The 143,737-nt window shown below is 46.2% G+C and overlaps 2 protein-coding genes across 7 annotated transcripts in view; both read left to right on the forward strand.

Annotated features, from left to right (window-relative positions):
* Positions 1 to 13,027: 13,027 nt before the first annotated feature.
* Positions 13,028 to 83,036, forward strand: ANKS6 (ankyrin repeat and sterile alpha motif domain containing 6). Of its 6 annotated transcripts, none has more exons than XM_064379602.1 (15): positions 13,028 to 13,386; positions 22,996 to 23,498; positions 28,667 to 28,711; positions 29,414 to 29,618; positions 30,951 to 31,057; positions 33,189 to 33,337; positions 34,814 to 35,012; positions 35,783 to 35,832; positions 39,430 to 39,633; positions 42,538 to 42,691; positions 45,671 to 45,840; positions 57,847 to 58,030; positions 62,991 to 63,058; positions 68,413 to 68,529; positions 77,467 to 83,036. In XM_064379602.1, exons 1-15 carry the CDS (start codon positions 13,028 to 13,030, stop codon positions 77,569 to 77,571), a joined length of 2,619 nt encoding a protein of 872 aa, XP_064235672.1. In that variant the 3' UTR covers positions 77,572 to 83,036. The 6 variants fall into 6 exon arrangements, with proteins under 6 accessions (XP_064235672.1, XP_012331178.1, XP_012331180.1 ...); XM_012475755.2 differs by lacking the exon at positions 13,028 to 13,386 and having other exon boundaries at positions 22,372 to 23,498; positions 57,844 to 58,030; positions 77,467 to 77,563; positions 81,498 to 83,036; XM_012475757.2 differs by lacking the exon at positions 13,028 to 13,386 and having other exon boundaries at positions 22,372 to 23,498; positions 57,844 to 58,030; positions 77,467 to 77,563; positions 81,759 to 83,036.
* Positions 83,037 to 105,158: 22,122 nt separating this feature from the next.
* The window catches only part of GABBR2 (gamma-aminobutyric acid type B receptor subunit 2), a 425,235-nt gene continuing 386,656 nt past the window's right edge, over positions 105,159 to 143,737 (forward strand). Inside the window, exon 1 of the mRNA XM_012475766.3 lies at positions 105,159 to 105,674. Coding sequence (XP_012331189.2) covers positions 105,354 to 105,674 — 321 coding nt within the window. The 5' untranslated portion in view covers positions 105,159 to 105,353. The remainder of the gene's footprint in view (positions 105,675 to 143,737) is intronic.

The following is a 143,737-nucleotide window of genomic DNA, read 5'->3' on the forward strand; positions in this document are numbered from 1 at the left end:
GGCCCACCCTCTGCTATACTCTTTGGAGTCCTTGAATAGCAAACTCTCACCTGGCTCACCTTGTGATGTCTCTGTGACCTCTAAGGCTAGGGACAAAAGGCCATGAAGGCTATACATGATAGTTCCCACCTGTAATCCCAGGAGGATCACTTGAAACTAGACTGGTCGACATAGCAGGACCCCCATCTCTACAGAAAAATTTCAAAATTAGCCAGGCATGGTGGCATATGCCTATAGTGCCAGGTACTCAGGAGGCTGAAGCAGGAGGATTGTGTGAGCCCAGGAATTCAAGGTTACACTGAACTATGATTGCATCACTTTGCTGCAGGCTGGATGACAGAGCAAGATCCTGTTTCTATTAAACAACAACCAAAAAAGGCCACGAAGCTGCCACTTTGTTCTTGAGATCATGCTGTGGGAGCTTTGAGCTGCCAGTGACGAAGTAAGTCTAATGGAGTAGACAAATATTGAAAAGATAATCAGAATCGTATAAAGCATTTTGAAGAAGAATTACAGGGCGCTAAAAGGGCTAAGAATAGTAGAACTTGACCTTGTTTAGGGGTTTTGGAAAGCTTCTCTGATGAAGTAATGCTTACACAGCTATCTGAATGCAAAAGTGATAGCAGAGATTTCAAATCATATCTTAAATTAATCCAGAACTCCCTCTGCTGGTGTCTAGCTCAAGAAAAACAATCGTTCTTTACCCCCTATAGAAGGACAGCGTGGCTGGGCATGGCGACTCATGCTGGTAGTCCCAGTATTTTGGGAGGCGGAAGTGGGTGGATCACAAGGTTGGGAGTTCAAAACCAGCCTGCCCAAGATGGTGAAACTCCGTCTCTACTAAAAATATAAAAACTAGCTGGGCATGTTGGCGGGCGCCTATAATCCCAGCTACTCGGGAGGCTGAGGCAGAGAATTGCTTGAACCCGGGAGACGGAAGGTTGCAGTAAGCCAAGATCATGCCACTGCACTCCAGCCTGGTGACAGAGCAAGACTCTGTCTCAAAAAAAAAAAAAAGGATAGAGTGTAAGCTATATTTTTGTTGTTGTTTTACCATGGGAAGTTGGTCCAAAGCTTTTTTATCAAATATTCTCAAGGAGACAAGAAATCCAGAAAGTTTAAAAAGCACAAATTTGGTCCAATTCTCTCATTTGACAAATGCAGAGTCTGAGATACACTGAGGGGAGAGGACCTTGAACTTAGCGGCTCAGGGAGAGGTAGAATCTAACTTGCTGTTGTCTTTTATCACACAGACTCCGGCTACTGGTATCCCCAGAGGAAATCTCCCCCAGGTTCCAGGAGGGGAGGGGTTTTGGGATGAACCATGCAGCAGTTCCCACTCAGTACAACCTGCTGCTAATATTAGGCTCGAGGGAAGTAGCTCCACCCACAGTGCTCAGGGCACCTCCTTCTTCCCACACAGAATAAAGTCTACTGGATGGTGCCAGAAGGTGGGTGTGATAGGTAGGCCTGGACCTGAGCCCTTTGGCCTCTGTTCAGACACCCAACACATGTAAGATCTACGGTCAGATTAGAAAATAGACAAGGATTACAATTCATAATGTCTTGGATCAGCTTGCCAAATTGGAACGCTTCTCAATAGAGGTTCAGATGCAGAGAAAAGAGCAATAGAATTAGGCCTTACCAGACACGGGCTCAAGCCCCAGGTAATAGAAAAAAGCTGTTGTTTACTGAGCACTGTGTGCTGTAAACTGCTGGACTTTGTCGTGTAGTTTCTCATTTCACCCCGTTATAAGTAAAAATATCAGTGCTGCAAAACAAATAGCACTCGAATACAAATTTCCTCAGCAAGGCAATTCACTTCTTTTTTTTTTATTTGCAAAATACTGACTTTTATTTTGGATCTGACTATTTTTGAGGAAAATAAAAGACCATGAGTATTGATAAATAATGCTTTTGTGTTCATTTTTAAGCAATGTGTACTTGAGAGCCAGAATAGTGATGCATTTAAAACATTAGGTTCTTTGATAAAATGATGCAGGTTTTAATTTATTTCTTCTAAATACTGTTTTCTCTAAGTCTCAATTTTCTCCTCTTTCTATTGTGGATAAAAACAGTACCAATCTCATAATTATGTTGTATAAATAAAATCAGATACTGTTTATAATACACTTAGCATAGTGTTCACCCTATATGTAAAAGATGCTCAAAAAATGGTAGTCATTATTATTACCTCATTGCAAAGTCGTAAGGATTAAATAAGATGATGCATTAAATTGCTTGACATATTTCTAGGGAGATGGAAAGTGGTTAATAAAGATTACCTCCATTATGGCTACCACAGATCTGTCATCCTGTAACTGTTCCATAGTTGGTGACTATACTGCCATCCCCTAAAGTTCCCTCTTTTCCCTCCTCCCTTTGCTTACTTCAGTGCCAGTCAAATAACAGGGTTCCATAGATGTTTAATCAGCTCCCCGTTTCCCTTTTGCTCTGTTTCCAATCATGTCTCACAAGTTAAGACATTCCTTTTTCCCACATTGATACAAATTCATGCATCACCATGGACTAGCTTTGAGTTGTAGCGCCACTCTTGTTAGCTGGGCAACCTCGTGCAAATTACTTCCATTTCTGGTTTTCAGATGTTTTTCATGTAAACCACATAGATAGAAAAAGGTAAACTCCGGGTTCCTGTCCGAGACCCACTGACTCTCACGCTTGTTTTTGTCATGGTCTTAGGGATGCTACATAGTACAGAAGGCCAGGTCTTAGAGACCTAGTATTTACAGTAAATATAAACACTGGACATGAGAAGGGGACATTCTTAACAGTGGCATTTCAATATTTTTACCCAGTGTTATATTTGAGGAGTGTTGAGACCCTGGGGTTACACTGTCAAAATTTGGTGTTATGAAAATAATTCTCAGCTTTCCAAAAGGACAAGCATGTAAATCTAAGTACCAAGTATTTAAAGCCTGACCACATGTCATACAGAGTGATATCCAACCTGTGTCTGTGTGGCCATCTTTGGCCCCAAAAGGCTAATTCTATTTTATATGAGACGTAATTCTGAAGGCAATTTACTGCTATAGAAGGGTGTGGCTCACAGATGGAACAATGGCAAGCACACACCTGGACAAGGGAGTGAAAGGGGTACTTATTCCTGATGGAGGTTGCCCCTACTTCTGTGTTGCTCCTCTATTGGCTAGGATTAGCCTGCATGCTCTAGACTAATACTGATTGGCTATTTTAAAGAGAGCAGAGGTATGAGCCAGAGTGTCGGGGTGGGTAGTTTGGTGAGGTGGGTAGTTTGGCAGGGTGGGTAATTTGGCAGAAGGGATGGTTACAGGCAGGTCAGAGCAGACAGCCAGGGATGACTAGGTCAGAGCAGGTGACTGGAGCAGGTGACCAGGATGAGTTAGAACAAAGCAGGGAACCAGGAAAACAGATGTGAACTACTGAATAGAACTGGTGGAAAAGGTTGTTTACTGAAACTACAAGGAAATTAAACTTTAAAATGGAGGACAAAGAACTGAGCATATTGACATACTGATTCTTTGAAGAGAAACTTGGAGTTCACTATGTCTCACAACCCTATGACAACCTTGCAATTGACAGATGAGAAAATGTAGGCTCAAGAGAAGTGAAGCAACTTACCTGAGGTTACACACATGCAAGTGGCAGAGCAAGGATTTGTATCTGGGTCTCCTGACTCCCAGTCCAGGATTTCCCACACTATTTGCTGTTGGGCAGGATGCAATCAGATCCAAAGGCAGCTTAGCTTAGGGGGTAACACAACCTTGGAGCCCACTGGCCTGAGCTCAACCCAGCACCATCACGGATTGAAGTGTGACAAGTTACCTTTACTTCTCTGGGCTCAATTTGCTCATCTATTGAATGGTGATAGAATGACAGCACCACCTGAGTAGGGTTGTTGGGAGGATGAAGTGATACAGTCTACACAGTCACCCTCCCGGGGCACAAAACAGAGTGAAGAGAGTATCAGCGAGGCAAATGGAAGATGTCCAGCACCTTGCTGCGTGAAGTGTGGTATTTAGACCAGAAGCATTGGTTCCACCTGGGAGCTTGTTGGAACTACAGCACCTTTTCAACAGAGGTAAAGCCCTTGGGTTTGTTGCTATGTTTAGGGGGCTTATCGGTTCACTAACCGTACCACGTTATGTCATCGGCTGCTCACCAGCAAGTCGATTTCTCTAGAAGGAGCTTTGAATTTGTCATATTAGTTCTCTTCATAGGGGTTATTACATTCCTTTTAGAGTTTAATATGATCTATGGTAGATGTGGTATTTCAAATATTAGTGGGGAACATGTGGCTAATTCAAGCAATAACTGGGACAACTTGATAATCATTTGGAAAAAAATCAAATCAAGTACCAACATCACACTTTACATTAAAATGAATTCCAAATGATCTAAAGATGCCACAGCAAATAAGAGAAAAAGGAAGGGAGGGGAGGGGAGGGGAGGGGAGAGGAGGGAAGGGAAGGGAAAGGAAGGGAAGGGAAGGGAATGGAAGGGAAGGGAAGGGAAGGGGAAGCAAGGAAGCAAGAAAGGAAGGAAGGAGAAGGAAGGGGAAGGAAGGAAGGAATTTAATAATAAAAGTATTGAATGAGAAAAGCCTGAAACCATATGGAAAATATTTCTAAATGTGACTATATAAAAATTTTTGAATTCTGTAAAGCTTCCAAAATAATACAAAGTTCAGAAACAAAAGGTAAGTCAGAAAGAGATATTTGCAGATGACATTTACCCAGTATGTGAATCAGTAGGAAAATAAAGAGAACAAACAGAAATAAAAATGGTCAAAGGATTTGAATAGACAGTTCCACCCAAAAGGATATAAATGGGTTATAAGTGTATGAAAATATGCTCACTCTCTAAAATATATGCAAAATAAACCTACCCTGAAATAATTTTTCACCTATCAGACTGGCAAAAATGAAAAAGGTTAATTCCAGTGTTGGCAAGGATGTGAAAAAACACATTCTCATCCACTGTTGGCAGGAACGCAAACTAGTATAACCTTTTGGAAATCAATTAGGCAACGTTTATTAGAAATGTTAATATTAACATCTTTTTGATTTTACAGTTCCACATCTAAGAATCGATCCAACAAAAATAGACTTTTAAGTGCTCAAAAGATATGCATACAAGGAAGCTATGACAGTATTGTATATGAAAGCAAAAAGTTGCAAACAACCCAAATTTCCATCAACAGATTATAAAATTCTGCACATCCCTACAATACCATAATATAACACAGTGCTATTTACAAGCATGAGTTAATTGTAGGCATTTAACATACACATGTGTTCAAGATGCACTGTAAAGAGAAGAGCAAGTCGTGGAGTTATATGAATAGTATGATCCTATTTTTCTAAAAGAATATACGTTAACATATGAAAGGGGAAAAAATCTAAAGGAATAGTTACCAAACCACTAACTATATTCTATTTAATTCTGATGGGTGAGATTCTGTGGTCCTTTCACTTCCGTTCCATTTATTCATTTTTTTTTCAACAAATATTTATTGATCACGTATCATCTGGGAGCCAGTGTGCTAGATTCTGGGGATTTGAGGTAAGTAATGTCCAAAGCCATTGATCTCAAGGAGTTTGCATTCTATATTTCTACAACATCGAAATTCTTAAAAACAATAATTACCATGTTAGCGAAAAAAAAGTTAGACATTTAAAGTAAATATTGTACTCTTCACAGATTATTTTACTTCTAAGCCTTCCTTACCTCCTGCCTAATCCACTGCATCAGCCTCTAGTCTTTCTGTCCCCCTGCTCTCTCCTTCCCACGTTTCCTTCTTTTTACTACACCTACCTAGACCCCACCCATTATTTCTGCCCAACTTATAGCCAAGCTCTCCCATGAAGCTGTCAGCAGCATCCTCCAAACTGTGATATCTTCCTTTGAATTGATGATGAAAACTCATAGACACCCCATTCTGCAATCATGTGGGATTCCCTGGGAGCCATGAGGCCATGTTCCTATCATTCAACACACATAATGCCTAGCACACAGAAGGTACTTAGTAAATGCCAGCTGAGGCTGGTACAGTGGCACACACCTATAGTCCCAGCTACTCAGGAGGCTGAGGCAGAAAGATCACTGGAGCCCAGGAGTTGGAAGCTGCAGTGCATTATGACCATGTCTGTGAACAGCCTCTACACTCCAGCCTGGGCGATAAAGCAAGACACTGTGTCTAAAAAATTCAAAAGCAAGCAGAAATTTTAATTTAAAAAAGTTGGTTGAATAGAACTGTGTTGGCAATGAGGTGCATTGCCCAGATCACCCTTCAGGACCTTTTAGGGGAAACTATTGACTGCAAGCTCCCAGTGGCTATGCTGTTGGATCCTTTGTGGTATCCTCTGGCTACTCCCAGTCCGTGACCAAGCATGGTGTGGTACCAGAACCTGGCCACATCTGCATGATGTAGGACTCAACCTGTGCTTGGAAATCCCCCATCTGCCTGGCTGAGACTTCCCAGAACTACACTGCAGTCTGAAGCTCTTACCCAAGCCTCCTCACTTCCCACTCTCCTTTCTCAGGTGTCAGAGAAAGGAGACCATGTTGCATCATGGTCTGAGGGCACTTTCCCCTTTCCCTTTTTTTTTTTTCTTGAGACAGAATCTCACTTTGTCACCCAGGCTGGAGTGCAGTGGTGTGATCTCTGTGCTCACTGCAACCTCTGCCTCCCAGGTTCCAGCGATTCTAATACCTCTGCTTACTGAGTAGCTGGGATTTCAGGCACATGGCACCACGTCTGGCTAATTTTTTTTTTTTTTTTTTTTTTTTTTGTATTTTTAGTGAGACGGGGTTTCACCATGTTGGCCAGGCTGGTCTCGAACTCCTGACCTCAAGTGATCCACCCACCTCGGCCTCCCAAAATGCTGGGATTATACTCTTTATCAATAACTTTGTTGGTATTTTTCCCAGAAAAATAAAAATCTAGCCATCTGATTCTTAGATGATCCAAACCAACATAGGGATCAATGGGGAAAAAAAGGCTGGAAGAGAATTCATAAATAATAAGGCTATAGCTATACTTGCCTAGAAAGATGTGCTGGATCTGTGCTTCACAAACTTCAATGTATGGTGAGTCACCTGGAGATCCTGTTGAAATGCCAGTTTCAACAGGATTAACTTAACCTTAACAGGTTAAGTAGGTCTGGGTGGGCCCAAGATGCCACATTTCTAACAAGCTCCCTGGTGATGCCAATGCTGCTGGTCCAAGAACCACAGGTGTAGCAGCAAGGTGCTAGACATCGTCCATTTGCCCCTGCTGTTTCTCTTCACCCTGTTCTGTGCCCTAGGAGACTGACTGCATGAACTATATCAGCAGGCTCCAAGCCTCTAGCTTCCAGTAGGGTTTACTAATGCAGAGCACTGGCAAGATATCAGAGGGTAGGAGGAGAGTGAGGTCACAGGTTTAGATTCCTCTGAGAAGAGTTCCCTACTGAGTTGCTGTGGGTTGGCTCTGTCCCTTTACCAAAGGCTGTAGTTCTTATCAGGTAGGTCTCTGCAGTTTTCTCTCTTGCAGAATTCCAGTATCTGCTCTCCCCTTTTCCCCTTCTGGCCTGGGGTGGTAACAGCTCTCTACTATTATGCCCTGGAGTACTGCACCATCCCTTGTGGCTCTTAGTAAATCCTGCCTATGCTTCTGTAAATGGTCCTTTAGTAAGCATTTCCCAGCTCCTCAGCCAAGTGTGCCATCTGTTTCTTGGTGGGACCCCGGCTGCTTCAAGTGCTGTCCAATACAGTATTTTTATAAGAGCAGAAAACTGGAAGCAAGCTAACTGTGCCTTGTTTCTGTTTGTTTGTTTGAGAGTCTTGCTCTGTCACCCAGGCTGGAGTGCAATGTGATCTTGGCTCACCGTAACCTCTGCCTCTCAGGTTCAAGCCATTCTCGTGCCTCAGCTGCCTAGGTAGCTGGGATTACAGGCATATGCCACCACACTCAGGTCTTTTTTGTTTGTTTTTTGTTTTTATATTAGAGATGGGATTTCACCATGTTGGCCAGGCTGGTCTCAAATTCCTGGCCTCAAGCAATCCATCCGGGTCGACCTCCCAAAGTGCTGGGATTACAGGAATGAACCACGGCACCCGGCCTCAACTGTGCCTTATTCTAAAATGATTAAATGGGCTGGGTGCAGTGGTTCATGCCTGTAATCCCAGCACTCTGGGAGGCCAAAGCAGGTGCATCACTTGAGGTCAAGAATTTGAGACCAGCCTGGCCAACATGGCGAAACCCCGTCTCTTTTTTTCTTTTCTTTTCTTTTTTTTTTCAGCACATACCACTACTGCTTCAGCAGCGAAACCCCGTCTCTACTAAAAATACAAAAATTAGCTGGGTGTGGTGGCGGGTCCCTGTGATCTCAGCTACGCAGGAGACCGAGGCAGGAGAATCACTTGAACTCAGGAGGCAGAAGTTGCAGTGAGCCAAGATTGCGCCACTACACTCCAGCCTGGATGACAGAGTGAGATTCCATTTCAAAAAATAAAAATAAAATAAAATAAATAAATAAGTAAAATGATTAAATAAATTATGGTACATCTGCTGAACGGTATTTCACGCAATCATTTTTTAAAAATACAGCAGTCTGTATTCATCTACATGGAAAGGTGCCCATTCGTTAGTGGAAAAAGAAAAAAGAAAAAAAAAGGAAGATTCAGAATAGCATGCATATAGCATGAACCCATTCATTTACAAAAAATGTAAATCATACATTTGTTAAGGCTTGGAATGCAAGTGACAACAATGTTGCTCAAAATAAACCTCACCAAAAACAATGTGGGGAGTGATTTTCTAACTTAATCTCTCTCTATCACTTGGTTCTGCTGCTTTTGAGGTGATTTCACTCTTAGGCAGGCTATCTTCAAGTGGTGGCAGAGTGCACACCAGTTTGGCTTACAACATCCTGACATCCTGATAGCTGGCAACCTCAGTGGAGAGGGCCTCATTCTCAAGAAAAATCCTGGGCTGAGCCGGGCACAGTGGCTCATGCCTGTAATCTCAGCACTTTGGGAGGCTGAGGCAGGAGGATCACTTGAGGTCAGGAGTTCAAAGCCAGCCTGGGCAACATGGTGAAACCCTGTCTCTACTAAAAATACGAAAATTACCCGAGCGTAGTGTTGGGTGCCTGTAATCCCAGCTACTCAGGAGGATAAGGCAGAGAATCACTTGAACCCAGGAGGCAGAGGTTGCAGGGAGCCAAAATGGCACCACTGAACTCCAGCCTGGGGGACAGAGTGAGACTCCATTTCAAAAAAACAAAAAAAAAAGTCGGGCCGGGCGCGGTGGCTCACGCCTGTAATCCCAGCACTTTGGGAGGCCGAGGCGGGCGGATCACGAGGTCAAGAGATCGATACCATCCTGGTCAACATGGTGAAACCCTGTCTCTATTAAAAATACAAAAAATTAGCTGGGCACGGTGGCACGTGCCTGTAATCCCAGCTACTCAGGAGGCTGAGGCAAGAGAATTGCCTGAACCCAGGAGGTGGAGGTTGCAGTGAGCTGAGATCGCGCCATTGCACTCCAGCCTGGGTAACAAGAGCGAAACTCCGTCTCAAAAAAAAAAAAAAATTGTCCTGAGCTGAGGTCAATCAGGATATGTGCTAACCACTGATGTTCAGGGACTGTGAGTAGGGGAGAAAGGCTCCCCAAAAGAAAAAGGGTGTCCAGAGGGGATATTTCATAACAGACATTTGTTATCCTTTTTGACTGCCCAGCATCTGAACCCCCTTCCTACATTTGGGAGTCCCCTACCTTCTGGGACAGAAACTACCTCCCACTATTATAGATGCCAAAAATGCCAGAGACTCACTTTCCCAACCTCCCTTATTGTCAGGCAGCACACATGACCCAAGTTGGGCCAATCAGGCATTCCTACCTCAGCCTCTGAATCTGAAGCCAGTAATACCAAAAAGGGCCGGAACCAATCCCATCTTGCTACAGGGTGCAGCTACGGCATGATATTTGGGTCAGTGTTCCTGGCTGTGGGGCCTCCAGAACTGGTTCTCAGGCTCTCATGACATCTGTGAGCTACAGAAGAACTTTGTACTAAATCCTGCAGCTTTTCCAGCACCTAGAACACTGTCTGGACATAGCAGGCACTCAATACATATTCGTTGAGAATGGAAAGACAGTTGGACTCGATGTCAGAAGACCTGAGTGGTACTCACAGCTCTCCTGCAGAATAGTTGTGGAGACTTTGGCAAGACACAACCTCTTTGTGCCTCAGTTGCCTTCTCTGTAACCTGGGGATGATCATCCGGGCCATCCCCTCTGGCTGGCAGGCCTGCCATGAAGATCAGACAGTGGGTCTCCAACTTAAGCATGCATCAGAATCACCCAGAGGGCTTGTTAAAATACAGGTGGCTGAAACCACACCCAGAATTTCTGATTAAGTAGATCTGGGGTAGGGCCAGAAAAAATCTGCATTTGTAACAGAGTCACAGCTGGTGCTGGTGCTGCTACAGTGTGGGACACACTTCAAGGACCGCTGATAAAGAGAGAAAAGGCATTTCATTTTCTTTTGGGCATTGTAAATGAGATTGTGTTCTTAATTTCGTTCTTAGCTAGAGTGTTACTGGCGTATCAAAATGCTACTGCTTTTTATACATTGATTGCTGTCCTGAAACATTACTGAATTTGTTTATCATTTCCAGGAGCCTGTTGGCAAAGGCTTTAGGGTTTTCTATGTATACATTCATACTATCGGCGAAGAGAGAAAGAGTTTGACTTTTTCTTTTCCTATTTGAATGCCTTTTATTTCTTTCTCCTACCTGGTTGTCTGGCTAGGACTTCCAATACTATGTTGAATAGGAGTGCTGAGAATCTTCGTCCAGTTCTCAAGGGGAATGGTTCCAGCTTTTGCCTGTTTAATGTGATGCTGGCTGTGTCATAGATGGCTGCTATTATTTTGAGGTACGTTCCTTCAATGCCTAATCTGTTTTGAGGGTTTTCATTATAAAGGAATGCTGGATTTTATTGAAGGCCTTTTCTGAGTTTATTCAAATGATTATATGGTTTTTATTTTTGATTTTGTTCATATGGTGAATCACATTTATTGACTTGCATATGTTGAGCCAACCTTGCATACCAGAAATAAAGCCTACTAGATCATGGTGAATTAACTTTTTGATGTGCTGCTGGATTCTGTTTTGTAATATTTCATTGAAGATTTTTGCAGCTATGCTTATTAGTAATATTGGCCTGAAGTTTTCTTTGTTCATTGTGTCTCTGCAAAGGACATGAACACACACTTCTCAAAAGAAGACATACAGGCAGCCAACAAACATATGAAAAAATGCTCAACATCATTAATCATCAGAGAAACGCAAATCAAAACCACAGTGAGATATCATCTACACTGGTCAGAATGTCAATTATTAAAAAGTCAAAAAACAATAGATGCTGGTAAGGCTGCGGAGAAAAGGGAATACTCATACACTGCTGGTGGGAATGCAAACTAGTTCAGCCACTGTGGAAAGCAGTTTGGAGATTGCTCAAAGAACTTAAAATATAACTACTATTTGACCCAGCAATCCTACTACCAGGTATATACCTAAAGGAAAATAATTCATTCTATCAAAAAGACACCTGTATGTTCATTGCAGTGCTGTTTACAATAGCAAGGATATGGACTCAACCTAAGTGCCCATCAACAGTAGACTAAACAAAGAAAATGTGGTACAGAGCCAGACATGATGGCTCACACCTGTAAGCCCAGCACTTTGGGAGGCTGCAGTGGGCAGATAACTTGAGCTCAGGAGTTCAAGACCAGCTGGGCAACATGGTGAAACTGTCTCTCAACTAAAAATACAAAAAAATTAGCCGGGTATGGTGGCAAGCGCCTATAGTCCCAGCTACTCAGGAGGCTGTGGTGGGAGGATTGCTTGAGCCTGGGAGGCAGAGGCTGCAGTGAGCAGAGATTGCACCATTGTACTCCAGCTTGGGTGACAGAGCAAGACCCTATCAAAAAAAAGAAGGAAAGAAGGAAGGGAGGGAGGGAGGGAGGGAAAGAGAGAGGGGTGGGAGGGAAGGGAAGGAAGGAGAGAATTGTGGTGCATATATACGATGGGAAACTATGGTATACTATGCAGCCATGAGAAAGAATGAAATCATGTCCTTTGCAGCAGCATGGATGCAGCTGGAGGTCATTATCCTAAGCGACTTAACAAGAACAGAAAACCAAATACTGCATGTTCTCACTTATAAGTGGGAGCTAAACATTTAGTACACATGGACACAAAGATGGGAACAATAAACGCTGGGGATCACTAGACGAGGGAGGGATGGAGGGGACTGCGGGCTGAAAAATCCCTTGGGGAGTATTATGCTCACTGCCTGGAAGACGGGATCGCTGAGACCCCAAGCCTCAGCGTCACGCAATTTACCCGTGTAACAAACCTGCACGTGTACCCTTTAATTTTTATAATAAAAGTTGAAATAAAAGAGAGAAAGAGAAGGGACAGGAGGCGCTAATAGCCCCAGCGGCCCGGCCCAGATGAAGGAGCGGCATTAAGGGCACCGCAGGACACTGTGAGGAAACAATAAACCCGTTCGTTCCTTAATTCAGCCGCTTCCTTGCTCAAGAAGCTGAGGTTCAGTGCCACGGGCTGCGGAGGAGTCAGCCGAGTCCGCTGTTCAAGTCAAGGCCCATACAGCTGCGGACTCAGACCCGGGCCCATGGCCCTGGCCGCAGCGTGCGGAGGGGCTGGGGCCGCCGCTCCTACCTTTGCCCTGGCAGGAAGTCTCTGGAGCCCCGGGACAGGGAGGCGAGCGGACGCCGAAGAAGCAGAAGGGGACACGCGGGCCTGGGGCGGGCGCTCCTCTGAGCTTCCCTAAGCTTCCCTGGACCCCCGAACGCGGGCGCAGGAGGCGCGCGGCCCCGACTCCGGCGCGCGCCCGGCACACAGTAGACGCGCGGCGCGGGGGGTGGCCGGAAGGGGGCGCCGGCGGGCGGTATCCGGGGGCGGAGCCGGCGCGGCGGGCAGGGCGGACGGGCGCGGGCCGCGCGTGGCGGCGGCGATGGGCGAAGGCGGGCTGCCCCCGGCTTTTCAGCTGCTGCTGCGCGCGTGTGACCAGGGCGACACGGAGACCGCGCGGCGGCTGCTGGAACCGGGGGCGGCGGAGCCAGCCGAGCGCGGCGCGGAGCCGGAGGCGGGGGCGGAGCCGGCGGGGGCCGAGGCGGCCGGGTCCGGGGCCTCAACGGCGGTTACGGTCGGCGCTCCGGTGCCTGTGGACTGCTCGGACGAGGCGGGCAACACCGCGCTGCAGTTCGCGGCGGCCGGGGGCCACGAACCGCTGGTGCGCTTCCTGCTGCGCCGCGGCGCCTCGGTCAACAGCCGTAACCACTACGGCTGGAGCGCTCTCATGCAGGCGGCCAGGTGAGGCGGCGGGGCCCGGGGGACCGGGACCAGAGTGGTGCTAGGCGCTGGCCCAGGACGCGGTCCCCGACGGTCGGATCTCCCCGGCGGCCAGATGCCCCGGGAGGTAAAGAGTTAAGGACTCCTTAGAATTGGAATGGTAAACTTTTGAGTAGTTTTGGTAAACTTTGAGCGCAGACGTGGAAATACTTTTGAATTAACATAAAATCAGTTTCTTAGAAACTGTGGCCTTTCAGAATACAATCTGGAGACTGCGAATGGAATCGTAAGGACTCTGAACCTTAGAGATTTAATTTATTTCTTACTGCAGTAGGGGTTTCCTTACAACCTGCCTTCCTTCCCTGGCTTGGCGTTGAGGCTTCTTCTGCGAGACCCCGGCAGAGTCCCCACCCAGGGCAGTGGTGGGCAGGCCAGGCAAAGGAACGGCAAGCCCGGAAAGGTTTGAGGAGCTCTGGAGCCATGGGGGAAGGTATCTGGGAGAAATGATGTTGATATCCACGTGGAGACTTGCGGATGCCTAAGAATTAGCCAGGACAGAACAAGTGGGATGTGGGAAGGGCATGAGGGGAGGCCCATGCAAAGGCTTGGGTGCACGAGCTGGTAAGACTGGTAAAATGATATATGAGTAGAATGATGTACTAGTTCTCCCTGGAGAGAAGGCACATGCCAGGTGGTGGTGGGGGGGTTGGGGGGTGGCGGTGGGGGTGGGGCTGAGAAACACTAGCTGTCCTAGGGTAATAGGGAGCCATGGAAAGTTCTAGGCAGAATGCGTGACGATCAAATTTATGTTTTGGAAAAATTACTTTCTTTGAAGTGTGAGAATAGATAGTTAAGCTAGAATCAAAAAGGCTGGTTAGGTGGAATTTGCTGCAGTCTGAGTGACAGGTGATGGTGGCATAGACCAGAATGGAGACAGTGTCAGGAGGGCACCCAGATGAGTTTGATATATTCAGGGAATAAATCAGGGAGTGATCTTTGTGATATATTCAGGAAGTATATTCAGGGAGTTGATGACTGGCCCTTGGGGAGGGGTTAAGGGAGACAGCAAGGATCTGGCTTGGATGACTGGGCATGATGGCAGTGAATGCCCTGCGCTAGAGCACACAGAAAGCCCAGGTTTGGGAATGAGCCCGACCTTCAAGCACACATCAAGTGAGAGTCTGTGTACCCCTCTCCACCCTGACGAAGAGCTTTCCAGCGGGGAACTGGAGATGAGAGTCTGGAGGGTAAAGGAGAGTCTGGGCCTAAGGATTCAGGCAGTTACTGGCATACTGATGACAACTGGAACTTTGGGGTAGAAGGTATTAGCCAAAGTGAATGTGCAATGTAAGAATGATACTAGTCATGGTAGATGACTGTCAAGCACCCATTGCCACAAGACAACCACGAGAAACCCGGTGACTTTCTTAAAGCAACAGCTGTTTCTTTTGCACAGTTTTGCCACTCTCTTCTCATCTGGCTTCTTCGTACGTCTCGTCAGCACCATGCTCACGTCTATGTAAGGGACCTAGGTTACTCTGTTGCTGAGGGCTGGCTTGATGTCTGCTGTGGCCATGGAGGTACCCGGACTGCTTCTCTTTACTCTTCCAGAAGGCTAGCCCAGGCTTGTTCATGGGTCAGCAGCAGGGTCCTTAGGATTGGAAGCATAGTGATCTCTTCTTTTGTTTTCTCTTGGCCAAAGCAAGTCGCAAGTCCAGCCCAGACTGAGAGAATAGATAGGCTTTACTGCTTGATGGGGAGGAGTTGCAAAATCACATTCCAAAGAGCCTGGATACAGGGAGGGGAATAACCGCTATAATTTTTGCAACTTCTGTGTTAATATTTATTGAACACCTATATGCAACTCCTGTTCCAGGAGCATTACACATGTTAACCCATTTTACCTTTACAACAGCTCTATGTGGTAGACACTGTTACTACCAAGACACAGAGGTCAAGTAGCTTGCCCAAAACCACACAGCTATCAAGTAGAAAAGCCAGGTTTTGAACCTGTGCAATCTAACTCCAGAGCTGCCTGTTCCTGACCATTTCACCAGGGCAGAACCCAGAGAAACATAGGCACTTAAAGATTGGACAGTAAAAGGAGTAGTCAGGAATTAAGGAAGGATTTCAAGTACTGGCAACAGCGTCACTGCAGAGAGGGAGAGGAAAGAGAGGACTGATTGAACACAGGAGGTTAACACATCAGGGGCTTGGGCGGGAGAGTTCTCTGGAGGGTAGGGGTCCAGGTGGGATTGCAGTGGTAGAAGAGTGAATAGTTTGAATACACAGGAAGTGCACATGGCCCTTTTACTGGGCTTGGGTTTGTGGGAAGCAGGATACTTGCTTAGGGTCTAAAGAGGGTTTTTAGGATGGGAGATATTTGAGTGGTCTTATTGCCAATGGGGTCAGTCATGAAGGAGTAAGCAGCAGGCTTCAGGTAGGAAGGGGAGGAGAGTTCTCTAAGCTGAGTAAACATTGTTTTTCATAGAAAAATGGTTCTGACTTCCAGCCCTTTTTTTTTTTTTAAGAGGTTTATAATTAAAGCAATGTTATAATAAACTTTAAGGGCATTTTACATTTAATTTTTGAATAATATATTCATAAGGTTTAAACATAAGACTACACACAGGTACATATAGTGGTATAGAATGAAGTCCGTCACCCCATCCACCATGTACTCGGCCCCACCCATCACTCAGTTTCTTGCATATTTGGACAGGATCATTCTTTTTTGTAGGATGTTTAGTAGCATCCTTGGTCTTTCCTCATTAGGTGCCAGTAACCCGCCCTGCAACCAAGTTGTGATAATCTTAGTGTTTCCAGACATTGCCACATGTCCCTCTGGGGGGTGTGATAGCCCCCAGTTGAGAGCCATTGCTTTATACGTATGAGCAAATAAGGTTGTTGGTTTTCTCTTCAGCCCCATTCTTATACGCTACACACTTTCTGTAGCTAGCTTTTTTTCATTTAATGTACTTTGGCAGTCTTTCCATATTCTGTAAAAACCTTCCTCATTTTTGGATAGCCTCACAGTGTTTCATTGTATAATTTGTTTAACCAATTCCTTATTGATGGTCATTTAGGTGGTTTCTAGTCACTTGCTGTTACATTCATGCTGCAATGCATAATCTGATACATAGTTCACACATGAGGAAGTGGATCTGCAAGAAATTCTGGAAGTGGGGAATATAGGCTTTTGTAATCTTGATGCGTACTGCCTAATTGCTATCCACATAGGTGTATTAGTTTTCTATGGTTGTTGTAAGAAATTGCCACTCCCTTGGTTTAAAACAACACAGATGTGCTATCTTACAGTTCTAGAGGCCACAAGTACCAAATGGGCCTCATTTGGCTGAAATAAAGGTACTGGCAAGGCTGCATTTCTTCTAGATACTCTAGAAGAGAAGTTTCTTGCTTTTCCAGCTTCTAGAGGCTGCTCACATTCCTTGGCTCTTGGTCACCTTCCAGCTTCAAAGCCAGCAGCAATCACATCACTTCCACTTCTGCTTCCATCCTTACATCTCCTCTTACTCTGAGTCTTCTGCTTTCCTCTTCCACATACAAAGGACCCTGTGATTACTTTAGGCTCACCTGGATAATTTAGGCTGCTCTGCTCAATGCCAGCCAGCTGATTAGCAACTTTCATTGTATCTGCAACCTCAGTTTCCCCTTTGCCATGTAACATATATTTATAGCTTCTGGGATCAGTCTGGGGACATCACTGGGAGCCCATTATTCTGCTTACTACCAGCAATGCATGTGAGCACCTGTTTTTCTATAACATGTTTCGCCAACAGTATGTTGTCAGCCCTGGATTTTTACCCATCTCATGGGTGAAAAATCATTTCTCAACCTGGCTGTGATTTGCATTTTTAAGTGGTAAGTGAAAGGAAGCATCTTTCCATATATATGAGCCCTTTGTTTCTCTAAAAGGCATTGAAAACCCAAAATTCTTATCCATAATTTTCTCTTGTTCTTTTCCTTTTTTTTTCTTTTCTCTTTTTTCGAGACAGAAGCTTGCTCTGTCACCCAGTCTGGAGTGCAGTGGTGCAGTCTCGGCTCACTGCAACCTCTGCCTCCTGGGTTCAAGTGATTCTCCTGCTTCAGCCCCCAGTGTAGCTGGGACTACAGATGTGCACCACCACGCCTGGCTAATTTTTTTTGTATTTTCAGTAGAGACAGGGTTTCACCATGTTTGGCCAAGCTGGTCTCGAACTCCTGACCTCAAGTGATCCACCCACCTCAGCATCCCAAAGTGTGGCAATTACAAAGTGCCTGGCCTTACCCATAATTTTCTCGTTGTGACCCAATAATATTTTATATCACTGAGATCTTTTCCAAATGTTACACAGTTCTAATCTAATTCAGTTTGTATCACCAGCTAAATTCTGTCCTGCATTATTTTCAACTATATTATTTTCCACTGCTGTGAGATAGTCCATCCATGGGACAGTACTGTGTTTTGCTTAACCATTTCCCAGCCTTTGGATGTCTATGTGAATCTACAAATGTACTTTGGAAATGCAACCCATTTATAATGTGTGGGCTGCCTGTTTGCACGGGTGTACTAAGTCCAGTGTTTTCTGCACCTGTGAGTGTGTTGGGGTCCTTTGTCTTAAGACACCTGATTTCTTGCTTAGAGCAACCTGGGGTGATCAAAAAGCCTTTCAGGCTATCAGCCTTTCTTCCCTCTTAGTCTCATTACCTACTCTCTTAAGCTTTAAAACTCCAGGTACATCCTCCACCTGCTACCCATCTGCCCTGATGTCCAAATCTGCCCATTCTGCACCTGTGGTAGCCTGTAAACCCACATCCTTCCCTCCATCCCCTTTGCCTCAGCTCAGGCCAGACCTTTGCAGTGGTCTCCACTGCTCTCCTTTTCTCCCAGCGTACACACATACGTATAGTGGTATAGAGTGAAGTCTGTCACCCTGTCCACCATCTACTCGGCCCCACCCATCCTCAGTTTCTTGCATAACCTTCCAGAGTTTGTTAATACCAGGGTTTCCTCTACCTTGGTACTATTGATGTTTGGACAGGATCATTCTTTTTTTCTCTGATCTCTCCTCTACAGAGCTTCCAGATCTTTCTGGAATGAATGGTCATGTCCCCCCATGCAGGCTCCTCTTGCCAGAGCACTTAGCATGGCATTGAAGGCTCTCATGTTCAGACCCCTCCTGCATCCTCTCTTCTGCTTTTTTCTCGGCTTCCTAAACTCTGGCCAAGATAGTTTCATCCAGGCCTTTTCTATATATCTAAATCTATATCTATATCTATATATTTTTCTGACATTTATCGAGCATCTACTGTGTGCCAAGAATACTGTCTCTGCTTTACGGATGAGGATCTGAGATTGAGATTACAAAATTTTCTCACGAGCTTGCAGCTTGTTAGAGTAGACTTGGAGAGTCTGATTTCAGACTGCTCATCATAACATACAGGGAAGCCCCTTTTGCCTTTCATGAAACCACCTCTTCCTCTCAGCTTAGCTGCTTCTGTGAAGCATGTCGTGATATCTCCCTATTCTCTGGTTCCTCTTCCTCAGAAAGGCCTCTGTGGTAGCATCCACCACACGTGTTAATGCTGATTGGCTTCCTCAGTACCCAAACTTGGCCACGCATCAGAATCACCAGGATGCTTGTCTAAGTGCAGATTCTTGAGTTCCTTTTCTGGAGATTATGATTCAGAAGGCCTGGGGCGGTGAGGGGAGTAACGGACAGGGACTCTGTGAGAATAGGCTCCCAGTGATTCTCTTGTATGGTAGGTTTGGGAGCCACTGATGTGTGTCTCATCTCTGTAGTCCACCGAGTGCATGCAGAGAGGCCCTAGTGAATCCCCTGAGGAACTTACTGAGTGAGGTTTGTGACTGGCAGCACTGACATGCCTTGGAGTATCTCAGAGACGAGTTTAACAAGTTCTGCAGGATTGTCTGAGCCTGGGTACTTTAAAATGTGCTGTTTCTCAGTTGATGTGACACTGACTCTATATTCAGGTAGCACCTCTGCCTGTGTTGAGTTGTGCTCCAGCTTTCTGCTGCATAATTCATACTAAAAGGTCAAGTTGAGGAGTAGTGTGTCTAGTATGGAAGACTTTCGGAAGGATATACAGTGTGTCTGTCGTTCAGATCGGGGTAGGCAAATGCATGGCCTGTATGCTAACACCTTCCAGCCTTGTGCTCTTCTTCCTTAGATCTGGATATGCCCCAGAATCCTGCTCAAAACCACACCCCTGGCAGCCACCACACTGGGTCTAAGTAAGCATCTATTTATCATCCCGGCTGTCTGTGTGGATCAGGCCAGACTGTCAGACACCCTGTGCTTTGGTCTCTTGTGGGTGTTTTAGCATTAGAAGTGGTTATGTTAGTGTTTTTTCCTGTTCTTAAAATAACACGTAACCTTTGGCTGGGCACTGTGGCTTATGCCTGTAATCCCAGCACTTTGGGAGGCCCAGGTGGGTGGATCACAAAGTCAAGAGATTGAGACCATTCTGACCAACATGGTGAAACCCCATCTCTACTAAAAATACAAAAATTAGCTAGGCATGGTGGCACGTGCCTATAGTCCCAGCTACTTGGGAGGCTGAGGCAGGAGAATTGCTTGAACCCAGGAGGCAGAGGTTGCAGTGAGCTGAGATCGCGCCACTGCACTCCAGCCTGGTGACAGAGCAAGACTCCGTCTCAAACAAAAAGGTAACCTTTATTGAGCGCCCACTTTGTATCAAGCACTGTGTTAAATGCTTTAAATGAATTAACTCTTTCAATCTATATAAAACCTTAGGAAGGAGGTACTATTGTCACCCTTATTTCATAGATGAGAAATTGAGGCACAGAGAAGTTAAATAACTTGCCCAAGACACATAGCTACCAAGTGGCTAGTCAGATTCACACCTAGGGAGGTGGCTCCAGAACCTGTGTTCCCAGCCATGAATTCTGTAACTGATAGTTTCCCTCTTGGTGTTGGTGGCGAGGAAGCAGCTTGCTAAATTTGCCAGAGACTTCGGTCCAAGCGATAGGACTGCATAGTATTTATCTTCCTTCCCTACCCTTCATTTCCTGCCTGCCAGTGGGGCAGAGCTAGACTCTCAGCCCGGTGATTTGGGAGGGGAAGATGTGTGCCAGCTCTTTAAGCACAGGTGTTAATTGTTGAAATTCATCAGTAATCGTAGCACCTGTTCAGAAAGCCCCTAGCAAGCCCACCTCTGGTAATTACCTATTAGAAACTTAGCATCCACAATATTATCTCAGCCTTGCTTGAATCCTTTTATATTTTCAGCATAGTTGAATGCTCTCTTTGGCTACTCACACATTCAGAAAACATTCCAAATTTCACTGTTTCTGCTCTAATTCAGCCCTTTTGTTCCTCCTGAAAAATTGGTTCTACTGGAGCTGCAATTTTGAGTCCAGGTTCAACTTTTGACTCTCTCATGTTCAAATTGAGAGGCTTTAGATTAATTGCTTTCCACCATAATCTTCAGTTTCCTAATCTGTGAGTTTATCTCAGGGTTTATTAAGATCAAATGAGATAAAAATGTGACAGCACCTCATAATCTGCTGATAGGGATTATGCTAGATTTTATCTCCTGCTTGGTAACTAAACAGTGTAATTTTTTAGAAATCTCTACTCCAGTGGAGGATATACCAGTTCTTCAGTGATTTCCACTGCTCACCTCAGGACCTTCCCCTACTTGGTTATGCAATTTATGCACTCATTTACTCAACTCATTTATTTGACAAAATTTACTGAGCTCCAATGTGGATCAGCTACTATGGTAGGGGCTGGGGAAGCAACATGCAAGGAACCCTGCCCTGTCCTTGGAGAGTCTGCCATTAAGTAGGAGAGACAGAGAAAGAGGGCTCAAGTGCAGCCGGAGGCGACCTTCTTAATACATACTAAAAGGTCAAGGTGCTCAGGTGAGGGCCACTGACCTAGCCTGGTAAGGGATGGTCTGGAAGCTGCACGGAGCAGGTGAGACCTGAGCTGACTCCTTCAGCAGGGCCAGGGTGTGCTGAGTAATGAGGACAGGAGAATCCTGTGGTGGGGTCAGGATGGTGAAGGTGGTGTTGGGGAGGGAGGATAGTAACTGGTGAGTATGACTGGAAGGTGTGATGTGGGAGCGGGAGGAAGTGAGGTTGGCAAAGCAGGCAGGTCTCTGGCAATCAGAAGCTGGGGAGTGACAGATTTGGGTTCAGAGAATATCATTTGGGGTCACATGGAGGATGGGCAGGAGGGAACCAGACTGCAGGCAGGGAGACACTGGGGTGGAGCTTTCTGCATTTGAGTTGGTTTCAGTTTGTCCCTTTCTGCTCTGGGAGTGGCGGCCAAGAGGCCCAGCCCCCTGCTGCTGATGGAGCTGGGTCACTAGGCTTTCACTCCGTGGCTGAGGAGCCCCATACAGTTCAGGTTCATGTCCCAGGAGGTATTCAGCCCGAGCCTTGGACAGAGTTCAGCTCTGGCTGCCAGCTGCCAGCTGCCAGGAGGAGGGAGGTCCTGTGTTTAGATAAGGTGCAAAACCGGCTCCTGGAAAGGAAGGCTGAGCATCGAGAAGCCCAGAAAGCTGCCTCACAGATGCAGACATGACAGTGGCTTTGCGGTCTGGGAAACGTGGCATAGACAGCCCCTCTCTTGTCATTGTTTCCTTGTTAGTCCAGGGCTGCTTCCAGCTCAGAGACACACAGCTCCGAGCCCACCAGAAACACCACAGAACAAAACTTTTCTGCCCTCTGGTGTTAAATAAGGAAGAGATTTTGCTGGGAAGAGGCACCTGTTTTCCTTCTCCTGGTATTAGGAAGTTGGTGGGTGCAGATCTCTCTCTCCAGGGGCCCAGCAGCGACTTCATTGAGAAAAGTCTGGCCCAGGCTGGCTCCTCAGCCACCTGCAGTAAACATTCCTGCCAGCAGGTGGCAGCAGGCCTCCAGACCATGGTACCCAGCCCATCTGCTGACCACAGCCTTGTCACACCTCTTGGCATGGATGTGTGTGTTCGGGGATGGGGAGGGTAGAAATGAATCAGACATAGGCCCTGCCTGTGGGGAAGTTAGAGCACAGACAGAGAGAAAGATTCCAGGCTATAAAGCATAATAAAATGATCTGTCTGAAATGTAGGAGGCAGCGTGGTGTAGGGGAAAAAGCAAGGGCAGCGGGATTCACACAGACCTGTTCTGGCCCCGATGCCACACCTTACCAGCCAGGTAACCTTTGGCACATTGAGTAATGTAACATGAACAATTATAATAGCTAACAATGACTGACACTGATGTGATGCTTCCTGTGACCAGGCACAGAGCCAGGTGCTTTACATATAACTCATTTAATCCCCAGCAACCCTTGAAGTAGGTACAGTTATAGCCCCATTTTACAGATCAGGAAAGGAAGGCACAAAGAAACTAAAGTTCTTCCTGAAGGTCATACAGCCAGTGATGGGGAGAGCTGGATTTGAACCCAGGCAGGGCAGCTGCTCACCTTAATGATGGCACATCTGCATCTGTGGGGCTGGCACAGTGCCTGGCACAAGAATAAGACCTCTTATGAGCAGCTGTCAGGACTAATAATTCATGACAAATAGGGACTACATAAGCTGTCTCCTGATTGCTCTGCATTTAGTGTCACTCATTCTCCATCTTCCTGGCAGATTTGGGCATGTGAGTGTGGCACACCTCCTGTTGGATCACGGGGCTGATGTCAATGCCCAGAACCGGCTGGGGGCCAGTGTGCTCACTGTAGCCTCTCGGGGTGGCCACCTGGGTGTGGTGAAGCTGCTCCTGGAAGCCGGTGCCTTTGTGGACCATCACCACCCCTCGGGCGAGCAGCCGGGGTTGGGCAGCAGCAGGGATGAGCCCCTGGACATCACAGCCCTGATGGCCGCCATCCAGCATGGGCACGAGGCCGTGGTGCGTCTACTGATGGAGTGGGGCGCGGACCCCAACCGCGCAGCCCGGACCGTGAGCTGGAGCCCACTGATGCTGGCTGCACTCACTGGGCGACTTGGAGTGGCCCAGCAGCTGGTGGAGAAGGGCGCCAACCCCGACCACCTCAGTGTGCTGGAGAAGACCGCCTTCGAGGTTGCGCTGGACTGCAAGCACAGGGACCTTGTAGACTACCTGGACCCGCTGACCACCGTCAGGCCCAAAACAGGTCAGGCTGCATGCCCCCTGGGACTTTACAGAGGACCCTAGATTGTGTTTATGTGGCTTAAGCTGAGGATTGCTTTACTGGAAGTACACACAGAAATCAGAGTCCAGCCCTGCAGACTAGTGAGACTGAGGAAGTGATGTGCTTAAGTATGGAGGAGATTGCCTGTGACATGCAGGTTGCAGCCCAGTCTCTGGAGAGTCTCATTTAGTAACCTTGAGGAAGAGCCTGGAAGCTTCCATAGCAAGGCCATTCTCCCCAACCACATCATTCTGATGCAGGTGGTTCTGGGGTCCTTCTAGAACAAGGTTTGGCAAACTTTTTCTGTAAAAGGCCAAATAGGCTATATGGGCCATACAGTCTCTGTTAAAACTACAGTGGTCAATTCTGCTAGAGTGAAAGCAGCCTTCCTTAAGTAATGAGTAAATGAGTGGGTGTGGCTATACCGGCAATATGTAAATGAGTTGGGTGTGGCTAGGTTCCAATAAATTATAATTACAAAAACAGGCAGTGGGGCATATTTGAACCATGGGCTATAGTTTGCCAGCCCTTGCTCTACAATAGTGTGCCTGACCTCCTCTGCCCTGATCATTCCCCAAACACTAATTCATGTAAAATTGGTGAAAATTAGTTTTTTTAAAAAGATCTAGCAGTGCATCCTTTTTTTTTCCCTTCTTGCCATCTCCCTGGCATGTAAAGAGTTGTCTGAACAATCCTTAGCAAATCTGCCACATGACATACCGCGTTTCAAAACCTCTAATGCACCGTTTGCAATAAGATCTTGATGCACAGCCTTGGTACCCTCTGTATATGTAAAAGGCCTGCTTTTGATGACAGGACTGACAGCCCAGGGCATAACAGCAGGTGGGCTGCAGTGTATATAAGCATCTAGCAACGAGAGGTAAAGAACTGAAGAACGTTATCTTCAGGCACATTGGCTAAAAAGACTTGAAAGTGTTAAGTTTATTACCATTGAAAGAATATACAATAGCCCCATCAATCAAGAGATGCTGAAAATTTGGTTAAGTGCTTATTAGAAATACACCATCCAAAAAATAAAAAATAAATGAATATACCATTCAATCAGAACAAGTCTGAAATAAATATATTTTTAAAGCCTGTAATAACAGAGAGGTGGCAATAATGAAGAGGACACTCAAATGAAAAGCAAAATGTAGTGAAGTTTAGGAAGACCTTTCTGAAGCCGAGAGACCTCTTACTTTGTCCAGGTGGGAAACTGAGGCCCAGAGAGGGAAGAAAGCTAGTCAAAAGTCACACACCCATTGAAAGCTAAGTGAGTGACTCTCAGAAGGCGAGGATTCCGTGGGAAGAGCACCTTGAGGTGACTTTGCCCACCTGCAGCTCCTGCAGGGGCTCTAGAAGCTGGTTTTTCACATGCCTCTCCTGAGCTTTTGCTTCATCTGTGAAACAGACACAATGACAACAACTGCTACGGGTGGTGGTGAGCAGAAGGCTGGTTATCCGGTTATCCTTTGACATGTGAGACACTCAGCCCGGTAGTGTTAGGACCTCATAAAGGCTTGCAATTAGAAATTAGGGCCCCAGTCTCCCAGGACAGGGTTTTTGTTTTGTTTTGGTTTTTTTCTGACATAAGGCCATTGCTCTCCTTTAAAGGTTTGGGTTGTTTGTGGCGGGGGTGGGGAAGGGGTCTGCCCTTCCCAGGCCCTGCCGTGCCCAGCACACCTGCCGTGCTGAATCTCCCCTCACCCTCACAGGGACCCTCTCAGGAGGGTGTTCTCCCATTTTGCAGTGGAGGGAACTCAGGCTTGGAAGTGCACTCCTTAACTTGTACCCGCCTGTGCCTGCCGAGCTGTGCGTCGTCTGCTGTGTGTGTGTTCTCCTTCCCAGATTTTCTCAGCTTCTGCATCTTGAATCTTCATGGAGTGCCCTCGGGCTGCTTCTGACAGGCTTCATTTTAGGATTGTCCTGGCATTGTGGGATGATGATGCCCTCATTTCCCCAAGATGCAAAGTCTCAGACTCATTGGTGGATGTGGCCAAGGTCACCATCTACTTGGTTCAATCCTGGCTATGCCCCTGCTGGCCAAGGGACCTTGAACTGGTTGCCTGAGTTCACCAAGTTCCCATTTGCTTTTCCACAAATGGGTGGTAAGACTGACACCACCTCAGGACTGCTGTGGGGCGTCACGTGAGATACTTCCTGGCCCTGAGGGAGCACGTGAGAAATGGCATTACTTCATACTGTTGTTGGCATATTTGATGGGAGCAAACCTTGGGTCTTCCAGCAGGATTGGGTCATGTTCCCGTCAAGCAGACCCAGTCTGAGGCTCAGTTCTCCCTCTCTGTACCAAGGTGGTCTTGGTCATGTATAATTGGCCCTGCAGGACTTCAGTGCCTTTTTTTGTAAAATAATCATAATAAAGCCACTTTTCTTGGGAGGTTTTTGTGAAGTATAGTATGATCATGCCTATAAAATTTTTATCGCAGTGCCCTAGCACATAGACAACATCCAGTAAATGGAAGCTGCTGTGTTTGGATTCAAAAGTACCTTTCTAGGCACTTTGGATATATCAGCAAACAAATGAGACTCAAATCCCTGCCACTGAGTACTGTGGCCTCCATAAGGGGAGACAGGCAGTAAAGAGGAAATAAACATATTAAATATATAGTAGGATAGGTGGTAAGTGCCATGGGCTTAAAAAAAACAATAACGAGGGCAATGTAAAGAGGTTGACTGTGGCAGAGCTGAGACAATGCAGGCTGCTGTGTGAAATGGAGTGGTTGGGCAACCTTGAGAAGGCGAGACTGCAGCAGACATGCAGAAGCTGAGGGAGTGCATTGGCCCTGGGGGATCCCTGGGAAGAGCCCCAGGTAGGGTGCAGACTGTGCTATTGATAATGACAGATGATAAAATAATAGGAGCCCCAGCTCTTACTGTGCAGTGCCCATAAATCCAGCCCTCACCAGGGCCTTGGAGGTCCCCAGGTCTCTCCTTTGTGTTAGCAGCGGGACAGAGTACCCTAGATGCTGTAACTGTCATTGTGATACCCCTGACTCCCCACTGAAGTTGTGGTGTGGAGGTTGGAGCAGATTTATTTTCCTTGGGATGTGGCAGGGTCCCTGGGGCTGCTTAGATATAGATGATAAAACTGATGCCCAAAGCGAGGAAGAGACTAGCCCAAAGTCACTGGGTGTCAGGATACAGCTGCCCCTGCCTCCTGGGGTCAGGCTCGGCTGTCAGTGATTAACTTGTGTCAGATGGTTCCTTAGCAGCCAACACTATGACCAGGTCTAACACTCTTTTCTTTGAAAAGATCTTAGCGGCCGGGCGCGGTGGCTCAAGCCTGTAATCCCAGCACTTTGGGAGGCCGAGGCGGGTGGATCACGAGGTCAAGAGATCGAGACCATCCTGGTCAACATGGTGAAACCCCGTCTCTACTAAAAATACAAAAAATTAGCTGGGCATGGTGGCGCGTGCCTGTAATCCCAGCTACTCAGGAGGCTGAGGCAGGAGAATTGCCTGAACCTAGGAGGCGGAGGTTGTGGTGAGCCGAGATCGCACCATTGCACTCCAGCCTGGGTAACAAGAGCGAAACTCCGTCTCAAAAAAAAAAAAAAGAAAAGATCTTAGCATGAGAAGACCCCAGCCCATAGCAAAGTTGTTTCTTGAATACTTGAAGGAACATGACATATTTTTTAAAAATCAGGTACAGAATTGTTTCTTGATAGTATTTCACAGGCAGAATTAGATACTGTGTTCCATGGTAGTGTCTTTGCTTCCCATTAAGAATTCTGGATTTCTGGCTGGTGACTCATACCTTCAATCCCAGCAGTTTGGGAGGCCAAGGCAGGCAGATCACTTGAGGTCAGGAGTTCCAGACCAGACTAGCCAACAGGGCAAAACCCTGTTTCTACTAAAAATACAAAAATTAGCCAGGTTTAGTGGCATGCGCCTATAATCCCAGCTACTTGGGAGGCTGAGGCACGAGAATCACATGAATCCAGGAATTAGAGGTTGCAATGAGCTGAGATTGCACCACTGCACTTTAGCCTGGTTGACAGAGCAAGACTCCATCTCAGAAAAACAATTCTGGGGTTCACCTTTTTGGTTGCTAGTAAAAAAAATGATTGCTCTTTGGATGGGGCCTTAACATTATCATTTGATCCCTGCAACAGCCAGGTGAGAGGGCTGTTATCCCCACATTCGTGATGAAGAGGCAGCTTACTCTAAAAATGTACGCTGAAATTCACATGCACTGACTCCACACTCAGTACTCCTTGCCCCAGGCTGCAGCTTTCTCCCAGCTGCTCAAGTCCAGGTCAGCCCAGAGTCACAGGTGGCTTCTGGCAGCTGCTCCATCCCCCAGGATCAGTTAAAGGCTGCAGAAGGCCTGCGTTCAGCCACCCAGCAAGTGGACTGGCCACGAGGATGTCTGCTCTGACAGGAGCAGGGTACTCCCTGGCCCAAGCATGGAGGAAGGTTTGGGATGAGTATGTGAGGGAGGGGCTAGCATCTGACGGCTGCAGCAAGGCTCAGCTGTGCGGGTAGATGTGGGGTGTGGTCCCAGCCTAGTAGCTGGTCTTCAGGGGACAGCATGAAGACACCCAGTTGAGCAGTGGCCTTTGGACAGCTGAGTATGCAGGTTTGGGGCAGGGAGCATGTTCTGATTGCTTCTTACGTGGGAGGGAAAGAAAACTGAACATTGGCTCTTTTGTTGACTGTGACTGTGAACTTCCTTAGAGCTCAGCTGTTCAGTATCTCAGGGGTCCTCTGCTTTGGAATTGTGATTGTACATTTAGTTTTTAGAAGAAAAAAATGTTTTTTTTTGAAACAATGTCTATAGGAATCCAGGATTTTCCAAGACTCTAAGACTTTTCAGTATATCTAAGAAAGGATATGTCAGTGTTTGTTTTGCCTAAAAATGATTGCTTTATTTGCATGAGATCAGGCCGTGATCTGCTGCTCATTCGTGTTTGTTGGCAAGATCTGTCTCTGAAGTGTTTTCAGATATTCTTTGGTAATAAACCTTCCAGAAGAGCTGATGGATTTGTCCATTACACAGGTCTGCAATTAGATTGCTTTCGAGAATTAGATGCTTTTTAAAGCCAGGCTGTGTTGTTACACCCTTGTGACTTTTCTGTTTTATTAAACCTTTCTGTGGTTAACTTTAAAAATCTTTGTTTACCCAGATGAGGAGAAAAGGCGACCTGATATTTTCCATGCATTGAAAATGGGTAAGCGCTTTAGAAAATCTTTTTGAATATTTAAGAATACAGGGCTACGTTCTCCCAACCTAATATTTGTAGTCCTTTTCAAGGCCACCCAGGGTATTTGAGAGAGAAACAGGCATTCTGGTGTTTGGTGTTTGGAAGTTCATATCCTGGAGGCCAGTATTTATTATGGAGCTCTACACATAGACTCTAGACGGCCTTCAGCCCTACTCCAGCCAAACGCTGGCTATGCCCCAGTTCTTCCTGACTCTGAAATGCCTCTCTGCACACCCACTCCAATCTCTTTGTGTTGAAGAGGCATTTAGCCTAAAATTTTCTCTTAAATATCCTAAAATATCCTCATCCTTAAATATCCTAAAATTTTCTCTCTTGTTATAGCCCCTGCCTCCAGGAAGCCCTTCCTGATCCTCATCCTGCAGCGAGACCTGAGCTCTTCTTCTGTCTCCTTCATTTGTTCTCTGAAGACACTAACAACACTTCTGTCTTTTAGTAACACTTCTACCCATTCGTGTGCTTGCCTCCATCCCACGTAGACTGAGGCATTCAAGAGTCAGGGCTATCTCCAGGCCCTCTTAGTATCCCCTATGATGCCCAGCAGCCCACTGCAGAGGCAGGGCCAGCAAGTGTTTGTTACATGAACCATGGGATAAATCAGCCTGTGGTGCCAGGCCCACAGATCACCCGGACTCCTGCTTGTGTTTGCAGGAAACTTCCAGCTGGTCAAAGAGATTGCCGATGAAGACCCCAGCCACGTGAACTTGGTCAATGGGGACGGGGCGACCCCACTGATGCTAGCGGCTGTTACGGGGCAGCTGGCGCTGGTGCAGCTACTGGTGGAGAGGCATGCGGATGTTGATAAGCAGGACAGCGTGCATGGCTGGACGGCCCTCATGCAGGCCACCTACCATGGGTCAGTGCCAGCTTCACACCCTCAGCGACAAGGCCAGACAGATGCTCTGGCCTGAGATGGGGATTCCTGGTGGCTCTTCTGTCCTGAGATGCTGCATACAAACCCTAGGACTGTGACGACATTGAGGCATGCAAAAAAAATGAAAGTGGCACAGGCCCCTTTAATTCCCACACTTCTGTGTCCAGATTTCCTGTTACACCATCAGAGAATTTCACCAGTGGCCATGAAAAACCATGCAGCAGGAACATTTTATTCAGAGAGATAAGGTTCTGTAGGTTGGTTTCGGTTGAACACAGTGACTAGTTCATTGGAGTTTTCACATTGAGATATAGAGACCTCCTTAAGTAGCCCCTGTATGAAGTAAACATTGGTTATTCATACCATTGTCATCTTATGATGGTTGGTGGTGAGACATGTCCTACCTTTCTCCTTTTGAATAGGCTTCAGTGTTTACTGGGTGCTTATGAACCCCTTCTTATGTGCTCATCCCAGCAGGGTGGGCTGTCTCCTCTGAGAGGCCTCCTTTTTGGGGTGGGCATCTTGAGGCTGCTAAGTGGTCTGACTCCCAATTAGAGGTTCTTTTGTTGCCCTCTTTTAGGTGATCAGATCACTTTCCTGTGTCATCTGAAACCAGTTTGTTTTCCTATTCAATTAGTGTTGAATTTCAAGACAAATTTTATTTCAGACACCTTGGTCTGTAGGAGACTTTCCCAATGGAGATGCCCTTATTTAGGGTGGAAGTAGTGGGGTCTCCCATGGGGTCAGTGTTTGGGGGGAAGAGCTGTTAGTTTTCTTCTTCTTCTTTTTGGAAAGACAGTGTCTCACTTTGTTGCCAGGCTGGAGTGTAGTGATGTGATCGTGGCTCACTGCAGCCTTGACCTCCCAGACTCAAGCAATCCTCCCATCTTTGTTTCTTAGTCTCTTAAGTAGCTGGGACTACAGGCTTGCACCACCACACCCAGCTAATTTTTAAGCAAAATTTTTTATAGCGACAGGGCCCCCCCATGTTTCCCAGGCTGTTCTCAAACTCCTGGACTCAAGCGATCCTCCCGCCTCAGCTTCCCAAAGTGTTGGGATTACAGGCATGAGCCACTGCATCCAGCCTTGGTTTTCATTTTGTTCCTGAAAAGAACACTTAGGACTTTGATTTAAATCATGTTCCCACTTGACCTACCCATATGCTAGAGAATGAGGGAGTGTGAGACTGCCCTTCCATGCCCTTCTTAGATGCTCGGAGACTGAGCTTTGTAGTTAATGTTGTCGGTTCTGTTGCCCAGGAGCAAAGCCATGCTTTTGCTTTCATTGAATGTAACTCTAGCATTTTCTTCCCAGGAATAAGGAAATTGTCAAATATCTGCTAAACCAGGGGGCTGATGTCACTCTTCGTGCGAAAAATGGATACACGGCCTTTGACCTGGTGATGCTGCTGAATGATCCTGGTGGGTAATTTCAAGAAAAGGGTTGTAAATCTACCCAGCCTTTCTCAGGCTGGGAGTCAAGACAGCCACCTCCTCTGTGACCTGTGTTTTAAGCACTTGCTTTGACTTTGGGAGAAAGTCATTCTCAAGTGTCAGGAGCTTACTGCATGATCCTAGGCAAGTCCCTTCCCTCCCCACTGAAGCACTGGACTTGGACCAGGTGATCCTGGAGGCTTCTTCCAGCACCAACCTTCTAGGAGTCTCCAGAGAGGGAAGGAAAGAGAGGGAAGGAAAACAAGACGTGTCTGACTTTGCAGTCCACACAGACCCCAGAATGGCATCTGTGCTTCACAGCGAGAAACCCTGAGTCACTCAGGTAGAAACATAAAGATCCCTTTGACAAGCAGAATGGGAGATGGAACGTTGACCCCACCTCAGCTTAATTGTGTAGGTAGAGGCTGCAGGGTCAAGGCTCCTATCACCATTAGTTCCACCCCTCTTGGTCCTTGCCTGCTACCTGCTACTCCCCTTTGACCCTCCCCTGCTGTGACAGGCCCTCTTTTGGGACCTGGGCTTCCAGTTAGCCAGCTCAAGGGAGAGAGTCTCTGATCTATCATCTTTCTTATTACCCTAGAGTTTCAACCCAGAGACAGAGAAGCCCCGAGGTCCTTCTGAACCACTAGGCTTGAACCCTGTGCTGGGATCCTAGCTGCTGACTGTGAAGAGAGAAGACTTTTATCTCTGCAGTCACAAGTCACCTGCTGCCACTCTTGGCTAGAAGGGTAGCCAGCAGTCTTGCCCTTCCTTATCACAGCACTGCCACCTTTGCCACCCCTTCCCTGCTGCAGTCCCCTGCACTTCACAGATGCGCACTTGGTTCTATTTGACCCTTGAAGAGTTCTGAGAGGGGAAGCAGAGGCTCACATACTCTTGAAGAGATATGGCCACCAAGACTAGGGAAGTGATCTGTCCCAGCCAGAGAGTTGGGGTCCTCTGCCCTAAGTCCAGTGATCCCACTCCACCTAATTGGAGACCTGCTTCAGGTGCCAAGAGTTTATTATTCGGAATCAGTCCCCAGCCACTCTCGCTGGATCTCACATGCTTTTTCTGACAAACTCGTCTCTTTCAGTATTCCTTTTCTCCCTAGCTCCACTTCCGTTTATTCCCTTTCCTAATAAAACAGTCTGTTCCTAGGAATTTTTTTCCTAGTGGGTTTTTAAATGAAGTTTTTACATAAAACTTTTGAAGAAACCCATCCCTATTATTGGATACTTGGAGAGAAAAAAGGGAAATAGTCAGCTGGGCGTGGATGGCTCACACCTGTAATCCCACCACTTTGGGAGGCTGAGGTGGGTGGATCACTTGAGGCCAGGAGTTCTAGACCAACCTGGCCAACGTGGCGAAACCCCATCTCTACTAAAAATACAAAAATTAGCCAGGAGTGGTGGCAGGTGCTGTAGCCCCAGCTACACAGCAGGCTGAGGCAAAGAATCGCTTGATCCCAAGAGGCGGAGGTTTCAGTGAGCCAAGATCACGCCACTGTACTTCAGCCTGGGCAACAAAGCAAGACTCTGTCTCAAAAAAAAAAAAAAACAGAAAAGAAAAAGTCATCAAGAGAAAGCATTGTTAATAGTTTGGAGTATTCTCAATATTGTTTGCAATGCTTTTTTTTGTAACTTAGTTGAGGTAATAGTAATTTTGTAATAATATATTTAAAGCACTTTTATTGCACTAAAGGAATTCCCTTGAATCATCAAGATACCTTTCTGAGGTAGGTACTAATGTCACTGACTTCTATAGAGGCACAGAGAGGCTTTGTAATTTACCTGCAGTTATACAGCCAAGGAGGGACAGAGGCAGAATCCGAACCTCTGCACTCTGGCCGTGAAGCCTGCACTTTTAAACACACTCTCCCCCTGCCTTCCTCATGAAGAGGGCTTCCAATTTTTCTTTCTGGTTAAGTGGGTTAAGCCCTGCTGGCTTGGTTTGCCACCTTTTGAAGATCAGACGGAGAGGCAGGTGCCTTGATTCTGGAATTACACAGACCCTGAAGCTGCAGGGCTGAATTCTAAGTCTGACAGGGGTCATCTTGAGTCTTCTCATGGCCCAACAGACATATTTGCAGGTAAAATGCTGCCTTTTGTGTCCATAGACACGGAACTTGTTCGACTGCTGGCATCTGTCTGCATGCAGGTGAATAAAGACAAAGGCCGGCCGAGCCACCAGCCACCCCTACCCCACTCGAAGGTCCGACAGCCCTGGAGCATCCCAGTGCTGCCCGATGACAAGGGTGGGCTGAAGGTTTGCCTTTTCCTGTCTTAAAGGGGCTTAGGGGGCCAGGGAGATGGGGGCTGGTGGGGAGCCTGCTGCCTCCTCTTCACCAGGCTGGTTTATGCTGGGGAGTCCCAGCAGGGGTGGCAGGTGAGCTGACGGTGAGCAGTAGGAAATGAGGGGGACCAGGACAGTGGCTGCTTTGTAAGAATGTGGGTCCACACCTGTAATCACAGCTACTCCAGAGGCTGAGACAGGAGAATTGCTTGAGCCTGGGAGGCAGTAGTTGCAGTGACCGATTGAGCCACTATACTCCAGCCTGGGTGACAAGCAGGACCTTGTCTCAAAAAAGAATGTGGGTCCATATTGCTAGATCTCTCTCTCTCTCTTTTTTTTTTTTTTTTAGAAAAAATAGAAATCCAGATTTTGATATGGAATCTTAATTTATAAGTACAGGGAATTTTTTAAATTCTGCATGATGTAGTACTAAGCTGGCCAAAGCAAATGCTTCTCTTCCCAGGGAATCCGTTTGCAGCCTCTGTTTTACTGTGCAGGACATTTGCTGATGATGCCATTTTGGGGTCTCCCTGCAGTCCACAGGCCCTGCCAGCTTCCTGGAAACACCAGAAACAAGCTCTGGTGACTGATTGTAACTGCAGGCTGAGACTTTCTCTTTGGATTGCTCATCTTCCACGCCCTACTTTGTTTGAGATCAAACTCACTTTATGCTTGAGAAAACAAAACAACACCCTGGCCTTGCCTGCCAACCTCTCTGCTCTGCATGGGGTGGCAGCGCCTTCTGAAGGCTGCAGACTCGGCGCTGCTTTCGTGTCCATTGCTGGCTTAAGCTCTGCATCCTTCCTCACTGTGGTGTTCTCATAGCTCCCTTCATTCCTGCTCTCAACTGCCATTTCCATAGGCCAGGCCCTCACAGACGCCCTTTGTGGCTGTTCATTAACTTCTGAGTGGCCATGGGTTATAAGCGTCCCTGGGAGCTAGTGCCTGTCCTCTCTAGGTGGGGATCAGCTATAGGAGCAGCTGGCCCAGGCCCTGGTGTAGAGATCCTGAAGCCTCTCATGTTATTGCTGGAGTAGGAGGAGAGAGGTTATGCAATGATAGATGCCTAGGGATCTGGAGCTGCCTCTGTTTCCATCTGTCCCTGTCTGACTGTAAGACCTCAAGCAAGTCAGTACTGCTGTCTGGGTCTCCATTTCTCAATCTGTGCAATGAGGAGATTGATTAGGTGAGGGATGGCAAATAGGGTTCACTGCCACCTCCAGGCTATTGGAAATGACTGTCTAAGGGCTGGCTCAGGAGAGATTTAGTGAGCAACCATGGCTTATTGGGAATGGGTGCTGTGGTTGATCAGGAATGTCTGTCCAGACCCCAGGAGACAGGAGGGCAGGCGCATGTGAATGTAGTCACTGTCCCTGGGCTGGGTGGGTCCTGGACCTGCCTTCCTTGCCCTTCTTGGAGCATGACTTCTGCTCTGTGTTCCTTTGGCAGTCCTGGTGGAACCGAATGTCCAATCGGTTCCGAAAGCTCAAACTGATGCAGACGCTTCCCCGTGGGCTATCCAGCAACCAGCCTTTGCCTTTCTCTGATGAGTCTGAGCCAGCTCTGGACTCCACAATGAGGGCCGCCCCCCAGGACAAGATAAGCCACTCTGCACTCCCTGATGCATCTCCTGTGACCAAAGACAATGGTGAGAAAAGTCTGCATGTGCAGCAGAATTTTCGGAATGGTCTGAGCCTGCACCCTCTGCCCTTTGTCCTACCTCCTGGGCTGCCGTCAGGGGTGAGATGATGTTGGAATGTGACACTGGAGCAGAGGCTGGTCTGGTAGAAAAGAGACTTAGGCAGGGATACAACCATCAGGAGTGTGATAGTAATGAGAAGGTGCTGGCCAGGGGCAAAAGGCTCAGGTTCCTGTCCCACATTCCCTGCTGAGGGACGACAGGCCGCTCAGTGCCTGTCTCTTGCCTTTGATAGATGGTTTCCCCACCTATGAAATATGATTGGTCTATGACACTGAAAGCATCTTGAAATCAAATGAGTTACTGGGAGGGTGTGAGTAGTGAGCTCCCCATCACTCGAGGTCTTCAACAGCTTGTATAACTTTGTCAGTTTGCTGAAGGAGCTTCCCATACTGACTGGAACATAGATAAAATCCCTTCTAACAGTCAGATTCCCCATAACTGGATTAGCTCCTCTGGTACCACTGTCCGAGACAGACTATTGAGCTGAGGGCACCACTGTCTGACCCAGCACAAGAATGGTTTATGGAAAAGCTGAAAACATGCTCCAATATACCTTTTAAGTGCCTTCCTTCTATTAAAATATTGAATACCAATTATTATTAAATATTTAAGCACCCAGGAGAGTTGGTTTTCCAGGATGAAGCTTGCCCCACTCACTCATCCTTATGCTGTGGACACGTGGAGGGGTCATTTCAGGAAATTTCCATTTGTCTCAGGTCCTGGGAGCACAAGAGGAGAAAAGGAAGACGCATTATTGACAATCATGGTGAGCATGGGGCCTTTCTAAAAGCATTTTAGGTCTCCACCAATCATTAGTTGATTGATTTGCAAAGAGGGATGTGGGCGTTTGTCTTTGTGGTGGTCACAGATGGGGTTGCTGATCAGAATGTTTAACAGTGGGCTCAGCTCTGGCACTGAGGAGTCAGAACAGATGCCAGCCCTAAACTGTGGAGGGCTGTGCTGGTGCTCAGCTGATGGGTGTCAGCCCTGGCCCTGTTCTCAGGGAGGCAGGGAATTGAGAGAATTGATCAGGAAGGAGGGAATTGATGGGCAGCATGAGACATGGAGACTCACCATTTGGGCTGTGGAGAACCAGGGAGAGAGGAGTCCAAGAGAAGAGTATATTTTCAGCTGGGGAGGCCTCAGTTTCCTCATCTATGAACTAGAGATGTATTAGGATTAGGATCAACTGTGAGTAACAGAAAGTCCCCAAATAACAATGGTGTAAATAAGTTAGCAGCCTATTTCATTCAGGTAAATAAAGTTCAGAACTAGTATATGGCTCCTTGGAGCTAGGGACTTTCTGTCTGTTGGTCCCTCATGTGTAATTTCTATTTCCAAGGTCACCTCTTGGTTCAAGGTGGCTGCTGGAGCTCTGGCCATCATGGCCTTATTCCAGCTAGCAGGAGAGAAGAGGGGAGAAAAGGTAGCCATGGGCACATGCCAGTGGTCTTTAAAGAAGCTTCTTGGGCCGGGTGTGGTGCCTCACACATGTAATCCCAGCACTTTGGGAGGCCGAGGTGGGTGGGTCACCTGAGGTCAAGAGTTCGAGACCAGCCTGGCCAACATGGTGAAACCCTGTCTCTACTAAAAATGCAAAAATCAGCCAGGCATGGTGGCAGGCACCTGTAATCCCAGCTACTCGGGAGGTTGAGGCAGGAGAACCACTCGAACCTGGGAGGCGGAGGTTGCAGTGAGCCAAGATTGCGCCATTGCACTCCAGCCTATGCAACAGAGCAAGACTCTGTCTCAAAAAAAAAGAAAGTTTCTTGGAAATTACTCTGCTTGTATCACAGTGGGGAAGCTTGGAAATGATGTCTTTGTTTCAAGTGGTCCTTTGCCCATCTAAATAATCATCAGGAGTGTCATTTCTGAGATGTGAGAAGTAGGTACTGGCAGCGGTTTGCAGTGGGGATGGTTATGGTTTTTAAACAAGATCACTTCCAAGACGTTCTTAGCATAGTGCCTGGCCCAGAATAAGCTCCATGGTGTGACCTTGGATGTGTTACCTCCCCTCTCTGGGCTTTACATTCCTTTCTTCTGACATGAGAGCCTAATGGTTAAAGTTGGACTTGAGTCCCTTTAGCTCTAAGACCCTAATACTAACCAGCAGAGGGCAGTATTGCAGAGGACCAGGGAGCAGAGGGCTCCCAGGAAAGACACCAGTAGCATCCATCAGGAACTGCAGAGCCCAGCGAGGGCTCCTGACCTGATCTACCCGTGGCTCCCTGCCACCCCAGCAGGTGTAAATTGATGGCTCTAACACTGACTGTGGGGCTTGTGCTGCCTGACATTTGATTGTGTTATTAAATAGCAATAATTACTTTTGGTGTGAAGACAGAAATGCTATTTTAGAAATTTTGGAAGAAGCAGTAAAACATAAGGAAAATAAATTCACCCTTGATCACACACCCAGCTATAACCCTGGTTAGCATTTTATGGTATATGTCTTTTGAGTATTTTTTGTAAGCAGTTTTTAGCATGTATAAATGTGATATCATGTCATATATAATAATAGCAAATACTATCGCTCTTACTAAGTACCAGCTACTATTCACAGCACTTTGCACGTATTAGCTCATTTAATATTCCTGAGGTTGGCCCTGTTAGTATCTTTCCCATAATGTGTTGAATCCAATTTATTTGCAGTTTATATGTTGTGACCATCTTTTCTGTGTTGCCAGACACCATGTAGCCACATCATATTTAATGGCTACATTAGAAATTCCAGTGTAAGAACGTGTCTCTTTATCCAAGGCTGAACTGTCAGACTCTGGGATTTCTGGCTTTTTGTTATTTTAACAGCGCATATGAATGTCCCTATACCTTCATTTCCCCCACTTGCCTGTTTATTTGCTCAGGATGAACATCTGGAAATTGAATTCCTGGGTCAAAGGTGGTGAATGTCATTGGCTTCCAGAAAGGTAGCAACAATTCAGACTCTTACCCCAGGGAGGGAAAAGGCCCGTTTGTGGTGGTGGGTTTGCTGCTGTGAGTGTGCAGCCCAATCCCGTTTGCTGGATGGGCTTGTTGTGGTCTAGAGGGAAAGAGGGGACAGCATTTGTTTCCAGACTTTCAGAAAAGCAGGACAGAGCCAGCCTAGGAACCTGGGAGGTGTACTCCTTCCCCGACTGCTCTTGCCCTGTAGAGAGCACCAGTGTGCCTGCCCGCCCATAGTAGGTAGGGGTGGCCCGGCTGCCCCGCTGATGGGCACGTGCAGCCGTCAGTGTGGAGATGCCCGCCTGCTCGGCTCCCGAGGCGGGTTTAGCTGTGGGGTGCCCGTTGCTGCAAAGCACCATCTGGCACAAAGTTCACTTTCTTTTCTTAATTAAGGTGAGCATGGTCTGTAAACACTTTCCTTGATGATCCAACAATCATTACTGTGTGGAGTTTATACTGACCCCCAAATCACATTTTCAAAATTTAAAATTAAATTACAATTAAATGTCAGCAGCAGGAGGCATGACTGGAGCAAGCTGAGATGTGGGGGGCTGGGGAAGAGAATGGTGCTAGTCCCCAGGCCTTTCCCCTCCCCCTTCCTCCACCAGCCCCCAGGGCTGCTCCTGCTGGCCTCCTGGTCCCCTGTTCCTTCCTCCTCCAGCCCACAGGGCTGCTCCTGCTGGCCTCCTGGTCCCCTGTTCCTTCCTCCTCCAGCCCACAGGGCTGTTCCTGCTGGCCTCCTGGTCCCCTGTTCCTTCCTCCTCCAGCCCCCAGGGCTGCTCCTGCTGGCCTCCTGGTCCCCTGTTCCTTCCTCCTCCAGCCCCCAGGGCTGCTCCTGCTGGCCTCCTGGTCCCCTGTTCCTTCCTCCTCCAGCCCACAGGACTGCTCACGCTGGTCTCCTCTCCCCTGCCCTTTCCTCCTCTGGCCCCCAGGACTGCTCATGCTGGTCTCCTTGCAGCTCTGCACCTGTGTCCTGCTCCTTTAGGCTCCAGGCCTTTCCGTATTCTGGCCCCTCACACCGTCTGGAATGCCTCTCCTGGTCCTCAGTGAGCCAGCTTGCACTGTTGTTCAGTCCCCACAAAGGTGCCCTCTCACTGCAGCAGGGGTGCCCCTCCTCTGTGCTCCCCAGTTCCCCTGCCTCCCTCACAGCATACCAGCATCACCTGCTTCTCCCTGGCACTCTGTTCCCTCTGCCCCGTTCTGATCTTGCTGCTGTGAGGACAGATCCAGGAGAAGCCTGGAGTTGGTACAGAGCAGACATGGATGTTGCATGGAGGAGAGCTTCAGATGCCACTTAGTTCCCGGCTGGGGTGGAGGGGCGGATGGTGGTGCCATTCCCTGAGAAGCAGGAAAAACCTGGAGTCTTTCCCACAGAGTTGGGAGCCCACCTGGGCTAGTCTAACCCTCAGCCTGTCTTTTTCAGCTTCGAAATGGAGCTCCCCTCACCAGACTCCCGAGTGACAAGCTGAAAGCTGTCATCCCGCCGTTCCTACCCCCTTCCAGTTTTGAGCTGTGGAGCTCTGATCGGTCCCGGATGCGTCACAATGGGAAGGCAGACCCCATGAAGTCTGTGCTGCCCCAGAGAGCCAGCAGGGGCCACCCCATGGGCAGTGTGAGCACAGATACCGTGAGTTGTCTTCTGACACACTTTTACACGTCACTCACTGTTCCCTGATATCATGGTGTGCACCAGGCTGAGGGACCTCAAACTGATGAATCCAGAGGGGTTGCAGCTTCTTTTTCTTTTCAATGGATGATATCCTTTTGTCTAATGAAGCCCTAGAGAGCAACTCAATATGGAAAACAGGTTAAAATATTGAGGTAGTGGGGAACATCTGTCCCCTCACTAGAATCCTAGAGCTCCGAGGAGCACAGTTTGAAGACCTGATCTATCTAATTCAGACTTCCTTTTAGTAGATGAGGAAACTGGGACCCAGAGAATGGGAGTAATAGCTGAAGATCACCAGCCAAGTGATTTCTGGGCAGAAATCAGATCCTTGACTGATAATCAAGTCCCATGCTACATTACTGCTCATGTCCATGATCAGGATCAAACACTCAGAGGCCACTGTGTGTGCTACTGGTGTTTTCTTGTGCCCAAGAATGTGACTTCTGTCCTTTTGCCTGTAGTGATGTTTAACTTGGTTGCTCGTGGTCTGTTTCTGAAATTGACAGCGCCGTCATTGTGGGAGGTATCTCTGTGTAGCCTATACCTAGACGGTAGATGCAGCAAATGGGCAAGATGGAGGGATTCAGGACTGACCCTGTTGCTGTGTGCTGGGTGATTGGAGAAACTTGTGCCCTCCATCTCTATAAGATGGGGCTGACCCTAGCACTCACTGCTGCTTCCTCGGGCTATGGTAGTTATCAGATCACCAGCAGGAGACCAAGTGCCTGGCGCCTGGAGATGCTCTCAAAACAGGCAGGACAGGTTTGCATTTAGTCCACTATTCTTGGTCAGGTAGGAACATGAGGGAGTTGTAGAACCCATCGCTGAGACTTCTATGGCTGTGTTTCCTTGTTAACCCTAGAGGGACAGAACATCAACCTGACCTGCTTCACTCGCTCAGTGGACATTCACTGAATCCCACTGCCATGTAGCCTGGTCAGCCCCATTCTGCCCTAGAAGAGGTGGTGGTCTGAGTGGCAAAGACACAGGCACAGCACACGAGGCAGGGAGTGGTGTTAGGGGTGTGAGAGCACCAGAGAGGTGACTGTGTGTGGTAGGGCACTCGGGAGGCCTCCAGGAAGAGGAGACAGCTGAGCTGGAATCTGCAGGCTGTGGAAGAGTTTTCTCCCCAGTAGAGTGCAGGCAGCAGCATCCCAGGTAGAGGGAGAGAGAACATGAGCTATGGCCTTTGCAAGTGTGTTCTGTTTCACTTACTCAGCAGATGGGTCTCATTCTGGGCCCTGGGGATCTGTCACTGACCCTCTCTTAGGAGTGCCCACAGTGGGGGACCAAAAAGAGGATCTTCGTTTTGGTGTCCTATGGCTGCTGTAACAAAGTCACCACAAACTGTGTAGCTTAAAACAACAGAAATGTATTCTCTCAGAGTCCTGGGGCAGAAAGCCTGAAATCAAGGTGTCAGTGGGGCCCCACTCCCTCCAGAGTCTCCAGGGGGATCCGTTCTTTCCTCTGACAGCTTCTCTTGGCTCTCGGCTTCGCTTGGCTTGTGGCTGTGTCACTCCAGCCTCCATGGTCACATTGCTTCCTCGTTTGTCAAAATTCTTTCTGCCTTCTGTCTTATGAAGATACATGTGATTGCATTTAGGGCCCACCTGGATAATCCAGGATAAGCTCCTCCTCTCAAAATCCTTGACTTGAGCACATCTTAAGCAAGCACACATAAGCTTATCTTCACTCATACCTCATAAGGTAATAGTCAAAGATTCTGGGAATTAGGACGCTGTGTATCTTTTTGGGGGCCACAGTTCAGCCCACTCCAACCTTTTGTCATGTTTACTGAGTACCTTCTTTGTGCCGAGGCCAGAGCTGGGTGCCAGGCATACAGCAGAGAACCAAGTCCCCATGAAGCAGACAGTCCACTGGGGCATCAGACACACAAGGTGACTGCAGTAAACATACACTCACAAGCCGTGGTAAGAGTTGTGGTGTAAGCAAAGAGGGTGCTGGAAGGAAGCACAGATGTATGTTGGGGAGCCCGCCCTACACGGGAGCCCACCCTAGACCAGAGCCCACATGACACCGCATAGGCAGCGAAGGCCTCCAAGACCTGAGACCCAAGGACAAGGAGGAGCCGCTGTGGGAGGAGTGGGGTGAGGATGGGGAGGAGCTGCTGGGTCCATGTAGAACAGGCTGTGTGGGCAAAGGGCCTGAGGCACAAAATGGATTAATATTTTCAGGAAACCCAAAGGAGTTTGGTGTGCCTGGAGCAGACCAAGTAAAGTAGAAGGTGGAGTGAGGTCAGGGTGGAGAAGACGTGACCAAGGGCACTGGCACCAGGGACAGTGGGGCCAGGAAAGGTGCCATGAAGGATGTAGGGAGGAGAAGACCCATTTCAGGCTGAGGGACCAGCAGAGACAGCATCACAGAATCAGGCTTGGAGTCGGGGAGCTGGTCACTGTGCCAGGCTGTGCTGAAGGGCTGGATTTTGTCCTGGATATGCTGAGGCCTCCATGGGTTGTCAGTGAATGACATGGCAGGTTTTTTCCTGGAAGGCCTTGGAGTTGAATGAAACTAAAAGCAAAATGGCCCATGGGAAATGATGTGACATGGGCTTATTGAACTGATGGGCAGGTTGTCAGCACATAGAAGCAAGCTCCATCCCTCAGGGACTCCCCAGCTGGGTCCCAGCAGTGCTATGCTAGGCACAGCAAGCTTTGGTGGGGTGTACACCAGCTGAGTGCAAGAACCCCCTCACCGTGGTCCCGCAGGGCTGGAGGGAGGTACACAGCAAGCTTTGGTGGGGCGTGTGTGTACCAGCTGAGCGCCGGAACCCCCACACTGTGGTCCTCCACGGCTGGAGGAAGGAGCAGCCTCCCTAAGTGCTGTGCCGCCTTATTCTTGCAGACACCCGTCAGGCCTGTTAAATTTCCAAGCCTCTCCAGAAGCCCAGCCTCTCCCACCAATTCTGGAAACTTCAACCACTCGCCTCATTCATCTGGTGGCTCCAGTGCAGTAGGAGGTGTGAGCCGACATGCTGGGGAGCTGCTTAACCGCTCCGGTGAGTAGCTGGGCAGGGCCATTCAGGGAGGTGGGATGATCCCTTGGGACTGAGGGTGTGAGCTATCTGGATATTCAGGCTGCAGAAAGTCCCAGAAATGACTGCACAAGAGGGACTTTCTCCTTGATGTGGCTAAGAGATTTTTCATTGAATTCACGATTCAGAGCTCTATACATTTTCTTGGGGATGTGGGTGAGCGGAGATGGAGGGAAATAAAGTCCAGAATGCTTTTTTTTCTTGTAAAATTTTGCAAGAAATTAAGAGAAATGCATGGTGTTTTCATGGTATTTAAAAATCCATGATGGTTAGACCTTGGAGAGCTTCTCATTCTGCCCTTTCATTGAACAGATGAGGAAACTGAAGCTCACAGTGGGCAAGAGATTTACTTAGGGTCACACAGCAAGTTGGTGGCAATTATGTCTCAAAGCAGAATGCCCCGTAGTTCTTACAGGCTTGTGGCATACTTTCTAGTCCTCCCTAAGGTCATCCAGGATTAACCAAAACCAGCTTTGCAGGAAGTCCACTGTATTAGTCTGTCCTCATGCTGCTAATAAAGACATACCCGAGACTGGATAATTTATAAAGAAAAAGAGGCTTAATGGACTCACAGTTCCATATGGCTGGGGAGACCTCACAATCATGGCAGAAGCTGAAAAGCACTTCTTACATGGCAGCAGGCAAGAGAGAGCAGAGCTTGTTCAGGGAAACTCCCCATTATAAAACCGTCAGATCTCATGAGACTTACTCACCGTCAAGGGAACAGCATAGGAGAGATACACCCCTATGATTCAATTACCTCCAGCCAGTCCCTCTCATGACATGTGGGAATTGTGGGAGATTCAATTCAATAAGAGATTTGGGTGGGGACACAGCCAAACCATATCAGCCACTCTGCTTCTAGTGGAAAAAGCTTTAAGACCAGATGAGCCAAGAAATAAAACAAGGTATAATCTCACCCACTACAGATCATCAGCGTTTCGGTGTATATGTATATATATACCAAAGATGTATACATATCTTTGCAAAGTGTTTTCATATAGATTATGAATATTTATAAAAAGACACAGTACAGCCAGGCGTGGTGGCTCATGCCTGTAATCCCAGCACTTTGGGAGGCCAAGTCAGGCAGATCATTTGAGGTCAGGTGTTCAAGATCAGCCTGACCAACATGGTGAAACCCTGTCTCTACTAAAAAATACAAAAAAAAAAAAAAGCTGGGTATGGTGGTGCATGCCTGTAATCTCAGCTACTCGGGAGGCTGAGGCAGGAGAATTGCTGGAACCCAGGAGGCGGGGGTTGTAGTGAGCTGAGATTGTGCCACTACACTCCAGGTTGGGTGACAAAATGAGACAATATCTCAAAAAAAAATTTTATGGAGCACTTAATATATGTCAAGTAGCATGCCAAGCCCTTTAAATGAATTTTCTCCTTCAGTCCCCTAGCAGCCAGTGAAGTTACCACCTCCCTTTTAAAGATGAAGGACCGGGGCTAAGGACAGTTAGATAACTTGCCTGGGTCACAAAGCTATTAGTTGGCAGAGCCAGGATCCAAACCCAGCAGTCCGACTTCAGAGCATGTTCTTGGAACCACGTGCCTTACTAAACTATAAACTGCTCTGTAACTTGCTTTTTTCCTTTTCCTCACATTGCTAGATTGTGAGCACCTTTTTATGTTGGTACACATATGTCTACAGCTTGTTTAATAAATCTTGTTTAATCAAACAGTGTTCCATTCGTATGAGGCATCAAGTGCATTTAAGCAATTTCCTGTATTAAACACTGAGGCTGATCTAGGTTTTTGCTTTTGTAGGTAATACCTCCCTATGTAATACCTTCGTGCCTCCGTATTTGCCTACATGTTCAGTGATTTCTGTAGTTTAAATTTGCTGGAATCAGGGTGGCCGAGTTCATGAGTAGGCTTGTTTTTGAGGCTTTTGGTATGTTTTGCCCTCCAGAATGGCTCTGTTTAAACATGTGAAATATTTATAGCAGTGCCTGGCACATAGTAAATCCTTTATAAATATTAGTCATTAGTGTCCTCCCTTGAGCACCCCCAGCCCTGAGTATTATCACTTTCTTCCTTCCTTCCTTTTTTTTTTTTCTTTTGAGACAGAGTCTAGCTCTGTTGCCAGGCTGGAGTGCAGTGGCGCAATCTCGGCTCACTGCAAGCTCCACCGCCCTGGTTCAAGCGATTCTCCTGCCTCAGCCTCCCGAGTAGCTGAGCTTACAGGTGCCCGCCACCACTCCCAGCTAATTTTTTGTATTTTTAGTAAAGATGGGATTTTACCATGTTGCCCAGGCTGGTCTCGATCTCTTGACCTCGTGATCCGCCCGCCTCAGCCTCCCAAAGTGCTGGGATTACAGGTGTGAGCCACCATGCCCAGCCCTTTTCTTTTATAATAGTTCAAGGTTGCCAGTAGATTTGGGGTAGCAGGGTGAGGGAGAATGGCAGTCAGGGTTCAGTCAGAAAGCAGACCACTCTGAGCATTATGGAGTTTGGAATTTTTTGACTCAGTCGTAGGAGTAGGCAGGCACATAAAGGGAGTCACAGGGCAAGGGACAAGTCACTCTCCAGCCCTCCTGAAGCCCTGATGTGGCTGGACAAGATGGCCTGTGCAGCTGCTGGCTGGCACGGCTGAGGGGCTGTTGAGGGCATCTGGTGCATGGTGTTGCATCTGTGCCTGGTTGGGGCTGGCACGAGCTGGCCGTGGCACAGAGAAAGCGAGGATGGACTGGGTCTTGCCCACACTGTTGCTTCCCACCTCTTACCATCGCACCTTCGCAGCACAGGGCCTGCTGCCTAAACGTCCACCTCCCGGTTCTCAGGCAGAGTTCTCCTGTGGTCAGCCCTGTCCTGGAGCCACATGGAGAAGGAAGTGTGGGAGACTGGCTCCAACCCAGTCATCACACAACAGTCCACGACCCTTGTGTTGGAATAAGCCCTGTGTGCCTGTATTCACTCCTTTTTGTGTTTCCTCAGGTGGCAGTATAGACAATGTCTTGTCCCAGATTGCTGCCCAGAGGAAGAAAGCAGCTGGATTATCGGAGCAGAAACCCAGCCGTCAGTCAACCCCTGTGGGGCCAGCACTGGGGTCCAGCCCGTCTGAGCTTCCAGCCTCCCCTGCAGGTGGCAGCATTCCCGTTGGCAAGGTGCTTGTTCTGCGCGGCCTCCTCCTGTTAACTCAGATTCTGTCCTAGCATGGCTCACTTGCCAGGGACCATGGGCAGTGCCTTAGTCATGGGACAGATCATGGTCCCTTCCAGCCAGCCAGCCACTCCTGGGCTTTATGAGAAAGGCTGAATTGGTCCCCTGCACCAGGCGTTTACCTCCCTTCACATCTCCAGGTTTGTGGGGCACTGGGCTGCTGTGCAGAGGCAAGGTACACACCCATTTCCTACAGCCCCACAGGTCACCCAGCCTCACGCTGCACACGTTTGTTCACTGATGACAATGAATGATTTAAGAACATGTATTCAGGAGCAACCTTCCTGGGTTCAGCTCTCAGCCCCATACCTCAGCATTTAGAATGGGGCCAGGCACAGGGTAAGCCCGTGTCTGTGCTGATTGTTCCTGTTGACAGCGTTCTTAGTGGCCTTTGTTGTCCTTCAACCTTATTCATCCACTATGTACATCCTGGGAGCATCAGTTCTGCCTGGCACAGCTAACAGTGAGGATCCAACTGTGAACCGGGAAATTTGGCAACCACTCTAAGGACACAGGCAGTCACAGCTTAGTGTGATAGGGGTTGTTGTGGAGCAGGAAAGATGCTGTGAGGGCACAGGTGGGGGGCCCTACCCAGGTTTGAGGGCATCAGGGCCATCTGGATGGAGATCTGAAGGATGAGGATGGAGCCAGATGAAAGGGATATGGATGGGCCAGGGGTGTTGGTGTGACTGTTGTGGGGTGAAGGGACAACTTGTGTAGTACTCCAGAAGTGACAGCATGGCCGAAGGAAGGAGCTGAAGGAAGGACATGAGCAGGACAGAGCCGGGACCTTGCCTCCCTGCTTCTGGGCACCGTGCTTCCATTAATGCAACCAGAGAACAGTTACCACATTGCTAGAGTCCACAGAGTATGCAGTGGATGAGAAACCTAGATGCCTTCCTGGAGCAAGAAGGTTTTTAGTGTCTTCTGACTCTGCCTCTGCCTCCTGAACCTCTTTGCCTTGGTTGATTTCTGGAGTCAGCCCCCAGAGTGTGGGTTCCTGGTTGTGAGTGTGAACTGGCTCCTCCACCAAGTGCTCCCCAGTAGTGCAGCATAGCCCTTTCCTCTTCTGAGGGGACACTATGTCTGGGCACAACCCCCTCTTCATAGATGTCTTAAGCTTCCTTCCTGAGAAACTCTGAACACGGAAAGCCTCATCCATGGACCTTTACACACCGAAAAAGCACCTCCGGAAATTTATGCTCCCAGGATGTACATGTACTGTATGAGAAATAGTCATTTTCTGCCCAACCATTTGGTTACACAACTCTTTTTGTTATTCAAGATCCTTTATGCAATAGGACCTACATAATTATTCTCTTTACAGTATAGCTTCAAAAAGTTTCTTTCTCTCTGCACATCAGCTTATTTTCCATTTTTTATCTTCAAAATAATTTGTGTAATAGGTCCTATATAATTAACTTCCTTTTATAATTCAGCTGCGGGAGAAAAAAGTCTCTACTGATACTTTGATATATTTTATCAGATAGTAAGAATTTTTATAACTATTGTATTTCTCTTTTTGCCTTTGCTACTAGGAAACTCGACTACTCATGAGGTCTAGTGTTTTGAGGCTTTGATACAGTTTTTCTTTGTTATCTAAACTATTCTGATGGTCTTATTGGATGTGTTAGATGCTAGCTTCCTTTAATTATTGTTGGAAATAAGCAAGCATTTCCAAGTTATAAATTATATTACTACTCCCTATTATATTAACTATTACTTTAGTGTATTGGTCATATATAATCTATATATAACTATATTTTGATGAAAGGAGATTTTATCAAAAGATGCATTCAGAAAGCAGTAAACTGGGGAAACCATCCATTTCAACCATCACCTGACATTTGTAACATAATAATAGTGTGCTGTGATCTTGGGGAGCTGTCCAAAAATTCAGGTTTCTGGGCTCCACCTCAGCATACCTGAATGAGACTCTCAAGGGAGGGTCTGGAGAATGTTTTTCCTGCAGAGAGTCTGTTGCAGCCATCCTAGTCCAGGGCTCATAGAAACCATAGCCTTAAATCAAAGGATACAGGAGTGGGCTTTCTATCCCAGCAGCAAAATAGAGACATAAAATGCTTCTTCAAAGACTCCCTTAGTAAAAATTAGAAATTAGTATTCAAAATATGAGCCTCCTGAATCTGGTTTTTGTACTTTGCTTAAAACAACTCACTGTAATGGTGGAATATCCACAAAGCATGGCATCTACCAGGGCCATGAATCAGTGTGATATGAGCTCCAGGAGACACAACATAGGTGGTGTTAGAGTGTGCACCAGTACTTCCCAGATCTCTGGAGGCCAAAAGGCCTGCTAGATATATCAGCTTTCTATTCCTACCCTAAAACTCAGTCATTTCAAACAAAAACTTTTACTTAGCTGCTTGTGTGTCTGTGGGTCAGCAGTTTAGTCTGGACTTAGCTAGGCAGTTCTCTGGTCTGCAGGGATCATTCACCTCTCTGGCTGGTGGCTGAGATGGCCAGGACAACTGAGTCACATGTGTCTACAGTGAACTTGGACATGTTCTCATGGGACTGGCTGAAGGCATGGGCTAAAAACCAATCAGGTTGTTTAAGCAAGTCGGTATGCCGGGCACGGCAGGAGAGCACACAGAACTACATGCAGAGGGAGGGGTAGAGATGATGGCCATTAACACAATCAGCCTACCACTCAAGGGATATCGAGAACAATTCATATATTTTGCAGAATCCCAAATAATCTTATATTTACCCACCTCTTCCCCAGTATGCTGCCCATATGGTCCAGAGTATCATGTTTCTTTACTTTTGGCTGGGATAGATCTACGGGGGATATACTAATTATCTCCTGCTTAATCAGAAATTCTGTTTCAGATTGTCTGTCTTCATGGAAAGAGCAGAGGAAAGAGAGAGGAATTTATTAGTAGTATAGCCAGCTTTTTGGCAAAATCTTTCAAAACCTATGGGAGGGTCTTCTTTTTCTACTCAGGGTTATAATCAGCTAGAAGGAGCATTAAAGCCTTAGTAGGAAGAAAGATATATCCATTTATGCTTAGAAATCTTAGTCTCTACTATACTATATAAGATATCCAATTTTTAGCAAAATTTACAAAACACAAAAAGACAAGAAAAACCACACTCCCTATAAATGAAGCAATCATGATAATCAGGTCTGACAAAGGTGTGAGAATATTTGACGGAATTTTAAATAGCTATGATTAATATGTTAAAGGTACAAATAGAAAGTATAAACAACACGCAAGATCATATGGGTAACTATTTTAGTAGAGAGATGAAAACTATAAGAAAGGATCTAATGTAAATGCTAGCAATAAAAAACATAGTTACGGAGTTGAGAAATACCTTTGGCAGGCACCTCAGTAGATTTGATGCAGCCAAGAAAAGAATCAGTGAACTTGAAGTTAGGTCAGTAGAATTTACCCCAACTGAAACACAAAAGAACAAAGAAGAAACAAATACAAAACAAACAGTGCTCAGAAGTCATGGCATGATATCAAATGCCATAGCATACAGATGATTGGAATCCCTAGAGGAAGAGAGAGAGGTGGGGCAGAAGGAACAGGTAAAGAAATGATGGCTAAAAAATGAAAAGAAATAATGATTGAGAATTTCCTCAAATTGATGACAGATGCCAAACCACAGATCCAGGAACTTCACAGAACACACTAAACAGGATAAATACCAAAAAGGATATACCTATCCATATTATGTTTAAACTACTGAGAACAAGCCAAAGAGAAAATCTTGAAGGCAGGCTTTTCTTGAAGGAAATTACATAGAGAAACAAAAATTAGAATTACAGCAAACTTCTAGTCAGAAACCATGCAAATCAAAGACAGTGTTGTGACATCTTTAAAGTACTGAAAGAAAAAACTAGAGTCATGTTGGCTCATAAAATGAGTTGGGAAGTATTATCTCCCCTTCTAGCTTTCTGGAAAATACTGTGTGGAATTCTTGTTACCTTTTCCTTAGACGTTTGATAAAATTTGCCAAGGAAACCATCTGGGCCTGCCGTTTTCTCTTTTGGAAGGTTTTAACTTATAGAATGAATTTCATTGAGAGATATAGGACTATTCAGGTGTTCTGTTTCTACTTGAGTGAGTTTTTATACTTTGTATTTTTCAAGGAATTTTTCCCTTTCATCTAAGTTGTTGAATTTATGGATATAGAGTTTGTAATAGTATATATCTGTTACCATTTGATTACATAGGATCAGTAGGAATGTCTCCTTTTTCATTCCTGATATTGGCAATTTGTGACTTTTCTCTTTTTTTCTTGACAGTTTGGCTAGAAGTTTATCAGTTTTGTTGGTGTTTTTCAAAGAACCAACTTTGGTTTTAGTGATTTACTCTATTGTTTTTCTGTTTTCAATTTCATTGATTTCCGCTTTTAATTTCTTTCCCTTTACTTGCTTTCAGTTTTATCTTCTTTCTCTAGTTTTTTATGGTGGAAGCTTAGATTACTGCTTAAAGATCTTTCTTTTTTTCTAATACAAATATTTAATGCTATAAATTTACTTCTGTGTGATGCTTTTTCTACATCCCACAAATTTTGATATATTTTAATTTTAATTCAGTTTAAAATATTTTCCCCTTTTCTTGAGATTTCCTCTTTGGCCCATGGATTACTTAGAAACGTATTGTTTATTTTTCAAGTATTTGTTAGTTTTCCAGAAATATTTCTGTTTTTGGGGATTTCAGTTTAATTTAATTATAGTTATGTTTCTAGTTCTATCCCTTTAAATGTTTTGAGGTGAATTTTGTACCCTAGAATGTGATCTATTTTGGTGAATCTCTCATAAGCGATTGGAAAGAACATGCATTCTGTTGTTATAGTTGGGGGAGAGGAGTTCTACAAATGTCCATAAATGTCTAAGTAAATCTACTTGGTTGATAGTGTTCATGTCTTACATATTCTTACTGATTTTCTATCTACTTGTTATATGAATTACTGAGAGTGGAGTTTTAAAGTATCCAACTGTAACTGTAGTTTGGTCTATTTCTGCTTTCAGTTCTGCTAGTTTTTGCCTCACATACTTTGAAGCTCTGTACACATTTAGGATTGCATGTCTTGGATAATTAACCCCTGTATTATTATAGAACATCCGTAAGATTTTCTTTTCTTCTAAGATTGGGAACAAGGATGCATTTTCATGACTAACATGAAAAAAAATGACAAATAGCCCTCATGAATATAAATACAAAAATCCTTCACAAAATATGAGCAAATCTAATCCTGTGATTAAATAAAAAGGATAATACCTTCTGACCAAGTTGGGTTCCTCCCAGGAAGGCAAATCTGGTTCACCATTATAAAATCAATCACTAGACTTCACCATATGAACAGACTAAAGAAGAATATGCAGAAAAAGCACTTAACAAAATTTAATATCCATTCATCATTAAAACTCTCTACCAACTAGGAATTGAGGAAACTTCCTGAATCTGACATAAAACACATATAGCCAGGATCATACTTGATGGTAAAGATTGTTTTCCCCCTAAGACTGAGAACAAGGATGTTACCTCCAACTGTCAACTTCGTACCAGAAACTATGGCTAGTATAATAAAGCAAGAAAAATAAAAGGCATACAGATGTGAAAGGAAGAAACAAAACTGTCTTTATTCTTAGATGACATGACTGTCCACATAGAAAACTCCAAAGAATCTATACAAAAGCTCTTAGGATGAATAAGTGAGTCCAGCAAGGTCTCAGGATGTGATACAGGTCAATATCCAGAAGTCAGCTGTATTTCTGTACAATTTCTATAGTAATGAACATTTAGCATTAGGACAATTAGAACTTTTTAATTTGAAATGTAAAAAATAACATTTATAAGACATTTTACATGTATGAAATTGAAGTTATGTGAAAATGAAATATTTAATAATACTGAGGGATAAATCTAATAAAATATGTGTAGAATCGATAGGTCAAAAACTACAAAACACTGATAAATCAAAGAGGCTTAAATAAATGAAGAGATGGAAGGCTTGCGATTGTGAAGATACCAGTTCTCTGCAATTTGATCTACAGATTAAGTGTAATCCCAATAAAAATCCAAGCAAGCTCATTTTGTAGAGATCTGGAAACTAATTATAAATTTTATATTGAGGTACAAAAAGTTATAATAGTCATGAAAAAGAATAAAGTTGGCAGGCTCACACTACCTAATTTCAAGACTTGCTATAAAGCTCCAATGTGGTGTTAGTGAAAGGACAGGCACACAGATCAGTGGAACAGAAGAGAGAGCCCAAAAATAGACACACACAAGACAAGCCAACTAAATTCTTTTTTCAAAGATACAAAGGCAATTCAGTGCAGAAAGGGTAGTCTTTTTAACGAAGAGTGCTGGAACAATTGAATGTTCATATTGCAAGAAAATGAACCTCCACATATTTCTCACAGTGCCAAAGGTATGATACATAAAAGAAAAAATTGGCAAATTTGGACTTAACCAGAACTCAAATCTTTTGCCTTGCTAAAGATACCATTAAGAAAATGAAAAGTCACGCCACAGACTAGGAGAGAATATTTTCAAATCATAAATCTGGTAAAAGTTTTTTATCCAGGAACCAGGTGCGGTGGCTCATGCCTGTGGTCCCAGCTACTCAGGAGGCTGAGGTGGGAATATTGTTTAAGCCCAAGGGTTCAAAGCTGCAGTGAGCTATGATGGTGCCACTGCACTCTGGCCTAGGCTACAGAATGAGACCCTATCTGTATAAAAAAGAAAACACAAATCTTTTATCCAGACTAAATAGGCCTCAATTCAAGAATAAAACATAAATTTAAAAATGGGCAAAATATTTGAACAGATACTTCGTCAAAGGAAATACAACAATGGCAAATAAGCATATGAAAAGCTGGCTGGGCACAGTGGCTCAAGCCTGTAATCCCAGCACTTTAGGAGGCCGAGGCAGGCCGATCACAAGGTCCGGAGATTGAGACTGTCCTGGCCAACATGCTGAAACCTGTCTCTACTAAAATTACAAAAAATGAGCTGGGCATGGCGGCACACAACTGTAGTCCTAGCTACTCGGGAGGCTGAGGCAGAGAATCACTTCAGCTCGAGAGATGGAGGTTGCAGTGAGCCAAGATTGCCCCATTGCACTCCAGCCTGAACAACAGAGCGAGACTCCATCTCAAAAAAAAAAAAAAAAAAGCATATGAAAAGATGTTTAACCATCATTAGTTACTAGGAAAATGCAAATTAAAACCATCATTAAAATAGAACTATATACCTATTAAACTGGCCAAGATTTAAAAAGGTACAGTTGCTGGTGACAAATGTGAAGCTACTGGAACTCCCATTCATTGCTAGTAGGAATGCAAAATGGTACACCTACCTTGAAAAAGATAGGCAGTTTCTTATAAAACTAAACATTCACTTATGATATGACCCAGCTACCTGGCTACCAGGTATTTACCCAAGTGGATTTTAAAAAAATTTCTCGGCTGGATGTGGCGACCAAGCACTTTGGGAGGCCGAGGTAGGTGGATCACAAGGTCAAGAGTTTGAGACCAGCCTGGCCAACATGGTGAAATCTCATCTCTACTAAAAAAAACAAAAATTAGCTGGGCGCCATGGCGGGTGCCTATAATCCCAGCTGCTCAGCAGGCTGAGGCAGGAGAATAGCTTGAACCCGGGAGGCAGAGGTTGCAGTGAGCCAAGATTGCACCACTGCACACCAGCCTGGATGACAGAGCAAAACTCCTTCTGAAAAAAAGAAAAACATTTCCTTCATGTAAAAATCTGAATATTTATATTATTTTAAAAATAATCACCCCAAACTGGAAGTATCCCAAATGTTCTTCGACGGGTGAATGGATTAATTATAGTACATTGATGCAATAGAATACAACACAGCATCAAAAAGGGACAGCTATTGATACATGCGATTGCTTGAATGAATCCTAAAGGCATTATGCTGAGTGAAAGAAGACAGACCCAAAAGTCTACATATTGTGTGATTCCATTTATATGACATTCTGGAAACAGCAACACTGTAGGGGTATGTGATGCTGTGAAATGTTTATTTGTTCTTCATCCAGTTTCCTGTAATATGATTCCTAAATCCTTAGAATCTCCAAAGTGATGTCATTTTGTGTGCTAATGAATTGACTCATGGCTGGCAGCCCCTAAGTAGCTTCAGGATGGGAGCAGTCATAGGAAAGACCAGGGCAGGATTAGAGGGTTGAGCCTTTCGCTCTACCCGACAATGTCTGGGAAGAGGGAGAGGGTTTGAAGGTTTAGTTGATAATCAGTGGCCAATGATTTAATCAGTCGTGCCTCCATAATGAGGCTTTCATGAAAACCTGAAAAGGACTTGGTTCAGAAAACTAAACAACTGAACACCTGGAGACTCCTGGAGGGTAGTATGCCCAGGAAGAGCATGGGAGCTCCTTGCCCCTTCCTCCATGCCTTGCCATATGCATTTATTTACCATATCCTGGTAATATCTTCAGATTTTTTTTTTACTTTTTTCATTGATACATAATAATTGTACATATCTAATTGTACATAGTGATGTTTAGATATATATATATAATGTATATTGATCAGATCTGGGTAATTATATATCCATCATCTCAAACATTTATTATTTCTTTGTGTCAGGAACATTCAATATCCTTCTAGTTATTTGAAATTATATATTATTGTTAACTGTAGTCATCCTACAGTGGTATAGAGCACTAGAACTTGTTCTTCCTGTCTAGCTATAATTTTGTACCCTTTAACAAATCCTCTGTTCTACTTTTTACTTCCACTGATCATCTTTTTAAGCTTCCACATATGAGTTAGAGTATGCGGTGTTTCACTTTCCATTCTTGGCTTATTTCACTTAACATAATTTCCTCCAGTTCCATCCATGTTGCTTTGAATGACAGGATTTCATCCTTTCTATGACTGAATAATATTCCATATAAGCAGTAAATGTAAGTAAGTGTTTCCCTGAGTTCTGTGAGCCACTAGCAAATTAATCAAACCCAAGGAGGGAGTTGTGGGAACCCTAATTTGTAGCCCGTCAGCCAGAAGCATAGGTAAAATAATCTGGGGCTTGCAGTTGCCATCTGCAATGGGGGCAGTCTTCTGGGACTGAGCCCTCAACCTGTGGGATTTGATGCTGTGTGTTCAGATAGATCGTGTCAGACTTGAATTGGAGGATACTCAGCTGGTGTCCACTGCAGAACTGATTGCTTGCTTGGTGTGTAGGGGAAGAAAGCGCCACACGTTTGGTCACAGACACATTCTGTGTTGATTGTTGTGGGGTAAGAACAGAGGAAAAATATTTTTCCTTCTCTAGTCACAGGATGGAACATAGAGCAGTTGTTTTTTTTGGCTTGGGATTAGGAGGGGGATTAACTAGAAAAGGACTGCTTAAGGACATTCAGAGGATGATGAACTCTTCTGTATGGTACTCTGTTGGTGGAGTATAACACCAATAGAGTATGGGATATACTCAACAGAGTATAACACTATGTGTTTGTCAGATCCCATAAAATTGTATAGTGTGATACTCAACAGAGTATAACACTTAATGTGTTTGTCAGATCCCATAAAATTGTATACAGCAGAGCTGTTTTTTACTGTATGCAAATTAAAAAAATCAAGCAGGAACCTAAGATAGAATGCAAACTGTGACAAAAGATCTAACTATATTACAAATGAGTGACCCACCCACACTGTAGGAGGTGGAGGAGAAAATCATATGTTGAGTGGATATTAAGCTGAAGATAAAAAGTACTGTATACAAGCACTGTACTCTAGTTGATAATTTTTTTTCTTACCAGTATATGGGCCAACAATTCTGAAACCTCTTTACATATGTATAAAATGTTTTGGCATACATGTACACCTAACATATATACCAGGATTGAATAAATAAGTAGCAAAGTTTTACTGTCAGAGACAGAATCACAGGAGGAATGCTAGAATAAACCCTGTGGATGTTGGATTGAAGTCAGAAGTATCAGTATGAACGCATGCTTTTAAATGCACACACAATGAGTTACACACACACACAGTAGATACAAAAGTAGATATGACTATGTTTATATACATGGGTTAGTGTGTGTTTATGTATTTCTTTGCTCTGTCCACTTTGAGCAGTGACAGCCCAGTACCAGTGAGCAACCTGGTGCCCAGATTTTGGTTTCTAAATACCATTCTCTAATAAAAGGGACCTTGGAAAGCCTTGGAAAAGTAGTTTATTCTAGTACCAGGTCAGTGGAAATACAAGATGAGCTTAAGGTATTTTGTGGTGTCAGAAAGTAGGGAAATATTTTTAAAAGGAAAGAAAGATGGTGCATGTCAAAAGGATACGGGAGCCAACCCGAAAGATCTCCCAATGGTCAACACTGTAATCATGAGCTACAAAATAACAATAGTATTGGATTATGGCCCAGAAAATAAAAAATACCCATGAGGGTGGGGCGCAGTGGCTCATGCTTGTAATCCCAGCACTTTTGGAAGCCAAGGTGGGTGGATCACAAAGTCAGGAGTTCAAGACAAGCCTGGCCAACACAGTGAAACCCTGTCTCTACAAAAAATACAAATATTAGATGGGCGTGGTGGCGGGCACCTGTAATCCCAGCTACTTGGGAGACTGAGGCAGGAGATCGCTTGAACTCAGGAGGTGGAGTGTGCAGTGAGCCAAGATGGCATACTCCCAGCCTTAAAAAAAAAAAAAAACCATGAGTCCATACTGCTATGAATAAATGATTGAATAGATAAATGGGAGAGAAAGAACAACTCTTCCTTATAGAATTATTACAGATAATAAATGTGGATGGAATGAGGGCAATAGAAAATCACCATGTGAACACCACTGTAACATTTGCTTCAGTGAGACTCAGCAATGAATGCAAAATAAATAAATGAATAAATATTTACCTAAAAAATCCTCTCCCCCAAATAATACTAAAAAGAAAAATGGTGACTTTATGATGGAGAAACCTGGCAGACATGCCCTCATGTAAGTGATGAAGGTTACCATCACTAGTAATCAGATACTGTGTCTTCCCTGCATATGCTGTGCTGAAATGAGCATATCACCTCTGTGGTCATTGCCCTCCACATCCACAAGCACATCTAATTATGGGAAAACATAAGACAATCCCAAAATGATGCACATTATTCAGAACACCTGACCAAGACTTCAAAAGTGTCAGGGTCATGAAAGACAAGGAAAGACAGTGCTGTCACAGGTCAAAGGAGCCTAAGGAGAGACAGCACAGCTCTGTCCAGCATGGGGTCCTGGATCAGATCCCAGACCAGTGTAAGGAAATGAGCGGAACAGCCAGTGAAACAGAAGTCTGTAGTTCAGTTAATAGTGTTGTGCTAATGTCAGATGCTTGGTGTTGATCATTATACTGTGATGATGTGGATGTGAATATTGGGAAGCTGTGTGAGGGGTATTTAGGAACTCTTGTTTTATATGTGCAGCTCTTCTATACGTCTAGAATTATTTTAATATAAAAAACCTTTGTTTTAAAGCTAACCAGTGAAGAAAAGGGGAAAATACATGTTCTTTGGTGAAAAGGTTGGAAGTGACTGGTGTAGAGGAAGGAACATCAAGAGCAGAAAGGGACTTTGTGCCTCCGTAAGGCACACTTTCATTTTAGGGCAGGTTATCTGAGGCTCAGAGAGCTTGGGGGTCTTGGCCAAGGACACAGTGCAAGTAGCTGGAGGACAGGACTGGGACTAGGTTTCCTGACTCAATGTGCCGCTATTTGATCTCACCCTTTCTTTGCTCCAGAGTTGGATTATCCTGTAATTGTTCTGATAATGCTGTTTCTGCTTTGCATATTTTTAAAAGTAGATTTCATAGCCCTGGTTAAACATCATGTTGAGTCAAATACCACCCATGTTCCCTGTTGTAGGTGTCTGTTTTCATCATTTCTACCCTCTAGGTGATGGCTTATGTATTTGCATTACTCTGTTCAGCAGAAATTGGAGACCAGCAAAAGGCCTCCGTCTGGAACTTCCACTACCTCCAAGAGCACCTCCCCAACCCTCACGCCCTCCCCTTCACCCAAAGGGCACACTGCAGAGTCCTCAGTGTCTTCCTCCTCGTCCCATCGGCAGTCCAGGAGCAGTGGGGGCTCCAGCAGTGGCACCATCACAGACGAGGGTGAGTCCCCTGAGAGCCTGAAACACCCCACCTATTCCTCTCACCACGATGACCTGGCAGCAAGGAACTGCAAGGTGACCTTAATTGCTATAACCATCCTAGGTCAGGTTTTAAGAAAATTTACAACAAACATATCCCTCCTCTTCTCTGATTCTACCTTTTATTTTTGTCTTCACTGTGCGAAAGGTATGGTAACCTCCCTCAAAGAGTTTTTGAGTATAGGTGAGTCTTGAGTATAGGTGAGTATAGGAGAAGCATACACCCTTGAAAATGCTTCTCCAACACTAACTTATTTACTTTCCCTGGACCCTGTACCAGTCAAGATTCTTTCAGTTGCAAGTGAGAGAAACTCCACTCACACTGGTTCAAGGAAAAAAAAGGAACCTAACAATTCAATGGCTCATATAATGTGAGTGTCTAGGGTGTGCTTCAGCCATGTCTGAATCCAGGTGCTTTGGGAGGGTTTCTCTCCAGGTCTCAGGCAGGCTCTTTCCAAGTGGTGGCAAGCAGCTTCAGGCATACTTTTGTCTTCCTGCTAATTTTTCCACCCCAGCAGAAAGAGTGCTACTTTCTCAGTAGATCCAGCAAAATCCCAAGTGTAAAGGCCATTGGCTTGACTGTATTTAGAATGTGTTGATTGGCCATGCCCCCTGGTCAGTTGTCTGCTTTGGAGCTTGAGTTGGGGTCCAACCCGCTGACATTTGTGTATTAGAAGTGGTAGAGAAATAGTTTCTTAAAGCAAAATTTGGAAACACTGTTTCCAGGAGGAGGGGGATGGATGAGGGCAAGCCAAAGTAACTGATGTCCGCTGAAGCCAGGAGAGCCTTGGAACCTGCCTTGTGAATTCCAGGCTCCACAAACCCCATGCGGGGATGAAGTGGGTGGCAGGGCAGGAGCAGAGGGTTTGCAGTCAGGCCCCAGGAAAGATAAAGGAAGATGAAGAAAGGAATCCCATCCTTTTAAACTGCCCTCTGGTGGCCCCCAGGAGCTGAGAGTGGGGAAGGAGAGAAGGAGGGAGCTTTGGTGAGACCTGGCGCCCAGGCAGGTGCAAATGGAGGAGTATAGATCAGCAGAGAGGAAAATCTGACTGTGTATGTGGCTCTCACAAACGCATTTGCGGGCAGCTCGTTGCTGCTACAGCTGCTGAGGAGGAGGGTGCTGAGCAGGTTCTGCTGAGCAAGATAAGTTGGAGTCACCTGCACAGGCTCTAGTCTGTACCAAGTTGATAAATGCATGCTGCCATTGGTATCGTCCTTATTTGGGGGCTGCTTTTATTGTTTTGTGATATCCAGTGTGATCATTTATCAAGGCTTCAGAGATTCACCAGCAAACTCATTCCTCTCCAACCGTATTTTCTATATGGAGTCTTTTGAGTTTCACATTCATGAATTCTCCCACGCCTGAGGCTTTTAGGAATTGAAGCCCCTGGAGATTTAGTTAGGTATTTGTGCCCCATCGTTTTCCAAAAAAGAGTCTAGACAGTGGATGTCCATATGGACTGCCTGTACCCAGTCTCTTTCCCTCTTGTTTATTGTAAAAAATGGTTTGCAACACCCTAATTGGGATGAAAAAGGAAGAGGGCCAATAGCACCTTCTTTTTAGAATAATTTCTCTGGTTTAGAAAGCTGAGTTTTCCCTTTGAGAGTTTCTGGGTCCTGAGGCAGTGAGCCCTTTGTGCTGTGGGTGTAAGATTGTTACAGGCCAGGGGCTGCAATCCATCCCAAACAGTTATTTTTATGATATTCTTCTGGAAAATGTATGGTCCCAGTCGAGGACACATGTGAGCTCTGCCCTGCCCCATCTCTCCATCTGCATTCTTCCTCTCTGGACTCCACCTGTTAGAAGCAGCAAGGTTTATGACATCACCTTTTCAGCCTCACATTTGTTCCAGGTTTTCTTGGGCAGTCCCTGGGTGCTGTAACGTGTGCACCCAGGAGAACTCACAGGGAGACAGACACATCCAACATAATGACATTGGAGTGTAACACAAGGTGAGGTCAAACCTGTTATCAGCAAAGCACCATGTGCCGTGGAAGACTCCTCTGGCGAGCGGGCACTCCCACTGGACCATGACGCTAGGAAGAGATGGGCAGTGTGGTCCCAGAGCCGACTGTTTAATTTGTAGGACATAACCCAAGCCAGTTGTTAAACACATCCATTATTTACAAATTGCATGAACTTAGAATTAACTAAATTATATAAATATAAAGGTATATTATACTTAAAATGTATCTTTTACTCATTTTTGTATATTTTATCTGTGTTCTTGAGGTTGTGAATATTTCCTATCTGTGCAATGTGAATACCCCGTAATGATGTGTTCCTACTGTGCATCTCTGCTCAACTTCACTTTCAGAGACATTAGATTGGTAGGTTGAAATGGGCTATGATGGGGATATTTACACCATGGAAATTGGCAAATGCTGTCCATCAGGGCTTGTTTTTTTTTTTTTAAGACAGGGTCTTAGTCTATCACCCAGGCTGGAGTACAGTAGCACAATCACAGTTCACTGCAGCCTCAGTCTCCCTGGTCTCAAGCAATCCGGGGCTTGATTTGCTGTCAATATCACCCATGAGAGATACTGTCTAGATGTCATCTAGTCAGTGATGGGAAAATGTTAACAATGAGGATTAAACTTAGAAGTGTGTTACGTCTGTAACCGTTATTTTGTGAATAGCACAAAAAGTAGAGAAAATATTCTTCCAGTATTTGAAAACCATTATTTGATGCAGTCAGGTTGCTCACATGAAGTTCCAACATAAGTCTTTGTTGTTTCTTTTTATCTTTCTCATTTATGTAAATAAAACTCTTAGCCAACATTCATGTTAGAACCATACTCCTTGGCTGTGGGTACAAGAGTAGGGCAAAAACAAATGAAAGCATTTGATGAGAATCAGTTGGCTCTATGGAATTTATAAGAAAGAGTATTGTATTCTTTATTATTGTAAATTGTGTGCTGTACATCCCTTATATTAGTAAAATCTGCAGTAGACTTATATGCCTATATACATGCATACATTTTCCCCCCAAGAGCTGTTGTTAAACATTTACCAGCACACCACTGTGGACCAAGGCTGCATGTGTAGGGAACGGCAGGAGCAAAGGTTTGGTGTTATGAAATACAACAGATTATGTGTGGATTGATATTTGATTTGTCTCATACATTATCGCTCAGTAGCCTCTTTCTGTGAAGCTCCCTAGTCCCTTGGGCTGGGTCAGCTGTCCTCTCTGTCCCCATATACCCCTGTTCTTGCCCTTCACCATAGCACACATCACCCATGAGAAAAGTGGAGAGTGGGCACCTAGCACAGGCCTGGTGGCTACACCACTGGGCTTGAGTCCCAGCTCTGCCATGGACTAGTAGGAGGACCTCACACAAGATGTGGTATCAAGCCTTTCTGTGCCTCAGCTCCTCATCTGTAAATGGGGACAGTAATAGGATCTACCTCATTGGTGGTGTAAAGAGCAAGTGGGTCATCCAAGTACAGGGTGGCTGATAGTGAACACTGTGCATTAGCTTTCATCCTCATCATTTGTCCTCCCAGCCACACTGAGTTCCTTCATGATGGGGACCTCTCCATCCTTGCTACCCAGTGTCCATGGGGCACAGTGGTAGTCACTGCTGGAAGGATGGATGGATAGATGGATGACTGAATGAGCGAGGGAGTGAATAAAAGGAGGAACCCAAGCCTCCTAATCACTTTAAGCTGCCTCCACTGCCTCAGGACCTTTTTTGCACCTGCTCTTCCCTGTCTTGATGCTACCTAAAGCTCTTCCTCCAATTTCTGCATAGCTCACTCCTTCATTTACTGCTCATAGGTCACCTCATAAGAGTCTTTCCGTCACCATCCTCTGTAAAACAGCATTTGTAAAACTGAAAACGCTGTCATCTACCTTGATGCTGCTCTCTTCTTCCTTGCTGTCTTGCCTATCAGCCTTTTTTTTTTCTTTTTTTGAGACAGAGTCTTGCTTTGTAGCCCAGGCTGGAGTGCAGTGGCATAATGGCGTGATTAAAACTCACTGCAGCCTCATACTCCTGGGCACAAGTGATCCTTCTGCTTCAGCCTCCTGAGTCACTGGGACTACAAGCACACACATCACAACACCCAGCTAATTACTTTCAAATTTTTTCTAGGGATGAAATCTCATTAGTGCCAGGCCTGGTCTTGAACTTTTGGGCTCAAGTGACCTGCCATCCTTGGCCTCCCAAAGCCCTGGGATTACAGACGTGCACCACCTGCCCAGCCCCTGTCAGCCTTCCTATTGTCTGTTTTGGTATCTGTTGAGTCCCCCAGTGCCTAGTCTGTCAAATCTCAATTGAATATGTGAGTGAATATTTCTCCAAGCCCCTCAGGTGCTGGTCTTGTCTCCTTTTCTTTATCCTCCCTGTTCTGACACCCCAGATCTTCCCCTTGTGCCCTTCTGGCTCTGCTGTTCCACATAGATGCCTTTTTCTTTCAGGAAGGCCACAGCCTCTGCACACTTGAGCCAAACCCTGGCTCTGGTCTGAAGCCCACCACATTCTTTCTTAAGTTCTTCCTCAGACTAGCTGAGGACTCATTGGCATTGGCATTTACTGCAGGTGTTGGCATTTACGATGCCTTCTTGCATAGAAGAAGGCAGAGTTTTAGTTCTGGCAGCTGGAACTCCCAGAACTTGAGGTTCACAGTCTGGAGGGAATTAGTCAGTCCTGGCCCAGACTCTCCGTGTTTTTGCAGCCTGATGTGGAGTTTTGGCGATTGCTGAGGGCCTGCTTTGAAGGGAAGAGGGTGCAGGTAGCTCAGGACCCACCTCCAGCCTCATCTGCAGGCTGAGATCAGCTTTCTGTGTTGGTATTTCTTATCTAGAATTCCATTTGAAATAAGATTACCACTACTTTATAGAAGCTTAAAGACCACTTTTTTGATACATTTTACCAAATTCTAAAATGTGTGTTTTTTTTACCTTTCCCTCTTGAAGATGAACTGACTGGAATCCTTAAGAAATTATCCCTTGAGAAATATCAGCCCATTTTTGAGGAACAGGAGGTAAGGATGCTCTTTTTGAATGTCGATTTAAGTCTTATTGTAAAAGAAAACTTTGTCTAAATGTGTAGATTTTCATTTTGCAAGCCTAGATTGATCTCTTGCACTGAGACAGCTGAGGAAATAGAATTCGTGCTCAGCGGGTCCAGCTCAGTTTGTTATTGTGAAATCCTGGGGACTTACGGCTTGCTTTGTTATGGTAGAATTTTGTAATTTTGAGCACTGCTCCCTCTAGAAAAGTTTCTTTCTCTCCTGAAAACATTTTTTTGTTGTCTGTGATTGACTGGCAGAGTTATAGGCTTAAAGTGGGCTGATTGTAAAACCTAAAGGAACCTGTATAATGTGTCTGGATGTAGGGTCTGTGGTAGTCTGAGAGAGTTGCTATTTTTTAAAAGCATTCAGATTCACATTAAAAAAAAAATTACTGTTCTGCAGTTTGGTACTTCCTCAAAATATTAAACAGAAGAGTTACCATATGACCCAGCAGTCCTACTCCTAGGTATATTCCCAAGAGAAATGAAGACGTATGTCCACACAGAAACTTGTACACAAATGCTCATAGCAGCATTATTCATGAAAGCCAAACTGTTGATACCACTCAAATGTCCATTGACTAATGAATGCATAAATAGAATGTGCCTGTGCCATGGAATACTATTCAGCCGTGAAAAGAATGAAATACTGGCACATGCTACAACATGGATGAACCTTGAACACATCTTGCTAAGTGGAAGAAACCAGTCACAAAAGGCCACATAAAGTGTGCTTCCATTTATATGAAATGTCCAGATGAGGCAAATCTATAGACACAAAAAGTAGATGCGTAGTTGCCAGAGAGTTGGGTGGAGGGGTGGGCGGGCAGAATGGACCGAGTAGGGAGTGACTAGAATGATACACGGTTTCTTTTGGGGGTGATGAAAATGTTCTAAAACGGAGTGTGTGGTGATGGTTACACAACTCTGTGAATATACTAAAAATCATTGAATTGTATGGTGGATGAATTATATCTCAGTAAGCTGTTAAAAAATTTACTGTTTTAGACAAGTAACACTCCTCCACGGGCCCACCAGCCACCAAGGCATAGTCACTGGTTTAGAACATTCTAGTGAGCAGCTTAGTAGGTGAAAACTGTCACAATTGCAGAGCAATCGTGGGAATCACTCATTGTCCCCACCAGGCTTGAGATGCAGTTGAGGAGTTTGTATTTTAGTTCAGGAAACAAACAGAGGGTGCAGTAGCTTTCCTCCTCCTGTTTGCTTTTCTGCCGTATGCAGTCTGCCATTCCTGCCTCCTTGGTGTTTTAAACCTTAGCAATGACTTTCTCCAAGAAATCTTTCCCGATTGCTGCCTGCTTTTGCTGATATGTTTATGCCCTCTTGGAGTGTACAGAGAACACATTTCAAAGTACACTTCTGCTTTTTGAGGTATCGTGTCTCTGGCTCATAAGGTGACATTTGTTCTGATTTCTTGGCCTTACCTCTTTTGAGCTGGCATGTCTTCGAGTTCACCTGTCCTGCGTTGTTCAGAGGTAGTTGTTGTTGTCCAGCACAGGGAACGGAGGAATATTTCAGCTGACATACAGACCTTCGAGAATGTTCACAGGGAGAGGAAGGCAGGCCATGTAGATTTGTTGTAGTTTTAATAACTCACCCACCTGGAAGTTTCCACAGTCTCTGGGGTCAGGGAAGGAGCTGGGGCCTGTGGCAGTGCCATGGGGAGGGCTTGCAGCCACTGGTTGTGGACTTCTCTGTGCATTAGGTTCATGTGAGGTTAGCTGAGACATTGTCCTCGTTTCTACCTGACACAGGTGCCTGTGCTTGCTGGGGGCCAAGCTCAGTGTTTCCTCCTTTTACTTAGTTTCTTTCTGGCAACATATGAGCTGGCTACACTGTAGGGGTGCACTCTCTATATGGACCCACAACCCAGTGTTCCCCTTGGAGGCTTTAGTAGAACTGAAGTTTTAACCCTGCTGATTGCCACCCCCCTTGCCTCCAGACCCAGTTGCCATAGCTTCAGGGGTACTTCTCAGTCCCTCACGGAAACTCCTGGAAGTATCTGGCATGTAGATAGCACTTTTCCCTAGTTTCCACCAGTAAACAGTTCTCCCCGTTTATATGCACTTATAGTCATCAGTGAGAATTTGGAAGAGGAATGAAGTTAATTCATGTTTTCATCTTGCCATATTGAAACTAAAGGCAGACTAATAATTTTCATCTTTCTACCTGTATTAAGGTGGATTTAACTATGTGTATTGAAAAATATCAAAATGATGGTACCTTAAACAAAATATAAGGTGATTTTTTTTTCCACAGAAAGTTTGGACATTAGTCATCTAGGCTCCTTCTAGCTCTCTGCTCCACCCCCACTAGTGTATGTGGCTTGTGTCCTCAAAGTCCAAGATGGCTGCTGGAGCTCCAGCCATCACATCCACATTCCAGGCAGCAGGCTGGAAGGAGACTGCAAAAGGACACGTTCCCTCCTTTTTAAAGAGACTTCCCCAAAGTCCCACCCAGTCTTGTATCTCGTTTACCAGAAGTTTATCACCTGACAATACTTATCTGCAAACGACACTCAGAAATATAATGTTTTAACTATGTGAAAATGTGCCCAGCTAAAAATTGGGATTCTGTTGCTTAAAAAAAAAATAGGGCATGAATATTGAAAGGATACTGGGATATTTCTGCCTCATTCCTGCTACTCCTTCACAAGCAGTCACAGGAGAGGAATTCTGTCTCTGGTGCCCTCCACCTAGAATAAGCCATGAGAGTTTGGTATCCCCCAGGGTTGACGGAAGTCAGAATTGGGAAGGTCAGGGCAGATGGAGAGGCAGAAGACTGATTGATGCAGTCATTCATTCAGTCAGCAAACACATACTAAGTACTTGAGACTCTGCCCGCCATACCCTCTGCCAGAGCCTAGTGCTGGGAAATACAGATGCCTGGAATACTCTGGAACCCAGTGAAGGGTTCTGTGAAATGAGGGCCAGAGAAGACCTGGGCTGAGAGCTAAGCTGAACTTTGGAGAAATGGGGGGAACGGATCTGGAAGGGCACCTGGGAAGAGGGAACAGGACTCACTGAGGGAGCCCATGGCACCCTGGCTTGGCTGGAGCGGGACCAAGGCCAGCCCATCAGGAGGAGGGAGTGGAGGTTGACCAGGCAGGGCCTGGACACTGTGCACTTGCTTCTGTGCACCACAGGCTGGGAGGTAGATGCTGCCTGGAAAGGTCTGTAGCCTCTGTTGTGGAGGTGGACAGGGGTTGGAGGGGCAGAAAGGGAAGAATAACTGGGAGGGAGAAACCAGTTAGGAGGTGAAGGGCCCCTCACCAAGAGGGCAGGTGTGGAGTATGTCAGAATCGCTGAGGACTGGCCATGGTGCCAGGCTGGATGTGAGGTCCCTGCTAGGGGTTGGGATGGTGGGGAAAGACTCGTGTCCAGCAGGGCTGGGGCAGATGGTTTCCGTTAAAACTGCATCACCCATCCATTCAGCCCCTCAGCACTCTGTGAGCTATAAAGCACCCAAGAGTTGCCAGGAGCTTACTTTTGCCAGAGAGGTGGGGGTGCCTGCCTCTCAGAGAGGGCTAAGGACTGGTTAGGGGAACGGACTCTTCCCCAGTGACTCAAACCCGGCTCAAGGTTTTTGTTTGTTTTTAATCCAGAAAAGTAAAATGACTTAACAGAGAAAAGGAAAGATGGGGGGTGGGGACAATTTCAGAAAGAAAATCTCTATCCCTACATAAATCAAATGTTTTAAAGTAAAAAAAATTTAATCTTGTTAGGTATGAGGGAATAGAAAATAAAGCCTGCTTATAAAGTGAAAGACTAAGGATTCTCAAGAACTTATGGAAGTTTTATTTTAAATGACAATAGCATATCTCTAAAGTGTAATAGTGTCTCGTAGTTTGTAAATGTAGGTCGTAAAGGTGTTTGTAAACTCTCTTTGTGGATCCCACATCCACCCTGTGATTTATATGGTGGGATTGTTTGTAATTTTTCGGTGGGGAAACTGAGGTAAGCCACCTGCCCAGTTCCCCCGGCAGTGAGTGGGAATTGGCACCCTATCTGTCTCCAGGGCAACACTGCCCCCTCCTCCTCAGCTCCAGCTGGAGACTGCGTGTGGGCAGCCAGTTCTTTGTCCCATCTCCCAGAGGAGTGCTGTTGTTGGAGTCTCATTTGTGAAGCTGTAACGTTGTCTGCAACAGCAGCTCCCCAGGGGGAAAGGCCCGGACCAGGGACCCAATCCCTGAATGTTAAGGGAAGGTCAAGTCATGTTAACAAGGGGGCTGCTGCCCTCAGGAAAAGCCCATGAGGGAGGCCAGGGAATCTGCGGCTGAAGGGTGACGCAGCATTGTGGAGAAAGGTGAGGATGCTGGAGCCCTCTGCCAGGGTTCAAAGCAGAGCTCTGCCACTTACTAGCCATGTTACTTTGAGTGCTTAAAAAAAAAAAAAAAAAAAAACTCTGCCTCAGGTTTCCCTGTCTCCAAAATGGGGATAATGATCTAAACCTCTGATGTCCTGAGGGTTAAATGACTCATCTGTGTGAAGTCCTCAGAAGGTGCTTTGCACACATAGCACTGACTGCCCTCCTCTGGTCTGACGGTGAGACTGGCTTCCCAGTGGACCTGGATTGGATCCTGCCAGGTGTGGACCCCCATGTCAGAGGTCGCTGTTGGACATGCAGGGTGATGAATGTGCTTGCTTCATCTGAGCCCCTTCCGACCTTCCCTCCACCTTGCCGTAGAGGAACAGAAGCCAGTGGAGCAGAGGGCCTGATTTCCTGCCCAGGCCCAGTCAGGGCTGACAGCTGTTAGGACCTCACCCATAGAAACCAAGGCTCGCACCGTTTTGAGATGTCCTTTTCCTGAGCTCTGCTGTCATTCTCCACAGCCCTCCTTCCTTTACTGCTTCTGCTTATTTCCTCACTCTGTCTTTCCACAGTCTGTCTCTGTCTTGTGCGTGGTGGGGGAAACGAGGTGAGTACTGCCATACGTTTGTACAGTATCCGATATTGTTATAAGTGCAGCAACATTGCAGTTACCTTTCTAATAGCAGGATTTGGATTCCTCCTGTTCTAGCCACCCAGATGACTGTCTCAGAGATTTTCCTCACTTGGCTCCTTTTAAGGGTCTTCCTAAAATGTATCTGTTAAGAAAATCCAAGAGCCAGATCTGAGGAGAGTTCATTTTTTGAAAATGTTTTCAATGAAGCTTTAAACATAAAGTGAGGACTGAGAATTAGTAAATCATAATCAGTTTACTACTAATAAGCACTCACAGCTCATAATCATGAGATTTCTGTTGTGGCTGGGAAGAAAGTGTGGCATCCAGCAGATGGTGGCGAATCCCCTCTCTCTCCCCAGGTGGACATGGAAGCGTTCCTCACGCTGACTGACGGTGACTTGAAGGAGCTGGGAATTAAGACAGATGGGTCCAGACAACAGATTCTGGCAGCGATTTCTGAACTGAACGCAGGCAAGGTATTGTTCTCCGTTTGTTGCATTTCCTTGTGTCAGACATCTGAGAGCTTCTCCAGGGTCCTGGGATCTTGGGAAGGTCTTACTTCCTCTCCTCTGTCATATTTGACAGTGAATAGGCACTCACTACCTCCCAGGATGACCTGTTCCATTTTCAGACTTCTCCCCGCAGGAGGTTTCTCCCCAGATGCAGCTAAAAATCTTCACTCAGCTAGTATCAATGCACAGGGCCAGGTGTTGCCCTCGGGAGCACTGTGAAAGCAGAGCCTTCAAGCCTTTGGTTCAGATGTGCCCTGGGGTCACGCTGGCCTGGGTTTAAATCCCAGCTCCTTCACTTACTCACTGTGTGGGGTGAGGCAGACACCTCTCTGAGCCTCGCTGTCCCTGTCTGTAGGGTGGGGATGATGAAATTGTGGCAAGGACTAAAATGCTCAGCAGAGCTACTGGCACACACACAACCATCAGTCACTGTTACTGGCTTCTCACAGTTTTGTCTCATGTTAAATTTCTCATCAGCTTTAAAGCTAAAGATATCAGTGCCCCCACCCCGTGCCCAACCAAAGCCACACACCAAAAACTAAAAGAAAAAGGGCGAATCACCACTTACATTGCAAGCTTCGTTGTAGTTGCTATTGGGCTATTCGAACTCCTTCGTTGTCCGCTTTTTTTCTTAATATAGGATGCCCTTTTCTGTTTCTCATTCCAGCAGCAATGTGCAGTACCTGTTTACCTGCTGCTTTTTCACACTTTGCCTAACAGCTTTCCACTTATTGGACGATAGTTTCATGCCTGGAATTTTGCTATTATAAATATTACCATAATGGACATCTCTGCCTTTTTCCTCTTTCTTTTTATTTGTTCCTTGAGCTGCCTTCGATACGCAGTGATAGCAGAGAGCATGGCCATTTTTATGGTTCTTTCTGTATGTCGCTGGACTATGCACAGAAATATTGAACAGACACATAGCACCAGCAGCAAATACATATTTACCCAGCACTTTATCATTTATAAATCATTGCGTATGTTTCCTCATCGGTCTTGGAGACAGCGCAGGGAGGTTGGTGTTCTTACACTTTCCTCGTCTGGCTGGCGAGGGTGCAGAGTCTAGGAGGCGGAGGATGGTGTGCAGGTCATGCGGTGGTGGGCAGTGGAAACGGAAGCTAAACCAGGCCTCCTGCCTCTTTCTCTCCACCTCTCTGCAGCGCACTGTGCTGTGCAGAGGCAGCTCCTCCCAGCCCTGCCAGGATTGAAGATGGTTGTTTTTGTTGTCCCCATGGTCATTCGTATTACCTGCCTGAAGGCTATGAGGTGATCCTTCAAAGTGATGCCCTTAGCATTGCTTCAGGCATCCCAAGGCCAAGTAGTTTTCCTCCAGTTTTAACTAGTTCTTTCTCCTCTGTAAATGGCCTGACTCTAAACATTTCTTGCTTGTTGTGTGGGCCTGAACCCACCTGACTTTACGTATGGGGAAGCCCAGCCTCAGAGTTGGGCAGTGATGCCTGACTTCCAGACCAGCACCGCTTCTGCTCTACTGTTAGATGTCAGCGGGGAGGGCGGGGGGCGGGGCAAGGCAGGCATGGGGCTTGTCAGAGGTGGGCAGGTCTGGGCTGTTAGGAAGGGCATCATCCAGGAAACCGAAGCCTGAGGGTGGCTCACAGAAGGCGAATCAACCAAAACAATCTCTAAAGACTGGGACGTTGATGTATTCATGAAAAAGAGCCTTTGTGTCTCAGGCACCGTGTGGGTATTGACCATTCAGCATCACTCCATGCCTAGCGTTGTGGCCTGAGCATGTCACACATTATAGTTATTCATTTAATCCTTATGAAAGCTGCTGAGGTCAGTTTCAGTTTATAGATGAGGAAACCAAGGCTCAGAGAAGTTGAGGGATTCACCCAAGAGCTCCAGCTGCCTCGGTGTAACTAACCCACAGCGCTTGAAGGAGAGGCGGGTGGTGCTATGAGAGCTCCTGGCTTATAGTCGGGGTTGACATCCCTGAGGAAGTAACAGGACAGCTGAGGTGTGAAGCAAGAGTGGAAACCACTGGGTAGAAGGGTAGTAGAAAAATGCAGACCGCAGAGGGAAGCACACGTGCAAAAGCGCTGTGGTGAGGTGTGCAGTGTGTTTGAAGAATTAAAGAAATAGCTGGAGCACAGAGCAAGAGCCATGACATGTGGGGAGGCCTAAGGAACAGAGCAAGGCCACCACGATGGTAGAGAGTGACTCAGTCAAGTAAGGAAAAGGGCTTTGGGGAGGGGAGGTGGGTGAGTGATGGGGAGGGACTGTGGCCCAGGCATTAGAGGATCCTTCCTCCTCCTGGCCTCCAGAGGCCAGATGTGTGAGCCAAGGAGAGGATGGAGTGGGGAAAATTTAGGCTTAAGCTGATTAAGAAAGGATGGAAAAGGTTCTGGAGGCAGGGCAAGTGAGAGGACAAGCCGGGAACTGTTGCCACCAGATGGCAACTGCTAATGCTTCTGGAACCTCCCGTCTGCCCTCTGTGGCTATGGCCTCCTTGGCCCAGGATCACAAAAAGCAGACAGACTGGGCTAGTTTGCAAACCTTAGGAAACTTAACTGGCATCATCAGAGTGAATGATGTGACATGTTGAGCCCATCCCAATGAAGGACATTCTTAAAGTTTTACAGACTGGGGCCTTTTTTTCAGTTTCCTCTCAAATTCATTGCCCCCCTATTCCCTGTTCTGTGGCAGTCTGTATCCTATACTAAACAGGCCCCATCAGGAGAAGCAGAAGAAACAGCTGTTAGTGGTCCTGCTTAGGGGCCCAGCTCACCAGCTCCCAAACAAGAGGCCCAGGTGCCTGTGACATGCCAGGCCAAGGACACCACTTAATCCCACCCATGTCCCTCCAATAGGCAGCGTCCACCCTGCAAAGTCAGGCAGTTCCACACAGTAATAGGTGTGGGGGGAAGGAGCTGATCTGAACCACTTCCCTGGAGAAAGACCCTGTTATTCAAGAGTAAATAGTACCAGATAAAGTCCTCTGGAAGTGAAGACCACATATCATCATGAGTCATAGAGAAAAGGCATGTTAAGGAGAAGTGTAATAGTACAAAAGCAAATTTAACTTCTGCTGTATTTTTCTAAGTTAGCACTGCAACAGTGCGCTGGTTCTTAGACGTGCAAAGGACTCTTCAGGCCAAAGGTGGCTTCCAAGAACCAGTTCACTGCCCTTACAGCCTTCAGATGCTCTGGGCTTTGGGTATTCTAGACTGGACTTGCCTGACCCTGACATTAGGGGTTCCTGCCTCTTTGATTTTGCTATAGGGCATGAACTTGTCTTTGTAACATTCATACTCTTTTGTGACACAAGCATGGGCAACCGAGAGAGCACCTGTTGTAGCTCAAGTGCTCAGTACACATTGGAGAGCCCAGACCAGGACACATGAGAGGGCGAGGTCCAGCTTTCCTTGCCCCAGTGTCTTTCTAGCTGTGGTCCACAGCACACTGGTGGGTTTTATATAATCCATTTAATGGGGCATGAGCAGCATTTTAGAAAATAAAATAGAAGATAGCAACATGCTTTTGCAGATAGGACAAAATGTTTCAGTTATGTGTTTACATGAAAACAGGGTGTGATATAAAATGCATTTTTTACATAATCAATAAGAGTGAGCATTTTGGCCTAAAAACTTTTTTAAGTGCCTATTAACCAAAAACCTGGCTCATAATATGATATCAGCAAGTCTTATTAGGCCCAGCAGTATCAGTAAAACGTGGACCCTCAGCCTGCAAGCCGTGCCACTTCCAGATGAGCCCACCCCAGTGCTGGAATTGTAATGTATGCTTGAGTCTGCTCATTGGTTTGTTAGTTTTGAACGAGTTTCATATTGGAGGTTTACCAGAAGTGAGTTAGTTGGTCCTAAGCCGTTATTTCTTTCTGTTGCCCTTTTTTGTGATTGTCAATGCAGTACATATTGATTTTATTAAATTTACACAGTACCAAAATGGTGAAAAGAATTGTTTTTAAGAAATCACAGTTCACTCAGAGGCCAACAGTGTTCACCGTTGAGCAGATTACTCTGTAGTGCTTTGTGTCCTTTTTTTTTTTTTCTTTTTTAAAGAGAGGAAGTCTTCCTGTGTTGCCCAGGCTAGCCTCAAACTCCTGGCCTCAAGGGATCCTCCCACCTCAGCCTCTTGAGTAGCTTGGATTATGGGCATGTATCACCACATCCTTAAATTTGTTTTAAACATGACTAAGGTAAACTTGGGTCTGTAATTTTATATCCTGCTTTCCTTAATATGAAATATATGCAGCTACTCATGTCATTAAGAACTCTTTTTCATATAAATTTGCATAGATGTGCTAAAATTAATTTTTAAAAAATGTTTACCTGTTATGTAAATTTTCAAACTTTGTATAAATGGTGCTGCAATGGACAGCTTTGTGTCTAAGGCCTTCTAATCATCTCCTTATAATAGATGTATGTCTAAAAGTGGAATTACAAGAGCCCAAGTGTCAGAATCAAGGTATATATACATCTGAATAACTTTCTGGAAAGAGCCAGTGAGCAGTTCAACTAGCCGTGAGTGTGTGAGAGTTTTTCTTTTCACCGCAGCTTTGCCAGTATTACTATCAGTTTGGTTTTTATTTTATTTATTTATTTATTTTATTTTATTTTATTTTTTTGAGATGGAGTTTCGCTCTTGTTACCCAGGCTGGAGTACAATGGCGCGATCTCGGCTCACCGCAACCTCCGCCTCCTGGGTTCAGGCAATTCTCCTGCCTCAGCTTCCTGAGTAGCTGGGATTTCAGGCACGTGCCACCATGCCCAGCTAATTTTTTGTATTTTTAGTAGAGACGGGGTTTCACCATGTTGACCAGGATGGTCTCGATCTCGACCTCGTGATCCACCTGCCTCAGCCTCCCAAAGTGCTGGGATTACAGGCGTGAGCCACCGTGCCTGGCTGTTTTTTAATCTTTATAATAATTTGATAGGTAAAAAAATGTACCTTGTTTTAATTTGCACTTTTTGAAATACTAGATAGGTGAATCTTTTTTCTACATTTGCCTATTTGTTTTTTTTCCTTTTGAGAATTATCAGGCAGGTCCTTTGAAACTCAGAGATTTTTAAAGGGCAATTATCATTATCATCTTCAATCAGTTGTTGATCCAGGAAACAATTATGGTTTTAATCATCTACAGCTCCCTCCTAAGGTTAGCAGGCAGCAAGGGATGGAACCCTATCTCGCCCTGACCTCATTTCTCAGGCAATTAAGGCTAAGGTGGTGTATAATAATAAAATTGCTGTCAACCCTTCCATTTACATTTTAGCCCTCTGCAGTTTGCACAGTGCCACCCCATTCATTATCTCAGGGTGAGCTTCAGCGCTGCCTCAGCAGGTAACATTATCCCCATTTTACAGATACTTAGCGGAAAAGGGGCGGGCCTGGATGCTGGCACTAATCAGTGGTAGAGTGGGATCCAGATCCTCTGACTTGGCCTCTGATGCTCTTCATACCCTGCAGCCTTTGGATCGTGTCAGTAGAATCTGGAGGGCATTTTTCCAGCTTATTTAAAAGTGCTTGAATGGGTTGGGATGAAGGGAGAATCTTAATGTCCTCTTGAGTCTAGGAGGCCTTTTCCACCCAAGAGGTGTCTGTGTAGGAGTCTGGAGAGGGGCTCCTCTGGACTGGGGGGAGTCCATGAAATAAAAGAAAGTTTGAAGTCTGGGCTCATTCAGTGGATTTTTTCCCCCTTTTCACTCTTAGTAGAGAACAATCTGCCAGACATGATACATTTTTAATTTACTTTACATTTTGACTATATTTATTAATTTTAAAAATATGTTTAATCCACTGCTGCCCTCTGAAGATAGAACCTGTCTGCCTCCAGCTACCCACACAGGGACTGGTGGGTAAATGTGCTAAAATTAATTTTTAAAAAATTTCTACCTGTTGGTTATACAGATTTCCAAACTTTGTATAAATGGTGCTGCAATGGGCAGCTTTATATGTGAGACCTTCTAATCATCTCACAGCCATCACCTGAGGGGCTGTTATCATCCCTGTTTTGTAGATGAGGAAACCAAGGCCCAGGGAGATTAAGTATCTTGCTCAGGGTGACCCAGCTAGCAAATAAGAGAAATGGGCTCTCAACCTAGACTGTGACAGGGTCTTGCTCTTTTGCTTAGGCTGGACTTGACCTCCTGGGCTCAAGTGATCCTCCCACATCAGTCTGCGAGTAGCTTGGACTACAGGTGCATGCTGCCATACCCAACCCAATCTCTGTTCTTTGTTTTTTTATAAAAAGGTTTTTTTTTTATTTCCATAGGTTATTGGGGAACAGGTGGTGTTCGGTTACATGAGTAAGTTCTTTGGTGGTGATTTGTCAGATTTTGGTGCACTAATCATCCAAGCAGTATACACTGCACACTATATGTAGTCTTTTATCCCTCATCCCCTTGCCATCCTTTCCCCCCTCTGTCCCCAAAGTCCATTGTGTCATTCTTACGCCTTTGCATCCTCATAGCTTAGCTCCTGCTTATGAGTGAGAACATACAATGTTTGGTTACTTCATTCCTGAGTTACTTCACTTAGAATAATAGTCTCCAGCCTCATCCAGGTTGCTGCAAATGCCATTAATTCATTCCTTTTTATGGCTGAGTAGTATTCCATCATATATATCTATATTATTATAACAGTTTCTTTATCCACTTGTTGATTGATGGACATTTGGATTGCTTCCACGTTTTTGCAATCGTAAATTGTGCTGCTATAAACATGTGTGTGAAAGTATCTTTTTCATGTAATGACTTCTTTTCCTCTGGGTAGATACCCAGTAGTGGGATTGCTAGATCAAATGGTAGTTCTACTTTTAGTTCTTTAAGGAATCTTCACACTGTTTTCCATAGTGGCTGTACTAGTTTACATTCCCACCAGCAGTATAGAAGTGTTCCCTGATTACTGCATCCCCACCAACATCTACTGTTTTTTGATTTTTTTATTATGACCATTCTTGCAGGAGTGAGATGGTATCACATTGTGGTTTTGATTTGCATTTCCCTGATCATTAGTGATGTTGAGCATTTTTTCATATGTTTGTTGCCCATTTGTATATCTTCTTTTGAGAATTGTCTGTTCATGTCCTTAGCCCACTTTTTGATGGGATTGTTTTTTTTTTCTTGTTTTTCTTGTTGATTTAGTTGAGTTCATTGTAGACTCTGGATGTTAGTCCTTTGTCAGATGTATGGATTGTGAAGATTTTCTCTCACTCTGTGTGTTGTCTGTTTACTCTGCTGTTTCTTTTGCCATGCAAAAGCTCTTTAGTATAATTAAGTTCCAGCAATTTATCTTTGTTTTTATTGCATTTGCTTTTGGGTTCTTGTTCATGAAATCCTTGCCTAAGCCAATGTGTAGAAGAGTTTTTCCAATGTTATCTTCTAGAATTTTTATAGTTTCAGGTCTTAGATTTATGTCCTTAATCCATCTTGAGTTGATTTTTGGATAAGGTAAGAGATGAGAATCTAGTTTCATTCTTCTACATATGGCTAGCCAACTAACCCCAGCACCACTGGTTGAAAAGGGTGTCCTTTCCCCACTTTTTGTTTTTGTTTGCTTTGTCAAAGGTCAGTTGACCGTAAGTATTTGGGTTTATTTACGGGTTTTCTATTTCGTTCCATTGGTCTGTGTGCCTATTTTTATACCAGTACCATACTGTTTTGGTGACTATGGCTTTAGAGTATAGTTTGAAATCAGGTAGTGTGATGCTTCCAATTTGTTCTTTTTGCTTAGTCTTGCTTTGGCTGTACGGGCTCTTTTTTGGTTCCATATGAATTTTAGAATTGTTTTTTCTAATTTTGTGAGGAATGATGGTGGTATATTGTTGGGAATTGCATTGAATTTGTAGATTGCTTTTGACAGTATGGTCACTTTCACAGTATTGATTTTACCCATCCATGGGCATGGGAATGTGTTTCCATTTGTTTGTGTCATTTATGATTTCTTTCAGCAGTGTTTTCTAGTTTTCCTTGTAGAGGTCCTTCACCTCCTTGGTTAGGTATATTCCTAAGTATTTTATTTATTTATTTGTTTATTTTGCAGCTATTGTAAAAGGGGTCGAGTTCTTGATTCGATTCTCAGCTTGGTTGCTGTTGTATAGAAGAGCTACTGATTTATGTCCATTAATTTTATATCTGAAAACATTACTAAATTCTTTTATCAGTTCTAGGAGCTTTCTGGAGCTGTCTTTAGGGTTTTCTAGGTCAACGATCATATCATCAGCAAACAGTGACAGTTTGACTTCCTCTTTACCGATTTGGATGCCCTTTCTTTCTTTCTCTTGTCTGATTGCTCTAGCTAGGACCCAGTCTCTGTTCTTAACCTCTGAGTTTTGCTGCTTCTCAGCCTGGTATGCAGTGATGATGTTTTCTGGGCTTAACAGAACATTCACATCACCCTTTTGTCTCATCTGAAAATGTGTGTATAAGGGGGCAGGGGGTGTTATAGGAATACAGTGAGAAGCGAATCTCTGTGAAGACGAATCTGACAGCTTTTGGGCAAAAGGGAGCAAAGGCAGTTCAAACTCTTACTCCTGTAGCAGAAGGAAACTTGGCTCCTACTGAATTTTCTGGCAACCTGAGGAGTGGAAAGATGCACAGAGGTGCAGGGAAGGAGACCTCGAATCTGGGCCGTGTGACTCAGGAGGAGTCAGTCCTGTTCCGGGCCCAGCCTCCCGCTGTGTCCAGGGGCTTGGGGTCCTGCATTCAGGGCCTCTGCAGCACTGACAGTGGTGGGTGCTGGGGCGATTCTGACTCAGTATGTTTTTTTTAAACTCGGTATTCTTTCAACTAGTAATTTATTTCCCCCAAGATGCCCATGGGTTTTTCAAGTATGAGTTGAACATTAACGACACTGTCAATTGAATTAATGGTTAAAAGGTTTAACAGGACTTTCTGTTTCTGTTTTCAATTTCCTACACAGGGACGCGAGAGACAAATTTTACAGGAAACCATTCACAACTTCCATTCTTCCTTTGAGAGCAGCGCCAGCAACACCAGGGCCCCTGGCAACAGCCCCTGTGCGTAATCCTCCTTCCTGCAGCCACCAGCGTGAGCTCTCTGAATCCCAAGACCCCTTCACATGGCCAGGGCCCCAGCCCACCTCCATCACACTGCTGTGCCTTAGTCACATTATTCCCTTTGCTCGAAATGCCCCACTTCACGTCCACTGCATTCGTTGGTAGTACTTGTTACTGTAACAAACTTCATACAGAGACATCCCATGTAACATTCCAGTGGAGGTGCTTCTGGTTGGCAGGTGGGTTCACACAGTGATGTGGGGACTCAGCTTCTTTCATCCTGTGCTCTACCCTCCCCGGGAGCCTCAGAGTTTGCTTCTGGCTGGCAGCAAGGGAAAGGGACGATGGAGAAGGCACAGCTGCTTCTTACCCGCCTTGCTCTTAACTGGCACACATCACTCCTGCTTGGGTCCTCTTGGCCGCTGGAGTCATGTGGCCCCACTTGGATGCAGAGGAGGCTGGGATGTGCAGTCTCCATAGAGTGGCTTCCCAGCAACAACTTTTGACTTAGATTGGGGGTGTATATTATGGTGGGAGGTTAGCCCCTGCCACATCTTCCCTTAAAACTTCTAACTTGTCCCTCCTGGTCCAAGTCACCTCTCAGATGAAGACTTTTTTTTGACCCCCTTTCAACCACTGGGTGCCTTCGTGCTGTGTATGTGACTGCTCTAGCATTCCACTGCACCTGCTGCATCCAGCTTACAGCACGCATTCGAGATGTGTATGTCAAATGCATTTTTCTTTATTCCAAAGACAGTCTATTTTAGAGGGAGAGAAGAGGAGGCCTGCTGTGTGGATCTCTTCTCCCTAGCTTTCAGTTTCCTTATCTGCAGGGTGGAGGGTCAGACCAGATGATGCTCTGCTGCTCCACAGTGCTCACCCATATCACTGCAGGGCTTTCTGCACCAAAAGTGAAAGCAGAAGACTAATGGGTCACATTGTGGAAGAGTCTCTGGTGCTCAAAGGTTCTAGGCAAAGAAGTGACGAATTTGGAATTTTGTCTAGATCCTGTTAATGCTATGTTCCTCAAAAGGGAATTGGCTTGTGTCGTTTCCTACCATATCATATTGTATTATATTAGAAGGGGCCTGACTTTTAAAACCCAGTGGCTTTCTGAAGTGTTTTCCAGTGAGTGACTCATTCAGCCAGTGCTTGTTGCATTTATGTTAGATACCAGGCACCAAGTGTGCAGACACAATCCAGAGCCTTGAGGCTCTCGACAGGCAAGAGAACACCTGTAAACAGACAGTCCCAGCCTTGAGAGGCAGCTTGGGGCAGTGAACAGACTGTGCTCTGGACTCAGGTTCAAAGTTCACATGCAGCTCTATGGCCTCTTAGTCAGAGCTTGGAACCAGTGTGCATGAAGTGCTGGGTCTGCAGGAAGTAGCCAGTAGATGTTAGGCTTCACAGAATTCTAATCTCTACCCTGAGCTGTGTGAGCCACATGTTGGTTTCCTTGGGAGGTACCATCTCTCATCTGTCCCTCCCCTAGCCATGAAAGCCCACGCCCCTACACTGGCTTCAGAGGCAGTCATTACCCTACTGCCCAGAGCGTCATAGTTTTCTTCCCCTGCCCTGATAGTGGGTATTTTTCCTCTAAATCCTCTCAGCCTTCCACCCACAGAAGCCAGCTTTCCACAGGACTGAAGACAAAGTATTTCATTTATCTGTTACTGACAGACACATTTACAAAGGTTTTTCATGTCCCAGCCTTTTTGAGGAGACACACTCATTCATCGCCTACTATGTGCTGGCAGCTTTACCTTTGTCATTTCATCCTCATGGCCACCCTGGAGGTGGCATTGTGTAACTTCATCTTGCACATGCAGGAAATGGATGCTCAGGAGAGGGAAGCTGCAGATCCGGGCTCAGAACCAGACCTGGTGGGCTTGCAAGCCTGTGCCTTTTCCACTAACTCCTATAGACTCCCAGAGCTAGAAGCACTTGTGATTCTTGTTTTAATTTACTGATGGCTTCGGGGATTAACAGTAGACCTAGAATTGTTTGCCTCTGAAACTCGTGGCCCCCGACATTATGTGCTTTGAGGTTTTGTGCCTGTTTTCTGCTATGGTCCTGTTTCTTTCATAACCATATACTGGTATAGCTTACACTTAGGTAAGTTTGATTGAACACCAATGATAAACAGGAGCTGTGCCGGGGGGTCAGCTTACCACAGATGTAGACCTCCATAAATGCACTGGATGACCCTGGACAGAGCAAGGCTATTCCCGTTTTGCAGACAGGACAACAGAGGCTCCAGACAATGACTCTTTTTTCATTTTCACTGGACTCAAGTGTCCAAGGCTTTTTCCCCTAGGCACTTTGTGTACTGGTTCACAAACGGTCCCTGGAACCCTTTCTGGGCAGGTTTGGATGTGGCTGGTAGGCAGGGAAGACAAAGGGCACCCCAGCAGGGGCATGTGCGGTGGCAGCACGTAATGTGTAGGTTATAAATCGTCAAGGAGGAGGGGTCAGTCGGATGCTTGTTTTTCTGATTTTTGGTCCTTGGTCACCCCCTTCCCACCCGACGTGTTCCCAGCCTGCCTCCAGGAGGCCGTTCCCCCCACAAGAAGTACCTCCCTTGCTCGGTGACCTTCACCAGCATTTCCCAAAGGTGTGCTTCTTGGAACCCTAGTTCCACAGGATGTTAATAGGTTTTTCATGAAGAACAGTAGGAGGGGTGCGTATGTGAAAGTGGGGTGAGGTTCCCTGGTGGAGTAATTTGGCAGACACTGAGCTAAAGCGAGCTTCGTGATCATCTTTGCTGCAGGCTTCTTATAACCTTCGGTATGCCGGCACCCCTCAGGCCTCTTCACAGGGCCAAGAAGCTTGTAGTGTCTCCCACATTACTCTGATCACTTCTCTAAGGTGCTTTTGCAAGACTGAAATTCCTTGGACACCACTGGGGAAGCCCTGCTTTGGTGGGAACAGTGGCAGCCATGAGGCCTCGCAGCCCTGGGAGTGGGTCAGGGCCATTGGTGGCCACCTTTTTTCTCCCCAGCAGCTCTCTGCAGAGGTGACCTACCTGGCTGTGGGACATCACGGGATGGAGCCTGCTTTAGATGGCAGGGCCCCTGTTCCGAGAGCGCTCCATCCTAAGGCTCTCCTGCGGGGTGGAGCGTGTTATTTCCCAGCACCCACGCAGTGTCTTGCTGGTGTGTCCTAGGTGCTGGAGGTCCACGTCCCCGCTGGCCAAGGAGGGCTCCTGCCTCTCTACTTCAGCATCACAAAATTCTATGGAAGCCAGCTGGTTTTGTGAGGAGAAAGTTTACTTTTTAATTCTTTTGTTTACTGCACGTTTACTTAGCATCTACTCTGCTCCAGCTCCACTCTTGTACTCTGCCTCCAAAGATGAAAAAGGACTTTTCTGCCCTCAAGGGAACCCCACAGTGTCTTAGAGGAGACAAGCACATCAGTGAGATGGTGCGGTGATGAAGTGTGCTGGGTACGCCACTCGGGGAAGGTCACCAGTGATGGCTCAGGCTGATCCTGGGCAGGCCTCAGAGCAGAGAGCTGGAGTGAGACCTCGAAGGGCAGGTTTAGGCAGGAAAGAGAAAGGGCACCCCAGCCGGGGCATGTGCAAAGGCAGCATGTAACATGTAAGTTATAGATCGTCAGGAAGGAGGGGTCAGTTGGGTGCCTGTTTTTCTGATTTTTGGTCCTTTGAAATGAGTAGAAGCAACCTGTTACCCTGGAAAGAGCACTGGGCCTAGAGTCAGAGCTAGTGCTGCATGACGTTGAGCACGTTTCTTCTTCCCTCTGAGTCTCAGTTTCCCTTTTGGTTACGAGGGGCTAGCAGCCCCCAGGGATCAGGTGAAAATGAGAAAGCCCTTTTCACACTGAAGTGGTGCAGATGTGAGAAACCTCACAGATGGTTGCACATTTTAAATCCTTTCTCTCACCTCTCGTCTCTCTCCCTTCTGCCTGGACATAGCCATGGCTGGGTGGGTGAGGCCAGAAGAAACTGCCTCTGGCAAGAGGTAGCAGCTGCTGCAGTGGCTCTGCTGGCATCAGAGCCCACGGAAATGAGGAGTTGCTGACGGATCTGCCCTCCAAATGTGCCTGACCCTGGGTCTTGGTGTCATTGGGATTCCCAGCACGGCAGACAGAAAGAAAGACAGTTTGGCCAAGTCGTAGAAGCTGATCCACTGGGCAAAAAGAGGGCAAGGAACCCGTCTCTTTTCTGCTTACCTAGGAGCTGCCTGAAGACATCGTCACACAGGCCAGGCAAGAGGCTGGACAACTTTGGACATCTATGCTACCTGTGCTTCCAAGTAAATGCCTCCTGAAGGGCCCGGGACCCTTCCTCAGAGGACTCTGCAGCGAGAATGAAGGTGCCGTCAGCAGAAGACGCTGTGAAGCACCATCCTGTCGCTGTCCTTGTCCATTCCTAGCAAGTTAATTGTGTCTTGTTAACCAGCAGTTCCTGTCCAACATGTAAAAAGACCTGATGTTTTCCCTAAAAAAGCTGATACCAAATTCTGCAGGACTGGCCTGCAGAGGGAATCTCCGTGGGTGAGGTGGGTCCTCTGGCCTCAGGGGACTCTGCTCCTCCTTAACATACAGCCTAAGAGTGGATTTAGACCTGGCCATAATTTCAGCCCCCCAGCTGAGAAGCCAGACCCAAAAATATAGTTGTTGCTAAAGCTCGGGAATGACAGAAGGGAAATCCACACAGAATCACAGGTAGTAAGCTCGAGGACAAAGCTCAGGTCACTTGTCCTCGGCTCCCTTTCCCTGGCACTACACTTCCTTCCCAAGGCTGAGACCACATCTCCCTGCCCCTGAGAACCCCCTTCCCTATGGGAACCCCCCCCAATTCTGGGTCCTGCCCAGCTGAGTGGCACCATCTCACATTAGCATAGGGGCCCTCCCAGGTTCCCGTTTCCTGCTGGAGCTCTCTCCCAGGGCTGAGACACAGGGCATGGCCATCCTAGTCAGGGAGGCCCTGTCTCCACCCCCAGGTGGCTGGGGTGGGTTTGGCCTTCCCCTGTAGGGCCCTCACTAAGGCCACTGTTTCTACTTCCACGAGTCTAGGGTGCCATTTTTAGTTTGTGCCCAAGGGAGTGAGTTTCCATTTTCCTCACCATAGACACTTATTTTATTGTCATGTTTATGTGGGGACTTAATTCTTTGAAAGATTCTTGTTTATTGGCCTGTGTATATTAAATGACATAAAGTTATCTTCCCACTTTGACTGCATTCATCCAGGGTGTAAAACACCGCCCAGATTCTGCCTGTGATGGCTCCTATGCAGCAAGCCCCTGGGTCCTCCAGGTGCAGCTTCTAGAAGTCACTTTGCCTCATCTTCACAGGAACCCTATATGGTGACTGTGGCACACATATACTAACCAACTTTGCCAAGGTCACACAGCTGACCAGGGACAGTCTGGTCTGAGTGCAGGCCTCACACACTCTTGTGTCTTACTGCCTGTCGTCAGCACAGAGGGGAACGTGGAATTAGAATAAGCCCAGCCAGTATCACAAATAAACGAAACCTGTTGTTTAGCCTCTGCAGCTTGTTCACAATTTGGAGAGGAGGACTTCTGAAAGCTATAAATAGCTTAGCGATTCTCTTTCTTTTAGGAATTCTCACAAGTGGCCTGGCACGGCGGCTCATGCCTGTAATCCCAACACTTCAGGAGGCCAAGGCAGGAGGATTGCTTGAAGCCAGGAGATCAGGGTTGCAGTAAGCTATGATCACACCACTGCACTCCAGCCTGGGTGACAGAATGAGACCCTGTCTCAAAAGTATGAAAAGAATTCTTGCAAGTTGGGACTGCCTTGTTGATGCTTTCCTGGTCCCAGTAGCTTACATTGGTGGGCTTAGCCCTAGGCAGCCTTAGGAAGGTGGTGGGGGGAAGCTGGGAGGACCTGGAGGCTGGGACAAAGGTCTGGAGAGGCCATGGACACAGGGCCAGCCAGCGCTCCATGAGAAAGAACATTTCAGGGATCTGAGCTGCCCATGGATAGGAGCATTCCTCAGGCAGGCACAGAAGCTGGGCCAGCCTGTGCCAGGGCAGCTAGAGAGGGGATTCAGACTTGAGCTGGGGATTGGACCTTGTCATTGGTTCCCATGCACCAGTACCAGGTGGAGGTGATATGAGAAAAACAAGAACGAGGCCATGAGTTTGTCTGACACTGGATATTTCCATCTTACATGCTGGCCTTCATTCCAACACAAGTCCCTTCTACTTTGGGAGAGACTGGGTGTGGTGATGATAGTTTTATTTTTACTGGCGTGTGAAATCCAAAAGTTTGAGCAGCACTGTTCTAGGTCACTTTTGTGATCCCTTCCAGCCCAGTGGTTCTATGAAAAGCTATAAAAAGGGGGAGCAACTCCTCAATAAGTTCAACATGGAATGACCATGGAACCCAGCACTTCCACTCTTACGTATATGCCCCAGGGAACTGAAAATAGGTATTCAAAAGAAGCTTGTACTTGAATATTCGTAGCACTATTTACAATAGACAAAAGGTGGAAACAAGCCAAATGTCCGATGGCTGGATACACAGAATTTACGTCCACATAATGGAATATTATTCAGCCATAAAAAGGAATGAAGTTGATACATGCCACAACCTGGGTAAATCTTTAAAACGTTAGGCTAAGTTAAACTAGATACCAAAGGCCACATATTCCATGATTCCATTTATGTGGAATGTCCACAATAGGCAAATTCATGGCGACAGCAGGTTTATGGTTGGCAGGGGCTGGGTGGAGAGAATGGAAAGTGACTGCTTAATGAATAGGGAGTTTCCTTTCTGGGTGATGAAAAAGTTGTAGAATTAGCTAGTGGTAGTGTACAACGTTGTGAATGTCCTTAATGCTACTGAACTATAAACTTAAAATGACTGGTTTTATTATATATATATATGAATGACTATAATTTTTAAAAAGGAGTGTGGGGGTGTGCCTGTGACCTGGCTGGTGTTTCGCCTTCAGTGAGTCTTGTTCATCTCTGCCGTACTGGTCAGTGTGACAGGTGTATGGTCCTTCTGGGGTCTTCCCTTTCCTCTCCCTCTCCCATGTGTGTGCCCTTTGTCAGAGCAGTCTAGATAGACTGAGGGTCTTCAGCCAGTATCCCCAGAGCCCAGCACAGAAAATGCCTTGAGAATGAACCAGCGAATGAGGTGGGGCTGCCTTGTCCTGGTCCTGCAGATGGGAGAGGTCAGGACGTCCTTGGGGCACCATCTCATCTCACCTGCTCCGTGCCCCTTCATCGCTCCTCTGGTTCTCATTTCCTGGCTCAGCGTGGCTCAGAGCTTCTCTGCCTCATGTGCTCACAGCTCTTTAGCAGGATAATTGTCTCCTTTCATCACGACCCAAACACTCCCTTTGAGTCTGAAGATGAGTGTTTCCTGAAGCACCCAGGTGTTGGCATGGACACCTTCTTGACTGACCTGTTCAGCTGTGGGTGCCCTCAAGGTGGCTGAGGCTGCCCTGTGGACTCCCATGGACTCCTGCTCCCCCACCTCAGCCACAGCCCTTGGCCTCTCCTTCCGCCCAGCCCTATGTTTCGCCTTTGCTTCCGCAGGTGTCTGTTCCAAGACCTTGGCAACAGGCTCAGAGTGCACTTTCAGGGAAGCCAGCCTGTGACAGGGCTTTCTACAGCTCCAGCTCAGATCCCTGGAAGATTCTTTCTCATAGAGTGCTGGCCTCATGCCCATGGCCTCCCCAGATCCTTGCCCCAGCCTCCAGGGCCTCCCAGCTTCCCCCCACACCTTCCTAAAGCCCCCTAGGGCTAAGCCCACCAATATGAGCTACTGGGACCAGGAAAGCATCAACAAGGCAGTCCCAACTTGCAAGAATTCTTTTCATACTTTTGAGACAGTCTCATTCTGTCCCCCAGGCTGGAGTGCAGTGTTGTGATCATAGCTTACTGCAACCTTGAACTCCTGGCTTTAAGCGATCCTCCAGCCTCAGCCTCCAAAAGTGTTGGGATTACAGGCATGAGCTGCCGTGCCAGGCCACTTGTGAGAATTCCTAAAAGAAAGAATCGCCAAGCTATTTATAGCTTTCAGAAGCCCTCCTCTCCAAATTGTGAACAAGCTGCAGAGGCTAAACAACAGATTTCATTTATTTGTGTTGTGTGTGGAGGGGAACCTTGGTGACGAAGAAAGAGCTAGAACTGGAGGCTGCACACCATTGTCGCTGCAGCTTCTGTGGGGTGGCTTCATGGGTGCCACATGGCTGGGTGGCCTTGTGGGGTGCTGACAGCCTTTCTCAAGTAGATGAGCAGGTCCATGCAGCAGACCTTGATGACACACCCTTGTAGGCACAGGGGATGCACCAGGGAGCAAAGCTTATTCCCTGCCCTCTAGGAGCTTGTGATCCACTGGAGTCACAATACCCTGGCTCACAGGACTGCTGTGAGCACTCACATAGTTCAGTGCCCAGCACAGTGCCTGGCACATGGAGATGATTATCAGGCACAGACACTTTTAATCATTCATCCTCTCACTGTTCCTTGGAGGACATAGGAGCGCCTCATCACAGCCACAGTGCCCCTGGAGCTGACAGCAGGCATAGGAGCTGGGATTTGGACCTGTGGCAAGGCCCAGGGATGCACCGGCCAGACTCACTGGAAGAATGAATGGAAAATACTTGTTAAAGGTAGTGATAAACACACACGATTTAGTTTACAAACCATAGTCACCTAAGGAAGCATGTGGAGCAAAGGAGATTGAGGGGAGCACAAAGTGCAGACTGGTTTTCACAGCCGCGTGATTGGTCTACATGGATCCCCTTTCTGTCATGTACTTAACGTCACCCACATATTCCTGGGTCACACTGCGCTTTTAATTTAAAGTTTATTGTAAAGCATTCACAAGTCATTACCAGTAAATATGTTTTTGTTGTGCAAGATGTAACACATTGATGTTTTTATGTCCTCTATTGAGAGCAAGATCAGGGACAGCTTTCACCAGAACCTTGTAGGAGTTCCAGGCTGTGCAGAGTCCAGAGCTTGGACAGAAGGAGCCCTTCAGATGGAAATCTCACACCCCGATAACCCCCATCAGGGGGGCTCCTGCTCACCCGAAGTAGACTCTTCAAGCTTCTTGAGCTTTCTACTGCTGGAGGCATGGCTCTTTGCATGACTGATTACTTGTAACACCTGTGTGGGGCATGTCTAGCTACAGCCTTGCCACTCTAAGTGTTGCCCATGGACACTTGTTCGAAATGCAGGCCCTGCAGGGTCCCCAGGGGATGCGTATGCGCACTGCAGCGTGAGAGGCAGCACGTTCATCTTCTTCTCAAGCACCATATGCGTGTGAGCACTGTGGTGCTGTTCCCTCCTACACCGGGGAAAGCAGGCTCCGCAGGCAGGATGACCCACCCAGAGTCGCACAAATAAGTAGGGCAGAACTGAGACTCACCCTGCTTCTCAGGTCTCCCTTCAACCCCAGTAAGCACTTCTTGTAGTTTCTATGAACATGCTTAATCCTCTCATCCACCCAGAGGTACCATTATTACTACCCATGTTACAAATGAGCAAAGTAAGGCACAGAGAAGTCAAGTAACTTGCCTAAAGTTGCCGCCTTGATTAGGTCTGGTTTATTTGTGGAAATGACCATTTAGGAATCCTAAGCATAGTAGGTGATCTACAGGGCAGGGTATTCATATTCATCCTGGCGCAGTGGAGGTCCCAAATCATGAAACCTGGGTTTGACTTCTACCTACATCATCAAGGGCTGAAAGCACAGATCACCTCATCTCTGAGGCCTCAGTTTTCCCATCTGCAGAATGGGGGGTTAGCAAATGCTATCTGGCAAAGCTGTGGTGATTATTAAATGAGGTAATAACTGCTGGAGTATATTGTAAACTGTCAAATGCTGTGCACATGCTGGTTAGTGGCTTTATTCTCCATGGACCCAGCACAATGGTGGAAGAGGAAGAAGCTTGGAGAACGGGGAAGTTGCAGTAGGTGGAACTTCAGGGTTGCCATGGGAACCAAAGCTCTGAGGCTGATCAAGGCAGGAAATACCATCTGGTTTTAGACACCAAAAAGCTTCGACTCACAGTGGACTTATTTCTGTAAACAGCAGAATTAACATCATCCTCTAGCAGCAACGTCAACCCAGGCAATCTGGAGATTATTTGTCTTTCTCCTGATTTCCATGGTCAGATCTGGACAAAGCGCCTCAGGAACTCCGTATTCATTGGCTGTCACTTCCAGAGAAATATGGACAAGTCACTTAATAAGTCTGAGCTTAAACGGAAGAGAAGCACCCAACCTCTTCTCTTCCCAGGCTTTGCAAGCTCAGGAGGAAAGCTCGAGGTGGTGCCCAGGGACAGCACTGGGGAGACCTGGGGTCCCAGTGGATGCTAAAGCTGGAAGGGAATTTAGAGAGCATCCCTTCTTTCCTTCTAGTGATGGGGGATAAACACTCAGAACCAGAAGGTGCTGGCCTAAGGTCACACAGCAGATCAGTGATGAAACAAACTTTCACCTAAGTCTCTCAATTCTAAATGCACTATTTTTCCACTCCACCAATCACATCTTCCTTTGATATTTGTTCCAGCATTGTAGTGATGCTCCCCGGGAAACATTAGCCTTGGGATTTCTATGGTTCCCCATGGGCTGTGCAAGAGGAGAAGCAGAGTATTTCTTCAGTCCTACACCTCCCGGGTATTTCACACAGGAAGCCATCATTTATTTGTTGTTTTCTTTGGAGAAACAAAATTTCTGTAAACAATATGAGACAAAATGGTTCAAGGTGAAATGTTAAGAATAAGAGGGCTATGCCTTAAGGTTTTCAAAATCTAGGGGGATATCCCTAGTTCAATGCAGCCCCCGATTTGGCAAAAGTCTCGTGGGGATGAGGACTTTTCTCACGGGGCTGCTAGGAATGATTTAAGCAGACAGCATCGGTGGGAATGTAGGCTCAGGGTGACATCTGCTGTGCTGAGCAGCCTTGCTTGCCCTCTCTGAGCCTGTTTTTCCCATGTGCAGTGTAAGGCAGGTTTGATGTCACCATCTCTGAGAGTTTCTTCCAGCTTTGACATTCTGTGACTTGATAATCATTTTCTAAGAAAGGAAAGGAGATTCATCGCTCCTGGAGTCACCTGATGCTTTGTTCACCCGCTGACATGAACTTGAGTTGAGAGGGATCAGCCCTGGGTCCTTCAGTGCTTGCCGACTGGGACCTGGGAGTTTCCTGTGAATGGAGCTTGGAGGGAAATGGCCTCTATCCAATCTCAAGGGGAGAGCAACCCAGTCATGGCCTCAGGATCATTAGCCTGAGTTAACAGGTGACACCTGAGGGTAGCTGCCAGGGCACCTATCCTTTCATGCTATGTTTATTCCAAGTCACCCCAACACATCCTCAGACACCCAGGCTGTGCCCTCAACACCTCCGTTAGGTGTCCACCAGTGGGGTTCCAGGCAGCTTCATCTCCTGGGAGTGGAGTCGGGGGGCTGTGGAGCTGGACAATCTCCCAGCCCCCCAGGGCTCAGGGAAAGCCTCCCTCTTGGGCAATGCCCTTCCCTGTGTGTTGCTGAGGGCTGTGGCTGGGTCCTATTGTGTTAATGGGGAGCTACATCTCTAGGGCTTTCTCTCAACTTCTGCCCCTTGGGATAGGCAAGGTCCTCCTATCCCTTTTCCACTTGCTAGGAGCTATGGGAACCACTTCAGAGCTGTCTCAGGGGACCCTCTGAGCCTCTGCAGCTGGGTTTGGAGATCTCTGGGGTTGCTAGAGTGTGGAGAACCGCCTCAGCTTGGGGAGGGAAGACCTGGAAAGCACTATCTGAAATTTGTTTCTAATCTGGTTCCCAGGGCAGGAAAACGGGTTGTTTCAGTCTGAAAGAACTTGACAAATACAAAACATAAAAGCTAAGGTCCCCAAAGCAGAGAGCTCCATGTTTCTAATCCAGCTAAGGGAAAGGGCGTAACAATCCTAGCTGTGTGAGCTTGAAGAAGTTACTTAATCTTTCTGAACCTCTGGATCTCTCAGTCTCCCCAACAATAAGATGGGTATAATAAATTTATCCTTCTATGGTGATTGTGAGGATTAAATGAGAAAAAGTATCCCCAGTGCCTAGCACTTAGTAGGTGCTTAAAAAATTTGGAAAAGTTGTAAAGCACTTCCATTTCCACTCTGAGTGAAGCTTCTTAAGGAGAAGTGTATGTGGTAAGTTGCATTTTCCAGGCCAGGTGAGACTTCAGCTCCAGCAGGTGTGATGACTTGTAGAAAGATCACAAGTCAGCTCCATGTTAGACTGGTGCCTGTCTGACATCTGAGTTCAAAGCTCTTTCTGTCCTTCCACAACTATGATATGTATCACTTTCTGAATTTTTTTTTAATTAGAGGAATGAAAATGAACTTGAGTCATGCTTGTTCCCTCGAGACATGACACCTGAGGAAGGTGAGAACAGAGAAGTCCTCACTTTCAACTTTTTACTTGCTTCCTTTTCTTGCAGTTTCAAGAGGCACCTGGTTTGGAAACCTGTTTTGTTTCATGCATCTTTCCTTCATATTCTTCCTTGCTGTTTTCAACTGTGGTGGTGTTTGTGCTCGCAGTGTCTAGTATGTTCTCTGGGAAGTTAACACCCCGGAAAGTAAAGTCTTCTTTAGCGATGAATACTTAGCCTGGGAAACGCAGGTAGAGAACATCTCTATCTGAGAAAGTAGCTTGAAGCTGGGTCGTATAGAAGATCTGGAGAAGCAATCAAGCTTCTTCCCTCTACAGGTGTAAGATTATAGAATTACAATCCAGGAAACCGGGGATGTGAGAGAGTTGGTAAGTGGAGCTAAACTTCTTAACAAGACACAAAAAGCATAACGCCCTAAAGCAAATAATAATAAAAGATTTGACTACGTAAAAATTAAATATTTATTTTTAAATGAAGGACACAATGTGAACAGATGGGGTAAGATATTTGCAGTATCTAAATCGGACAGGGGATCAATAAGGGATTAGTAACTAGAAATATTTGCAAACCAAGAAAAGGTCACTGACAGAAACAGACACTTGAATATTTGACAAGCATAGGAAGAGATGCTCAACCTTAGCAGTAACTGAGAGGCATGCACATTACAGTAAGATCCACTGTATACCCACTAATTTCAAAAACTAGAAAGGTGGATAATGCTACATGTTGGCAAAGATGTGGATCACGTTCGCTGGCATGGCCATCTGGAAAGCACTCTGGCATATTTAAGGGAAGTTGGGTATGTGCCTGTCTGAGGTGCAGCACCCCAGGCCTGTGTGCCCCGAGATGGGTCTTGCCCTCCTCCTGCTGTGGGCTGTGTCATGGGGATTGGTCGCTCCAGCCTGTGTTTCCCAGGCTTCTTGTCATCTGACTTCCACTGAGTGGCCCTGATGGGCTCTACTCTTCTTCATGGAAGAAGTCACTGTGTTCTAGGCACTGAAGATACTTTTTCTCTCAGCACTGAGCTGTGTTGGCTTAGGGTAAGAACTGACTCATGAGTCTTGGACTTATTCTACCATCTTGCTCCCATCACAAGAAATAGGAGAAGTTCTGCAGACTGTCAGAGGAAGGAAGAAACCAGGGTGTTCTCCTCCTCCCTTGGCCTCAGGTGGCATCTCCGAGCAGCAGCTGCATCTCCAAAGGGCCAGCTGTGGCCAAACAGCTCAGCTGGGTGTCCAACTTTACCACCTAACCTCTCTCCTCTGTCCCTCCAGCCTGGGGAAGGGGACAGTTTCCTGCTGCTGCTATTGTAGATGGCTCCCTCTTCCATCCTCTGAGTAACTAATTCCTTGCATTCAAGTCTCCCTGTGTTACGTACTCAAGCAGTTTCTATTTTCTGTGAGACTGATGAATATACCTGTGATCCAGCAGTCCCAAGCCTGAATATATATCCTTCAGAGAAACTCTCCTGCAGGCCCCCAAGGGAAGATGTACAAGGACATTTACAGCATTGTTTGTAAAAATGGAGAGTTAGAGGTAGCATGGGCACTGACTGCTAGAGGAATGAATATTTTATAAGGATAGATAAATATGTGACATATATCTGGCACATTGACCATGCTGGAGGTTGGGAGAAGAATGGAAATTAGGGATGAAGGGGAAAATGAAAGGGGAAAAGGGCCTTGACTGTGTCTCTAACCGAAGAGGTGGTTTGCCCAGGCTCTGCAAATGAGGTTTAAAGCAATATACACTCTATTCTCAAAGGATGGATGTGATAGCCCAGGCAGAGGGAATAACGTAAGAAAGGAATGGAGGCCTAGAAATTGTTTATCCAGGGAACAGCAAGAAGTAGGATGTGTCTGGGGCCTGGGGTCTGTGGCTGGAAAAGTAGGTTGTGGGAGGCTCTTGAGGCCTCAGGCACCTTATCAAGGATGCTGGACTCAGCCCTATAAAATCACAGGATGACAGCCACACTCAAAGGAGCTGGAAGATCTGTTCAACCTCTCATGTTATAGATGGGGAAGCAGGTGCAGAGAGGGGCGGTGATTGGCACAAAGTCATGTGGGACAAAACTGATCCAGAGCTGGAATTTCATGACTTTTGTTTAGGGAATTTCCTCTTCACCAAGCCCCCAACTCTCCTGAGGACTGTGCTGGTTCTGGAGACACAACCCCAACCCTCAAGGAGCTCCACTCATAGGAGACAGACACAGACTCAGATAGCCCTGACTGATGGTGAGATGTCTGTGACATTGGTGGCCCCTGCGAACTGTGTCTCCCCCCATCCATGCCGTTTTGAAGGCCAGAAGAAGAACTTTGAGCTGACGCCAGCCCCAATTACAGTCATAAGCAAATAAAGTGGTGGTTATTCTAAGCCATAACATTTGGGGTGGTTTGTTATGCCAGCAATAGATTACCAAAATATTCAGTGTCAAGTGAAGATTGGGGGGAAGCTGAAAAGGACGGAGTACATGGAGGACCAGAGAGAGTGAGAGCAAATTGGACCCAGTGGATGCCGAGAGCTGATGGGCATATAGGAGAAATTATAGAGAGTGTGGAAAATGAGTCTTGGGTATTGCCAATGTGTCTCAACAGATCTCTGAGGACCTACTATATTCCAGGCCTTGGACTGGGCTTAAGAGGAGACAAAGGATAGACACAGTGTGGTAGAGAGGTGGCTCTGATTCTCAGCAGTGCTAGTGCAGGTGGAAAGTGCTCAGGGCCCCATAGGAGGTGGAGATAAAGAACTGAGGGCATGTAGAAGACAGAGGAGCCAACTCCTTGGAGAGACACCGGGGAAGGCTTCACAGAGAAGGTGGAGTTTCATCTGGGCCCTGAAAAGTGGGTGGAGTTTAAAGTTGGTGGGGAAAGCTTTCCAAAGGGAGGATTTTGTATGTACAAAGAAGCACAAAGGTCATGATGCTTGGGCGGGCGGCGGTGAGTCAGAAGTGGCCAGTACCAAAGCGATCAGATCATCACAATGAGGGGTGATCACCTTGCTCTCCATCTTGAATACACTTTCCAGACCACACCTATGAAAAGGTCTTTTAAAATTGAAGCAAGCCCAAATGAACACTCTGGTTACGTGAATTAGGGAAGAATGAACCCAAAATGAGTGAGATTTCTTTCAAAATAGTTAGGGAAGAATGAACCCAAAATGAGTGAGATTTGTTTCAAAATAGTTCACGTTATCATCATGGGTTGGGAGACCTCAAACACCTAAGAATAGATACAGAACATTAATTTTTCATTGATCATATTATTTTCATAAACATGGGAAATGTAGACTTTTGTCAAGAAAGGTTTCACAAAAGGAAGAACAGAGGTATGTGGAAGGGCAGGGCATCTCTTTCCTCATTCCTTTTGATCTGCTGCCAGTCTTCTGGAGGGGCCTGTTAGGGCCTCACCATCAGGGTGGGAGGGTATAGTTTGTAGAGCAGAAGGCTCTAGAGACTTTCAGACCAGTCAGAACCCCAGCTTTGCCCCTTCCTAGCTGTAAAGTGCTGAACATGGAGTCCAGCACATGGTAAACGCTCAATATGGTTTTTGTTGCTAAAATTGCTCACAATCATCACTCATCCCATTTTAAAAAGAACCGAGGCCAAGGGGCCCCCAAGTGTCCGCATGATGGGAATCGGGTGCAAGTCTCCTGCTCCTCCTTTGGCTCCCCTCTGTCTCCTCCCTCATTCCACCTGCCTTCCTTGCATCCAGAGGTGGTGCCCCCCATGCCAGAGGTGCTGCAGTGAGAGAGATGGAACTCCAGGACCTCTGACTCTATTCTGGGTTGTGTTTTGAGAACCTCCAATGTGCCAGTAAATCACCTGACCTCCTCGGAGACTCTCATACTCAGCATCAAACAATGTCCAGAGAACATGCAAGCCGCAGGTCTTCTCATCCAAAGAACCAGCAAAGAAATGGTATGAGGCAACAAACACCTACTTTCAACAAAGGGGAGTCAATAATTTGAAAAGATACAAAATCAGTTGTTTACTTAACCTGCACGCTGTGGTGTGGCAAAAAAGACCGACTGGCTCCTTAAATCCAAGATTGCCATCCAACGTTTGTCAGTATCCCAGTGCTCTCTTGGACAAATCGTTCAACCTCTCTTGAGACCCTAAGTGGGCATAGAGATGCCTCACAGAATTATTAAAGATAACTACATGCAATGATACATGCAAAGGGTAATATACCCTAGATTGCACTGAACAGATATTAGCCTCAGACTGGGGAAGGGCACGATGCTGAAGCTGCCTGCACTTTGCCTTGCAGAATCTGTAGCTCCCCCTGATCCTTTTTTGTTGTTGTTAGATGGAGTCTCACTCTGTCGCCCAGGCTGGAGTGCAGTGGTATAATCTTGGCTCACGGCAACCTCTGCCTCCTGGGTTCAAGCGATTCTCCTGCCTCAGCCTCCCGAGTAGCTGGGACTACAGGCACCTGCCACCACACCCACCTAATTTTTGTATTTTTAGTAGAGATAGCATTTCGCCATGTTGGCCAAGTTGGTCTCGAACTTCTGATCTCAGGTGATCTGACCACCTCAGCCTCCCAAAGTGCTGAGATTATAGGTGTGGGCCACAATACCCACCCACCCAGATTCTCTAAAGGGTTCCTAACAGCTCCCCCTCCCAAGGTTTAGAGACGCTGACTTTTTTTTTTATTATTTCTATTATAAGATTAAATCTAATATTGGGAAAGACCAGAGCAGAGATAAAAAGAAAATTGAAACAGGAAAAACAATAGTAAATATGGAAATCAAATATGGTGAGTTGGTTGCTGTTTTGTTGTTGGAGTTTTTTTAAATGAACTGAACTTGTCATCCTCTGCACAAACTTCACAAAAGGAAAATAGGAGAAAAACGGAAACAAAAGCAATAGCAAAATGGCAAAGTGATACAAGAACCTTTTTTGAAATAAAAGAAATATATGCTTATGGTAAAAGATAATTCAGTGTAGAAGGGCATGAAGTAAAAAATAAATCTGTTTTTACCCCTCCAGTTCTTTCTTAACCTTAGACCTATTAGCCAGAGTTTGCCACTCTTGACAGAAAGAAACTTTTTATTTATTTTTTATTTTTTTGCATACTGCAAGCGATGGTATCCATTTTCTGAAGGAGAAGATGGAATTTAGAAAATTCCCAGAGGCACCTAATTTGCTAAAAGATAATGAACATCATATGAAAGAATTAAGTGTTTTCCTGGATCCTGACAAAATAAAGATATCAATCAAAGAAACTCCCAAAGGAAGTCCAGATGGCCATGCAATTGAACTTTATCATGCTCATCGGTCTGGCAATCCCCATGCCCTTGAAATACCCAGGAAAACCATCCAACAGAAAGCAATACCTGGTACATATACTGATTCTTTACATAGCCAACCTGAAACTGAAGGAAACTTTGTAAAACTGTTACCCTTGTTCAGCAATGCTAATGAACACAGGAACAAACTTTCTCCTCAACCAATCCTTTAAACACAGCTACAGATCCATTTGAATTCAGGGGGTCTTGTGCAGGCAGCATAGTGCAATATCTTGCACAACGTATGGGAGTATCATTCACCATATAAAGTGGATCATTCCAAAGCATTTGACTATGTTGTACTTCCAAATTTCAGGAGCCTGTGAAAAATTGATAGGACACTGCTACGGTCCCAGTGTTTGTGTCTCTCTAAAATTTGTGTTAAAACTGGTCAGGCACGGTGGCTCACACCTGTACTCCCAGAACTTTGGGAGGTTGAGGCGGTCAGATCACTTCAGGTCAGGAGTTTGAAACCAGCCTGGCCACCATGGTGAAACCCCATCTCTACCAAATATATATATATATATATATATATAAATTAGCCAGGTATGGTGGTGTGTGCCTGTAATCCCAGCTACTCAAGAGGCTGAGGCAGGAGAATTGCTTGAACCTGGGAGGCAGAGGTTGCAGTGAGCTGAGATCATGCCACTGCACTCCAGCCTGGGTGACAGAGCAAGGCTCTGTCTCAAAAAAAAAAAAAGAATTATGTTAAAACTGAATCCTCACTGTAGTGGTATTAAGAGGTGGGCCTTTTGGGAGGTGACTGGGTCATGAGGGCTCCACTCTCTTGAATGGAATGAATGCCCTTATGAAGGAGGCTTGAGGGAGCCTTGCCCTCCTTCCACCATGTGAGGACACAGAAGGCTCCAGCTATGAGGAACAGGTCCTCGCCAGACACCAAATCTGCTGGTGCCTTGCTCTTGGACTTCTCAGCCTCCAGAACTGTGAGGAATAAATTTCTGTTTGTGAATTACCCAGTCTAAGGTACTTTGCTGTAGTAGCCCAAATGGATTCAGACAAACATACTAGCCTTTACCTAAACCACCTATGGAATTTGAAAGGCTGAACTATTAAGAAATGGGCAATAGGTAACTGAAATATCACTAAAGTCAGATGCCAGCCTGTCTGTGTCCTTTATTATTTAATATAACATAGAGTGGAGGTAGGGGCAGGAGAAATAACTGATTTCACTAGGAAAAAGCAAATTAAAAGACTCACTGTTGTTACTCAGAAAGCAAGGTATGGAATAAGATTGGCACACGGGATGCTACTGCTTTCTATCACAGCATGCTCCTGAAAACCAGGCCATAAATCAGATCCTTGAGAAGCAAATCCTATTTACCCAATAGGAAAGATGTTGTAATTGAATGAAGCTTGCTTTGCTGATCAAGAATTGGGCATTAAACTAATCCCATGTACCTTCTCCTCCTCTGCCCCGATGTGCGCTGACATGACAGACAGCCACGTGGAAGAGAGATTTCTGCGGCTCTCTCCTGCCCTCCACCACTGTCTGCTGGGCCTCAGCACCTCAGGAGGAAAGAGTAACTCTTTCAGCCTTGTGAAGAACCTCATGAAGAACCTCACTCAGAGGTCTTCCCTGCCACGCTGCCTCCCATGACTTGGTAGATGTTCAGGTACTAGTGAACGGTGCACATCTCTTCATTCAACAAACAGATTGCTGGCTTTGTGTTGCCTATGGTCTCACACATAAAAAGGAACACAGAATTGTAGACAACTAACTATACAATGCAGTGTGAAAAGCTCTTCTAGAATATGCTGAGATAAAAATGAAATACTGTATTTCACTGAATCTTAAACACCATTATTTTATGTATCAACAAGAAAGAAAAAAAAATGCTTCCAACTATAAGATGCCATCAATGGCAAAGTGCATCCTGATTCCAGAGATGAATAAGAATGTGTGTGTTAGAATGGTGAAATGTGGTAATTAACTTTTAAAGAAGTGATAAGTATTATCTCTCAGCATGAACCAAGCCTTACTATGGATGCTGAGAAAAGGTAGCAATTATTTCTGCTGGAGTGACTGGAGGAGTTATCACAAAGGAGGTGACATTTGACCTGAGTTTCGAAGGATTTTGTCAGCGGGAGAAAGAGTGGGAAGAACATTCCAAATTGAAGGAATAGCATGAGCAAAGGTGTGGAGGCAGAAAAGGGGTCCACGTTTATGGACCAGCTAATATATTCTAAGTAGTTAGAATATAAAAGGTGCGAGGAGAGAGAGCTGGTTGCTAAAGCTGGAAACATTGGAGCCACGTTGCAAATGGCTTATAATACCAGGCGTGGGAGTTTCTACCCCACAGGTAACAGGGAGCTGTCTAATGCGTTGAGCTGGAGTGGAGGGTGTGACATGATTTAGAAAGGTCAGTTTTGCAGGGTAAATGAAGGATAGGGTGGAGAAGTGTAAGAATAGAGGCAGGAATAGACACAAGTGAGGCTGCAACCAGCCAGGTTGGGGGAGGGTGGAGAGAAAACCATACGCTTGGACCTTTGTGATGATGTCAGGTTTTTAAAAGGTTAAGGCAACCATACAGCAATGAGAACAAAAGATCTACAATCATATATAACAATATGGGTGAATTTCACAACGTTGAGTGAAAAAAACCAGGCACGAAGAGGACAGACGGTGATTCCATTTATATCAAGCCCAAGAAGAGGCAAAACCCAATCTACAGTCTTAGCAGTCAGCATGCTGGTTACCTTTGGGAAGGTTAGTGACTGAACAGCAACATAACTTGTGGGTGCTGGTAATGCTCTGGTTTCTTGATGCTGGTTACATGGGTGTGTTCACTTTGGGAAAATTCATTAACTGTCCGTTACATTTCACTAAAGTTTAAGAAACATACTTAGGGCCATGGAGAGAAACTGGAAGTCAGGATCTGGGATGGAGGTAGCAGGAAGCTGTTGGACCCTGCAGGCGCTCAATCCCAGAATGAGCTGAAGCATTGGGATAATGTCACGGACCACAAAAGGGACTTTGTATGGTGCATTAGGAGAAAGCATGGATGGATGTTGAAAAGAATGCAGAACTTTCTCATATCCAGACCTGTAACAGAGACACACGGGATGTGTTGGGGAGAATGAGCAGCAAACAGGAGGTAGTGGAGCAAGCATAAAATGAAAGATAAGGAGACTGTCAGAGGGCACCTAGATGCTTTCAATGAGCCTGTGTCTCTGGGCCCAGATTAAGTACCTGTCAAGACAGCAGGACACTGTAGCTGGGATCCAGAAAAAGCATCTGAAGGAACTTTGGGAGATGAATGAAGGAAGGTCTAGGTGGCAGGGGATGCAGCAGGGCTCAGGTTTCCTGAGAGCCTAAAATGGTGGCTTCAGCAATAGGGGATTCAGGTGTTAATTGTCAGCAGCGTTTGAGAAGAACTGATTGGACAAACGACGTGTGATCACACAGAGGAGAGCAGTGCTCCCTAGGAGTGGGTGTCTTCACCAAGAACCAGCCCAGTTACAATCACCCTTATTCATGGAGTTATTCATCTGACAGGTTAGGGAAATTAGGAGATAGCCTGTGTCCAGGTTTCAGCATGGGTTTTAGCAAGACTTTTCATGATTTTCGGGAGTGCAAGATAGAGAAATGAGGATTGCAGAATGTGGAAGTTGGGAGCAATTTTCAATAGGTTTAATTGTAGGGCCAGAGGGGGCAGATGACCCCCAGTGTGGGCAGTCACAGGGCTGTGTCTTTGACATTCTCCTATTTAACATTTTGACTAATGCTTTAGGACAAGAAAGAAAATCTGATTGTGCAATGACAATGGCATTAACTGAGAGAGATGGTGAATGTGAGTGATAACAGATTCACCATGCAGGATGCCTTCAACAGGCTACTACATCAGGACATAGTCAAAGGTGAAATGTTTCAATTCTATTCATAGGCCTCCAAATTAAACAGCTGATAGGTGATGTTGGAGAGATGTGGCTTGCTGTTCATTTGAAGCATCAGCAACAATAACCCCATAGAAACCAAACTGAGGGCTCTTGGAGAACCTAAAGCTTCCTATAAGCCAAAGGGGTGCTGCAGCTACTAGCAAAATGTGGGGAAATCTGGACTGTAAGGACAGTGGGAACAGCAGTCCAGAGGTCTGAACACAGAGAGGCGGCCCTGCTCTTTTACACGCTTCTTGGCCCAGGTGGAGGGTTTTGTGGTTGGTTCTGGGTAATGCCTTTGAGGAGAGCCACTAGTAGACTCTAGACTCATGGCCAGGGAAGGTTTGGGGGCATTTCTCCCAAAGAAGAAGACTTGGCTAGAGGTAGAGAATGAGGAGGTGTCTGGGAACTGTCTCTGGGAAAGAACTGCCATGGGTGAGAGGGAGCACTGTGAACTCCTGCAACAGGTTAAAACTGGGTAAAAGCTATAGGAAGGCCGACTGGTGGAGCCTAAGAGAAAAACATGTGAAAACCTCATGAATCAAGTAATGAAGCAGGAACCTCAACAGGCACTGATCTTGCCATCTTTGGCAGTAATATAATTATTTATTACATGCCCAATAGGTACCTAGTACTGTGTCAGGAGCTTTATATACATTATCTTACTTAATAAAGGAGATAATTACATGTAAAGTGCTTAAAATAGTGTCTGGCACATGTGAATGCTCACTACGTTTTAGCTGTCATCATTATCTAATCCTCACAGTAACCCTATGAAAGAGGAACCATTATTGTCCCTATTTTACAGATGGGAAAGTGAAGCTCAGAAAGTTAAGTGTCTTACTCAAAGTTGCACCACTAATACTTAGTAAGCCAGAATTTGAGGCCAGGGCTGCCTGACTCTGAAACTCACCACTGTCCCTAAGGGGTAGAGAGAGTCTCGTATGTTTGGAGAGGTAGAAACAGAGGTTTCCTAAGTCTGTTCTTCATCTAAGGCTCTGTTCTAAAACTGTGCCTCTTGTCCATTCTAGGTGCCCTTTGTTAATGATCTGATTGTTTTTGAAGCCTCTAAATGAGAGGGGATTTTTATCCCTGTTGCCAGTCTTTGTTTTTCTGGAGACCACCCAGTTACAAGCTAAATGTCCTCTCTGTGTTCATTCAGGACCTGTCCCACTAACTTTAATCAGTCTTCCACAGGACCACATGAGGAGTATGAGTAGAGGAGGAGGCTTAGGGCTCTGCTTGGCCTGCCCTAGGCTTGCTGTTGACTCTTGAAGGATTTAGTCACAGACTCTACAGGCCAGACACTCTCCTCCCTGATAACTCAAAAGAAGACCCAGCTTCTCTTTAATTCAGTGGAGTACCCTGGCCAGCTCATTTCACTTCTTTCTGGTGTGGACCTTCAGCAATGTTCTTTGCTTCCTTAAGGCTGTCCTATTCATTTCTATAAGGGCATCTTCAAGGAGAGGCAAGTGGAGCAGAGACGAATGCAGGAGTTTGGGATCAGATAGGACTGGGTTTGGGAGCCCTCACTGCCTCTCCCAAGTATCATTAGGCATACCATTTCATCAAGCTGGACCTTAGTCTCTTAATTTGCAAAACTGAGATCCTAACACCAATTTTTCAGGCAGATGTAAAGATTAAGATGATGCATACCAAGGTGTCTGGCACAGAGTAGGTAGGCGTTTAATAAATGGTAGCTATTGTTATTACTCGAGCTGTGTCACCAGTCCGCATTTGATGGCTGAAACCTAATTTTATGGTTTAAAAAACATGCCTTGTGAAAAGATATTCAACTTAGATTCATTCAGTTAGTCTTTTTTAGAGTCATCATTCATAACTTACCATTTTTTTAAAAGCAAGGAAATGAAAACAAATAATGCACTTCAAGAAAAAAAATAGGCTGCCAACTACTTGGTTAAAAGTAACATTTCCATATAAACACGAATGAGAAATAACATGGGAGATATTTCAAAGATGGCATGTGTGTGTCTGTGTGTGTGTGTGTATAAACCATACACACACACAGAGACACACACACACACACAATTGCAGCTCCACCCTGCCAGTCTCAACCCTATATATTAGTTTGGTACAAAAGTAATGGCAGTTTTTGCCATTACTTTCAGTGGCAAAAACCACAATTACTTTTGCACCTACCTAATATATATATATATATGTATGTATATGTGTGTGTGTACATATATGTATATATGTGTATGTGTGTGTGTGTGTATATGTGTGTGTATAGTTTATTTTGTTTTAAAGAAGAAAGTCAGATAAGACCTTGCTGCTGTTAGGAGTTGGAGTAGAGGTAGGCATGGGTAACAATCAAATTGGGAAAAGCGTGTTAAAAACTGGACCCAGTTCCTGGGAGGAGGCAGCTCTGGAGGGCAGATCTGAGAAGCCCTGGGTGGCAGGGGGTGGCAGCCCAATAAGGAAGGAGAGTAGACAGCAGAGAGAGGCCTGGTTAGCTTCTCAGTGTCAGGATCCTGTTCAGAGGAATGGAGTGTCCTGTTGATAGGCAGCTAGATGGACCATGGAGCCCCAAAATCCCCAGAAAAGAAGTGGGCACCATCTCTCAACCCCTGAGCTGGGGTTTGGAGACTGAGTTCTGTGTGTAAGCAGAGGGTTTGGGAGAAAAGATTGCTACAGAAACAGGATTATGGAAACAAGATAATAATTTAAGCCATACAGACCTGGTCTAACATGAATGTTTCATCACTTCCTGGAGGTGCCACCCTGAGCACATTGCTTTCTAAGTCTCTATTACATCTATTAGGAGATAGATAAGTTCCTGGGAATCAAGTGTTTTCCACATCCTGGGACGTAGCCAATGCATTTTATTCCAATTAATAAAAAGCACAATGATTACTCTAGCCAATTCTCATCCTCTCTTCTGCTTATACCCTGGCCTGGCCACCAAATATGCTTATTGTAATAGAGCCTCCTAACCAGCATTCCTGTTCACACTCTTTCCCCTGCTAATGATTCTCCACTCTGCAGCTTGAGTGATCTGGTTAAAATACATCCGATCATGTCACTGCTCCACCCAGTAGCCTCCCATGGTTCCTGTTTCTCATGTCCTCCCAGTGCTGAGGCCCCACATGGTCCCACCTGCTTTTGACCTTGGGTCCAATTGCTTTTCCCCCTCTGCTCCATCACATTGGCATCCTGTTCCTTGAACATGTCACACTCCTGTCTTGGAGCCCCTGCCCTTGCTCTTCCTCTGCATGGAACATTATTTGCCTATCTTTCTTACTTACCTTCTTTATGTCTTTGCTGAGAAGTCACCTTAGTGTGTCTTCCCCTGACCTCCCTATTTCAGATTGCAGCCCCACTCTGCCAGTCTCAATCCTCTTTCCTGCTTTTTTGTTCACCATAGCACTTTTCATAAATGTACACACTAACATATCTTCTTCCTCCTATTTATTGTCTCTCTCCACTAGAATGTTGATTCTTCAAGGGCAGAGATTTTGGTCTGTTTTTTTCCTTCCTATATCTTCAGGCTCCTAAGACACTGTCCAGCAGGTAGTATGCCCTTCACAACACTGGTTGAATGAATGAATGAATATTATAAAGCAAGAGGCTGAACCCCCAGCTCTGGAGGAACATGCATTTTAGGCTGGTGACTGAGGCAGGAATTCAGACTTGGGAAGCACATCGGAGACCCAGTTACCTAAACTGTAACACCAGGCCAGAGTAAGATCTTGGAATCAGAAGGATGCCCAGGTGTCAGGAGTGGGCTGTGAGATCAGAGATTGGCCTGGAGTCATGCCAATGGAGAATGAGATTGGTGCCCCCCAGGTCAGGGCAGATCCCATGTCATGTGTCTTGGGGCCAGGTCACCCCATCGTAAGTGGAGACAGAGGAGCTGGAGGGCAGGATGCCAGGCAGGGACTTCAACCCCTTAGTAAATGTCAGGCAAAGTTACCCAGCTTTCAACTTATTCCCAGATGTAGGTGTCAGTGGACACTCTATATTGGCACAGCTTGCAAGGAGAACACAAATTACCACAAGAAAGAAAGGAAAAAACAAGTGAAAATGTTTCTCATTCAGAAACCTGAGCTGAGGGTTTGAGGAATGTGGCAGGTGCCAGAGCCTATGACTACAGGATATTTGTGAGGTCAAGTGAGACAGCAGTTGAACGAGTGTCTGAGGATTACACTGTTCTCTGGACCATTTCTTCTCCCTCCCTCCCTCCCTCCCTCCCTCCCTTCCTTCCTTCCTTCCGTCCTTCCTTCCGGAGATGCTCAGGTGAGCTCTGCTCATTCAAACCCTCCAGCTTGGGGAAAAGGAAATGCCAAGTGAAGCCGGGCGAGGTGGTGTCTACAGAAGCCTAGAAAGAGAAGTTAGGGCAGGGAGAATTTGGCCGGGTTTCCCTGGCGCTGTCCAAGGTACTTTCTAGTAGTTCTGCTCAGGCTCCACTCTCCTCTTCATGCTTCCTAGTAACTCAGCCTGGATTCAGGGCTGCCCTTGCCTCACTCCAGTAGAGCTGGTGTGTGGCCATCATCTGGTCTAAATCCCTCACCATATGCCAGAGGGAACCGATGTCCAGAGCAATTGAGTCAGGGCAGTGCCCCTCCTGCAGAGGAAACTTGCGGCCCAATCTCTGACTCCCATAGCGCTGTGCACGGAGTTCCTGCTGGCTCTAGGTTCCGGTCCTCTAGTAGCTCTGTGTGCTTCCACTAGCTACAGAACCTCTCTGAGCATCAGTGTATTCACTTGTAAAGTAAGGGTGAGCAACACAGTACCCTTAGTTACAGGACCGTTGTGGAGATTACGGTATAAGGCGCAGAGTAAGTACTCAGCGAAGGTAAAACTCCTATTCTTGTTACAAGGTAGTCGATATCTCCCACAGTCCCTAGTTCAGGCTCAAGTATGTTTTGTGATTTTATGCCCTACTGTGTTCCTCACGTTAATTAGCCCCCAGGATTTTATAGATTAATGACCTCGATTCCCATTCTTTAAGCATTCAGAGGCACAAGGGACCCAAGGTCTTAGGTCAGCTCACCCGGGAACATCTGCCTGGGACTGCTTTGGCTAAGATTGACCAGTGCGACCTGGCAGAGAGAGGGCCAGGTCCAGGGGCGCGCCGCCCCGCCCTGGCCTGAGAGTAGTGCTCTCACCCCCGGAGACTTCTAGGGCGGGGCCCGTCAAGAATGGGGACGCGGGGAGGTCAAATGCCTGGAGGGGGCAGTAGCGCACGTAAGGTTGGGACCCTAGCTTTGCTTGGGGTTGGCAAAGGCCGGTCGCTCCGTCCGGTGGGGTGGAAAGGGGTGTCCTCAGCCAAGGCCCTAAGGGCCGGGCAGCCTGGCACCAACGGGCGTTTCAGCACTGGTGGGCGTCTTCGGCGACCCTTCGGACTCGGTCAGGGGCTCGTGGGCGCCAGAGCAGAACGGGAAAGCGCAGACTGCAGATGCCTCTGGGACGCCTTCGTGGAACGTTCGCCTGCCCAGACCTTCCCGGCCAGACCTCGGAGAAGCAGTTCCAAACCACCGTGCAGGTGCTACAGGCAGCGCTCGGCGGAGCGGCGGCGGCCACCGCGTGTGCCAGAGCTCGGTCCCGGTTCCCAGATCGCTGTCCCCGGGCGCTCTGGTGCTCGGAGGTCAGCGGTCGGCGGGCAGCGCCAGCCGGCGCCGCGAAGGGCCGGGGGCGCGTGTGTGCGTGTGCTGGGAAGGTGGCCCTCCCCGCGGCCGCCGCAGCGCCAGCGCCTCCCCCTCCCCCGGCGCGCACGGCTCGTCCCCGTCCCTGGAGGCGGCCCGAGCCGCCGCTGAGCAGCCTCGCCTTCGCCTCCCGCGTTTCCTGCCGCCTGCCCTCCCCCGGCAGGGCTCCAGGGGCTGCCGCCTAGCAGCTCCCGGCGGGAGAGCGGTTCAGAGCGCTCACGGAGGCGGACGGAGGCGGCCCGGTGCGGGGCGGCCGCGCCGGAGAGAGGCGCGCGCGGAGACGCCGGCCCCCCTCTCGGCGTTTGCTCGCTTGCTCCCCGCCTCCCGCACTCCGCTCCCTCCCACCCCTTCCCGGCGTGATTGATCCGTCACGGGCGCCGCCGCCGCCGCCGCCGCCGCGGCCGTTCTGAGCCGAGCCGGAACCCGAGCCCGAGACTGAGCCGGGGCCCGGGCCGGCGCCATTGCGCGGGCGCAGCGGGGAGAGCTTGGCGCGGGGCGGCGGGCCGGGCCAGGCCATGCGGGCCGAGTGAGCCGGCGCCCGCAGCCCGCGGCGCGGCATGGCTTCCCCGCGGAGCTCCGGGCAGCCCGGGCCGCCGCCGCCGCCGCCACCGCCGCCCGCGCGCCTGCTGCTGCTCCTGCTGCTGCCGCTGCTGCTGCTTCTGGCGCCCGGGGCCTGGGGCTGGGCGCGGGGCGCCCCCCGGCCGCCGCCCAGCAGCCCGCCGCTCTCCATCATGGGCCTCATGCCGCTCACCAAGGAGGTGGCCAAGGGCAGCATCGGGCGCGGTGTGCTCCCCGCCGTAGAACTGGCCATCGAGCAGATCCGCAACGAGTCACTCCTGCGCCCCTACTTCCTCGACCTGCGGCTCTATGACACCGAGGTGAGTGTCCGGCTGCCCGTGCCGTCGGGGCTTCGGGGGGCAATGGGGTGGGTGGTTTGGCCAGAGCCCCGATTGACCGGCCGGCGCCTGCCGAGGGCACCGCGGGCTGGTGCCCAGTGCTCACCCCCCGCGGTCCTGCTGGGCTTGGCTGGCATAGCTGGTAACATTTGCCGAGCACCCCCTCCTCTGGGCTTATGTGTATGTGTGTGTGGGGAGGGGTGGGGGTGAGATAGAAGACTAGGGTCTCTTTTGACCAGAGAAAAAGGAGTGGAGAAGGTGGGGGCTGGACCCCCAAAGGCCTACATTGATTACCCCTGCCCCAGGTCCCGCTCATGGGGCTGCCAGGTGCCGAGTGGGAGGAACAGGCGCAATGACTGCAAACTGGGCCACCCAGGGCCGGAGGGGCCGCGGGCCTGCTCACAGACCCCCCAGGGAAGCCGAGCCGCGCTTTGAGGTCCGGAAGGCTCCGGAACCCGAGGGGCTTCAGCGTGCAACGGGGCGGGCGCGTGGTGCGCGCCAGCAGCTCTGAGCCCGCACGGCGCGGGCAGGTGTGGGGCCACCGGCTCTGCAGCGCTTCTGCCTGGACATGCCCGGCGCTGCCTGTGGCCAGAGCGATTTCGGAAGGAGACCCCTCGCCTCGGGTTAGTTGCTCAGAGTGCCCTGGCAGTTCTCGTCCCGGACGTGTGGTGGTGTCCGGCCGCGCAGCTGCTGTTGGCCAGGCGGCTGCAGGCACAGTTTCTCCCGGCTCAGACTTGAAGCATCCTACCTAGTAGCCGGAGCACGGACTTGGAGAGCTGTCCTGAGTGCAGCCAGAGAGCCAAGAGCTTTCCATCCCAAGACCCCTTCCCCACGCCCTCGGTTTGGGTTCTGCCTGAAGCCCCAGAGCGGACCTTCACCGCCAGCCCGTGGCTGGAGCGCGCGGAGCGGTTCTGGAGGAGCGATCGCTGGCCGCGCAAGGTCGGGTTTGCGAGTTTTCCCCGGACTGAGCGAGTCCCTGTGCTTCGGCCACGGCGTCTGAGACGCGGCCTGAAGGGGGCAGTGATTTCCTGTGCAGTACGCTCGGTTGGCGCCTCTTCCACGGCGCCGAGCGGGGCCGAGGCGCTGGGCTTGATCCTCGCTTCCCGGGACTCTCCGGGTGCTTCTGCGGGAGTCCAGGTGCAGAACCCTTTTGGGAGGAGCGTCGCGCTACCGCGCTGGTGGTACAATCTGGGCTTCCTCTCCACCTCGGTCGGGCCCTCTTTATGTCACCAGAGAAAGAGCAGAATCTAGATTGTATCTTATTCCCTGCCTCCCCCGCTTCACTGGTAAATCAGCTTGCTCTGCGCTGTAAATAAAAGGTGAAGGAACCGGTGGCAGCTGGCGGCGGTGCGCGCAGGCTGCTGCAGGCGGAGAGGCGTCCTCTGCCCCAGAGGATGCAAGCTGGCTGGCTGTGCAAGGCTAACCTGGTGTGAAATCATTTCCGAATGACATTCCTATGGCCCTCGCCTTTGCCCGAGCATCTCAAGTTCTGTGGGGGCACTTGTCTGGCACACATAAATGGAGACAGCAATGCAGTTTTACACGGAGGCATATCATCTTGACAGTTTCTCTGTTGCTACCGCACATATTCTTCTGGAGGGGTCACTGCAAAGCCGGTCCTTTGGGGACAAACACATTTTTAGATAGGGCAGCCCTGCTTGCATCATCACCAAGTATTGTCAGCTGCATAATGTTTTCATCATCAGTTTCTTCCCTTTAGAAAGCTTCCCTGAAAGAGATTTCATACTGGCCTGTTTGTGGCAGCAAAGAGATGGGTGCTTCATTTCAGGGTGTGGGTTGAAGCCTTTACATTTTATTTTTCGAGTGTGTCTTGATGACTTTCTGAGTGAGAGGACCCAAAGTCAAGAGGATGAGGCAGTCAGAAGACTCTTCAATTCGTGGGAATATTTAGAAAACAGTGGGAAGGAGGACTGAAGATAATTTTAGCCTCGTGCAAACAGGGAAGTGTCTCTAGCTTTTTGAAGGGGCCCACAGCCAGGGCTTTGGGGTAGGTGGGGCCTGGGTTTGAGTGAGAAACTGGTTACTTTCCGCCCTGGATGACCTTGAGCTGGGTATTTAATCTCTCTAAGCCTAGATTTCCACATGAAAAAGGTGGGAATATTATGTGTACTCTGCAGGTGACACGCAGCTTAAGGAAGGTAACAGGCCAGGATAGAAGATGCCCTGAGCTGGCAGGCTCAGCGGCCAGTGCTCTGGCTGTAAGCACTAAATAAATGTTTCCTGCCTCCCTTCCTCCTCTTCCTTCTTCTTCTTCTGCTTATTTTTTGAGACATACTTTCGCTCTTGTTGCCCAAGCTAGAGTGCAATGGCATGATCTTGGCTCACCACAACCTTCACCCCCTTGTGTTCAAGATATTCTTCTGCCTCAGCCTCCTGAGTTGCTAGGATTACAGGCATGCACCACCACACCCAGGTAGTTTTGTATTTTTAGTAGAGGTGGGGTTTCTCCATGTTGGTGAGGCTGGTCTCCAACTCCCAATCTCAGATGATCTGCCCACCTTGGCCTCCCAAAGGGCTGGGATTACAGGGGTGAGCCACTGTGCCTGGCCCCCTCCCTTCATTTTTATTTGCTGTGAATTCACAAGTAAGAGGCTGTGGCTTTAGATGTGATAAAATGGTCACAACTAAAATATTAAGCTGCTTCTTTCTTTTTCTTGTTTTTGAAGTCTTATGGAGAAACAGTAAAGTTATCACCATAAAAAAAGAAGTCTGGCTAACAATCAAATATATTATCTCCTGCCATGAGGTATCACATTTGGGAGAGTGTCTAGGTGATATAATTAGTTATTTTTTTCAAGTGGCCTTGTCTTTAAAGTAGAGGTGCTTTCTCCCTGAGCCAGAGTGAAGGAAGGATCAGTCTAGGTAATTTGCAGCAAAATCCAGAGCGATCTAAAGAATGTTTGTGACCAGTGTTAGAGTGTTTGGGGCCCAGTTTACTCAGATTGGCTGTCTTTGTGGATACTGCCTAATTATTTGCAGGCTGTGTCACATTGTTTGTAGACTTGAACATAGGGTAGATGTGGTGAACAGATTTTGGCTGGATTTGCTGATATTTGCTGTCAGTCAGTGGCCTCAATAGCCAGTCACTGTGGGTACCAGTATGGACCTTTATCCATATGGTCTGCAGGGAGATGGAGATTTAGCAAGGAATGGGTTAATCTGGTCATTGAAGATAATCTGTCTCAATAAAGGAGCCTCCTACATCCAGATTGACTCTCTTCTGTAAGTAGAATAGTGGTCGGTTTTCAAAGCCCCACTCAATGCCATGTGTTGATAAAAATGAAACAGTCTAACAGAATACCTGTCTATCAGAACCTCTGCTTCTCTGGTGTGATGTCAAATGGCTTCAGCAAATACTTGTTTATATATTCCAATGAGGATTTGAACAAGCAAGACAAGTGAAAATACAGATAAAAGAAAGCATCAGAAACTGTGCAGAAACATAGAAGTTACTGTACCAAGAACCTGGGCTAAAATGGTAATTGCCCTGAGTATTATATTTTAGCTCTGGGCTTCCCGGCAGTCAAGGTAAAAAGGTAAATATACCATGTTACTTATATGTTTGATTTTAAAAAATTGAGAGACAATGTCTTTTTTTTTTTTTTTTTTCTTTAAAGAGCTGGGGATCTCATTCAATTGAGGATCTCAAGCCAGAGTGTAGTGCTACATCATAGCTCACTGCCACCTTGAACTTCTGGGCTCTAGTGATCTTCCTGCCTTCAGAAATGTTCTCCATGTGGTTCTTATTCTTTGGTAGTCACATTAATAAAATAATATAATAGCCAAGGAATAAGTTAAAAGTAATGTTGGTTTTTAAAATTTGATTAATGTTCATTGTGGAAAAGCTGAAAATTACAGAGAAGCATAACAAAAAATAATTGCTTATAATCCGTCTACACAAAAATAACATCTAATAATTAGCATCATTCCCTTCCAGTTGCCATTTTTTTACTATTTGATATACTTGAGATCATACTCCATGTACTTGTTTATATTTTGTTTCCTTCAGTTAACATTGTATCATGGGTTTTCCCCATGTCCTCAAATCCTCTTGTAAAGATGATTTTTTGGTGACTGTATACTATTCTATCCTGTGGGTGTACCATATGTATTTAATCATTCCCCCTTTGTTGGACTTACATGTTTTCCCACATGTTACTATCTCAAATCATTCAATAATAAACTTAGGGAAAGTCCAGGGAGCCAAAAAGTCCAGTTCAGGGGTGCAATGGTCAGAAAGACCACCCTGATGCCAAGAGCCAATGTGGAAATCCCAGTGACTGGTGAGCATGTCTTTTTTCTTGAGTGGCTTTGCCAAGTATCTGTCCCCTTATTCACTATGCTCTAGAAAGGCTTTAAGGGACTGTTGAATTGAGGCTGTGCTTCCTTAAAAGGTCTGAGTACAGCTCAGCAGGTGTTTACTGAGCACCTACTGGAGCTGTTGGTGCTGCAGAAAAGTGTTAAACATAGCCCTGGGCTTGAGAGAGGCAGCTGGTGAATAGAGAACAGGGCAAGAACGTATTCATCATTTCCAATGCAAGGTAGAAAATGATAGTGGAGATGGTTGCATAATTCTGTGAATATACTAAAAACCATGGAATTATACACTATATATATATATATATAAACATCACCCTTTTAAGTTAATTCTCAGTACAGATTTAACTGTATTAAGTCTCAATATAGTTAATTAAATCTCAATACAATAAAATATAATTTTTAAATTTTTATTTTATTTAAAAATAAAAAGATAGGCTGAGTGTGATGGCTCATGCCTTTAATCCCAGCACTTTGAGGGGTGCTGAGGTGAGTGGATTGCTTGAGGCCAAGGAGTTCAAGACCAGCCTGGGCAACATAGGGAGACCCTGTCTCTACATAAAAGCCTGGCATGGTGGTATGTGCCTGTGGTCCCAGCTACTAGGGAGGTTGAGGCAGGAGGATTGCTAAAGCCTACAGTGAGCTGTGATTGCACTGCTGCACTCTAGCCTGGGCAACAGAGCAAGACCATCTCAAAAATAAAAAATAAAAATAAAAAAAGTTAAAAAAAAGTTAAAAAGAACCTGACCTCTCAGGTTCAGGCTTACGTTGTCTTTGTGGCTGTACCTCCACTGCCCAGCATGCTGCCTGGCCCTTAGTGTGTTGTTTAGTTGTTGCAAGTGACAGAAACCCAGCTTTAACAGGTTCATCGAACTGAAAGAACCTGAGGTGCGCTGTATTCAGGCATGGCCAAATCCAGGGGCTCAAATGATATCTTTAAAAATATCTTCCTCTCTGCCTCTTGGCTTTGATTTTTTCTGTGTTGGCTTCACTCTCAGGCAGGCTCTCCCCATGTGGTGGCACAGATGGCCTCTAGAAGCTGCAGGTTTACGCACTTCCAGTTTAGAAACTCCAGTAAGAAGAGTGTTCTTTCCCAACTGTTTTAGCAAAAGTCTCAAGCTTATACCTCATTGGCTTGAACTGGGTCATGTGTTTATCCACGAACAAATTATGTGACCCTGATGGGCCTGGCCTGGAACTTCTGCCCTCCTTTCATGATGAGAGAGGGAGGTGAGGTCAGCTTCACCCAATCTCATGAATACAGAGTGGGGGAGAGGTGATTCCTCCAAGGAAATCAGAGGCCATTGAGGGTGTGTATACTAGTGGGACAGATCACAAAGAGCCACCAAGGCAGGCAGTTGGGAGTGCTAAATTGAAGAAAGAAACAATAGAAGCCAGGGGCATTAAGATAAAGGGAAGATCATATTGGTCCAGAGAGGCCTCCTTGAGGAGAAGATAGGCCTGTAAGAGTGAATATAAAGTTGACAGAGAGAGGTGGGAGCTCTGGAAAACGGACGTTGGATACCAGGAAGTGTTTCCAAGATCAAAGGTGGAGGCAACAAAGTGTGCAGTGTGTTTGGAGATCACTGATGTTATGTTTTTGTCCAAATGCAGGGTGGGAAAGGTAGCTGGTGCTGGGTGTGGACGGCCTTGAATGCTGTGTCAAGAAGGTTGGACTTTAATCTGGAGCTGCAAGGAGCCACAGGAGGACTTTGAACATGGGCGTGATCCTATCAAGGCTGGTGGGCATGGAGAGGCTGGACTGGAGACAGAATGAGCCTATAGTCAGAGGGGCTGGGAAGCTACTGTAACAGTTGAAGGCAGAGGTGATGGGGCCTGAATGGTGACAGGGAGGCAGGAGGGGGTGATGTGAGGAACCGGCAGCACTGAGACCCAACGGGGCAGGAGGGCAACAGAGAAGGAACTGACGTCTGGGGAGGGGGTGTGTGTTGTTGGCAGAACAGTCACTGGAATTAGATGCACTGTAGGAGAACAAGGAGAGAGGGTCCCTGCAGGGATGAGGCCACATGCTCACCTCGCACCTGTTGAATAAGCCCTGGCTCTAGGGTCAGGAGACCTGGGTTTGTATCTTCGTTTGGGTACCCATCACCTGCTTCGTGACCTTGGGGAGGTCTGTTTGCCTCGGTTTCTTCACCTATGAAACGAGGTTGATATACTAACTGCCTTATCAGGTGTGTAAAGGGACAAACGAGAGACCCAGTTGACGTAGTCCAATCAATGCTGGATACACTGCCTGAGCTCAGAAAATATCGCTGCTCTGTTGTTCCCATTGTTACCATTTCCGTACAATCTGGGGATCATTGTGCTGACCTCACAGGGCTATTATAAGGAATAAGTGTAATGGGTGAAGCAGCTCAAAGCCCCAAGTAAGGCCGGGCGCGGTGGTTCACGCCTGTAATCCCAGCACTTTGGGAGGCCAAGGCGGGTGGATCACGAGGTCAAGAGATCGAGACCATCCTGGTCAACATGGTGAAACCCCGTCTCTACTAAAAATACAAAAAATTAGCTGGGCATGGTGGCGCGTGCCTGTAATCTCAGCTACTCAGGAGGCTGAGGCAGGAGAATTGCCTGAACCCAGGAGGCGGAGGTTGCGGTGAGCCGAGATCGCGCCATTTCACTCCAGCCTGAGTAACAAGAGTGAAACTCTGTCTCAAAAAAAAAAAAAAAAAAAGCCCCAAGTAAACACAAAGCAATGTGACAGGTCTCTTGTTTTCTGGTGCTGTGTTGCAGAGAAGGCGTGCTGGCAGAAGAGGGTGCAGATACTGAGGCCTTGACCCATGTGTGTCTCCTGGGGTGTCTTTCCTTCTGCCTTGTGTCATAGCTGTGTTTGTCACTTTCTCCCCTGCTGGCCAGCAGTTCTTGAGGGCAGGGCCAATCTCATCCCTCAGGGCCTTATGGGGCTTATTGTGAGTAAATATGAGGAGCTGAACTGGTGCATCCATTGGAGTCTGCTTTCTGAGTTAGCATCCCCTGGGATGGTTGATCTTGTCACTTCCCCAGGGTCTTCCTCCCTCATTTAAGGACTGAGGTGGTGCCACATATCAGGGTTAAGTGGAGTGCTGAACTGTAGCTGCCCTCTGCATGTGCCCACCAGCACCAACCCCCGAGCTCCCCAATATGAGGGCAATGCCTTGGCCACACCAGTGCCCCAGAAATTCCTCAGACCTAGCCAGGCACTCATGGGCATACCTTCTCTGTCCCCAAATTCCTTTTTCAAGAATGAGTTGGGGTGGTGAGTGGAACCGTTTAGTGTTTGGTATTGGCCTAAGAATTTTAGCATGCTAATTTTATCTTTAAAGGGAACTTCTTTGTGTATTTGGCTTTCCCTCCCTGTGGGCAGGGTAACATCAACTTCTTCATATAGAGATCTGAGATCTCAGCAGGGAAATTAGCAAGCTGGAAGCGCAAGATAGCGATGCAACAGGGGTACTAAACAAATAGTATGTAGGATATATGTCTTTTGTTAGGGTGGATGAGGCTATGCTGCATTAACAAACAAATCCTGAAATCTCCATTGCTTAACATGGTAAACTTATTCCTTGCCCACACAAAGTCCAGTGTGTGTCAGAGGTCATCCTGGGTGGCTCTCCTCCAGGTGGTAATGCAGGGATCCAGGCCACTTTTGTACTGTGACTCTCCCATCTTAAGGCTTCAAGAAGATAAAGAAGAATCCAGAGGGAAGGCACACTGGACTTTTAACCACCTTCACATGGAAGTGACACGTTATTTCTACCTATATTCCATTGGCCAGAAATAGTCAATGGCAAGCCTAATGACAGAGGAGGCTAGGAAACATCAGGAGCATATGGGTGCCATGGACATTTGTGATTGGGGGTCCTTCAGGAAGGAGATGCCAAGATAGACTTGTAAGCATAAGAGATCTTGGAAGCCATACCTATGAAAGATAAAATAGGTGGGGAAATGCTCTGTCCATGATGCTGTTCTGACACCTGTGGAAGGAGAGGGTGAAGGAAGGAGAGTTGAGTAGAAAGAGTCTCAGACTGGAGTGCAGTTCTCAGAAAGTCTTGGCCGGCAAAACGGTGAGCTCCAGAGCCAAGATTGCCTGCTTACAGGAGTTTCCTATCAGACCCAATGAGCCAGGCTCTAGAATCCCCACTCAATTCAGTCATTGACTGAGGTCTGCCATGGGAGATTTTGCTCTTAGCTTGAAGGCTGTGGCAGGCCTTGAAGGTGCTGCAGCTGATAACCATTAGCTGATTGCATCTCCTCCTGTAGGTCCCGTCTTCAAAGGAGGGTGGGGCCTACGTGGTTGGCTGCCATAGACCCTGCCTGTTTCTTCCACAGTGCCATACTACTTACTACACCAGGCCCTGTTCTAGGCTCTGGGATAGAGATGGATGAGACACAGATGCTGCCCTTGAGGAGCTCACCATCCAACAGGTGGTCAAGATTGACAAAATCAATTACACGTGGCGTGGCCCAGCCACAGGAAGGGTTAGCAGAGGATGTGGGGGAAGGCATTCCCCTTCTCCAGGCACTTGCTTGGTCATCCTCCATGTTGTTCGGGAGTGAAATGTAAGTGACTTCTTATCTCTAACGTTTTTTGTTACTTAATTTGGTTTTAGGAAGGTGAGGAAATTTAATGGCATAGTTTGCCCAGTGAGCAGCTGGGTTCTATCTGCTACTTTCTTTTCTTCTTCTTTAACGTTATGTAACTGTGCACAGTGAGGCTGGTGAAATGTCTTCCTCTCTGTACCTGGCCTTCCAGGGATGCACCGAGGAGCCAGGCTGAAACTGTGGGTGTGTGAGCCCCAGACAGGATCAGCATCTGGGTTTGGTGCTGGGTTTAGTTGCTGAGACCACAGGGAAGTCTTTGCTGCTCTCTCTGAATTGCAGCAGTGATGGAGGATCCCCGCCCCACTGTTAGCACCAAAAGGGCAGGCACTGGGTGTGTCTGGCTCCTCTGTGGTCCCCGTAGGCGCTGTCTCAGGGCCAGGCACAGAGCAGGAGCTCAATAAATATTTATCGAACAAATAGATCTAAAAGCCTGGATTCCAGCTTTCCAGTTCTAAGAGGATTAATGGGCAGAGTTTTAACAAATGGAGGAAGTGCTTTGTATGCCAAGCCGTGTGGGGGTGAGCTTTCTGCTTGTTCTTTATTCATTCTTTTGAGTTCTTATTATTTGGTCTTTCGGGGGCTTTGTAGTTGTGTGTGAAAAGAGGAAAGGGTGCTTGGATGTTCCAATAGAAGATTTTGTGCAAAGCTGATGTCATTCTCTTCTTTTCTGACAAATATATGCTGCATCCTCCAAGGTATATCAAAACCTAGGAAATAAATATTTTCCGGCTTCTGAGAAGCATTATGGTTTTAGGAGGTCAGTTTATTGGAGCAATACGCTAACCAGTGGACGGAGGACTTAGGAAACAGATTCTGATATCTCGCTCTCACCTCCAGAGAGCATGAGAGCCAAAGGAGGCTAGACTGGGCTCTGGTCCTAGTAGAAACTGTGGGAATGAAGCCAGGTCATCAGCCTTGGTGAATCAGGTGGTCCAGTGTGGGTCTGGGCATAGTGAGAGAAGATGTGCCCTGGAATCCCCCAGTAGCAAGGCTTCTTCCTGGCTCCCTGCTCCTGGGCTAGAAGCTTCTGCTCTTTATCCTTCTATGGCCAGCACTGACTCAGGAACTGGGTATGCTCAGCTTGAAAGGGACCATCTCTCTGATGGTGACGAAATAGTTCTGGACCCTGAACTAGATAACCAAGTTTGTTAGAATACTGAGTAAAGTACGAGTAAATTGGTTATGAGCTGGAGTTGAAGAGTCTGAAAATTCTTGCCTATATGAATGAACATTGAACACTTTTTTGGGCTGATTGGGGCATTCTTTTGCCAATTTTCTACTTTTCTGATCTTTTTAGAATAGTCTAATCCTGGAAGGAAGAAGTGTCATTGTCATCTAGAAAATTAGTGGTAGATCCAAAGTATTGAGTGAATGGACACATCTGTCTTCATCAATGCCCATGTTCCACAGCTGCTGGCAGAAGCAGACCCCTTCTCCTGCCATTTGGCAAGGACATCATCAGTCACTCTTCAGATAAAATCTAGCCAAAGAAGGACTTTGTGGAGTGATGCATTATTGCTGCTCTCGTGGTACGGGGTCAGGAGGTGGCACAGAGAAAAATGATATTTTCACACTCTTCTTATGATCCACTTGACTTTGTTCAGAGAAAACTGATTTTGAAAGCAACAGCCATACTTGTAATAATCATCACTATATTATCCAAATCGTCTTGTTTCTAGAACTACCATTCACCAAAGCCTTTCTGAAAAATGCCCAGAATTATTCGAGGGATTTAACTGGCAGATGGGGACCCGCATGCTCACTCTGGGGCAGATGCCCAGAGCCCACGCGAATGCCCCCACCCAGCCCAGCTGAAAGAGTGCCTTGGCTTTGATAAAGGGAGAGTTGGCTTTGTCGTCACTCCACAAAGCATCCTGTGGAGCCCCACTGACCCTTCAGAGGTCCTTCCTGGACTCTGGGAATTCTAAAAACTTTGGGAAGTCCTTGGAGAGCTTCTAATCTCATGGTCGTAAACAAAGGAGAAGGAAATGGAAACATTTAGTTGCAGTGGATAGATGAAGTAAAAGAGACCAGAACAACAGCAGCTCACCTTTATCCAGTGCTCACTCTGTCGGCACCTATGTCAGTGCTTTGCAGCATTCATTCATTTAGTCTTCGCTACAATCCTATGAGGTCCTTACTCTTATGGTCTGCATTTTACAGATGAGGCTTAGAGAGCTTATGTGACTTATTTAACATCATCACAACCAACCAAGTGTTGAGCTGGGACTTGAATCTGGATGATCTGACTTTGATCTCTGCAGCTTACGCCCTGAGTAAACCACCATCTTCATATAGTTATCTTCTACCCATAAAAGCAAGCAGCAAGTTTGTCAGTAACTGATGCTTTTTTTTTTTTTTGCTTGCAAATTTCATTTCCCAACTGCTTGCCTCTCCCTCAGATTCAACCCCACCCTCTGCCATTTCTCTGTCCTCCCACTCAGTCATACACAGCCAACCCTGCACTCTCTACTCACTTTAAGCATGTCTGTCTACACACCTGACTCACACAGATCTGCTCTCTATCCCCTGGCACCTGGAGAACTTGTCACTTGCAGAACTTGTCACCTTCAGTTGTGTTTACTCAGGGTGGCAGTGTTTATGTCTGGGTGCGTTTCCTGATAGATCATCTCAAGGGTAATAGTGGCACTTCCCTATGAATTTGGGCTATACTTGCTAAGCACCTACTTGGTGCCAGGCCCTGGGTTTGTTACAGGGCATACGAAGATAACTCCGAAACAGCTGTGCTTTCAAAGGCACATGTGGGAGGAGCCCCAGGGATTGTTACCTTATAGCATGAGGATTGTGATGATGTGGGTGGGCACCCCAGGTACAGAAGACAGCTAAGACCACTCACCCAGCAATCTGGTCCAACGGCTCCCAGCTTGATACCCCGCAGTAACTCACCATTGTTCTGGGGTTGGAAACACAGCTTCTCCCACAGCCTTGCAGGCCCCCTGGGGTCTGCCTTGGCCACTCCCAGCATTGCTGCTGGGCATTCTCCGTCTCTTCCTCAGGCCCAGCCACATGGTCCTTTCTGTGTCTTAGGTGAGTGTGCTCCTCCCAGCACAGGGCCTTTGCACAAGCTGTTACTGTGGTCTGGAATGCTCTTGCCACCTTTCTTCATCCTTTAAATCCTCGATCAAGTGTGCATTCTCTGTCCTCCCCAGTTAGGCAAAATCCCCTATCAGGTTTTCTCTAAGAACCATGAACTTTCCTTTCTAGTGCTTATCACAGCTGCAATTTAACTTTTGTTGCATTATTTGATCCCTGTTGGTCTCTCTCCTGTTCCACAAGGGGACTGTAAACTCCGTGAGTGCAAGAACTGGTCTGTTTTGGCTCACCGTAATGTCAGCGCACTTTCTAGCACGTAGCAGGTGCTCAGTAACTATTTGTAGACTGAACGAACGAACACCGGAGGATTCTGAGGCCAGTCTTGATGTTTATAAACGGCAGGCTAGTTTGTTTTTCAGTGCATGTGGGGTGTGGGGGAGACAGCTGGACACTGTAGAAAGACATTGAGCATCAGTCAGCCTGCGTGTGCATGCTGACACTGCCTGTCCCCTGAGCCCCAGTGTCCTTGTCTGTGAGATGGGGATGATACTCTCTCAGAGAGTTATTTTGAGGGTTGACCTGGAGCATTCATGTAAAGCATTGAGCACAGTGGTCCACACTGAGTAGATTTAATACTTTTACTGTTATTTTATCATAATGCATATGAAAATGTGAAACGCTATGTAACTATAAAAACTGGTTCTTATTTCAGTGGGGGATTGTGTGTTTGAGGCCAATGAAGAAGTTATAGTTTGTGTCTGAGCTTCATTGAATGGGGTTTTTAAGGTAAGGGATGTTTTTAAGCCTCATCCATTTCTGGAAGGATTTGAGGTGCACCAAGAGCTCAGTGGTGAACTCTTCACTGGCCCTTGGGGCTGGTGTCCCCAGTGAAGTCTTTATAACTCTGCTTTACAATCACTGCTGGTTATTGTGCACTGCCCCACCTGGTTGTGAGCTGGGCCAGCCCATGAAGACCTTAGACACAGCATCCGTTTGGCGTCTGCCATGCCCCAAAGCCTGGGACAGAGCGTGCACCTCAATAACGTCAAGGTGTAGGTACTCCAGAATATTTGTGAGTGAATGAAGGTCTCTGTGTCTCGAGCACCCAGCATGGCCCCTGGCACATTGCAAATGCATTTTGCATGAGTGGTGCTAAACACAAGGTAAAAGAGAACAATTCTGAATAAAATCACCACTGAGCCTCTAAGTGGAACAGACAGAGAAGATGTTGTTGGGCATCTGTGAGGAGTGGCTTGCTCCAGTTGAACACTGGATTTGGAGGTGAGAGAGAGATGCTCCGATGTCCCCGTGTGATGAGGACACGTTTCCTTTTAGGCTCCAGAGGCAAATCTTTTAGGTTAGAGGCAGGGCGGTTCAGTGGAAAGAGCTCTGGATTCTCCATGGGTGACCCAGTGCTGACACTGTAGTGGATGACCTTGAGCCAGTCATTTAACGTCTCTGCACCTTAGTTTAATCATCTATAAAATGAGAATAGTAATGTCTGCTCTGCTTTTTCATAGAGTTATTGTAGAGATTAGGAAGAGAGAGAGAGTGAGAAAGGGAGAGAAATAAGATTAATGTGAAAGGGCTTTAGGAGGCTGTAAAGAGGCGCAGCTATAAAAGATGCCTGAAACAAAACACACAGAGTAATTAATTCTGGGTTGTTCTCTCAGGGCCATTGGATATTTCCAATGATATCTATATAGAAGACACAGTGATGTCATTCATGTAAGTGATTCATTTAACCCCCTAATAAAAGAGGACACTATTAGATTATAACACTCTGAAAGCAGTTCTTCAGGGGGCTGAGGTTTTGTGACCCTAGCAGTCTGTCTTACCGAAGAATCTAGAACAAGAGGTAGTTAACATGTTTCCTCTCATCTGTCAAATGTCTTCAAAAGTCAGTCATCTGTCTTTTGCAGGTGTCAGGCCCAAGGCCATTCACTGCCAGGCTATTGATCAGGGGTCTCAGGGAAGAAACTTGGGGGCATGAAAGTGAGAGCTGTCTTCTGAAAGCATCAATTTGGGATCCTGGCCGTCAGTGGGGGCCTAGACCTCAGATCATGAGGGGTTGCTAGTTGGATGGCTGGGGCAGAGCCTAGCCCAGCAGCTTAAAATATGAAATACCCAGACTGGGCCAGTCCACGGCAGCCCAGGAGTGGGCAGTTGGAATGCCTTTGTGCTGGGCTGTTTTCATTTTCTCCAGAAAGAGCTTTGACTTCTCCAAGCAGATGTACAAGTATTTGGTGGCGATCTCAGGATTCTGGACCAGGCAGTGTGGAAATGATGAATCTGGCTTGAGAGTTTGGGGGTACCAGTTGCTAGCTGGCTACCTCCTCCTCAGAAGGAGAGCACCTAGGCTCCTGTGGACACTGGGTTTTTAGACCATCAGATGAGCTTTGACCTGGCTGCTCAGAATTCTCTGCATGCTGTGGCCTGGGAGACCTGATTCCAGCCTTGTATCCACAATAGAGAAAACAAAGTGACAGGGCCAGGTCTTTATTGAATTTCTACTATATGCTGGGCACTGTGTGGTTGCTTTCATATGTGCACCTGGATAACGGCAAGGTGTAGTAGAAAGAGCTTAAAACCTGTGAGCTGGAGAGGCCCAGGGTCAACTCTGAGCTCTGGTCTGGCTCAGTATTCAGATGACATTCTATAAGCCCCTCCCCTTAGGAAGCTTTAAAGTTACCTTGGATCAGTGGTCACACTGTCTAAAGAACAGGGGGTCCTCTGGGAAGGAAAGGAATGAGAGTGACTCCCGCACTTGGGTTGAGATTGTTAGGATGCAGTGGGGCCTGCCGGCAGAAAAGGCAAAAAGATCTGCAAGGGAGACCTTGCTTTAAGTGGGGGCCCAGAGCATGGGCTGCTGAGGGCAAGGCTAGTTTGGAAATATAGCTGATACTGGAGCACCGCACCCCCGCCCCCACCTGACATCATGGGTGGGGGTGGGGCGACTGTGTGGATCAGTGCACGCGGAAAGTGCTCAATGCCTAGGACTGTAACACTCAGTTTCTGTTTTGGCCCTGGGTGGGTGGCCCTGGGTGGGTGGCCCTGGAGAAGGAGGCCTGCATCCCAAGATTGGCCTCCTCAGGAGGCAGGACCTCATCCTGGTTCAGAGGAGACCCCCGGCTTCTGATAAGGCCATGGCAGCAAGGCAGAGCGGAAGGGAGCCGAGGGTGACAGCCAGGCCTGGCTCAGAGGCTGGGATCGAGGAACCTCGAGGTGTCCGGGTGAGGAAGCCTTGCCAATCCATCAACATAGGCCACGCCGGGGGCCAAGGGGGAACTGGGCCAAGTGTTGCCGAAAGCCCAGACTGTCCTACCCATCTCTTCTTTGAGCATCCCAAGGAATATGTCATTTCTGTCAACCTGGTAAAGTCTGAAGGGGGTTGGTTTCTCATTTAGTTCTTATAAAATGGTTCCTTTCTTACTAGGGTGTTACTGAATGATACATTTGGAAGAAATCGTCAACTCTAGCACTGCACAGCATTTGTAATTCTCATTGTTTAATTGTTGGTATTATTTTAAAGATTAAACAACAAGAGAAGAATTCTTGCCCTTAGTCCCATTCATACCCGGGGAAACCGAGGCTCTGCATGGCGAGCCTGGGGTGAGACAGCGAGTCTCAGTCGGCCTGACTCTGTGCACAGTGCCCTTTGCACCACCCACAGCTGCCAGGTATGCTGCAGTCCAGCCAGGTGGGGTCTGTGGTCCTGCTCTCTTGTTTGGGGTCCCGGGATCCAGCCCGTTTTCTGGGAGTCACCTATCATGGCTGTTCCCGAAGGCCCTTAATCCAAGCCCCAGAGAGGGTGGAAGGGTTGTAGATGGTAAGCTGTATGTATAGACGACACTGTTGGCTTCATGAACGAGAATGCACTTTCTATTTCACCCTCCTAAGCACCTCAAGAAAGGCTCTAAAGGTGGCCTAGGCAGGCGCTCAGAGTGGCTGGCTGTTGGGTGGACTAATATCCATACTGCAGGCCACCACAGCTTGCCACACAGGGGAGGCGGCCTCATGTTACACGTTGAGTTCCATTCAGGAGCAAGCTCAGAGCCCCTGCCTCCTGCCAGGCCCTGGGACATCTGAACTTGACTCCGGTGTGACCTCTGCCTTAGGGAGCTCACAGGACAGTGTAGGCCACTCACATGCAGACAAGTGACCCTGGTAAGAACATCTACTAGCTGTGTTAGTTTTGGATAAGCCACTTTATCTCAGCGTTCTTCTCTGTACAATGGGGCGATAATGATAGTACCTGCCTCCCAGGATGGCTACCAAACTGATGGTTATCAGTGACGGCTGAAGACTTCAACCCTGCCTGATACATAGTAAATGCCATAATAGTGTCAAATACAAAAATGCTATGAGGAAGATTTGAAGATCCTCTTAGCAGAGGCAGTGGTAAGAACTCCAGCAGCACAAAGAGGAGGTGGTGAATTGAATTCTCATGGGGTGGAACCTGGAAGGGCCTTTCACTGCAAATGACCTTTGAGCTGGCCTGGAAGGACAGGAGGTAGTAGATGTGGGAAGAGGGAATTGTGCAAGCAAAGCCTGGAAGGTAGGACTTCGAGGGGATAATGCTGAGCCATTCAGATGTGGCCAGCACACCGGTGCCTGACCGCAAGACACACTGTGGATAGAGAGCTGAAAGACCTGGGGAGCAGTCACCTTTGGCCGGCAGTGGCTGAAAGCACATTTTTTAATCAATCGGTGCTCACCGAGGGCCTCTGCAAGGTCCTGGCTTCTAGCCTTGCTGTCGGCCAAGAGTTTCCTGTTGGCCAAAGCTGGAGAACACACCCCTAGTCACCTGATAGGTGGGCAAGGTCACTTCCAGGGACATTGCAAAGACTAGGGCACCGGGATTAGCCTGACTTGGAGTTAGACTAAGGTGGATTAGGCTGACTTGGAGTTAAACCCTGGCTTTGTCACTTCCTCGGGGTGACAAGCCCTGTAACTCATCAAGCCTGTCACTCCCCCTGTGCCACAGGGAGATGGGTTTACCTGCCTTGAAGGGTGTGTCCGTGAGGCTAGGATGAGAGCGTGTATTCCCAAACACCCCAGCTGGAGCTGGGCACACCACAGATGCCTGATAACACTGAATGGGAATGGGACCCATCCTTGTTTGACATCACTTAGATTTGGGAATAAGTCTGCCCTGAGATCATTCTAATTTTAGCAATCGAAAAATGACTCAGGGTCTTGAAGAGGGCCCGGGAGGGAGTTTAAAGCTTACTCTAAGTTGGGTCTGTAGGTGGACCTAATAGATGCAATCAGCTTTACGGTTCTCTTAATGGCTTTCTTGATGAAGGGAAGCAGAGAGTAGCAGTGATCTGTTCTGGTATAACTGTCGTAGAACTCAGCAGTGAGAGGCCAGGTTGGCAGGCCTGGCTGTGCAGTCAGGGCAGAAGCCTGGTGCTGATTTCCACAGGCTGTCCCTCGAGCTGATGGGTGGCCAGTCTGGCTTCAGAGGAAGTTTCCCTTCTGGCGTAGGTGAGCCACACACAGTGCTGGTCCCCAGGATCTGTCTCTGTCAGAGTGTAGCAGGATATCTGGCCAGGGTCGGGTTTATCCTTTATTCCCTGATGGGCTAGGTCCTGGGTTTGGACAGCAGAGCTCCTGGGGGCCACTGTCATTCTGGAGTCTAGGGATTAATCAGCCCATCTTGAGAGGATCACGGTCTTGGTTCCCAGCGTGGATGCTGAATGGCTTTCCTCCTGAGACCTGCCAGGTTCCAGCCCCTTGCTACCTGCCACAGATGTCTTCTTCTTTGGGTAGAGAAGGGCGAGCTTTTCCTTCTGTACACATTTGGATGGAAGAGATTCTGAACAGAGCAATACAGTGCTTTTTCACAACCACTGACAAAGAAGCTGATGTATAAAGATGAAATTGGATTTTTACCAGAAATAAATCAGTTTTAGGTGTTTAGCAAAACAGAGTTGTAATGGCTTTGGGGGAGCCCAAGGGAAGGGAAGGATGTGTTCAGAATACAGGATTGGATCTTGGAAAGCTTGGTCCTGGTTCCTGGAAGTTTGGGTTCTCTGTGACTCAGTTTCTTTACCTGTAAAATGAGGAAAGACACCCGCCCCAACCCCTCTCAGGGTGATGTTATGCTTAAATTAGATAATGGCACTGGAAAGTCCTTGACCAAAGTCAAGAAGGGCATATCTGGGATTGCGAGGTGTTTCCATGAGAGCCTGCTGTGACAGGTGTCTGAACGTGTGCAGGAGGAAATCGTGGAAGCTGCAGAAGCAGCAGTGTTGCAACGATAATGGGGACTAAAGTAGGTCTCCTTGCAATTTTAGGAGAAAATAGGGCAGTAGATGGAAAGATTGAGCTATCTATTCTTGTTTTTAAGTCGGAATTCACTTTGCAAGGAAGAAAATGGGCAGTTGGATTCTTTCATTCTCTATAGCCAGAAGTCAGAAGTCAGAATGTCAGAGTAGATTTAAGGCCCACCTGAACAAACAAATAAATATATCCTGAAAGGAGTTTCTTGTGTGGTTTGGATGTGTATAAGAAGCCAATTTAAAAGCGTTCAGATCTTTGTATGGTATATATAATGATAACTGACATAGTAGCGTTAGGAAGACGTAACTGTGCTATAAACGCTTTCATTTTGACTCTTTTGAAGAAAAGCGGACAAGGAGATGTCGGGGATGAGGATGATCCTGGCTCTTTTGCTAGCTGCAAAAGCTGCTTTCTGCAGTCCAGCTCCTCTTGTTTGGAGCTGTACAAGATCCTTCAGAAACCTGGAGTGTGGGAATCCTTGCTTATTCTCTACATGCACTAGGCGCAGCCATGAGCTTGTCTAAGCAAAAAATGCAGCATATCCTACTATTAGCACTCTCAGCATTGTCAAAGCAAACACATTCCACAGTCTTAGCCTTATCTAAGCACTTTACAGGTAGTAAATAATCTACTTCTCACGGAGGCCTTATGAGGCAAGCATTCTTATTGCCCCCATTTTTCAGATGAGAAAACTGAGGCCCAGAGAAGGATAGAGGCTTGACTGGCTAAAGCCATACAACAGGGCTGGGACTAGAACCGGAGTCCTCATGACAGTGGTGACCTGCTCCAGAAGTTTGCCCTTGCCTTTGGTTTGTCTGCCCTGAACGTGCTTCTCCTTTCTGAGACAGTGAGGGCAACATCAACATCTGACTCAGATCGGGCTCGTCCTTCTCATCTCCATCACACTTTGCACGCTCCCTTTCTAGAACCAGCAGGTGCTCCTTGTGTTGCCTGGCTCACCTGGCTGCCAGGACCCTTCCGTCGAATGCCCCTCCCTGCTGTCCAGAGGCCTGCATAAGGGTGACATGGAGGTTGGTGGGAACTGTAACCAGCTGTGATTCCAACGTGGATGCTCAGAGGGTGGTTTGAACAATTACAGAAGAAGTGATGATCGCTGGGGTCACCCTGGGTTCATTTAGAGCAAGACCTGCAGGACTGACCATTCTTTCTTTGTTGAGAAAGTTGCTAGACTGATTAGATCAGAGAGCTGGGTCCTAACAGATGTGAATTCCATGATGATATTTGACAAAATCTCATAATTTTTCAGCGAAATAAAGATGATCTATTTAGGTGCACCTGTTAATTGTTGGAACTCCAAACCCAAAATATGTTCATCTGTAAGTAATTTGTGATGGTTGTCCATGGGACTCTGTTCTTTGCCTGCAGAGATATATATATATATATATATATGAAACCACATATTCTTCCTTAAGTCAGTGATTTGGATAAGGTCATAAAAGTCATACTGATCAAATTTTGCTGATGATGCCAAGATAAGAGGATTAGCAAATATTTGAGATGGCAGAGCCAAAAACAAATTTCCTCTCGTTACATTCACCCCATTGCTCCAGGATTCCAAGATTCTTTTTTCAGGATTCACTGCGTCATCGGACACTTGGTTTCAGAAAACCAACTGCTTAAGGGCAAGACAAAGTCAATGAACCTTAAAGGGAGTAGGTGTGAAAAGAGGCAGAGGCCCTTGTTGACCGTGATTCATCATGATCTCTGGAGGGCAGACGAGCTGAGGCCTGCTGCTCAGTGTGTGTTCATGTAAATTCAGGCTACCCTGGCAGGCTGGAGCCCACAGGTCTACTGAGAAGGGGTGTCCTTTGGGGCATATGCTGGGGAAGGTGATCCCAGTAAGACCATCAAACATGCCCACAGATGAGAGAAAATGCTTCCATTGGTGGCCTTGGATTCATCTTAGATTCTTCCCTTTTACCTCCTTCCTACAGATGCTTATTACAAGACCTCTGTGTGCCAGGCATTGCGATGGGCATTGGTGGCTGATCCCAAGCATTGCCCTTGTCCTGTGGAGCTAATAAGCTTTCTGCATTGTGTGTGGGTGGTGCCAAGGACCTGTGGAATGGTGCCAGACTAGGTTGTGGAAAATCCAGTCATTGCAAGGTGGGCAGCTGTGGAATCAGGAGGTGGAGAACACAGTTGGGTGGTAGATCCCAGAGCAGGCCCCAAGATAAGCAGGGCAGGAAACAGCCCTCTGGCCCTGACAGAGTCTCTCCTTGACCAAACCTTAGTCAGGCTCCTCTGATCCTCTTCTCAACTAGGCCTTGATCTTTGGGCTTCTGTGTCCATCTTTGCATCACCCAATTTTAGCAAGAATCCTGCTAAGTCAGTGGAGCGAGAGTTCCCCACCCTCAATATCTGATCACCCCTGATAGCCGATCAAATTCCTCATCCTCCACCAGCCTCAGGTGACATCTGATCTCCCTGGCCTGCCTTCAGCAAGATCTTGTCCAGTTGGTTCGCCAGAATCTCCCTTATGCCTGACATTTCCTCATAGTAATGTTCCATCCAGTGACCTCCCACCCGGCCCCTTGGTTGTAAATCCCTACATGCCCTTATTCTGCTTGGAACTGGGCCCACGTCTAGACTGAGGTCTCTTGCCCCCATTGCAATAACATCCTGAATAAAATTTGTTTTCACTGCTTTAACTGCTGTCTAGATCTGGCCTTCTTTCACAGCCCTCAGCAGGAGAGGGCCAAGAGGACAGGGAAGTCTGTGGATTGAGGCAGGGCAGGAAACCAGTTTAAGGTACGGAGGAAGGTCAGACATGTCTTGTTTGTTTAGAAGCACTGACTCTGTTGAGGGGGGGTAGTCTGGGCTCTGCTGGAGGTACAGGGCTGGGGAGAGGCAGAGCTGGGAGGGATGTTGTGTTTGGTTCATGGGTTGTAGGGGTGACAGAAAGGGAGGAAGCAAGGAGCTAAAGCTCCGTGGATGGTAGACCCTTCAGTGACTGAGCCCTGGACGAGGGGCAGGGTTTGTGGCTGCTAAAGAAAACCAGAGCCAGACAGACGTTAAAGAGGTAAAAATAGATTTTAGGCCCAGTGTGGTGGCTCTCACTTATAATCCCAGCTTTGGGAGGGACTTATAATCCCACACTTTGGGAGGCCAAGACAGGTGGATCACTGGAGGTCAGGAGTTTAAGATCAGCCTGGCCAACATGGTGAAACCCCGTCTTTACTAAAAATACAAAAATCTGCTGGGTGTGGTGGCATGTGCCTATAATCCCAGCTACTCGAGAGGCTGAGGCAGGAGAATCACTTTAACCTAGGAGGTGGAGGTTGTAGTGAGCCAAGATCACCCCACTGCACTCTAGCCAGGGTAACAGAGTGAGACTCTGTCTCAAAAAAACAAAAACAACAACAAACAGATTTTATCCAGGGACTATTGCAATAGAGGAAAAGAGACCCCAGTGCAGATAGAACTGGCCTCAGCTCCGAATAAAGCATGGACCAGTGGTGAGCCATACCCCAAGAGCATGTTGGGAGGGACAATAAATTATTATGAAGAAATGTTGGGTAAGGGGCGATTCTGGCTGAACCAACTAGACAGGATTCTTTTTTTTTTTGAGTTGGAGTCGATCTCAGCTCACTGCAACCTCCGCCTCCAGGGACCCCGTTCAAGCAATTCTCCTGGCTGAGCCTCCCAAGTAGCTGGAATTACAGGTACGAGCCACCATGCCCAGCTAATTTTTGTATTTTTTAGTAGAGATGGGGTTTCACCATGTTGGCCAGTCTGGTCTTGAACTCCTGACCTCATGATCCACCTGCCTTGGCCTCCCAAAGTGCTGGAATTACAGACGTGAGCCACCGCACCTGACCTAGACAGGTTTCTTGCTGAAGGCAGGCCAGCTGAGGAGATCAGACATCCCCTGGAGCTGGTGGGGGATGAGGAATTTAATCAGATATCAAGGGTGAAGGATTCTAGCTAAGTAAAATTGTTAAAATTGAATGATACAAAGACATGGAAGCCCAAAGGTCAAGGCCGAGTTGGGAAGAGGAGCAGAGGAGCCTGACTGAAGTTTAGTAGACTGGGTGCAGTGGTTCACACCTATAATCCCAATACTTTGTGAGGCCAAGGCAGGAGGATCACTGGAGGCCAGGAATTTGAGAACAGCCTGAGCGACAGAGTGAGATCACATCTCTTAAAAAAAAAATTAGCTGGGCATGATGGATTGTGGCTGTGGTCCCAGCTACTTGGGAGACTGATAAAGGAGGATCTCTTGAGATCAGGAGTTTGAGAGCACAGTGAGCTATGATGGTGCCATAGTACTGCATCGTGGGCAAGAGCGTGAGATCCTGTCTTTAAACATAAATAAAATTAAAAACTATAGTTTAATCAAGAAGACACTCTTTGTCATAGGACAAAGAGATCCAAGAATGCAGAAACAGCAAGACCTGCACATTTGGAGCTCATATTCTAGTGGGGAGATAGACACCTGAAAGAAATAATTCATAATTTAAATCAGAAGGTATGCACTGAGGGCTTGAAGCATCATTCATGCCCTTATTCATTCAACAGGTGCGTTAGAGTTCTCTAGAGGGATAGGACTAATAGGATAGATGTATATATGAAGGGGAGTTTATTACGGACTATTGACTCACGTGATCACAAGATGAAGTCCCACATAGGTCGTCTGCAAGCTGAGGAGCAAGGAAGCCAAGTCCGAGTCCCAAAACCTCAAAAGTAGGGCAGTCAACAGTGCAGCCTTCAGTCTGTGGCCAAAGGCCCCTGGCAAACCACTGGTGTAGGTCCGAAAGTCCAAAAACTGAAGAACCTGGAGTCCGAGGACAGGAAGCATCCAGCACGGGAGAAAGATGGAGGCCAGAAGACTCAGCCTAGTCCTTCCATGTTCCTCTGCCTGCTTTTTTTTTTTTTTTTTTTTTTGAGACGGAGTTTCGCTCTTGTTACCCAGGCTGGAGTGCAATGGTGCGATCTCGGCTCACCGCAACTTCCGCCTCCTGGGTTCAGGCAATTCTCCTGCCTCAGCCTCCCGAGTAGCTGGGATTACAGGCACACGCCACCATGCCCAGCTAATTTTTTGTATTTGTAGTAGAGATGGGGTTTTACCATGTTGACCAGGATGGTCTCGATCTCTTGACCTCATGATCCACCCGCCTCGGCCTCCCAAAGTGCTGGGATTACAGGCTTGAGCCACTGCGCCCGGCCCCTCTGCCTGCTTTTATCCTAGCCATGATGGCAGCAGATTAGATGGTGCCCACCCAGATTGAGGGTAAGTCTGCCTCTCCTAGCCCACTGACTCAAATGTTAATCTCTTTTGGCAACACCCCACAGACACATCCAGGAACAATACTTTGCATCGTTCAATCCAATCAAGTTGACACTCAATATTAACTATGAGAACAATGCTTCCTTCTGCCTTTATCAGGACAGTTTGTGGAGGAGGTAGTGATGCAGCAGCTGGCCTTAAGGTAAGCCCAGAATTCCATCCTTGAGGCAGTGAATTCAAGTAGAGGCCATTGTGCTTATGAAATACAGATCCGTAATAAGAGAAGCTTTGGATAGGGCAAGGTTTATCTCTACCATAGATATTGTTTTCACTCTGTGTTTGAGAAATGTTACTGTAGAATATCTCACAATATTTGCTTTTGATGTTTTAGAATAGATACGTTATCTTGGAATCACAAGCCCCCTTTCCAGAATGTACCAAGGAATTGATAGATATCATTAAGTATCATGAGCAGTTTTGGTTGGACTTTGGATTTTAGCCAATATCATGCCGATGGAATCCATCATCACTGACGGTTGGACCTTTCCCAGCTGGGAAGGGAAATGCGTACTTACAAGGACATTTGCATCTTCTGAAAAATCGTCCTAACAATAAACTCCTATTTTCATATTTGGAGTTTGCATTTTAAAAAAGATAACTAGTGGTGTTTTTATCTTATTATAGAAGTAATTTATGTTTATGGTAGAAAATTTAGAAAATGCAAATAAAGAGAGGAAAATTCAAATCACTCATAACCTGACTATCTAACACAATCACTGTTGATACCATGGTGATTTCATCACACTAAAAAAAAAGCAGACTCGAGATCATCTGCTGCTTATTACTTGCACCCCACCCCCCACCACCATTTTTTTTTTAATTGTGGTAAAATGCATTCTTCTTTTTTCCTTTTACCGTATATCTTGAAGACCTTTCTGGCTGAGCCAGAATCTCTACTTGATATTTTTAAGTGGCTTCCCCAAATTCCACTAGGCCATAATTTATTTGGATAATTTTCTGTTGTTGAACATGCAGGTTATTTCTAGTTGTTGTTTTTTTTTTTCTTTTCTAAACAAGCCTGCTGCATACAGCCCTGAAACAAGAGAGATGCGCGTCTCCATGATTAGTTTCAGAATCTGGGCTTGGCTGGGCTGAAGGGGATGCAAACTTTCAGTATTTTAACACAGTCATCTCTGCCATTTGTGGACAGCTTACTATGGGCTTTTACATGCATGATCTCATTTAATTTTCATAGCATAGGTCAGAGCTGTTATTATTCCTCTTTCAAGATAAAACATCTGAGGCTTAGAGAGGTTTAGTAACTTGGGCCAGGTGCAGGGCCTCACGTTTGTAATCTCAGCACTTTGGGAGGCCAAGGTGGGCAGATCATTTGAGGTCAGGAGTTTGAGACCAGCCTGATCAGCCTGACCAACATGGTGAAACCCTGCCTCTATTAAAAATACAAAAATTAGCCAGACATGGTGGCACATGCCTGTAATCTCAGCTACTTGGGAGGCTGAGACAGGAGAATCTCTTGAATCTGGGATGTGGAGGTTTCAGTGAACCGAGATTGCACCACTGCACTTCAGCCTGGGCGACAGAGCAAGACGCCATCTGGGATGGGGTGGGGTGGGGGCGGAATAAAGAGAGGTTTAGTAACTTGCCCAAGACCTCAGAGCTGGGCAGTGGCATAGAGGGGATGAAGGCCCCTGAGCCCACTGCAGGACCTGCACTGGCATCCAACAGTGTTCTTCCTGCTGAGTTGTCCTCAGACAGCAGTGGATGTGGAGACCCTTTCCTAGAGCACAGGACTGAGAATTATTTCTTTAAAAAAAAAAAAATTGAAAGCTCTGTCAACTGGGCAGTTGGGTAAGCTTTCATTTGCATTTCTTTGTTTATCAGAAAGGTTGAATGTATTTAAATGTTTAATGAGCCTTTCAATTTTAGTGAATTGACTTGTATCTCTTGCTTATTTTTTAAAATATGAGTAGCTCTTTCTTGCTGACTCGTGGAACTGCTTTATGTATTAAGAATGGTAAAATCAGGCCAGGTGTGGTGGTGGCTCATGCCTATAATCCCAGCACTTTGGGAGGCCAAGGTGAGTGGATTACCTGAGGTCAGGAGTTTGAGACCAGCTTGGTCAACCTGGTGAAACCCTGTCTCTACTGAAAATACAAAAATTAGCTGGGCGTGGTGGCTGTCACCTGTAGTGCTAGCTACTCGGGAGGCTGAAGCATGAGAATTGATTGAACCCAGGAGGCAGAAGTTGCAGTGAACTGAGATCGTGCCACTACAGTCTAGCCTGGGTGACAAGACAAGACTCTATCTCAAAAAAAAAAAAAAAAAAAAAAGTATGGCAAAATCCATCTTCTATCCCATATGTGTGGTAAATTTTTTGTTGTTGTTGTTATGGAGTCTTGCTCTGTCTTGCCCAGGCTGGAGTGCAGTGGTGCAATCTCAGCTCAGTGAAGCCTCTGCCTCCTGGGTTCAAGCAATTCTCTTGCCTCAGCCTCCTGAACAACTGGCACTACAGGCACATGCCACCATGCCCAGCTAATTTTTAGTAGAGATGAGGTTTCGTCATATTGGCCAGGCTGGTCTTGAACTGCTGACCTCAGGTGATCTGCCTGTCTCAGCTGCCCAAAGTGCTGGGATTACAGGCATAAGCCACACGTCTGGGCCAATGTAGAGGTTTTAAACATTTTCACATAGCTAGAGTTATATCTTTGTGGTTTCTGCTTTTGGTGTCATGCTTAGAAAGTCCTGCAAATACTCCAGGGCTTTATAAATAACCCACTTAGAATTCCTTTTGGTTACAGTAATGATTTGACTTTTAAATATTTAACTCTTTACATTTAGAATCTATTTTTTGTAAAGTAAACTTCTAATGATACATAGTTTTTCTAATGGTTAATCCATTGCCCCAATACCATTTGTTGAATGACTCATTTCTTTGCTTACTTGAAATGACACATTATATAGAGTTGGTCTGTTTCTGAACTTACATTTTATTCGATAGGTATGTCTGATGCTTTCTGGGTCAGTGTCCCACTATTTAAATTACCTTGCCCTTATATTATACTTTACTGTCTCATAAGGGAAGTCTCCACCATGATGCACCTTCTCTTTGCAAGGATTTTCTTAACTGTGCTCCCCTGTTTATTCTTACGCTAGAATTTTAGAATATTTTATTGGATTCTAAAAATAATAATAGAATTGGTATTTTAATTGGAATTTGGTGAACTTAGAAATTGATTAGAGGAGAATAAATTTTTTTTTCAGTATTGAGTCTTCACATTCGGAAGCAGGTACATCTTTTATTCTTACCTCTTTCATATCCCTCTGGAAGAAAATCATAGTTATTCATTTGTAGGAGAAGAAAAGATGTTTTTTCCCTCACTCATCTTTAGGTTCATGGCTGAGGCCCCTATAACAAAAGATGGATTAAAGAGAAAAGATAAAAGCATACAACCGTATTTAACGTAAGTTTTACATATGACACAGGAGCCTTCCTAAGGAAACAGAGGCCCAAAGCAGCAGGTAAACTTGTGTATTTTTATACTTAGGTTTGATGAAAAAGTGGATAGTTGTGGAGACAGTTGATTGGACAAAGGGAGTGTGATCTTATAGTAATAAATCGGGAGGAATTTGCCAAGGCCTGTTTGCTCAGATTCTCCTCTGTGTTCCTGTGTCTTCAGAGATAAGGATGTTCCTTTTCCCTGGGTATATGAAGGACATCTCTTGATGCGGGTTTTCTGACCTGCTTCAAGAGAAAAGGGTGGGAGAAGCTCAGAGAGTGACCACCTTAGGTTTTGTGACCTGCTGCAGGGGAGAAGGGTGTGAGGAAGGTGAGAGTGACCTTTCTGCTACTGCTATTTTCCCAAATGACAAGGTCAAGGTGCCAGATTTGGGGATAGTGTGTTCTGAAGCCCATCCCATACATTCAACAAACATTCTTGAGCAGCTCCAGTCATTATAGCCCTTTCCATAGAAATTCTACTTGTTACATTAATTACTCAGTGTTTTAGATCTTTATTACTATGGTGAGTGAAATTCTTTTGCTATTACAGTGGCTCCTCTTCTCCACAGGTATTTGCTAATTAACTATTGCTGGTGTGTAGAAAACTTGGATTTGTGAATATCGCTTTCCTAGCCAGCTGCCTTAAAGAGCATTCTCATTTGTCCTGTGGTTTCTCCCAGGTTTCCTTGGGGTTTCCAGGAAGACAGTCACACCGTATGCAAGTAGCAATGCTTCTGTCTTGTCCTTTCCGATATTGTAATCTTGCCTCTTTGTTGATGGATTGAATTGTTGGCATCTTTGGAGACTGGACTGGGCAGAAGTTGTGAGCATCCACATTCTTGTCTACACCATGAGTTTGATGGAACCATTGCTGTTTGCCTATCACCTGGGATGCTGGCTGTTTGCCGCAGACTTTGTCATGTCCTGGAGATATCCTCTTTCCCATTTGCTAAGAGGGTTTTTTTCAAAATCAGAAGTGAGGGCTGAATTTTATTAAATGCTTTTTTCAGCCTCTTCCATATGAATGATTTGCATTTCAGAATTATTTCTGCCGGCAGTTGGACCATAAACACCTTGAAGTCAAGAACTGTCCTCAAGACCATCATAGACAGCCATTCATTCCCAACTGTATAGAAACCTTATGGAGAAACAACCATCTGAAATTATGAGTCTTCCCTGTGGTAGATACTCAGTCGACGTGTATTAGAGCCCAAGGGTGCAGACTCAGTCACTGGCATGAATTTTAGGAGGTTGTGAAAGAGAAAAGCACTCTGAAAATTTGGAGGTGGGATGGCCAGGGAGCTTCACCTCCTCATGTGCACTAGTTAGGAGGCCATAAATGTGAGGAGGCATTTCATTTCATCCAGTTTTCCAGATGAGGTTAGTATCACGTTTGCCTCAATGAGGAACTGAATTACAATGCCATAGACATTTAAATTGCGGGCCATAAAGTGCTTGTCAAGGGCTAATTACAGCCTTGCTGAGCTCCTGTATTACCAACCTCATGATTCTGCCAGCTGCCAGCAGGGGCAGGCTTTCCAGCAAAGCACCTCGCAGGAAAGGTGCCGCTGCGTTGGGATGCATGCTATTTGTTTGGGAAATCAGACTGGTTTTCTAAGTAAATAAATGGTTAGAGTGCCAGTGGTTAGAGCTGACCAGTGGTTGGCAGTGTCCCCAGGATGGTGCTAGTTGTTTCGGCTGAAAACAAGTTGTTCTAAAGCAGGTTGAAAACTGTATGATCAAGGTGAAAATCAGATCCAAAATAATGTTGGCGAAAAGAAAAATCAATACTCCCTACGACTAGATTTCCATGTTTTGGTAATTCTGGTGTACTCTTCATTTATACAACAAATATTAACCATCTATTATAGGTTGTAGGCAGTAGGGGATGATGGAGGGTCCATCAGTGAACAAAACAAAGATTCTGTCCAGAGAGCTTGTATGATAGTAATGGAGCCAGACAATGCAAATATAAATACATCTTAGATAGTTAGCTAGGTAGGGAACATGTCAAGTAGTGATGGCACTAGGAAAAAAAAAGGAGAGTCAAGGCATAAGTGATAATGATTTAGGGGTGAGTGTGATATCTGTTTGAAACTGGTGTCCAGACAAAGCCTCTCTCAGATGGTGTTGGAGCAGAAATTGGATGGAAGGAGAGAGAGAGCCCTCCTTCTCTCTCTCTCTCTCTCTCTCTCTCTCTCTCTCTCTCTCTCTCTCAGTCGAGGCTGGAGGAGGAGCCACTGCAGGCCCTGAGGCCAGTGTGCTTGAGGAGTTTGAGAACAAAAAGAGGTCCCCTAGGACTGGAGCAGAGTGATGGACTGGGGCATGGCCAAGTGCGAGAGGGAGAAGGGATGATCCCATAGGGCTTTCTGGCCATGGACATTTGAGGACTTTGAGTAGGAAAATGACATGATTTGACTTGTCTAAGGGCCATTTTTGCAAACTCTGCTTTTAGGTATTTTTCATTCATTTCTCAAAATTTTTTTGGCAGAGCAGGCACAATTGGCTGAAAATGAACGAGATCTAAAGAGAGAAAACATAGCCAATAACCACCATGAAAACCAGAACAAAAGAATTCTGAAAAATTAGCAAAACTGCTTGAATGCCTATAGGATGTTGTAAACCTGTCTCAAGTTTACTGGTTATTAATATGTGAAACGCCAATGACTAGGATGCTTCATTTTTGACCTGATTGCAGTCTGGATCAAGCCTTCAGCTATCTGGGGGCTGGCCAGTGTGCAGTTTGCCAGACACCTCCCTTTGGTCAAGAGCCTGGGTCTGGAGGCATTCAAGTAGCCCAGACCTATCTTCTTGAGCTGAAAATAACTGCTGCAGATGGTAGGACTTGGGCAATGGTAGTGCAGATGGGCTCCAAATAGTGCAGTAGTCTTCTTGGCTATGTGAAAAGATTATTTCATCTTTGGTGCTATCATTGTTATTTTATGGGCCTGTAAGGCAGGGGAGGTTGGGGCTGAGGGCATAGCTTGAGTGGATGGTCATCTGAGGTCCCAGATCCCAACCTGGAATTCTTTCACTTGGATCACAAGAGACTTCTGTGCTCCCAGGGCACCTCGCCCATCTCTGTATCAAAGCATCCATCCTGTAATAGGGTGAAGATCTGCTTCTGTGTTTGTTTGTCTAGCTAAATTGGGACTTCTTTTAGTCACTATGTTTGGATTACAGGTAAGCTGCTGTGACAAAGAGGCTCAAAAATATAGTGGCTTCAATAAGTTAAACATTTATTTCTCCCTCAGTCAACAGTATAGGTGGTCCAGGCATCTCTGCTCCACAAGGCCATTCAGGGATCTAAGTTCCTTAACTCTTGTTGCCCCATCATGCTATAGGATTTATCCTCATCGATGTAGTTGCAATAGGATCACTGCCATGTTTGTGTTTTAGCCCACCAGAAGGGGAAAAGAGGAAAGAGAAATTGCAGAAATCCAGAGCAAGCAACTTGTACTAAAGTTGAAGATGGCCTAGAAGTTGTACATGCCACTTATTTTCAATCCCATTTCAGAAAGTAGTCACATAGTCATACCTAGCTGCAAAGAAAGCTGGTTACATTTAATCTCTAGCTAGGTAATATTAATTTTCTATTGCTGCTATAAAAATTTACCACAAACTTATGGTTTAAAACAACACAAATTTATTGTCTTATGGTTCTGGAGGTTGGGAGTCCAAAATGAGTCTTGCTAAGGTCAAAAGTTTGGTAGGGCTGATTCATTCTGGAGGCTTTGAGGGGAGAATTCATTTCCTTGCCGTTTTTCAACTTCTTGAGGTCACCTGCATTCGTTGGCACATGGCCCCTTCCTTACATCATTCAAACTTCTTGATTCTGTTGTCACGTCTCCTGCTATTCACTCTGATTTCCAGCTTCCCTCTTATAAGGAACCCTTGTGATTACATCAAACCTATCTGGGTCTAGGATAATTTCCCCATCTCAAAATTCTTAGTCACATATGCAAAGTCCCTTTTGCCATGCAAGGTAACATATCCATAGGTTTTTGAGATTTGGACATGGATATATTTGGTGGCAGGGCCTTCATTCCATCTATCACGGGTGAGAAGTGTTTTATTACTAAAAGAAGGAAAGGGAGAAAGGATATCAGAGGAGTGGCTTCTTAATGCCTGCCCCAGGGCAGATGCTCAGTAAATGTTGCATACAGGAGCATTTGTGGGGTATTGCCTGTCTTCCTCTATACCACCCTGAACTTCATTGGTTCAACCAATATCTCTTTATAGAAAGCAAAAAGTGACAGATAGCCAATGCTGATCCTTAAGACTCTCAATCTGGGGGGCAAGAGAAATGGAGAGGAAGCCCCTGGGGTAGATTAGCTGTCCACACTTGTTACTGTTAATTCCACATCCTTCCTGGATTCCACTCACCCACTCCCACCTTCAGAATAGACACAGAGCCCTACACAGCTGAAATGGAGCCCATTATCTGAGGCCGCAAGTATGGCTTTTCTCCTAGTTTTCCAGAACTGTCCTCATCCTGGTTGCACAAGCCGAGGGCTTTGGCATCATCTCTAACCACCCCTTTTCCTTGGCCCTCCCCCATGTCCACCGACTCCCTCCGCATTTCTAGATTTCATGGTGCTCACTCTTAGCCTTTCTTCATAGCCTCGCTGTTCGTGGAACTGGCACAGGCCTTGTCACTGTGGTTAATGCACCTGCCACAGCTGTTTGCCTGGCCTTCCTTCCTCTGGTCCCTCCTCCTTCAAGCCTCTTCTGTCCATGGTGGCTCCTGCTTTGGTCACTGATCAAAACACTATGACCGTCCTGCTGCGCTTGCTGGAAAGTCGCCACCTGGTTCCCAGTTTGTAGCAGGTAAAAAAGTATCTGTGTTCACTCTCCATGTATTTGACCTGGTATGGGGACTGGAAAAGGGCCTTCCCTCTGAGTCAGAGCCCCCAGGTTCCATCCTCTGCACGGACCCTCTAAGAGGCCTGGGAAAGACACATCCTTCCTGTGAACCTGTTTCCAGCTTTGTGAGAGGAGAGAGCCTGGCCAGCTGAACTTTCACTTTAAGATTTGGGGATTCCTTCCAAACTAGTCCTTGGGACTTCTGTCACTGAAGGCTAGGGAGGCAGAAAGAGAAGAGGGTATAGAGAGAAAGGAAGCTTCCACACTGTCCCCTCCACAATGCCCCTGTGGATGGTTCACGTGCACAGCCTCTTCCCTGGCCTTGAACCCTCCAGTCTCAGGGTCTCCTGTATTCTCCATGAGCCCTGTTCACAGCAGGAGTGCTGACGTCTCTACAGCTCTGAGACCCAGCTAAGGGCTGGCAGTTGAGCCCCTCCATGCTGGGCTGCCACCTTGTCGCCTCTCTTCTTGTCTCATCTGTCATGGACTCTCCTGCATGGGCATCTCATCTCTTCCATCCGTCACACCTGAGTCCTGTCCTGTAGGTCTGTGAGATGCCAGGTGCTGCCCTGCGCTCCGCTAGCCTGGACTCCTGCTGCGGGGATTTTAGGACCCTATGGCACCCCCAGATGTTCACGTGGCATTCCTGGCTTTCATGATTGGGCGAGATCTGTTCCTTTAGAGGAATGCTGATGACATCACTGTGATTTCTGGGCTGTGTGGATGGATTTGGCGCAGCCACTTGTAAGAACAAGCGACTTAACTGAATCTGGACATGGGAATCCTGTGGAAGCTTGGCTTTCCATGCCACTTAGAATTCTATCTTTGGCTCCTTTTGTGTTCCAGGCACCATCCTGGGCACCGGAGTGGAGAACTGCCAAGGGAAGTTTATAAACTGCCCCTGTTCGCTCCCTAGATGATGACGGAGACAGAAATGACCACACAGCCTGAACTGTGCCTGGCCGGAGGAGGGAGTCTCGAACTGTTAAGCAAAGTTTATAAACTGTTGCTCTTTCCCTAGAGGATTGATGTGGGGTGTGTGGACAGGATTTGCAGTGACTGATGGGCCTCAAACGAGGCTTTGCCCTTAAAAAAAACCATTATCATTTATCTCCTCCTCAACAGGGCTCCTCGCGACCTTCAGAGGCAGCAGCTGAAGTGTTAGCAGTGAGCGTGGGTCAGATAACGGCTTGTACATTGAGCAGTGCTTTATAGGAAACCCAAAGCGATGGTGGCAATTACGCGAGGTTTTCCATGTTCCATGATGCCCCGTTTATTCAGGATCTTCAGGGCATTTATTGTCCTCAGGCGCTGATTTCAGGGACCTCAGGTTTCCACATTTAAACATCAAAAGTGTTTTCTTTTAGAATATTGGCCATTCCGTGTATCTTTGTAAAATCTTTTTATTCCCTGTTTTTTTTTTTCAACTTAGAAAACGTTTTCTCATACATATTCATCGTAGAAGAAAAACCAAGAAAATACTTATAAAGTAATAATTTTCTTCCTTCGACTCCTCTCAGAGATAAGCCCTGTTAACATTCCGCCTTCTAAGATATGGTAATTTTAATTCAGTCTTTTATTGATGACTCAAGATCTTCGTCTCAGTCCTCATTAGTTGTCCTCTGTAGCAAGTAGTATTTTCTGTCCACACGTTATGATTCTTGGTATGGAAAGCGCTGCACGGGGCAGTTATCTACTTTGTTATTTTATTCTCTTGGTGCCGGCTGGTACTTTCTGCGGCTGTGCGTAAACCTCCCTTACGTTCCTTTCGCTCCTCTCTATATGCACCAGGTCTTCTTGATTCTAAGATGCCCATCTTCCCTGGACAGTTTAATGTTTCTGAAACCAGGGTGTATCTTGCCAGAGGACAAAGGAATAAGTTCTTATGGACACTGTCACGTCTCCATGTACAGGCGGTTTCATAGACTTCCCTTCTCAGTTGCTATGGTCACCTGTTTCATTGGAGACCTTACAGTCACTTGAATTTTAACTTACATTTGGATTCCTAAGTGATTGCTTATTATGTGTTTTAAAAGATGACACTATAATGAAGTAATAAAATTATTGTGAATGTAGAAGATTGCCTGTCATGTGCCAGGCAAGATGATTAAAGGCAGTTGAAATTGCCAAATCTCCCAGAATAGATCATAAAATTTTCAGAGTTAAGGGAGGTAGACGGGACCAACTTCTGTGTCATGAAGGAATATCAAGTGCCCCAAATTATTAAAAGCTTTGGACTGACTTTCAAGATAAACTGTCTAGTTCCCATCAACAGATAATTTAATTAAAGAAAAAGGAACCAGGAAATAACCAAATAGGAAATTTGGATGAAAGGCCCTTGTCTTCTTTATCCTTGGGTTTGCCTGAGGATTATTCTGTTCATTTGAAAGACACTGAGGGGTTCAAGGTCATGCCGTTTGGGTCACAAACAGCAGGTTATCAGCAGAATACTGTGCCCATCTGGCCAAGACAGGCACTGACTCAGATGACCCCTGAGAATCTGAATTGGAAGAAGGCTTAGACTCAAACTTTGAGTATAGTATTGAAGAAGAAAGTGGTTTGAATAAGCCTATGCTTTTTGCTGGTCAGTAAAGAATATTTCTGTGCTCTCACTTAAAAAGGAAGTTCTGACATATGCTAAAACATGGATGAATTTGAGGATGTCATTCTAATTGAAATAAGCCAGTTACAAAAAGACAAATACTGTCTGGCTTCACTTATATCAGATATCCTGAGCAGTCACATTCACAGAGACGGGAAGTGGAATGGTGGTCACTGGGGCTGGGGTTGAGGGGAAATAGGGAGTTGTTTTTTTAATGGGTATAAACTTTCATTTTTGAAAAGACAAAAAAATTCTGGAAATTGGTTGCACAACATTGCGAATATGCGTAACACTACTGAACTGTGCATTTTAAAAAGGTTAAGATGGTAAACTTTATATAACGTATATTTTCATCACAATTAAAAAATATATTTCTGGGTTCTCTTCATGAGAACACCACCGTCCAACCAGTTTTACAAACAGGAAATGTTTGACACCTCCCTCATGCCCCATCCAGTGACCAGACCTTGTAGATTTTATCTGCTAGTTCTCCAGCTCTCGGCATTTTACCATCTCTTCCATCACAGTTCAAGCTACCATCATTCTCTCAAGACAACAATGATGGCCTCTTAACCACAATCTCATGGACTTCTTGCTGTCCTCAAATCCTTTCTCCAGAGTGAACTGGTCAAAAGTCTGATAGTATCGGGCCCCCATTTAAAACCTTTCCCTGATTAGGGAAGTACAGATCAGAACCACAGTGACATGTCACTTCACACCCACTAGGATGGCAAAATCAAAAGTCAGGTAATAAGGGTTGGTGAAGATGTAGAGAGACTGGAATCCTGTTCATTGCTGGTAGGAAAATAAATGGTCTTTGGAAAAACAGTCTGGCAGTTGCTTAAATGATTAAACATAAAGTCACCATATGACCTAGCAGTTCCACTCCTAGATATGTACCCAAGAGAAATGAAAACATGTCTACCTAAACACTTGTACATCCACGTTCATAGCAGCATTATTTAGAATAGCCAATAAAGTGAAAAGAACCTAAATGTCCATCAACTGATGAATGAATGAACAAAGTGTGGTAGATCTATAAAATAGAACACTGCTTGACCATAAAAAGGAATGATGCATGCTACAACATGGATGGACCTTGAAAACATTGTAAGTGAAAGAAGAAGCCAGTCACAAAAGATCCTATGTGATTCCATTCATGTGAAATGTCCAGAATAGGCAATTCATAGACAGAAAGTAGCTTAGTAGTTGCTTAGAGCTTGGCAGAGATTGGGAAGTAGGGGATGGTTGCTAAAGGTATGGGATTATTTTCCTGTTTTTCCTTTTAATGGAAGAAAGATGATGTCTGTTTATTGGTGTCTTTTAAAAAATAAGTCCAGGTGTAATTAGGTTGCATTTTCCATTTCTTAAATCATGATAAAATACACATAACCTAAAACTTACCTTCTTAGCCATTCTAAGTGTGCAGTTCAGTGGTATTAAATACATTCAGAATGTCGTAGTCGTCACCACCACTCATCTCTATAACTCTTTCCATCTTGTAGAACTGAAACTGTACCCATTAAAACATAACTCACCATTCGCCCCACCCCCAGCCTTGGCAACCACCATTCTACCTTCTATCTCCACAATATTGACTACACCAGGTACCTCATATGAGTGGAATCATACACTATTTGTCTTTTTGTGACTGGCTTCTTTCACTTAATATAATGTCCTCAAGTTTCATCCACGTTGTAGCATATGTCAGAATTTCTTTCCTTTTTAAGCTGAATAATATTCTCTTGCACGTACACACCCCATTTTGCTAGTCACTCATCTGTTGACAGACATGTGGGCTGCTTCCATATTTTAGCTGTTCTGAAAAATGCTGCTATGAACATGAACACACACATTTCTATTTGGGATCCTGCTTTCCATTCTTGTGGGTATATATGCAGAAGTAGAATTGCTGGATCATATAATTTTTGGGGGGAGAACCACTATATTGTTTTCCATAGCATCTGTATCATTTTACATTCCCACAAACAGTGCCCAAGGGTTCCAATTTCTCCATGTCCTCATCAACACTTGTTATTTTCTGGATTTGTTTGGTAGTAGCCATGGTAATGGATGTTATATAGTATTTGGGTTTTGTTGTTGTTGAGACAGAGTCTCGCTCTGTCGTCCAGGCTGGAGTGCAGTGGCAGAATCTCGGCTCATTGCAACCTCCACCTCCTGGGTTCAGTGATTCTCCTGCCTCAGCCTTCCAAGTAGCTGGGACTATAGGTGTGTACCACCATGCTTGGCTAATTTTTTGTATTTTAGTAGAGATGGGGTTTCACTGTGTTAGCCAGGATGGTCTGGATCTCCTGACCTTGTGATCTGCCTGCCGCAGCCTCCCAAAGTGCTGGGATTACAGACGTGAGCCACTGTGCCAGGCCTGCGGTTTTTTTTGAGGTGATGAAATGTTCTAAAATTGACTATGGTGATGGTTGTACATATGTGTGAATATACTAAAAAGCATTGAATTATACACTTTGAAGGGGTGAATTGTATATGTGAGTTATATCTCAATCAGTCTGTTTTTTTTTTAAAAGCTTTCCATGGCTGCCTACTGTTCTTAGCAGAAAGTCCACAGTTCTCCAGCTGGCCCTTGGGGTCTTGCCTGCCTGGCCCTCATGCTTCTCTAGTCCCATCTCAGCTGGAAACTGCACATGTGGCTTGCTGGCATTCTGCCCTTTGCCTGGCTGCATCCTCCTACCCCCACCCTGGTCACTTGCTTCGCTCTCCTAGTTGAGTTCTCTTGGTTCTACCTTGTTAAGATTCCAGCTCAAACATTACCTCCTCAAGGAAGCCTTTCCTGACTCCTTGGACTAGATTCCTCATGATGTGTGCTTCTGGTTTCCAGCACATATGTACCCCATTGACTGTGCCAGCCGCCAGCCCCTGCCCCCAGTCTGTTCTGCATCCTCAATCCCAGCAATAGTTCTCTCCATGTATTTGTGGAATGATGAATCAATAACATCCTAGGTCTTAAGACTTATGGTATTAACGTTCTGCTCTGAAGCAACATAAAGCAAAACAAAACAACAGCTAATAGGATGACTTGTAAAGCTATGTTAATTAAAATAGTGTGCTCTGAAACCGAAAAGAGATAGCCAGTCAGTGGAACAGAATAGAAACTCTGAAAGCATGCCTGAACAAATACAATAATCTAATATATAATAAACTAGAGTGTGAAATGATTGAGAAAAACTGAATTTTTCAACAAAAGATGTTGAGGATGACTGGTTACATTTAAAAAGTTTAAATGTTAAAACACCCCAATTAAAATGGGCAAAGAACTTGAATAGACATTTCTCCAAAGAAGATAAACAAATGGCAATTTGCATATGCAAAGATGGTCAAGGTCACCAACCTCTAGGGAAATGTAGGTAAATCTACCACTTTACACCCATTAGGATGGCTTTTGTTGAAAACAACAACAGCAACACACCACAGAAGCAAACAGAATGACAAGTATTGGCGAGGATGTGAAAAAAATGGACCTTTCTGCATTACTGGTGGTAAAATAGTACAGCCGC

Source organism: Aotus nancymaae, unplaced genomic scaffold (assembly GCF_030222135.1).
Source record: "Aotus nancymaae isolate 86718 unplaced genomic scaffold, 86718_ANA_hifiasm-v0.15.2.pri h1tg000003l, whole genome shotgun sequence".
Classification (NCBI taxonomy): Eukaryota; Metazoa; Chordata; class Mammalia; order Primates; family Aotidae; genus Aotus; species Aotus nancymaae.

Bases quoted from the DNA above. Each gene is read 5' to 3' on its own strand.
- ANKS6 (XM_064379602.1), top strand. From the start codon at position 13,028: ATGGGCGAAGGCGGGCTGCCCCCGGCTTTTCAGCTGCTGCTGCGCGCG. The intron at 35,013-35,782 runs GTGAGAAAAGTC...CATTTGTCTCAG, and splicing joins TCCTGTGACCAAAGACAATG to GTCCTGGGAGCACAAGAGGA. The intron at 35,833-39,429 runs GTGAGCATGGGG...TGTCTTTTTCAG, and splicing joins ACGCATTATTGACAATCATG to CTTCGAAATGGAGCTCCCCT.